At 39.6% G+C, this 144179-nt stretch overlaps 9 protein-coding genes across 12 annotated transcripts; 7 read left to right on the forward strand and 2 right to left on the reverse strand.

Annotated features, from left to right (window-relative positions):
• The first annotated feature begins 5028 nt into the window (after positions 1-5028).
• LOC145991532 (uncharacterized) lies at positions 5029-8414 on the forward strand. The gene is made up of 2 exons (XM_083127555.1): positions 5029-5152; positions 6342-8414. Exon 2 carries the CDS (start codon positions 6388-6390, stop codon positions 8380-8382), a length of 1995 nt encoding a protein of 664 aa, XP_082983681.1. The 5' UTR covers positions 5029-5152; positions 6342-6387; the 3' UTR covers positions 8383-8414.
• Positions 8415-9255: 841 nt separating this feature from the next.
• LOC145991533 (uncharacterized) lies at positions 9256-13415 on the reverse strand. The gene is made up of 2 exons (XM_083127556.1): positions 13276-13415; positions 9256-11791 (listed from the first exon to the last, which is right to left on the reverse strand). The coding sequence occupies exon 2, from the start codon at positions 11741-11743 to the stop codon at positions 9401-9403; it is 2343 nt and encodes a 780-aa protein (XP_082983682.1). The 5' UTR covers positions 11744-11791; positions 13276-13415; the 3' UTR covers positions 9256-9400.
• A 1668-nt stretch (positions 13416-15083) lies between these two features.
• On the forward strand, positions 15084-18690 carry LOC145991534 (uncharacterized). Its single transcript, XM_083127557.1, has 2 exons — positions 15084-15177; positions 17059-18690. The coding sequence occupies exon 2, from the start codon at positions 17188-17190 to the stop codon at positions 18595-18597; it is 1410 nt and encodes a 469-aa protein (XP_082983683.1). The 5' UTR covers positions 15084-15177; positions 17059-17187; the 3' UTR covers positions 18598-18690.
• Positions 18691-22890: 4200 nt separating this feature from the next.
• LOC145991535 (DNA repair protein Rad60-like) lies at positions 22891-23961 on the forward strand. The gene has a single exon (XM_083127558.1). It carries the CDS (start codon positions 22961-22963, stop codon positions 23828-23830), a length of 870 nt encoding a protein of 289 aa, XP_082983684.1. The 5' UTR covers positions 22891-22960; the 3' UTR covers positions 23831-23961.
• Positions 23962-41946: 17985 nt separating this feature from the next.
• On the forward strand, positions 41947-45423 carry LOC145991536 (uncharacterized). Of its 2 annotated transcripts, none has more exons than XM_083127559.1 (2): positions 41947-42022; positions 43951-45423. In XM_083127559.1, the coding sequence occupies exon 2, from the start codon at positions 44140-44142 to the stop codon at positions 45301-45303; it is 1164 nt and encodes a 387-aa protein (XP_082983685.1). In that variant the 5' UTR covers positions 41947-42022; positions 43951-44139; the 3' UTR covers positions 45304-45423. The 2 variants fall into 2 exon arrangements, with proteins under 2 accessions (XP_082983685.1, XP_082983686.1); XM_083127560.1 differs by lacking the exon at positions 41947-42022 and adding an exon at positions 43025-43098.
• An 853-nt stretch (positions 45424-46276) lies between these two features.
• Positions 46277-48934, forward strand: LOC145991538 (uncharacterized). Its single transcript, XM_083127561.1, has 2 exons — positions 46277-46334; positions 46807-48934. Exon 2 carries the CDS (start codon positions 46992-46994, stop codon positions 48843-48845), a length of 1854 nt encoding a protein of 617 aa, XP_082983687.1. The 5' UTR covers positions 46277-46334; positions 46807-46991; the 3' UTR covers positions 48846-48934.
• A 6154-nt stretch (positions 48935-55088) lies between these two features.
• LOC145991539 (uncharacterized) lies at positions 55089-60056 on the forward strand. Its single transcript, XM_083127562.1, has 2 exons — positions 55089-55219; positions 56070-60056. Exon 2 carries the CDS (start codon positions 56253-56255, stop codon positions 59913-59915), a length of 3663 nt encoding a protein of 1220 aa, XP_082983688.1. The 5' UTR covers positions 55089-55219; positions 56070-56252; the 3' UTR covers positions 59916-60056.
• A 2726-nt stretch (positions 60057-62782) lies between these two features.
• LOC145991540 (uncharacterized) lies at positions 62783-66115 on the forward strand. Of its 3 annotated transcripts, none has more exons than XM_083127563.1 (2): positions 62783-62880; positions 64446-66115. In XM_083127563.1, exon 2 carries the CDS (start codon positions 64480-64482, stop codon positions 65968-65970), a length of 1491 nt encoding a protein of 496 aa, XP_082983689.1. In that variant the 5' UTR covers positions 62783-62880; positions 64446-64479; the 3' UTR covers positions 65971-66115. The 3 variants fall into 3 exon arrangements, with proteins under 3 accessions (XP_082983689.1, XP_082983690.1, XP_082983692.1); XM_083127564.1 differs by lacking the exon at positions 62783-62880 and adding an exon at positions 63089-63204; XM_083127566.1 differs by lacking the exon at positions 62783-62880 and adding an exon at positions 63427-63444.
• A 40500-nt stretch (positions 66116-106615) lies between these two features.
• LOC145991115 (mitoferrin-1-like) lies at positions 106616-131588 on the reverse strand. Its single transcript, XM_083126882.1, has 4 exons — positions 131290-131588; positions 120299-120521; positions 109112-109168; positions 106616-108607 (listed from the first exon to the last, which is right to left on the reverse strand). The coding sequence occupies exons 1-4, from the start codon at positions 131404-131406 to the stop codon at positions 107850-107852; spliced, it is 1155 nt and encodes a 384-aa protein (XP_082983008.1). The 5' UTR covers positions 131407-131588; the 3' UTR covers positions 106616-107849.
• Between the last annotated feature and the right edge of the window lie 12591 nt (positions 131589-144179).

Consider the following 144179-nt stretch of genomic DNA (forward strand, 5'->3'; position numbering starts at 1 on the left):
CAGAGGAAAGATGGCAGAGCTGGAAGAGTATGCCCGTTGTCGTTGCATACATTGCGTTCAATCTGCCCCCGCGTCTCGAAGGAAACATAAGCACGAATATCCACACGGTGGCGAAGATAAAACAACTGACAGGCCACCATCGCTACAGAAATCTTGCGAACGTCGAACATCTCCTCAAAGTTTCTCGGTTGTCGATGGTCACAAACGGATGGCTGAAGATGAGGAAACAATTCAAGTGCAAATTCGAGAATCACTGCAAGACATGTTAGAGGATGAACCAGAAAGTCGCCCTACTCCCATCGGGAAGGGCAAGAAGGGAAAGGGGAAGAAAGGGAAGAAAATCGTTTCAAGAAGCGTAGGTCTTCCTCTGAGGATCAGGCATCCTCCCCTGTCTCCAGAGAGAGCCAGGTACACTCATAAACCGGACGACATCGCGACGACATACATCTACAAAACAGCTCCATCAGGCAGAGGTGTCGTAAGGGTACTTGCAGATCATGACCTTTCGGGTCCTCATAACGCCGTACAGCCAATGGAGTACGAGCAACAAGTAGGCGAGTATTCTGAGATGAAGGAAGCGCAAGATGTTATGGAAGACTCAAAGGAGGCTAAGCAAGGTAGACCTAAAGGTAAATTCGGAGATTCCAAGCGATCGCGGTCTGGGGTAATAACAGTGAAATTTTGCACTCCAGTGTCTGCGCGCAAGGTATCAAGCTCGTTGTCGCGGCCTTCAACTAAAGTGGACAAAGGAAAGGAAGCTCAGCTAACGAGATCTCATGTCGCTGTACCAGGAAGTGTAGCACGAAGACAAGTACGGAATAGCAGAAGAGGCAAAGACGCTGAAACAGGCGATGATGCTCCTGAAATACCTCGTGCCAAGAGAACTCCACGAACTGAAGCTACAAAAAGACCCCAACGGGAATTCGAAGAGTACAGGTACAGGAAGGCTGTGAATAGAATGAAACTGTCCAGCCAGTCACCTGACGAGAAATTAGCCCCATCATTTCGGACGGAGAATTGGATTGGATTGATTTAGTTTATTTTACTTCGCGTTTTGTGCCTCTTGGCTAATTTGCGAAGATGGTGATGAGTGATGAAATGATGAAATTGATGAATGGACATTCACAAACAACCAAGCCCGAGCGGGATTCGAACCCGGAAGCCTTGGCGTCGCAGCACGATGTGCTAACCACTCGGCCACAGGGTCCGGCTCGGACGAAGGGAAACAGCGAAACCGAAGATAGATTGAAGGAGAAATTTCGTCCACCGTTGAAAATCGAGGAAGTACCTCAAACAACCGCAAGAACGCTCTCAACACCTGAAGGGGCGGTCGAATTAGCCGCGTTGCGCAAGTTCAAAGACGCCAGAGGGACGGATGCCGGAGACACCCTACGATGGCCGACTCCAGGTGAAAAAGTGGATGTCAGAGGCGTCGGACGTTTACGTATACCACGGAGCGTAATACGGACTCTCTACAATGAGCTGTACTCGAAGGTGCACCCTGAAATATATCTGCATGTTGTAGGAGATCACATGCGCATGGGCCGAACGGACATGGAAATATTCTTGTTCGCATGTTTGATGCACAGAGTCCTCGTAAACGAAGCCGACGATGCATTTCGATCAAAGCTGATCCGTGAAATCAGAGCCGCAAGATTCCACTGCAACTTGCAGTCCTACCAAGAACTCAACACGCTTCCAGTCTTACGCATAGATCTGGTAGATCACTGGCTTAGTGACGACGAAATCATGAGGAAGTTCTTCGAGCAAGAAGGTGTGTGCAAAAAGGAGGATTTACAGGAATGTATGTACCTTGTTGAAAATAAGAGGCGGCTTTACACGGAGGAACAGCACAACAGCTACGAAAGGCTCGCAATAAGATTCTATCAGCTAGTCACGTCATACTTGAAGCAAGGGAAAAGCGAGACGTATATCTTGAGTGTCTTGAAGGACTCGGGCCTATCGTAAGCCGCTGTTGAGAGGCTGACGCGACTCGTGAAAGTGTACAAAGGCGTCGTTAAAGTTGAACCGGAAGCTGAGGTACCTGAAGAGGCAAAGCAGTACATAGACAGGTGCATTTCAGCACGCATCGATTCCTTCGACATCCTGAGGCGGTTCTATAAGGAAAAGTACCCGCGCCAGAAGTTCTGCGCTCTGATAGACTACCTGGAGGACAAGAGGGAAGAACCTTGGTCAGCGCCGAACATCGTGCAGAGATTGGCGGAGAACGAGCGGGCAAGAACTGGAAACGTGGCGTGTCATGAACAGGGCCATAGTGGATTTCCTCAGGAAGGCGGGTCGGGCGTATGACCCTATGCCGTTGTTCCGTGGGGACAAGGCGGTAGGCAACCTACCGAAACTGGAAAAGATGGTAGAGGACGAAGAAGAGGCCGAAGAAAGCTGATAAACTTCGAACTCAGAATGCAACGCCGTCTTTCGATTGTGAAACAATCGTTTACAGTTAGCAAAAATATTTTTAGCATGTCTACTCTTATTCCGTTTCGATCAGTTTCAGTCTTGATTGATGGTCTTGTTCGAATGAATAATTAATGATTGGAAGCAGAAATTATATTTCATATAAACATCCTGCACGGCTAGATTAACTGATTAAAAACCCACAATGGATGCGTCAGCACTAAATCTATGTGCCTGGTGACAAGCCCGTGGAAAATCAGTACTAGGTTAGTTAAGTCAATGAAGACAACACATAGTATGGAAATATTATGGGGACGCCTGACCACAGGGAGAAAGAATCAACATCACTACACCATTGCTAAAAGCTGAGACTGTAAGGTGTTTCCCCAACCTTCACCAAGGGAGTTTTCATCAGGGTTGTTCAAGGTCCAGCAACCCATAAATTCTAATGGGTTTACTGCTTTCCGCTGCAGGGCCGGAACCCTTTTCTCGCACAATTTCAATTCGGTCCAAGTTGCGTATTTTTGCATTGAAAAAGGTTCCTGGACCGTATTTAAATTCATCCGGAAAGAAGATTCCTGGACCGCATTGTAATACTTTACAGATAAAAAGGTTCTTTACGGTCCAGAACCCATTACGCTTGCTGATTTTCTCTCCTGGACCGAGAATTGAATTTATTTAAAATTCTTGGACCTTTAACAACCCTGGTTTTCACACATCAGTATCCGAAGTTTAAAAGCTTGCTTGGTTTATCCTCGTAACTTCCCTTGTCTGTGTTTTGTAGTCTCTTAGTCTCCTTAAACATGTTAAGTTTATTTGAAATTAACGAAAATTATTATTATTATTATTATTATTATATATAGAGTGGTGAAAAGAAAAGGCTGCTTTCAGTTCAGTCATACACTGCTGTTTGTGAAAATTGCAACACCCAGAAATAATGGCCCAAATGAATCCAAACTCGGAGGATGTGTAGATGTGTACCAGCAATAAGTGATTAGGATGTAGGCCCTTGTGTGACCGGAAAGGTTAGTGTTACGCCAAGCTCAGTCAGTGAAGAGCCGTCAAACGAAGTGGAAACGTGAAAGCAAGTGCTGGTATGCCTCGTCGACGTGAAAGGGTGCAATATCAGCATGTGAGTGTGTTCAAACGGGGCAGATTGAGCGGTCTCCGGGAAGCGGGTTTGTCATACTGTGACATTTCGGCTCGTACAGGGCATGCTGCTACGACAGTGATGCGTGTGTGGAGCCAGTGGAAAGAAGAGGGTCGTACACAGCGACGAGCAGGTACTGGACCACGCAATGTGACCACAGCACGGGATGACCGCCATCTTGTCCGCATGGCTGTAACGGACCGTACAGCTTCGTCCACAGTGTTGGCTCGACGCTGGAGCACTACAACGGTTGTGGACCTGTCTGCGTCGACGGTACGACGATGTCTGCTGCGGGTTGGACTGGTGGCACGCATGCCATTGCGTCGGCTTCCATTGTCCACAAACCACAAACGCCTCAGACTGCAATGGGCACGTGAATGCCGTCGCTGGCATGCTAAGTAGCAAAATGTAGTGTTTTCGGACGAGTGGCGCTTAAACTTGTCCTACAGTGATGGCCGCATAGGTGTTAGACGCTACCGTGGTGAACGCAATCTGGCAACCTCCTACGTCAGGGAGGTTTTAGAGCCCGAGGCACTGCCCCTCCTTCAGGCAACTCTACATGCCATATTTCAGCAGGTCAATGCCCGGCCACATGTGGCGAGGAATGTGCAAGCCGTCTTCGAAGAACGACAGTTACCACTGCTTCACTGGCCTGCACGTTCGCCTGACATGTCGCCCATCGAACATGTCCGGGATATGTTTGGTCGGCAACTTGTTCGTCATGGTTCTCCAGCAACCACTGTTGATGCAAATCGCGTGGAGGGAGATTCCCCAGGAACATATCCAGGCCCTCCTTGATTCCATGCCACGACGTGTAGAGGCTCTGTTTGCAGCACATGGGGCCTTGACACCATACTGAATTCTCAAGGTCAGAGATCATATACAGGTCTGTAACCCTAATCATTTGTGTATTGGCATCTGTGGTATAAAGTTCATTTCAATCATACGTTTCCTTCTTGGTGTTGCAATTTTCACAAACAGCAGTGTATATAGGATGAAGTAACTGCTTGAGAAACTTACCGTTACTTTTTGATGTAAGACTAACTGTAACCATAGGCATGCGAACACCTTCTGGTTGGGGCGGGGGGGGGGGGGGAGGATTAATGAAAGTTCAGCCGAGGAAAGAAAAACTACATTCACGTCTCTCATTTTCACGTCCACCTCACTGATTTACAAATGTGTATTGATGCAAAGCAAGGGCCCGGATACCTCGAAAATCCCATTCCTGTGTACATTTCGCTTATTTAACGTCGCTTTTATACTTTTTTGGGTTATCCTAGATGATAAGGTTGAATAATGATTATACCATTCATGCCCTGGTTAGGATTCGAACCGAGAACTTTAGATGCTGCGAATAATCTGCAATCGATTCGGTTACTCAGACTTTCAAAACTTTACCTCACATTGCTTCCATTGTTAACCCGTAAAACAATCACGCTACAATGCACATATTCTTATTCCCTAGAAATGATTGATTCGTGAACTTCGCCGTTTTAGCGATGTAAATCTACCGTCCCGTTTGCTTTCCGGCAAAAATGAATTAACTAAATTCACAGTTCAGATGATGAAGAAACCATTTTCATCTTGGTATGTATTAGAATTGAGTACTCTTTTCTCTCGTGAAAAGAGAGTTACGAAAATTGGGGGTAAATATTTGTGTGTGCTGATCAATCCTTTCCCTATAACCAGTTACGTCGGAACTATAGGGTGTGCACTAGCCCGCTGTGAAATAGCCCACCTTTCTGCCTAGTCAAATAGCCTACAATAGTCACTTTCAGAATCATTTATTGTGAAGCAAGATACGAGTATTATATACACTGATAAGGGGGAGAGAGAGGAGGCGGGAAGTCGTTTTCTTGCCGAAGTTTGTAATAAATTTACTTTATCCTCACGTCAGCTAAACGGTACTGGACCTAACACTGTGCAATGTGCTTACGGAGAGAGAGAAGAAGGAGAGGGGGAAGAGAAGGAAATAGAGAGCTAGAGGCGAGGGAGAGAAGAAGAAGAGAAATAAATAGAGCGCTAGAGGCGAGGAAGAGAAAGACTGAGAAAGAGAAAAATAGAGAGAACCTTCACCGGAATCGAACCCGAGACCCCATAATTACAAGCCGATGATAACTTTACCACTACACCATCGTAGGGAGATCTAGAGAGAGGGGGAAGAAAAAAGTTACGAGAGTGACAGAAACACCACACATAAACACAGCAAATGAATGTAAGTCATTTGTGGAATAGAAACAATCTCGACTATCTTCCCCATTGACTCTATGCTGTAAGTTCTATATTTATACCCATCTTCCTTTATACCCACTTCCGTCTTGCATCTCTCATTCCTTCAACTCGTCCGACATGTTTTCGTCACGGACGTCTGATAAGGGAAGCACCCCCCCTGGAAAATGATAGAAACTTCAAAGTCAAGGAGTGTTTCTTTAGGGGGACGACATTATGATGGTAGAATATTGCTTAATTTGTGCCCCATGGAAAAATTACTCTGCTTGCCCTTCCCTAGAAAAAATCCTGCGGACGTCCATGCTCCTCGTCACATGTTTTTCATGTTCCTTCTTCATCTTTCCTCATTCTTGTTTCCTATAATTTCCTATTTCTCCTGTCCTCCTCTACATTCCCCTACTCTGCTGTTTTTTTCTCCATCTGCTTTCACCTGGTTTGCGTCTATCCTTAAGCCATTATCAAATTTCATAGCTATCAGAAGGTCTATAAGAAATATTTTCCTAGCAAATGTGCTTACGGAGTTAGATTGGTGTCTTATCCATTGCAGGCGCAAAATCTTCCAGTAAAATCTTAACAGGAAGAGATTTGAAAGAATGGCCGAAGAAGCATCCGACCAGGCTTTCATGGAGAGCTGGATGTCCAGCGAGGCTGCAATGGAACAGGCAGAGCAGGGGTTGCTGAACTTGGAGGACAGAGGATCGGAAGATGACGAAGAGGTCTTTGAACTCGACGAGGCCCTCAAGAGGACAGGAGCGAGTGTCGACGTCATCGAGAGGATACGGAGATACTTCGAGTACAGAATCCCTGCGGACGAGAGCGACATGGAGGACATCCTCCGATCGGGCTCCGACAAAGGCGCTTCCAGTGCTCTGATCAGGTACATGTCGCGAGCCTTGAGATCGATAATCAACAGAGGCACCACGGGCATACCGAGTCAACCGCAAGGCGACGTGAGCCGACGCCAAATGACTGGCTTGAGACTTCCAGTTCAGAGACCCCCTGAGGAGCAGGGGACTCCTCGCCGTTTACCCAAGAGGGTTGGTCACACCGACAAGCCGATCACACATCGTTCCTTCACAGAACCAAGATCTTCAAGGCCTCACACTGTAGCAGCTCTTAGGAAGAAACCCATGCCTTCTAGGAGAGAGAGACAGCAAACTCCGCGCCCAGAACCTCTTCCGGACGAAGGCACGGAAATCATCACATGGCCACGTGCAGGAATCGTACCTCAGAACATCGACGTCAACTTTCCACTGTACGATACGTTCGGTCAGAACTTCATGACGCCAAGGATTGCACAGTACTTGAGCAGACGAGGTATGTTTCCTCAGCTCGAAACCCAAGATTTCGTGGACGATATGATCGCTCGAGGATTATCAGACGCCGATATCCTCAGTGTTCTCTATGACGATGGCAGCTGGGTAGAACTGGAAGCGGACGGGAGCTTCACGGAGAAAACCACGACCTACAGACAATTTATGAGTATAGTAATACAGGAGCTATTTGCCAGAAGAGCCCGACATGCCATGACGTTTCCACAAGAGAAGAGAATAACGCCATACAACGCCGATCTTATAGATTACTGGATCCTTGTCGGAAAAACTGACGACGATATAGTCACTGAATTGGCGAAAAGATCAGACTTCACCATGGATGAAATGTTGAAGATAATTGAGATCGTTGATGTGAAGCGCAAAATACACATGGAAGAGGAATACAATATTCACAGAAGAAACGTTTACCTATTCATGAACTTCCTTGAAGGATACATAAAAGACAACTACAGCGATAAACAGATCAGGACAATTTTGCTGAACAGCAAGATGCCAGAATCGTCGGTCAATGTGCTAATGAAGCTCGTGCAGAAGTATAGAGAGAGCGGGGTCGTCGGCCTAGGAACGCCCCGCATGCACATTGGTCTCCCTCCCTGGACGAAACACGCCGTGAATCAACTGATGGAGACCGGGCTCACGAACATGGAAATTATGAAGCGCCTGTACGAGCTGACCTTTTCCCGCTTTCAGTTCATGGAACTGACCAAGTTGATTATATCCTTAAGGAGGGAGTTAGAAGGACTACCTGAAGAACAGATAGAAGAAGCGATTGGTCAGCAGGAACAAGCTCGCCGTGGCATAGCCACACGAGGCAGAAGACCCGCGGGCAGAACTGACCCCAGAGTAGGGAGAGGAGAGCCGAGATCAAGAACCAGGCGGACTTCTCCACCAGAACCTGAATGGAAACAACTCTGGAAGGACTTTGTCGTCTTTTTCAGGTCTCAGGGCAGTCTCAAAGAAGGCGATCTTCCACCAGGACCCAATTCAGAATTGGAAGAAGACAGGCAGCCACTGATTACAACCGAGGAAGAAGGTCCTGCACCAGAACTTGATGAGGCTGCTGAGGAAGGAGAACCAGATATTTTAACAGAAGAGGAAGCGGTACACGAACCACAGCCTGGGCCACATACAAGGTATACAGAAGAAACTCCAAGATTTACCAAACCATGCTATTGCGATCCCCGTAAGTGGAGACGCTCGCCAATGCAGGAAAGAAAATCGTATAAAGGTGTACACTACATGTACAAAGTGTAGGAATCATTCTGTGTAGATAATTCATCTTTAGAATAAATCATTGAAATTAAGTTAGCCGCATTAATAGTTCCTTTCATATAATTAAAGGATTAGCCATCTTTCTTTAGTTTATATGATTCACAAATTGATCAGAGAAAGTGGAGTGTCGTCTCCTCATATGTTAATTGCATTAATCTCAGTTAGTATTAAGCTATAATTTACGAGTGTGCAGACATGCAGTTGAATACATTCGTTTGTAAGGTGTTGTCGGAGAACACAGTGGGCATGTTCATACCACTCGACTTGTTACACTTCATGAGATATTTCTAAGCTCGTCACTATGATACTGACTCGAACAGACACGCAGGCAAGGCCAAAAGAAAGTGGGAAGTAGGGTGGTGTAGTCATATTATGGACAGAATATCTTTCTGTACTTAATTTTCTTGAAGTAGATGCGACAATATAATGCACTCCAATTTCCTGTTCATAATATTCCAAATATTTTTGTCCAACATTCTGGATGAATGTATGCACGAAGTCTTACAAGCCTATCAGTTTCCTTAAGTTTAGAGAGAGCACTTCCAATATCGCCTTCAGGTGATTTTTTTTTCGATGGTGGTGTGACCTGTAACATGCTCTCTACCTCGATATCCACAAATGATCTTAAAATATATTTGACCTCAAATTGAAATGATGCAGTCATGAAACGGGGAGGACAGGCAATGGAAAATGACAAATTTCCACCAGATGCTAGTTAAAATTTATGTTGCAACACGATAACACTCAAGAGATCCTTAGTGGACACAGGTGACAGCACATTTGTGCTCTGGAACTGACTACATTGTATAAATTAAACAATGGATATAACAGAAAATTTGTTTTCAACATTACAACACTGTATTACAACACACAATACTCAGAGAGCTCGCATGGATGAAAATAATTCTTCACCTATTTTTCATACAGAAACTATAAAATAAATAACGAAATGTTGATCTACTTCACAGATGCCACATCCACCCAGACTCTACAAGAATTCTCAAGCAGTCTTAGGGTCCTGTAATACTGAGGCACAACGAGTTGCCTTGAACAGACTTCTTGGCTTCCCGTGCTTAAATTCTTGCATCAATCGTATTCTTTCTTCCAACACAATGGAACTCTCTGCGTACGTATCAGGTACGATTGCGTTCTTTTCTTGGCTTGTCACGATCCTTCCATTAACCAACGACGGCGCTTGCGAGGACACAGCTGTAGAAGACGAGTCATAAGCGTTCATTATCTGAGTCTTGTTCGGGAAGAGCAAATCCTCGTCTTCCAGAGGGATGAACTGACATGCTCCATGGGAGTCGCGAACGCGAGGATCAGGTTCCCTATTTCTTTCCGGATAGAGGTAATCGAATATAACCTTTGGTGAATTTAGTAGGCTTACTCCTTGCTCTTCGGCTTCCAGTATTGCAAGTGCCGTTTCAGGGTTGAGTACTCGTTTGATTTTCCTGCTCCCGTCAAGCTCATAACTACAGACGGTCTTTGAATTGTCCTTCTTAGCCTTGAATCGGCGTTGTAGAATCACTTCGTCAAGCTCATAGCTGTAGCTGTCAGATTCTTTAGCTATTGTGCTTCCTCCTGCTGTCTCCACTGCAACGTCGTTTACGGCCTGGTTACTTCTGATAGGTCCTCTTCTTTTGATGTCCCTACACATACCTAATTGTTGACTATGAAGAGTAGCTACAGTCGTCGCTGGATTCTCACCACACCCTTTCAATTCCTCTGCAGCCAAACTCTTCATAGAAATCTCTTCTGGATTCCACTTTATCGACATTCTTCTCACTTGTCTCTTCTCATCTCTTTTCTCTAATGTGTGAAACACCTGCTCCTCTGTTTCCCCATATTTCATTCGCAAAACAGCAACGAACTTGAACATGTCCTGCAGAACATCCTTCTCAACATCTTGGTCAACCAGTTCTCTTATTATCTCACTATCTGAAAACCCCATTGCGACATATTCCTTCAGAATATCAAACATTTCCTTAGCGTTATCGTCAAGGTCGTTGTAATTAAAGGAGGCAATCTCTTGAGCTAGTGTTCCAGGACCTCGCAAGATGAAATTTACTTCCTCGTTTTCTGGCTTGACGGGCTCTGGGGCTTTTAAGATTTCTACCTTATTTGTCTTCTTCCTGTTGACAGATTTTAATGCTAAAGCCATGGTCTGTAAATCAGAGGAAGGGTTCGCATAATGAGAAACTGAGCTTAATTCTGAAACGAATTTCTCAGATTTTTCAGAATTTTCCGTTTCGGTATTTGAACGTACGACTTGGTTCACTTTCTGTGACGAACTCTTGTCATTCAAGCCATCGGATTGGGAGCTCGAATTGAGGACTGTTGAAGACTTATAGAGAGCGGAATGTGGGTGCTCCTGATCGTCTTCGCCATCACGACTAGTAGATATGGTCGTACCTGCTCGTTGGCAGTTCGGTGAGGAATTCATTTTACGCAAACTTCGAGAAGAGATGCCTTTCTTCACCGCTCTATCTTCAGAGGAATTACTGTCTGAAACGAAGCCGAAAGTGTTGCCTAATCCATGATAAGCGTTCTGTACTCTCTTGCTGGAAGAGCCAGTGAATTCGCTGTCAGACTCGAGCACTTTAGAAGATTGTTCCAGAGTCTTCAAAGGCTCTTGAGTAGAATCAGACTCCGAAGTGTTGAGAGATTCGGTTTCTTTTAATTTAGACGTGAATGTTTCTCCGAGTAAATCCAAAGAGAATTCGCGAGAACTATTTGTTTGCTTGGATTCTCCGTTTAAAGCAGTAGTTGAAATACATTCTTGAGGGTTCAGCTTTTTTACTCTCTCTTTTTGGATGCTAAGTTTACTTGAAGGCTGCGCAGACTCTGATACTTTGCACTCTAGGGAAGGAAGGGAGCTAGACTGCTGTGAAGTGCAAGGGGTTGTGTCCACTGACGAGGTCTCTTTCTCTTTGTTGACACACTGCTCTGTAATGTTATCCACTTGCGCATCCCTGCCTGAGAAGACAGATTGCTTCGAAACATCCTTACCTAGGCAGACGAACTTATCCGATCCATTAACCGACGCATCCAACTCTGGCGACGGATCAGAGTTTTCACTTTTGCACAACCCTAAATGCTTCAGGATTCGGTAATGCTCATTGGCTAGCTGCTTGTGCACTCTCGACAACGACAGTGATACAGACGCTCCCAGGTCTGGTGATATTACTTCTTTGGTGGCACTTTCATCACATCCAGAGCGGAGGCAGAATTTGGAGCTGTTCCTCGTGTACACGAAGCTAACAGGACCTTTGAAAAGGTTCACCGACTCAGCTTCTTGAGGTTTTAGATCTTCGCTTGAACCATCCGAAGTGGATGTCATGGTGCCTGGTCTTACGTGCTGATCTTACCAAGAGTTTGGATCTAACACCTTGACAAATAAAATATGAACATTTAATTGAATGTATTTTTCCAGCAAATGATAGCTGCGTTTTATTCTAAAAATGCAGTTGTATAGCGTTTTCTACAATCGTTTAAAATACAACGCTAATCTGAACAGCTTGACAAGGTCCTTTTCATGTGCAGTAGTCAAATCGAGTCTCAGCCCAAAGATTTATCCAGTATTTTCAATGTAAATTTACCACAATATTATGGGATGTCATGTAGAATTTGGGTAATATATGACTGTTCCATCGTCTCTGCTATCGGACATTTTAGACCGGATTCCATTACATATTCTTATCAAATTGATCCCCAAGAGTCCTCATGATTCTGTGCTAACATTGAAAGTTTGAGATTTCCACCGGGATCCCATCTGGGACTTGTCGCGACAAAGAGAGCCCTTGGTATTCAGCTATGTGGGAGCACTTATTTAACAAGACCTCAAATTTAAATTAAAAAGAGAGGTACAATTTAGATGAATTATATTAAATTGGATTATAATTAGAAATAAAACAATTTAAAGCTTTGTTTCGTATTTACGGCAAGGTATAGCAATAAACTTCACCGAAAGTGTTTCAAGTGAGCAGAAAAGCACATCAAGATATTCTACGCGTCCCAACAGTGCAGCCACAAATGTGCTGTGAATACAATGTAGATTCGTCAATAAAGATAACTGTGCTTCAGTAGTTAAATTGTAACTCTGGTTTGTATTAACTCCATTTTATGCTCAGATAGGATACTCAAGACTGGACGTACAATTTAAAGTGGATTAAATTGATTCATTAATTTGTTTTATTTTACTTCTTTTTTCTGCCACTTTTAGCTAATTGAGAATGTGAGGATGAAAGGTGATAGGTCAATTACAAACATATGTGGACATGACACAATGCGAGTACCACAAGATATTACACTGGCTGAGAGTCCAGACGTCAGAGCTTCCAATCTCCAAAATGCAGTCCAGGGTGTACTACGTCAAAGATAGGTTGACATATCTGCATATTCAGAAAGGTTTATCCCTTAAAATATAAGCAAGCCATTGTGTACCGTCTTCACCGGTGATCGAACCCACAGAAAAAGTTAGCCACTACGCTATCGAGAAGGCTTTCTTATTAATCTATCTACTTTGTCTACCGATTGCCTAGTTGTAGTGCACTGTCATACCAGATGTCTTGTTGGCCCAGAGATATAAGTATGGCAAGACAATGAATGTGGACCTCATATGACTGAATATTGATGCATTGAGTGTCGTTTGATGCAGATTTTGAATCAATAAAAAGCATTTTCAGAAATCACTAGAGACCACATATTAGTTGATGGAAGTGCTAGCGGCCATGTTCGAGTCATCCTGCCACAAAAAATTGCCTTGAAGGTGGCCAACGATGAAAGGATTGAAGTTTCCGGTCCGGAACTAGACGTATGTGGGTTTCAAGTTCTGGTGCAATAGATACAGAACCATTAAAGACAAATGCTTACGTGGAAGTCTTCCTCAACTGGAAGACGGTGTAAAATCCATTGAAGCAGTCAGTCCCTAAAACAAGCTTTATAGTATAGGATCAAAAAAATTTAAAATAGTTGTCGAATTATGAGGGATCCCTTCACTGAATATTTGTTCAATTTCCATAAAGAATGAAGTAAGGTTGCTAAGTATTGGTAGCAGCTGATTTTAATTGATCGATTGTTGAGATCAGAAACGTTGAGAATGTTGGTTTGACATAAAAGAGCAGCTTACAGCAAATCATTAGAGTAACAGCACCCAAGGAATGTAATGCATTGCCAAGCTCGCTACCTACTAACAACTCACATTGACAGTTCGAAATAAAACCCAAGGAATATATATGTATTTGGAGAGAAATGGGGTTGTGTGTGACTCAGTTGTTAGCATATGCAGATGATGTAAACTTATTAGGGGATGATATAAATACAATTAAGAATAATGCTAAAATATTTTTCAAAGCAGCTAAAGAGATAAGTTTGGAAGTTAGCAAAGAGAAAACTAAATATATGCTTACAGGCCGAAACCAAGTGTTAGGTAATAATCAAAATCTAATTATTGTTAACAACTCGTTTGAACCAGTTTCCAAATTCAAGTACTTAGGAAAATACTAAGAAATGAAAATGATATTAAAGAGGAAATAAAAAGCAGGCTTAATTCAGGAAATGCATGTTACTTTTCTATTCATAAACGTTTGTCTTTTCGTTTAATATCTAAGAAACTAAAAGTTAAAATATACAAAACAGTAATTTTGCCTGTATTATTATATGGATGCGAAACTTCGTCCCTTACATTAAAAGAGGAACATAAGTTGAGAGTATTTGAAAATAAGATCCTTAGGAAAATATTTGGACCTAAAAGGAATGAGGAGACAGGTGAGTGGAGAAGGTTACATAATTTAGAACTACATAATTTGTATTTATGTCCAGATATTATTAGAATGATTAAATCAAGAAGACTTAGGTAGGCAGGCCATGTGGCACGAATGGGAGAGGAAAGAGGAGTTTACAGGATTGTTGTTGGGAAACCTGATGGTAAGAGACCTGTAGGAAGGCCAAGACGAAGATGGAGGGATAACGTTGAGATGGACCTAAAGGAAATCGGTAGGGATGGAAAAGAGTATACAGTATAGATCTTGCTCAGGATAGGGACAGATGGAAGGCCTGTGTTGGTGCAGCCATGAACCTTCGGGTTTAAGAAGGCTAGAGAGTTAGTTAGTTACTTAGAGAATTGGGGTGAAAACAGCACATTGAGCAGCCGCTAAATGGAAAATTCTGAATAAATATCTTCTGCACATAAGTTTATATGTTATTGTTATTAGATTCATGATGCGCTGTCGGATTAAAAGTTTCTGGTGCAATGCAAGTAAGTAAAATTCTAAAACTACAGCATAAAGAGAAATATATTAATATTCTTACTGTAAACTTCGACTGTTGTCTTTCCAATGTTACACACTCCACCCAAATCGAAATTTTCCGACACTTTACTTTCATTATTGTTACTGGCCACTATCAACAGCAATAAAACCACTCATTAAAAATGTTAATCACTTTCTTTGCACATGCATTAACAACGTGATTTGTTTAGAATATTGTTTTGTTGTCTAACCTAAGTAAAATTAAGGGTTTCGCCACTTTTTGTATTGTTTGAAACAGTTGTACTCAATTCATTACATGTAGAAACACGAGTACTTTACAGACATATAAAAACAAACAATATTTTGTCCTAAAATAGAAGCCTACAAACCAAAAGTACTTGAAAATTACGTTGATTGTTTTACATATTGTTGCCTAGAAATGGCTTTCTCACCCTGGATGGTAGGGTTTATTAGGTCAAAACTTAAATAAACCATGTAATTAAATAAAAATCCCGGAGCAATACAGGTAACATGCATCATACAACTTGATATATTATATTAATAATCCCAGTGTTTTGTACTTGCGTTTGTATTGGGTCATATAAAATGCTCACAGGGAAAAAAATCCGATCGTGCCTTGTTGAATTGCTCCTAGAAGAAAGTATGAGAAAGTAAATATTAACTAGACAGAGCGGCGAGAGGGTGAAACTGACCGTCTTTTGTTCAGGCAAATTGAACGGAGCGGTGTCTCCGTCCAATGAGTAAGGCAACTTCCACATTGCAGCTAGGTAAACAGATCACGTGTTTCTCTTCCCACCAATAGCAGCCTTCACAGCTGATAGTGGCAACTTCGCATGCAACTTACTTTAGCTGGGAAGCTGATTAAGCCACTCTAGGGAATTCTGTGCTACCTATTATTATTATTAAGCCCGCTTTATGCTAAGATAGGCTAATCTGGATTAGACCTACAGCTATGATTGGAATCCGAACCACTGTGAAATGTGTCTCCGCGGGAATCGAACCTGGAAGCCATTGATTACAAGGCGACAGCGATGCTACTGCATAGGAAGGTCCCTTTATGATCGGTAAACGCACTCAATGTGCGCAATGGGCGTCGCCAGGAATTTTTGTAGAAGAGGTCAGAACGTAAAGGGAGCAGCAGATAGAACAATAGCATTAAAGTAATAAATTATAACTAATAAAAATATTTTCTGTTTCCAATTTATATTATTATCATATCCTTGGGCAGACTTATATTCGATGCCCTAGCACAAATATTTTTATTAGTTTTTTTTTTTTTTTACTTTTCATACATTTTACAGAAATTCATTGTTATTAACTATAACACACCTCGTTAAAGAAAAATCTTTGAAAGTTAGGGGGACACTTTGGTCATAAAGTTTTACGTGACCTCACATAAAATTTTGTTTTTGAGGTTTCATTTGTTAACTTGTTAATCCATTTATTTTTTGGATTGTGTGGTAGAATATTTTTTCTAATCTTGCACACTTTTGTTCTACTGTTCTGCTGTAATTAAATGAGCTTTGTTTCTGTTATTGTCTATAGCAATTAATTTTTCTTTCTATGTAATTTGGAATGAGCAAAGTCACTATCCAGGGGAGGGGGTCGACTGACCGGTTTACTCCTCCCGCTTTCGCGACGCTCATGGGTAGTGAGTGCGCTGGTCACATAGCGCATCCATAACAAGATGGATTGTACTGCATCTTCAGTGCATATTTCTAAAGATAAGCTTCTCTCAATATGCATCATTTTTCTGGGTAACCACGACACTGAGGATGCACGATGATTAGCGGAAATTGATGAAGTGACATTTACAAGAGAACATCCACGATCACTAAATGTACTCGGCCATCGAGGTGGCAAGGGCGACAGAACATTGAACCGTGCATAATAGTAATTTCAATTTCAACCATTTCAGACTTACAATCAAGATACCCTTGCGTAATATTTCAAGAGCAAGGAACTTTTTTTTTTTCGGTTTGTGTTAAAAATTTAAATATTCCTTTACAACGACGGATTTGCAAGTAAGAACACCCTCAAAGTTTCTTATTTATATTCCTTCTTATCCTCCTCCGATTTGTAATTATATGATGTAAATATTATTCATTTAAGTTCAAAAATAATTTGAGGTTGCTCAACTTTCCCACTTAAATAGCAGCCACCACTGCTAAATGCACTTGAAAGGACAATATTATTGCGGTTGGTGCTGGGAGTAACTGTTTTTTTGGGGGAAAAAATCCAACGGTTAAATTTGTTGCAAAAACGTTGTCATAAGTGTATTGTTTTGCGATTTGAGGACCTTGCATACACTTGCAAATACCAAGAACATTCATATGTAAAGCTGTCAAAAAACAATAATAATGATGACCTACTTGTCTCTTTCTAGGTTGCTAAATTATTTTTGGTAGTCATAGTACACAGTACCACGAAATTTTACTCAATGCATCAGATGGAAGTGTTGGCGTCGTAGGACGAGACGCACAAAGAAGGACAAGTGCTCTTTAGTTGCGCTAATATGAGCTGGATATCCTCAGCAAGACCTTCTCGCGATCGTCACCCTGGTCCCCAAATGGCGCTCAGCACAGAAGAAGGCATAGACGAGTTGCTGGATTCAATCCTCGACGAATCTACGGTTGCCAAATCCACAAGAGAAGAATTCAGCCTCTCCGACATCAAGAATTTCAACTACCACAGCTTGAGCGAGGAACGACAGCGAGAGTACGACGCGGTCGAGGAGTACGTGAACCAGGGATATGAAGACGACCAAGTGTTGCAGTTTGCAAACACGAAATACCCCGAGGACGCACGACTGTACCTGGCGGTGGTGAGGCACAGGCTGCGACAAGGTAAAAGGCCACGGACCAGGACGGAATACTCGCTGAAAGATTTCAATCCACATGTTCTCAAAGGACGATCCAGGGACGTGTACAGGGCCGTGGAAGAATACGTCCTCCTGGGATACTCCGATGCCAGCATACTGGATGTTTTGCAGGACGAGGATCGAAAAGATGTCCAGTTCTTCATCGCCGCGGCCAGAGTTCGTAGCAGAAAGGAAGCAGCTGAAGGAGAGGTTGATGAAAGCAAGGCGAGGCACATAGTGCAACAGGCTTTGGAGAAAAAATTGCCAATTGCCGATCTGAACCAGTGGCTTCGGAGTAGATTCAGCGACTCGCAGCGGATGAACATACTGAGGCTGTATCGGCAGCGGAAGTGCCAGTGCAGACGGAAGCGTGAGGCTGTGAACGAAGCGAGGAGGCAACCGTGGCATAAAGTATGGGAAGAGACAACCCGAGAGTACCCGATCCAGCCAGGATACGTCACCGTCAAAGGGAGAAAGGGCAGGAGGAACGTCTTCTCGTTGAACGCCAGAAAGGCAAAGTACGGAGGTATCCAGGAACAGCTGGAAGAGTGGAGGAAGGAGCCGATGCACAGTCCGATCAAGGAAGTTAGAGAAGACGCAGAAGAACAGGAAGAGCTACCGCGTCGAAAACCACAGTCGCCGATAGATATTGTAGAAAGGGTCTTTGCAGAGGGTTCGCCGAGAAACATTCCGTCGGAAGACAAGGAACTCTTCAGCAGACTAGAACAATGCGTGGCAGAGGGACACGACAACGGAGAGATAGTCGAGAAGGTGTTCTTGGAAGGCTGGATCGAGAAAGGGAGAGAAGCTATTGCGAAACTCAAGTACTATATCACCCTAATAAGGAGCCAGCAAATAACGCAAGAGGAAGAAGGGAGCGTCGCCAGCCAGATAGGAAGTATGGTCAGCTACCTTCAGCAGGGACTGACAATAGAGCAAATCGCAAGAATAATGAGGACGCAGCGGTACAAGTTCAACGACGAGCAGTGGAGCGAAATTATGAGGTCAATGAAAAAGATCGCAAAGCCACGGACCAAGGTACTGAAGAGAAGGTCCGTACCATAAAACTCGTTAGTAAAGAGGACTCTGATAACGCCAACAGCCATTAGCAAGATCGTGTTGCAGAGGACTTGTAATGAAGGCGCTACATGCCACAGAGTGTCCACTAAATAATAATAAAAAACTTACTTTGTTTTGAGTGTGTATAAATTGAAGCATGTGAACTTCCTATTTTTTGGTTTAGAAATAGTATGTTCATACAAAAATAGCAACAGTTTGCACTACTAACTTCTACTTCAAACAAATTTTGAAAGAGGAAAAATTTACATAAATGATATTACAGTGGACTCTCTTTAATTCGAACTCCAAGGGGATACGAAAAATGTTATCCAAAATTCGAACTAACAAAAACTTCACATCATTAAAGATAATTTCAAGGGGGAATAAACTTCTGTTCAAATTACCGAATAATTCGAATTATCCAGGTTCGAATTAAAGAAGTCCACTGTATAAATTACACTGTGCGACAATGAAAATTGCCGCAGAACAAAAACATGTGATCCCTATGGAGTTCAGTACCCTGATGACGATAGTGAAAACAGTTTTCCGCTATCACCTAAACTTTTCTCTGGAAACGCAATTTTATCAGCGCATGACTGCATGTTATTGTTGTCACGGCGCTTATCAGCACAGCCTGTTACTAGGGCTCGACAGTGCATAGGGGAGGAGGTGGAGAGAGAAGGGATAGATAGCCACTTGGTTGAGGTATAGTAAGGTATAATGGAGTTGCAGTTATTTGCATCAGTCAGTTGCTAGTGGGATCACGCAGTGTCTGTTCCTGCAGTGTGTGTCATGCAAAACCCCTAACGTGAAGAATACTGTTTGTGCGTGTCCGCGTGTTTCTTGTGTTCCCCGATGGCTAGGAAGTGTGTAAATTTACCAAACCTTTTCTGTTATGTGTGTGGTGAGTTTACGCCGAAGTCCCAAAGACATCCCATTTCCCCGCTTGTCAAAAGGCGTACGAGTTGTATTTTGAATCAAAGGTAGATGAGGGTAAGTATTGGGCACCACAGAACTGTTGCTCACGTTTTTATTTAAGAGGCTGGTTGCATGGAACCCACCCATCTATGCCATTTGCCGTACCGCACTTGTGGAGGGCACCTAGAGACCACATAACAGATTGCTACTTTTGTTAATGAAACTAACTGGAATCTCAAGTAAATCAAAACACATAGTTCCATATCCAAATTTGGAATCTGCAGTGCGCCCAGTTCCGTAATCCGATTCTCTCCCAGTTCCAAAACCACCAACGGAATGGACACTGGAAGATGAAACAGACGATGGTAGTGGCCAACTAATAGATCACGAAGATCTTGATTACACGCCATCTACATCACAGCCCCAACCACTACCATTGTCACAGGCAGAATTGGCATGAACCCATTGTTGACAAAGACAGCGTGCTGTTACCACCTCTCCATCTGAAATTGAGCTTCATGAAGAATTTTGTGAAAGCAATGGACAAAGATGGCAGGGTTTTAAATTTTTACTGTCCAAATTTCCTGCAATTAGTACTGCAAAAATTAAAGAAGGAATTTTCATTGGTCCTCAGATTCGTGACTTGATGAATGACATAACCTTTGAAGAGTTGCTGACAGATACTGAGAAGGCAGCTTGGCTTGCCTTCAATGATGTATGTAACAATTTCTTGGGTAACGTCAGGTCTGACAATTACAGAGAACTGACGGAACACATGCTGGACTGTTACAAGGCTATGGGGTGCAAAATGTCTTTCAAAATACATTTCCTGCATTCTCATTTGGATTTTTTTCCACCTAATTTCTGAGATGTGAGTGACGAACACGGTGAGCGATTTCACCAAGATATCGCTGCCATGGAAAGTCGGCAAGGGAAGATGGTCACCAAACCTTTTGGCACATTACTGCTGGACACTCCTACAAGTAGTTTCACCATCTACCCACAAACGGAAAGTTTCCAGGACATGTTTCTAACTTATAAATACATTTCAGCTTTTTTACAGCTTTCTCGTACCTTTCTTATGTTTTGTAATACAAACAATTAATTTTGTTCCATGATCTGTATTTTATCCAGCTACAGGTTTCTCCTGTACTGTAATGGAGTCGTTTCCAAGTGTCGCGAAAATTGCTACTTTGTTTTTCATGAATTACAATATATTGCTTACTATATGGAATATAGCCTAAGTGGTACATGTAGCATATCTTTTCCAGAAAAATTGGTACGTGATGGAACATTTCTGATTGATTTTTCGTAATCAGCGTATTTGATTTAGTAAAGAACACCTTATTTCATCTCGCGGCAAGACACAAAGTTAAAATTTGTTGCACTGTGTTATCTGCCTTTCTTCAAGAATTTGAAGGAATGCAGAGTGTTGACGCCCCAAAGTTGACGCCGATGTTTTGCACATTTCTTATTCTTGCTTTCTATTTTGGCTATTTTACGTTGCTTTTCTACATCTTTGGATAATCGCGACCAGGTTTCAACAAGGAACATTTGACTTCGTAGCGTGTTACGCTGACCACTCCGCTACGCCCACAAGTGGTCAATTAATCCAGTGGTAAATAGGGATCGTCTCCTTTTAAGTCAATAATCAAATGATCACACCTGAGATGTCTAAAACTAATTATAAACTATCAATTTTCCTGTTGTTCACACATTAGTATCCGTTAATTGGTAATAACACAGAAATATCTAGATAATACATAAGCCACAATGCAATGGAAGAATTTTCACTTGCATTTTCTCACTTCCATACTTTCGTGGGTTATCAAGTTTTACTTCCAGGAGCTTAATCAACACATCAGCAAATGACGTCTCAAATTATTCGATTTATCTCTACGCCGAGGCGTCAATTAAGAAGGCGAATGTTGTTCCCTCCTTTGGATGTCTAATAAGACCGTACTCACCCATTTGGTGTTAAAGAGGCAATCTCTAAGGGTTGTAGCTGTTTTTTTTTTAAAAAAATCCTTCTCTTGTTCCGACACCTTCACAAATTACTAGAATCAATGTCAGGGTTTGCTACTTTCGTCACCCTTATCCCAGAACAAATCATAAATTTTGAGGTTTCGGAACAGCTAAGAAAGGAACGATTCAACAGGATCGCCAAGCCTGTTTCACTTCAAGGACTTGACGGGTTTGATTTGGTCTATTTTACTTCGCTTTTCTGCCATTTTTGTCTAATCGCAAAGATGAGGGTCGGTGATATAAAATTGATGAAGGGGCACTCAAAGAAATGTCCAGTCTTCGGGATTCGAACTAGGGATCCCAGGCGGACTGCACAGGAGAAGTGAAGCTAGTGTGGACATCTTGCCCTTTCTCCCAGAGGAGGAGGTCGGTTTGGACAAGAAGTGGTAACTCTTTCAGGTGTCACTGTTTCCATGCGCTGTGGTTTCCAGAGGAAAAGTGGTGAAGCAGGGGTGTCAAGCATGGCATTAACAGTTTTGATTGATTGATTTGTTGTTTTAAGTCCACTTTATGCACAAAAAGACTAACTGGGACTGGACCTACAGACTTACTCTTGTATATCCGAACCACTTGTGTCTCCATCGGGTATCGAACCCGGGACCCCTTGGCATTAAGAGTTAAAAAAAAAGACTTGAAGTTCTGGGGGAGGGGTGTTTATAAGTCGCTACTCCATCCATTTTATAAACTGAACGTTTCCATGACTGACTGAGACTACGGAGTTAAAAAGTTAGACGGGTGCAGGGGTGATTGCACTCGTAAGAATAAACATTCGTATGAAACCCCAAAACGCTTCTCAGAATAAGTGTATGCATGTAGAACAGGACAAAAGACGATAGCTCCACAGACTTTGGTTTGTATGTGGTTATTTTGTGTTGCTTTCCTGTCACATTTGAGTAATTTCGAAGATCTAGTTGCTGCGTTGCTTCCCACATAACCCACACGCTCGCCACTCTTCACAAATGGTATCTTCACGATCATCTACTGTGTAGAGTTCAGTTTTTTTATTTAGATCCACTTTATGCACAACGGATAATTGGGAGCAGACCTACAGTTTAAAGTTGGATCCGAACCACTATTTACCTCCACCGGGTATCGAACCCGGGACCCCTTGATTACAAGGCGACGGCGTTACAAGAACGCCATCGGGGAGGCTAAAAATGAGATGGCAGATGCACTTTTCTCTGTGACCTAGTCGTTTTCATGTAAGGCAAAGACCTACGGTTCGATTCTCTTTATCATAACAATCCCTATTCAGACTATGGCAGCTTTTCAATCTTCAAGAACAGGCATATTATATTATTGCTAGGCCATTGTTACGGATACCATATAAGACGTTATAAGAAGTTACCAGGTAACGATTTCCGAAGCATGCCATAAAAAAAAAAACACCGAACCTTCGACTTCCACCGACCACCCTGAAAGCGGAATGAGCCGGGCCGGTACCTACAGGAAAACCCTTTTAAAGGGAAGCCCGAAGGAACATCTCGACATCAGCAACTTGCTGCAGGACAATGCTGTCAGATCAAAAAAGGACGAGAGGTGGTCGGATTGGTCAGCCGTTCTCCCGAAAATACCGCAAGCAGTTCCAGCTGTCCAGAGCTCAATCACACTTTCCCCACGGGCAGAGAGCACCCAACAGTTTCCCTCTGACATCAGCATGCACAGCGTGAGCAGAAAGTCGAGCCGAAGGTCGGTATGGGAAGTCATGGAGGTGGAGTCCTTGTGCTCCAGCAAGGCGTCCCGAATGGAAGTGGAGTCCTGGTGCTCCATTAGGACATCCCGGATGCAGGTGGAAGAACAGGACATCAAAGTATCAGTCATAGTGTGGTGGAAGAGCTCCAGAGTTGACAAGTTCGAGCTCGGCGAATACCAGAACTTCAAGCCCATTTTCGAGCATTTTGCGAAGGTTGAACTGGTCTCTCCAGAAGACATCCAGCTCACCCTGTACGACATGCTCATCAGATCTGAAGACACCCCTTCCTCGATTGGCCTCAAGGCAACAGACATCATATCAGGAGTCATTGTTCCAGCCTCCTCTGTCATAGAGGTCAAGGTGCAGGTGTGGTACAAACAATCCCCCGTGTTGTTTGAAGTGACCAGAAATCAAAAGATGAGAGAGTTCATGCAAAAATACTCCGATACCATCAAATTCCGTTTGAGAGACTTACGATTCTGGTTTCAAGGGAATCTGATTGACCCTGAGGAAACTCCCGGCTCCTTGGGGATGCAGGGAGGCGAGAGAATCGACATTCGCCCTGTGATGAAGTTAAAGAATGGAAAGCACGTCGCCCGATAAAGATCATCTGTATGGATGTCATTCAGAACCTTTTCAAATGGTGCGGAACAGCTTTGATTCATCTTGGAAGCAGAAAGTGTAATAGAACTTAAATACTGTCTGTAATTCATTTTTTAAGACAATAAAACCAAGTGCATAACAAATCAAGTTTTCATTGTCTGTCATGGTATTGTTCATATTCTAACCTAGCCCATTAAATCTTAAGATAACATTTACATGTAATTTAGAAACACGTAGTATACTTACATTCTAAGAAAACCCAAACTCATATAGAAAAAGAGCTCTCGAACTAACAACACCGAAAACGTGACCAAATTTTTGCCAAGTTCAAACATAACGTCCATCTTGGTCTAACCTACCTACGGGTTTCTTGTGAACACTGTAAAACATCAGCACTATGCCATTAAAACGTAAGTGGAAAACAGCCTGCTGTTGTTTCGGCTCGCTAAGTTGGATAGTTGCAGAATCGTCTACTCCTTTAATCCACAATGCTGCATACTTTTCGGCAGGGAAATATTTGATGACTGTATCATGAATGTTCAGTCAGAGCAGTCACGTGCACTGAGGAGTAGCTAGTCTAGCAGAGATAGATCAATCAATCTCACATCTCGAATTATATTCAAATCACAATATTTATTGTCTTGTTAAAGCCACAGTTCATATGCAACACTTTCTTTTCCACGCGCTTCTCGTCCATCGGTGCGGGCAAAGCTGGCTGGATACCCTAGCTCGCTCTTCCTCCGCCTGACCAGTTTCCAGGTCGAAATGACCGCCCGAAGGAAAAAGGAAGATTTCTACCTCTACCTCCCTTCCCCCCTCGTCCCGCTGCAATGGTTGAAAGCCCAGGGTTTCAGGGCCACCAGTCTATCTCCTATAGGATAGATACGGGATTGGTTTCTCATAGATTTTTTTCTAAATCCTCTAACTCAGCTCAGGGTAAAATTTTCTGCAGTACTTATGTTCTCTGTATTTACACAACCTTTTACACGTTGTACAATATGTATGTATAATATGGGATATAGTTTTATTATTTATGAAATGGGAACGTGTTATGTGCAGACAGTAATGTTATGCTTTCTTTCTTTTCTTTTCTTTTCAATATGGAATATATAATGATTAAATTACAAATATATGCTCAGGCTCTCTCTCACTCTCGTTTTAGTAGTGTTTTATTTAAATATACTAGGGGTGTAAGGGGTGCTCCTTCCACGTAGTGCATCCAATAGTCAACCTCACTTCCAGGTAGTACACCCTGGACTGCATACTAACGAGGCTCTGGCGACTGGCCCCATGGCCAGTATAATTTTGTTTGTGTTGTCCTGTGTTTTGTCCTTATTTTTGCTGAGTGCTCCTTTACAGCCTCAGCTTTTAATGAAAGTCAGAATATTTTATGATTTTTAGTTATGCAACGTTAGAGTTGTTATGTGTAACAATAAGGGGCTGGACCCAGTATAATGTGACGGGTGCAAAATTGCCTTCGTGCTGACGCACCCAAAATTTTAAATTGAAATTCAAAATTTAAATATAGTACTCTTGGCCTTTAGCAGTCATGAATACGGATGTATTTATTTGGGCAAGAGAACGCGCGTTCAAATTGTTGTTGGTTTGGTTTATTTTACTTCGCTTTTCTGCCACATTTGGTTATCGCGAAAATGAGGATGAGTGATGATATGATGGAATTGATGAAGGAACCTCATATGAACAATCCAGGCCGGGATTCGAACCCTTGATGAGTGCGCATTCTTGTCCATGTGTTGTACTCTGCAGTGAATAATGAAATAATTTGGAATGAAAAATGTATCTCAGAACTCAAAAAGCCAAATGAATATTATTGAAGAAACTACAAAAAAGCGTGTTTTGTACCTGTTTTGTTTGTGTGCATAAAGTGGACTTAAAATCCAAATCAACCAACCTTGTAGGAGTGGTTATGACAGCGCCAGGAGTTCCGGGTTCGAACCCCGACCTGGGCATGGGTGTTCTTTGTGTTTGTCCCTTCATTAATTGTATCGTATCATCTTCGCAATTAACCAACCAAATGTGACAAAAAAGCGACTCTAAGTAACAAAAATGAAATCAAATCATTGATTGGTTGCTTTATTTGGTTCATTTTACTTCGTTTTTCCGCCATTTTTGGCTAATCGCGAAGATAATACAATATAATTGATGAAGGGACACACACAAAGAATACCCATAGCCAAGCCGAGATTCGAACCCAGGATCTCTGGCTTAGTAGTCAAATCAAATCGTATTTTATTTTCGAATGGGGGTGTGGTTACGTGTACTTTTGTTTAGTACTCATTCATCCTTTTGCAATCTTTTCCTGTTATTGCCATTCTTTTTTTAGGAATACTGGGTCCTAAAGGGGGGAGGGTGTGACCCCCCTGACCATGCCACTGACTGCTACCCCAAGTGTCGACGTCACCGCACGTCACTGAATCAGAGAAAGAATTACCTGGGCCACGGTACCTAGAATTTCGTAACGTCTTAAAGCCTGTTGTTTATGCAAGCCAAATAACAAAATATTCGCTTAAGTTTGCCTGGTGGATTTGTGTTCTCGGGAAGGATTGAGCATTGATAGCATGAGTCACATGACTCATGCCCCAGCCACAACAAACAACAGCTGGGTGCTACGTAGCCTCAAGAAGAATAATAGCATACGACCCAGTTAATTTAATATCATCCATAAGCTGATATCTCTTTCTTCCACGGACTTTTCTTCCTTCAACCATTCCCTCCAAGGCATCTCTTAGCAGGCAGTTTCTTCTTAGACAGTGTCCTAACCAGTTTCTTTTCCTCTTCTTGATGGTCTCCAGTATAGATCTTTTTTCACCAACTCTTTTCAGTACGGCTTCGTTTCTTACCTTGTCCGTCCATTTCACACGCTCCATTTTCCGCCATGTCCACATTTCAAAAGCTTCGAGTCGTTTCTCTTCATTTCTTCTCAACGTCCAGGTTTCTGCACCATATAGTGCTACACTCCACACAAAACATTTCACTAATCTCTTCCTTAGACCTATGTCCATGGGTCCACAAAAACATTTTTTCTTCTATTGAAAGCTTCTTTTGCTATTGCGATTCTCATTTTCACTTCTTGGTTGCAGCTCATGTCACTACTTATAGTGCATCCGAGGTACTTGAAGCTATCCACTTGCTGGATTCTTTCACTGTTTGCTCTCACATTAATATTCCTTGGTTTCCTTCCTATAACCATTGCCTTTGTCTTCTTTACATTAATCTTCATCCCATACTGCTCACAGCTGCTGTTTAACTCTTCTAACATACTATTTATGGTTATTTCATCCTCAGCGAATAATGCCATGTCATCAGCAAATCTTATGCAGTTTATTCTTCTTCCTCCTAATTTGACACCTCCTGTGCCCTGGAAACAAGTTTTCACTATATCTTCTAAATAAATATTAAACAAAGTAGGCGATAGGCAGCATCCTTGTCGTACTCCTCTTCCAATTTCACAGCCTTCTGTCATTTCGTCTCCTGTTCTCACTTTAACTCGTTGATTCATGTATAAGTTGCTTAGAAGTCTTCTCTCTTTCCAATCTACACCAATTTTCTTCAGAATTTCTAAAAGTTTAACCCAATTCACTCTATCAAAGGCTTTCTGCAGGTCTACAAATACTACAAACACCTCCTTTCCTTTCTCTAAATATCTTTCCCCAATGGTCCTCAGTAAACCAATTGCATCCCTTGTACCTCTTCCTTTCCTGAAACCAAACTGTTCTTCCTCTAACTCGCCACTGACCTTCGAGTATAGGCGTCTGTTCAGAATTCTTAGAAGAATTTTTGCCGAGTGAGATATCAAACTGATTGTCCTGTACTCAGAACATTTTCTGGCATTGCTTTTCTTCTGCAGAGGTACCAAAACAGTCTCCGTGAAATCTTGTGGCCAATCCCCTTTCTCATAGATTTCATTGCATAAGTGCAGTATTTCTCTTTTTCCATCTCCCAGGCATTTGATAAGTTCAACAGGAATTTCATCAGTGCCCGTTGCTTTCCCATTCCTCATTTCTTTGAGTGCTTGCTCAAATTCTTCATTCAGGATATAGTATCCTTTCTCATCGTCAGGCACGTCGTCTTCATTTTCTACATTCAGACTGTCTGGGCGATTCTCTTTCTGGTAGAGCTCTTCAACGTACTTTCCCCACACATTCGATATTCCTTTTTTGTCTGTGATTTCACATCCTTCCTCGTCTTCTATCATCCACATTGTTTTCCATTTCTTCTTTTGGAAGCCCAAGCAGTTTACTTCACGATACATCAAGTCATACCTTCCTCTTTTTTCCAGTTCTTCAATTTCTTCACATTTTTGTTTCATCCATTGTTCTTTTGCCCTGTCAGTTTCTCTTCTTAGCTGGTTATTCAGTATCTTGTAATTATGTCTTCCCTCTTCTGTATTTACATTCTTCCATTTTCTCCGTTCCTCCATTTTTTCCAGCATACTTTCAGTAATCCATGGTTTCTTTGCACTTTTCCTTTCCCTGTAGCCTATTGTTTCATCCACTGCCTTCTGTAAGCAGCTTTTTATTCCATCCCACATCTCATCCTTATTGTTACAACTAGCTTTAAACTTATTATAGTTTCCTTGGAAATGTTCTGCAAATTTTTGTCTTTCGTCTTCTTCCCTTAGCTTCTCTAAGTGGGGTTTCTTGCTAACCTGGTTTTGGGTTATCTTCTTCAATGTAAGATTGATTTCTCCTATTAGCAAGATGTGGTCTGAATTAATGTCAGCTCCTGGCAATGTCTTCGCATTTTTCAAACAATTTCGAAATCTTTCTTGTACCAGTATGTAATCTATCTGGTATCTTTTACAATCTCTTGGACATATCCAGGTGTACCTCCTTCTCTTATGTTGTTGGAACAGTGTGTTTCCAACAATTAGGGAGTTTCTTTTACAGAAATTTACCAGGCTTTCCCCTCTCTCATTTCTCTCGCCTAATCCATATCTTCCTACTGTACTTCCATCCTGCATTTCTCCTACTACAGCATTCCAATCACCCATTACGATAATGCACGAACCCTTTCTCTCTTTTTCCATCAATTCCTCTATCTTCTCATAGTTTTCCTCCACTTCTTCTTCTGACAACCCACTATGTGGCATATACACTTGAATTAACACTAAGTCTTTCTTCTTTCCTTGAAGTTTCACCATTATAATCCTGTCATCCACATAACGCACTGCTATAACTTTATGTTTCACACGTGGTCCTAGCACTATTCCCACACCACGGTTTCCTTGTTGATCACCTCCAGAATAAAACATCTTGAACTCATCACTCACTATTTCACCATTTTGTTCCCACCTCACTTCTGATATTCCCATAACATCTACTTTGTTTCTTCTCATTTCTGCCTTTAAGTTTTCTAGCTTTCCCGACTGTAACAGGGTTCTGACATTCCACGTTCCAATCCTTAATCTTACCTTCTGTTTGCTTCTCTTTTCCCCATTAGTGTCCTTTGTCATAACGTGTCCTTCCCAGACATCCCCCTTCCGGACATCCGAATGGGGGGCTAGTTTACGTCCGGAATATTTTGCCTTGGAATGACTCATCATGATTGCAGTTTTTCTAGGGAAAAGATATATGCGGTAGCTTCCCGTTGCTTTCCGCACACCACTCTCTCTTTCGCATCTTGAAAGATCCCAGGGGGCCCCAACGAGGAGGTGAGGAGAGTAGATTTGACTAAATGAGCCCTCCGGACTTCACCGAAATTCACTGCACCAAACGTATGGTGTTTGTATATAGGTTGCATATCAGTTCCATCAGGGTTTTTGACTCAAGGTCGAGAAATCCCATTTAGCCTTTGCCCCCCTTCTCGAACATATGCAATAAATTACATACACCTTGCAACCCTGAAATGTGGGTATCCCTAAAATTAAAGCAAATGTTCGAAGTGTCCACCATTTACTTGGATACATAAGTTGGTTCGCTTGATCATGTTCTCAGATACCTTCCTGAGGGTTGCAGCATCGTGTAACGACCCTGCGTGGTCGCTACATTTAACGACCCTGCGCGGTCGCAATATTATATTTTGTTAAGAAGGTTTGGATAAAGAATGCATGCTAAAAGTCCCTGCGAAGCGTACGCTTTTAGTTTAAAGGTGTTAACGGATCCACCTCTACGTATTATTTGACCCTGCGTGGTCGCTGTATTCTGTAAATGCTAACGGATCCACCTCTACGTTTATTAGCTTCGACCCCGCGTGGTCACTGTATTCGGTGAATGTTATCATTTATTGTCATTTATACTGTTCAATTCGTTGAAGAGTCCTGCGAGGCTCAATATCAATTGTATTGTCTGAATGCACACAGTTTTAGTTTATATTGACACGTGCAACTAGTGATTTTCCCACTAGTGTTTTCTTAATGTTACTTCTTGGATGTTTCTCAGTACGAAGTTTGCTATATGTAAAAAACTGAGTTAGCAACGCGTACTTGTAGTTAAAATTTTCACCACCCATGTGCCACCGCGAGTATAAAGCCAGCGCAGCGAGGCCCGGAGTTCAGTTTTGGCTTTCAGGTCGGCTCACGATAAGATCTCTCTTACCAACGGACCTGGAAGAAGGATCACTCCGCTCTTGCGAGAGTCCAAGCATCCTAAGGAAGGAAGTTGCACTCCGCTCTTGCGAGAGGCCAAGCACCCGAGAGAAGCCGCACTCCGCTTTCCAGCGAGAGAGGTTGAACTCTGCCTTTGGCAAGAGAACACACCCCACTCTCGAGTGAAAGATACCCCACTCCGCTTATAGGCGAGAGAGAACAACTCCACTTTAGAGTGAGAGGACCCGCTCCGCTTGCTGCGAGAGGTTTCCTTCTCCTATCAACCTGCGGCTACCAGGCCCTAAATAAAATTAGGTCCCCATACTCCCCATTGGCGCCTCACTGCGAGGAATGAATTGGATGTTCCCTGCTCATCCCTTATCTCTTTGAGTCTAAAGGTGGTACAGGTAAATGCACGTGAGTGGTAAGGGTAAAGGTAAAGACACGGACATCCTTGTGATAGGATTATAATAAACTGTTACATCTATATATAAACCTGGTTTAGTCTTTCTTTACACCCAGCAAGCCCTGAGATATTTCTGAGTCTTTGTACTACGACTGAATCAGTTAGCACATATGGGTAAACTTTTGCCGACCACCAAACTGCAGTGTTTAGCGTGTTGAACGCAGCCAGTACCAGTACTCCTGCGCCGTGGTGCTGAGCACTGCGTGTGTGGACGTTGCAACCGATATTAACAATTTCCTGTGTAATGTTTCGTTTCAGCTCCTCCAATATTCTGGGTCTCGTTTGGTATACTTTCCCCTTTAAGTAACCCCACAGAAAAAAAATCTGCAGATGTTAAATCGGGCGAGCGACTGGGCCATAAATCCTTGGATATTAGACGATCACCAAAAAATTCTCTCAGCATCATTAGATGTATGGGAAGTTGCTCCATCTTGTTGTAGCTAAGCATCACGTTCGTCTTCTTCCAGGAGAGCAACGAATTGCATTATGAGATCCCCATACACAGCGGTATCCACTGTTGTCTCAAAGAATAACGGTCCCACAATACGACGTCGCGATATTCCACACCATACACCGATTTTCGGAGAGTGCAAGGGTAGTTCATGCAACTGATGTGGGTTTTCTGTCGCCCAATGCCTGGAATTTTGGCTGTTGACATACCCATCCAATTGAAACCAGGCTTTGTCGCTAAAAAAAACTTTATTCAGTACATTGACACCATTTTGTCGAACGAACGATTGAAACCAATGACAGTAACGCAACCGTGCCGAAACATCCACCGCTTTCAATTCATGAACAACACGAACTCTATACGGGTAAAATTTCAATTTCCGTATAGCCTTGTGAGCAGTTAACTTGCGTAAGTCCAATTCTGAGGCGAGCTTACGAACAGACTTTTGTGGCGACGTCACCATTCTTTGTTCAACACGCTGCAGAACATCAGCTTCTAACACAGAAGGGCGCCCTGAACCTTGCCTGTCATGTACTGACCCAGTTTGGCGAAACCTTTGCACAAGACGAAAAATTGACGACTTATCTGGAGATGAAGTAGTCGGAAACTTGGCACTAAATGCTTCTCTTACGCCAGAATATGACGATGTTCGAATATATTCTTCAACAATAAACACTCTTTCCTGTGTAGAATATGGCATTTTGAAAACACACACACACGACGTCAGCATAAGTAGACACAATCTGGAATGCCGTTCGCGGCAAACAGCAACCACCTAAGGCACAGAAAACATAACAATTGATACACGTTCTTCTGTACCCACATTTCAGGGTTGCAAGGTATATGTAATTTGTTGCTCACACACAACAGGTATCTGGTGAGTCATTCACTCTTGCTACCTACGAGCGAAGGTCACTGAACCAAAGGGTGGCAAACAGGAGTCTACGTGTTCCTGTTATCAATACGTACGAAATAAGGAGGAACACAGCTTTCATGTTTTGGTCCCGTCATTGCATGTAGAACACTTTCTCGTCGTGGCCTTGAAGGGCTTCTCTGCAATAAGGATAGCTTACCATTGAGGGGAGGAAAAGTGTGTGTATCGAGCTCCTTCAACTTTCGTATTCTTCTTCATTTCAGAACGCGTGTTGTATCCTCAACTTAATCGAATCTATCCGTTGTAGATTTTAGGTTCTGTTTCTGTTCGGTAATTTCACATTGTCTTCCTGCTTATGTTATTCGCGACGAAGGTTCTGGATTCGATAATCTGGACAATAACGGGATTGTGTTGGTTGGTTGATTTGGTGTCTTAAGTCCACTTTATGCACAGTAAGACTAATCGGGAATGCACCGAACCACTATGTGCCTACACATTACTTTGCTACTAGATAAGGCCACACCCATATTTATTACAACATCATGAGTATTTTAATTGGGGGGTTCGGGTACACCATATATTTCCAACGAGTTACGCCTTCCATATTGTTCTAAGTCATCTTGTTGTAACTGCGTATCTACTAGTTGCTTTTTTAACAGGGGTGCGGTAGAAATAGTTATACGATGTTTTTTGCAAAATTATTACTTTAATGAACTTTTATTAAAAAAACATTTATATGCCAAGAATTTACATACAAAAGCATTACATATGGTAATTACTTCTTTAAAATTATTTCACTGAGGTGTGCACCATGGGTAGTCAAACAGATCTCTGCACGTCGCCTCAGCGCACTCACAGCTCGTTGCACCATGTTGAGCGGGGTTTGTTGGATTGCAAGTTGAATTGAGTCACGCAAATCCTGTAATGTTGCAGGTTTATTTGCATACACTACTTGCTTCAAGTAACCCCATAGGAAGAAGTCACATGTCGATAGATCCGGCGAGCGTGCAGGCCAAGGAACATTGCCGCGACGAGAGATAACTCTTCTAGGAAACATCCTCCCAAGAATGTTCATTGAAGCATTTGCTGTGTGTGACGTGGCTCCGTCTTGTTGAAACCACACCCGTGTAAGGCGACGCCGTCTCAGTTCTGGGAGAACGAAGTTTTCGAGCATGGCCACATATCGAGAGCACGTGACAGTTACAGTGTCACCATCCTCGTTCTCGAAAAAGTATGGTCCAATAATTCCCTCAAAAGAGACACCACACCATACTGTTACTTTAGGGCTATGAAGGGGCACTTCATGCAGCAACCTTGGATTTTTGTTTGCCCAGTAACGGCAATTATGCTTATTCACACAACCATTAATGTGGAAATGAGCCTCGTCTGACATGATTAACCTGTGCAGAAAGTTAGGGTTCTCATTAGTCATTTGTAACACCCAATTACAGAAGTGAACGCGTTCATTGAAATCTTGAGGGAGTAACTTGTGAATCATCTGAATTTTGAATGGGTGGAAGTGTAAGTCCTGGTGTAATATTCGCCGCACACTCCTATCTGAAATGCCAAGTGACACAGCATGCTTACGAGCTGAACGCCTCGGACTTTGTTCCAATGCCTTTCGAACCATCTCTATGTTTCCTGGTGTCCTCACTGTACGATGACGACCTGGGGATTTCATTGATGTTGCAGACGCCGAAGCTCGGAAATTCTTCACCCAATCAAGAATAGTTTGTCGTGTCGGTACTTGTCCATTTCTACCAATGTTAAAATGACGCCTGAACTTACGCCGCGTAATTGTTGCAGAGTCTTTGTTCTTCAAAAAACACTCCACAGCGAAAGCGCGATGTTCGTTCGGCCAACGCTCCATGTCTACTGACGGAAGGATTACGTAATACTTAAAATACGGCGCATGCGCAATGAACATTCGACCAAAACTACATGCATACAAAATGCTTTGAACCACTTTACAAAACAAAACCAACAATGAACACTTTATTTATCGGGATACGTTTCTATGTTCATTTTACATCGTCTAACTATTTCTGCCGCATGCTAAGATGTAGGAAGTGCTACATTTTCAGTGTGTGGAATTGAGTTATTTTGGATACGAAGGATTGGACAATGGAGTAGTGGGAAAAGGATCACCTCACATGTTTGAATTATACCCCCTGCCCCCCCCCCACACACAAGATATCGGCCGTGGTTTTTATAACGAAGTATAACATGGATGAATTGTGTCAACAAAAACTGGAGCATATTCACATCTCTACGGAACTTGGAAGAAAGTCCACGTAGAGATTAGAAAGTTCTGTTCCGACAAAATCAGACGTATAGTAAATGAAAAAGCAAAGTGGTACTTTGTGCTTTGCACCAAATCATGAAGGCGTGTAGGGGTGTGGATTTAGGGCTCCACACTTTCTTGTTACGGCCGAAGGTGGGGATAATGTGACCAGCATCAGACCCTTGGCCGCCTTTACCTCCCCCCCCCCCGAGTCTTCTACAGGTAGCCACTTTATACGACGCTGGGTGGACGCTGGAGCCACTTGAATAGGTGGACAAAATTCCAATTCTCCCCAATCGGGGATCGAACTCAGATCTCTCGCATGGCAATCAAACGCCCTAACGACCGAGCTACCGTGGCACATATACTATAGTAGACTTTGCAATTAAGGCAATAATTATTTTAGCGTTTCGTTCAACGCTTTCAGGTGAATCATTTTCGGACATGTAACGTGTAGCTCTTGTCGGTTCTTCGATTTGGCTTGAGAACAGGCGATATTCTGACGAACAACATTCCACCTGACAAGTCACGTGACTTTCCTACATTTCCTGTGTCTGTTGGCTATTTCAAGAAAGACGAGTTGCTCTTGAGAGAGACAGAATCACCCGATCACCTAAAGGTGCAATGTGTGTTGCCTACCTTTCCGACATTATTTACTGCCATTAAAGTCTTATGGGGAAGAACTTTTTTCCACCACTGTACAGTCATGGAAAAAAGTTCTTCCCCATAAGGCTTTAATAGGAGCAAGTAATGCAGGAGGGTAGGCAACACATATTGCACCCTTCGATGATCGGGTGATTTTGCCTGTCTTAACACCGAGAAATGTGTTCCACGTGAAGGTCAACATGACAGGAAAGCAAAGAGGGTCACGTGACTATTGGTTACGTGGTGTGTTGTGCTTCTCCACGTCCCCAGTTCTTGATCCACATTGCAGAAAAAGTAGAGCTGCATGCAATATATGAAAATAGGTTGTTTTCAACTACACGCTTAATTATGATTTTCCCAATTGTAAATCTATCAGACGTGTCTCCCTATTTAGTCGGGACAGTCTTTTACTTTGAATTCCTGTTTGTCATAGGCGTAACTTGACGGGAGCAGAAAGGGCATTTGTACCCCCCCCCCCAAATCAGGTTTCTTAAAGCTGCTAAAACAGGAATTAAATACTATGATTTGACGCGTCCAAAAAAAGTATTATATTGAAAGATTTTTCCCAAATACGTAGATATCAATTTAATACTTTGAAAGTGTCTCAGATTTGTTTATTGTCACATCTTAGTGTGGCACAGGTCTACTACAAAAGTGGAATTTCGTAACAGAAATATGAACCCACTCCTTTTATTTCGTAGCCGATTTCATCTTGAAACTGAAATTAAGAATATTAGTTAACAATGTCATTGGTAAACAATAAAAAAATGTGTTAGACTAAATTCTTTAATACCTTATCATAATCTTTATCGCAAATTTAAATTTTGTTGTAAGTCCACTTTATGCAAAAAAAAAAATAATAATAATAAAGTTCTTACCTGTGCTTGGCGCTACGCCATGAAGGCGTATAGGGGGTGTGGGGGTAACGCCCCACACTTTCTTGATTCGTTCGTGAGTGGGGGTGATGTGATCAGCATCACGCCGCCCCACACTTTCTTGATTCGTTCGTGAGTGGGAGTGATGTGATCAGCATCACGCCCCTGACCGCTTTTACCCCCAGGGTTTCCCCCAGGTACCCATGTCATTCGACGCTGGGTGGGCGCTGGGGCCGCTTCCAACGTTAGAAAAGTTCCCGGGCTTGAACCGGCCGAGAATCGAACCCGGGGCCTATAGCATGGTAGTCAGACGCGTTACCGACTGAGTCACCGGCACAGATAGACTAATCTGAAGTGCATACAGTTTAAAGTGGGATCCGAACCACTATGTGCGATCACCTGGTATCGTACCCCAGACCCCGTGATTACAAGGCCTTACCACTACGCCATCAGTGAGGCGCACACAATCTTTGTATTTCGACCTTTTTAAACCTATATGTATCATATAAGAGGTTGTTTAACGTTGCTATGCCTCTATGGATTATATTTAGCAAGTATTCGAGCACATAGCGTCAGGTTTCATAGAATATAAGCTTCTCTTCCATGTTTATGGTTTCCTGTCTGCAGTAGAAAAACTGGCAGGTTCCCATAGCTTTTCTTTCAATAGTCTTCCAATGGTTGCATATCATATCACTCAAATTTGATTCATTCGTTTCGAACACAATCCCCGATGGCGCAGTGGGATCGTGGGCGCCTTGTAATAAAGGGATCCCGGGTTCGATACTCGGTGGAGGAACATAGTGGTTCGGATCCCCCTTTAAACTGTAAGTCCATTCACGATTAGCTTAACAGGACATAAAGTGGACTTAAGACACCAAATCAAGCAACCAACCCAATCCAGTTATTGTCCAGATTATCGAATCCAGAACCTTCGTCGCGAATAACATAAGCAGGAAGACAACGTGAAATAACCGAACAGAAACAGAACCTAAAACCCACATCGGATAGATTGGATTAAGTCGACGATACAGCACGGGTTCTGAAATGAAAAAGAATACGAAAGTTGAAGGACCTCTATACGCACCCACTTTTCCTCCAGTCAATGAGGAAGATATCCTTCTAGCTGAGAAGCCTTTACGTAGGAGTGCCCTGAGGGAACTTCAAGGCCACGACGATAAAGTGTTCTGCGTGCAATGACGGGACCAAAACATACGTCAGATAGCTTTGTTCCTCCTTATTTCGTACGCCATTGATAACTGGAACACGTGACCTCGTCTTTGGTAAAGCAGAAGCCTGCTTGTTTGCCACCACCCTTTGGTTCAGTGACCTTCGCCCGTAGTCAGCAAGAGTGAATGACTCACCATATACTTGTTGTCTGTGAGGCTACACAAGAATAGATATTTCGTTAGTGGCTGTAAGTATTGTTTCATCTGCAGTTATATCAGTTAACATTTCAATAGTTTCCTTCCTAATGGTTACGTTAGTGATAAACATGTAAATTAGTTCTCGATAGTGAACGTTTTATCTATTTGAACGGGGGATTTTTATACAGCCTGCATGTATTATTTTTTCCTGAAACAAGAAGAAATTCGAAGACGCAAAAAGAGTTGTATAAGAGTAGTTAACAAAAGGAAAAAGAAGATGAAAACGAAAATGTAAATGCTGAAATAAATTATGGTAGAGATCGAGTGAATAACATTTTGTCATGGGTCCTCCTCGATGCCTCGATGGCGTAGTGATAACGTCGTCGCCTTGCGATCAGTGGATCCCGGGTTTGATACACGGTGGATGCACATAGTGATTAGTATCCCACTTTAAACTAAAGGTCGAGTCCAGATTAGCATATCTGTGCACCAAACCAAAACTAAGAAAGAAATTGTCACAGTGCAAGAAAATTTCATGTTCAACCAGATACGAAACAAAAGGCAATAATATATTGCAGGTTGGAGTTCACATCTGTAGCATCTAACCAGCACAATTATGAATCGCAACATATCGTATCAGATCCATTTTTATTATACATGTATGATAATATAAGAGAAGTAGAGGAAAGAGAAAACCAAGCGAAACACGGACGCCTTCTCCAGAATTTCAAATCTCGTTACATAAGGTTCTGGGTTGGAGTCTAGAACAGGCATGACTATCTTGTTCTTGCCCTTTTATCTGCTTCATTTCATCATAATTCATCGTTATGGTTTACCTGCAGGGGAAGAATAATGACAAAAATTGTCAATACAAAGCCAATGACAAACAGAACAACTCGATTACGGAGGTGCCAAGAAGAAACGAGACTTGACAGTGTCTCCGTCTCTCGGTTTGTCGAATTGAAAATTGCTCTCCCGTTCTCGGATTCGATTAGTTAAATATAGAAATCGAAAATGTATGTGAATGAATATACATGTATTTTATATATTCCGGTTTTGTAGGAGATTTCGTGAGAGATGAAATAAGTACTCTTCCATCGTATTTATTTTTATAATTTTTATTCCCTGTTCGATGATCGCGACGATAAGGACGAGTGACCATTACATGAAATTGATGACGAAATAATCAAATACCCCCGACAAGGACGGTACTCAAACCCGGGAACGATATCGAATCACTTAATGAGCTTGACCACCGAGCCTGCTTAATGTTGTTTCTGTCAGGTAATTCGTAATAATATCCCACATTCACTATCATTTGCTTCATAATTTATCTTATTGTTGTGATTAACCTGAATTCAAAGAATTAGTTGAAAGGCAAAAATGCAAGATTGAATGTCTCTGATGTTACTTCGTGCCGAATAATATGACGTGGTATTATGATATGAATTTATTAATCATATAATATGCCTATTCATTCCATTGATTGATCCCAATTGAGCACACAAAATATGCTATAATGTCCACTCCATGGAGGAGTGGTTAGCACAGCGCGCTACGATGCCATGGGTCCCTGGTTAGAATCTCGACTTGGGCGTGGGTGTCCTTGGTAAGTGTCCCTTCATCAATTTCATCATAGCATCACTCATCTTCATCGTCGCTATTTGCCAAAAGTGAAAGAATAGCAAATCTAAATAACAAACATCAAATCAAATCGAACATCTCTACCGATTTAATTCTATACGGTACCGAATTCCCACTTTATTACTGCATCTTAAGTCATTTTACAGCATCTCAATTGTTTTCCGATTCGAAAACATTTGGAATGTTGTTTTGTGCAGTTGATTGTGCATTGTTTCGTTGTTTGGATTGTTTAATTAACGTCGCATTAATTAGTTTTAGACCAATCGTGACGGGGGAAGCAAGAGCACAAAGAAAGCGAAACAAGGAAGAGACCACGGCTTTCTTTAAAGATAGCATCCCGTGAATACAACTCAAGTGACTGCAGAATATTATGAATAAAATTTATTTCGCTTTTTCCTTTTATTTCTGTTTCAGTTATTTTACTTCGCTTTTCTTCTACCACTCGCGTTACTTGTGTCGGTGAGGAAGAATTATAAACTCGTGAAATGGACGATGGTACAAAAAAATATATGCCTCTCCCACGGTTCGAAGCTGTCAGTACAAAATATTGTCTTATTTTTAAAATTTACGGGCAAATATGGTTTGTCACGTAGCAATTTTCGCTTATCTCTTTCTCAAGGGGTTCCATTGCCTCTCTGATGTCGTAGTGGTAACGTCTTTGCCATGTAATGAAAGGCTTCCGAATTCAATACCAAATAGAGAGGCATTTGGTTCGGATCCCATTTTAATCTGTAGGTCCAGTGCGTGAACTGGACTTAAACAATTAACGTGTGGCATGTGGTCTGTGATGAGAACCATCATTTCAGCGAACCTTATTGACAATGACTCTAATATCACTTGAAAGAATAGTATTTCCTTACGAGTAGCTCTTGTCAAGAAACCAGTTCCTGAAATTTTCTTCTGGAGGCATCGTAGCACCCAGCTGTTTGTTGTGGCTGGGGCACGAGTCATGTGACTCATGCTATCAAAGCTCAATCCTTCCCGAAAACTCAGAATCACCAGGCAAACTTAAGCGAATATTTTGTTATTTGGCTTGCATAAACAACAGGCTTTAAGACGTTACGAAATTCTACGTCCCGTGGCCCAGGTATTTTTTTCTAAGACTTTACACAAATCATTTTTCCGTTATATTTGTTACATAGTTAAGCAATGGTATACTACAGAGCATTCCCTGACATTCGCTACGAGACTCGGCGGTAAGCGGCCCGGCATCAGCGCTTGTCTCTCCGGTGAACGGGTCCGCGACAGTCGCACGCTACCGTCTGTTTTTTTCGCTCTCTCTGCCTTCGCTCTCTTTCCCTTTCTGTTGACGTTGCAAACTGACGCCAGTATAATCCTCCCTCGGAAGTTGGGTTGTGTCGTGTCCGTGTGTTGAAGATTGTGGCTTAATATGGCACCACAAAAGTTTACATTACAACAAAGGATTTATCTTGTCGCATGTTACTTCGGAAAGAGAAATTGTGGAGAAGTGCGACGACGTTTTGCAACGAAATTTCCTGGTGTTCCCGTTGCACATACGACCACTATATTAAACGTCGAAAGAAAAATGGGAAATCTAAAAAATAAAGTATACAAAGACAATCCGCACACCATCCGTGAGTTAAAAGAGAGTATTGTACGAGAATTACAGTAGACGAACTTGCACGTGTAAATGCCAATTTCCTTCGGAGATGGCAGGAATGTGTTGCAGCAGAGGGACATCATTTTCAACACCTTCTGTAGTCAAGGTTAGTACACAATATGAAAACTGTAATTTGAATAGCCGACTCTACCGACTGTCACGGACCCGTTCACCGTGATGCTTGCCGCCGAGTCTCGTAGCGAATGTCAGGGAATGCTCTGTATATTCTCTCAATTCGGTTTTCTCTGAGGGGCATAAAAACATCTCTGGCAGGGATATTTTTTATTGTGGGTGGGAATCCCATTCTCCCGTTAATTCGCACATTGCACATAAGCGCTTTATGAAGCAGAATACTGTAATCTAAAAGGGGATCGAAACTTGTGGTTCGATAAGGATCTGCCAGAGAAATGTCTTCCCTCTCCCAAGTTATCGTTTTGGAGCACATTTCTCCCGACTACGCATGCGTTAACGGTCAGACATCTTGTGAACCAAACACAGGGCACTCTATACTCGCTCACCAGACCACAATGATGGATAAAGTGATGGGATTCTACAGCATCTCCATTGGACCACACATGTCAAGTTGTTACTCCATAAAGGAGTGAAGGATCGTGTTCTTTTGAAACGATCAGAAAGTCTATGCACCTAGGGAAGAGAGGTTGATAATATGTGTAGTGTGTACCTTCCGAAAAGTTCACCCTTTACACCTCTTTTCCAGTTTTGGGACAAGTCAAAATCTTGTCGCGGGCTCAGGTCAGGACTGTATGAGGGGTTTGGGAAGCAGTTTCCATCCAGAATGTCCCTCACTGCACTAGCAACATGTGGCTTCATGGCTCGTCCTCCTCCTCAATTCGAAGGAAAGTTTTTCAGAACAGATTAGCATGCAAACGTCCACACAAGGGTTTAGACTGAAGTCTGGCTAATGGCTGACAAAGAGCGTAACCGTTTCACCACAAGAAACGCAAGCGCAGTGTGCAAAAGCTTTTGTTTGTTTGTTTGTTTATTTTACGTCACGTTTCTACCACTTTGACGATGCCGATTATATGCGAAGGATGAAGGGACATTCGCAGAGACACACGGAGAGGACACAAGCGATTATACTGGCTGCGAGTTCGTCTGTCAGCATGAATGCAATTTCGAGAGTGTATGTGTGGAAGACAAGTGTACTTTTGACTGCCTTCTTGAAAATGACACGCCTTACACCCAAGCAAAACTTTTGAAATTGGACACCGCCATGCCCTCAGGTCTCTTCTTTCTACGCCTATATCCGAAGCTATAAATTAAAGCGATCTAAATTGTTGAGATGAAATCGTAGTGATTCTTGAGCTTTATCGCAAGCTCGTTGTTTGGCAACAAAGAATTCCAGTAGAATTTCGAATCAGAACGAAATTTCCAGTCATGACCCAAAGTTCCTGAGAACGGTTAGTTGTTTACTCTTTTAATGCCTGCATTTGTTACTTTTTATTATACTTTTTACCCCATATTCACGGGGGAGGTGACACACATGCAAAGAGAGAGGGGGGAGGGGATCCATAAGTATGAGGATAGAAATCGAAATTGGGTAATCTCATTTTGTTCGAGACTTTACCTACATAGAATCTAAGTATGTGTCAACTTCACTACAATCAAACTTGCTATACTCTATAACTTATTTCCAGACGTACGTGACTGTGTGATTAATCAAGCTTGATTTATTTATTAAACACAATTGCAAAGTGCATCATACAACTGATGTTTCGAGACAACGACATGTGCTATAGAAATACGGACGACGCCGAGAACGAGATAAATATCCTTATTTACGAGACAACGGGACTGTGCCTTGATCTGATGTACAGATCGAGTTTTACACACGAGGGGCATGTTAAAAAAAAAGGGTCGATTGGTTATTATTACAGAGAAAATTTTTATTTTGATGCTATACAAGTGCATACCCTGGCTATTTTTCTACATAGTCACCATGTTGCTCCAAGCATTTTTGGTACCGTGGAACAAGTTTACGTAGACCCTCTGAGTAGAAATCTGCCGCCTGGGATCTCAGCCAGTCGAGAACTGATGTCTTGAGAACTTAACTATCAACGAAACGTTGAGAAGCAAGCAACTTTTTGAGATGAATGTACAGAAAGTAATCACTTGGGGCAAGATCTGGACTGTATGGTGGGTGATTAAAACGTTCCCATCGGAAATTTTGAATTGTCGCAACAGTACGGTCAGCGGTGTGTGGGCGGGCGTTGTCATGAATAAGCAGAATTCCAGACCGTAACATTCCTCTCCGCCGGTTTTGGATGGCACGTCACAGATTAGACAGTCTTTGGCAATACACATCTGCTGTGATGGTTCGTCCCGGTTCAAGAAATTCCACGAGGATTACACATTGTTGGTCCCAAAACACGGTTGCCATGATTTTGCGATGTGGTGGTGTTTGCTTGAATTTCTTCGGTTTCGGTGAACCGGAGTGACACCATTGCATGAATAGCTGCTTCGACTCACCAGTGACGTACGATATCCAGGAACTCCAGTCACTATAGAGAAAATAAGTCATCCCATCCTTCTCCCAGCGGGACAAAAAATCACGTGCTGATTTCATTCTTTCATCTTTGTGTTTGTCAACATTTTTGGCACCCACATCGCACACAGTTTGCGATAACCCAGATTGTCCGTTACAATTCGGTGCAATGTTTTATCAGACACTTCAGGAAACTCCTTGCCTAGTAATGGTGAAACGGCGATTGGATCGCACTTTCTCATCAATACGTTGCACAAGGTCGTCCGTCTGAACACTAGGCCTGCCGCTCCGCTCGTCATCATGAACATTTGAACGTCCTTCCCGAAAAGAACGGCACCATTGTCTTACCTTTCCTTCACTCATTACTATTGGTCCGTAAATGGCACACAATTCCCGATGAATGTCAGCTGCACTCAGTCCTTTTGCGTTGAGAAATCTAATCACCGACCTCACCTTGCATTTGGCGGGATTTTCTATTACAGCAGCCATTTCAACTTCCTGCTACTCGCACGCACACTGAGAAATATACCTCTGTTGCAGGTACAGAATACTAAAGCATGTTTCCGCGCACGCACAGCTTCGTCAGTGTTGCCAGACCCAAATAAAATCGGCCCTTTTTTTACATCTGCCTCGTATACAGTGTCTCAAAATAATGTTTACACTCTTTGAACTTTAATAACAGAGAAACTATTAAAGATTGGACTTGACTGGACCTTTTGCATTTGAAGCTGCAATGTCTATGTTGAGCATGTGTAAAAGTATATATAGGCCTTCTTTTGTTCTTAGTCTCGTCACAGCCTGACAAGCGGTAGTCATTAGTATACATATAATTTTGTCTTTCAGCTGCCACTTGGTGAATGTCCAGACAGGAAAGATCCGAAACATGTGATGCAGACTGAGCCAAGGTGTTCGAAAGGCAGAACCCTCTGAGTTCGGTCGACATTGTCGTCCGAACGTCCTTCGAGCATGATTGATAGTTGTGGCGCTTCGTGATCGTCAGCTTTTATTCCGGCGACTTTTTTGAGGGACAAGATGGCTTACTCACTTGCCTGGCTTCGTGAACGCGGGGAGCACAGAATAACCCTGAACGTCCGAAACTTGGACATTCTGAATTTGACAGATGACAGTGCGGAGGTATACGCTCACATACAACATTACGTAGGAGCAGGGTACTCGAACGCGGACATCATAGACAAGTTGGTCCGCGACCATAATGTATCGAACGACGAGACAACGCTGGCGGCGTTGGCGTATTTGTTCGGGAACGCCAGAGCAGAAGCGGCTGAAGAAGATGAGAGCGAGAGAATCACGGAGCAAGAAGAAGAAAGGATACTGGAGAGATTCCTTGACGAAAGACGACCCGTCGAGGAGGTGGTGGACTACTTCGAAAGGGTGCAGGGTTACTCCCAGGACGAGGTAGACAATGTCGGAAATATCTATCTTCAGATGCGGAACCAGAGGCTTGAGGAAAGAAGGCAGAGAGAGATGAGGCAGAGAGGAAGATCGCCGGAACGCAGAGAACGAAGACCTCAGCGAGAGGAAGCAAAAGTGGGACAACTATGGAAGAAGGTGGAGAACTGTAAATGCAAGAAGGAGCTGATAAGAAGCGAGGATATCTCATCCTTCGATCCAGACCGACTCTCCCAGGACGACAGAGAACTGTACGACCAGATCAGCTCAGGGATCAGAGGAGGACTTCACGGGAAGAAGCTGATCGACCGAGTAGCTGCCCAGTGCGGTCAAGAAGTCACCGACGAGCTCAAGAAGAAACTAAGATACTTCCACGACGCCATACTTTTTCGGCAAGGGAAGATGGAATGGGATGATCCTATGGACAGGCACCTCTACTCCCGACTTGAAGCTCTCTACGGACTGGGCCTGCACGACATCGACGCCATCTGGTCCGTGATCCGAGAGTTCAAGCTGGGCGCCAGCTACGACATCGTCGAGAAGCTGCGGTTCTTCCTTCGCGAGATCAAGTTTAAACATGCCAAGCGTCACAGGGAGAGGGGGACCGTAGACGAAATTGTGGAGAGAGAGAGAATCAGGCGTTACCTCGAACGTGGCTTCAACGTTAATGAAATCAACGAACTGTACAATTCGCAGGACTCTGTGTACACCGAGGAGCAACTAGAGCAGTTGGTTGATCTGACTGACAACGTCTCCAACGAGTGGAAGGAAGAAGCAAGATCTTGAAGCTAACCATAGAGTTGCACCACCAACAACACTGGTGGTACTCTAGTTCTACACCAATCATGATCAAAATTACATGTATATTACAGTATAAATAGCAATATAACACTTGCAATACACTCATTTGTATATTTTTGTTCTGAATAGGTGATACAAGTGCCACGTCTGCACGTAATCTATGCTTAGTGTTTCCATGCTTTCATACCTTGTATGTGAATTTGTTACTGTACGGCCAAATCTCAAATTTCCGGAGGGACTTATGAAACACCGTGTAGAGTTCTAGACTCGAATCCTGGGTAAGATATGAACGTTTGATTGCGTTTATTCCTTCTGGAATTTAATCATTTTTTTTATTCATGTACTCGTCATCGTGATTGATCTAGAGAAATAGAAAACAATCAAAGAATACTAATAAAAATGTGTTGAATATTTTCAAGTCGAATTGTACACGCGATGACAGTGAAATAAATAAATAAATGTGGTCCAAAGTACAGCTTCGTATATCTTCACCGACAACGAAAGTGAAAATTGCATTTAGGAGAAATGAGCATGGAGACAATGAAGAAAATAAGCTTTGCAACGATGGTAGATAACAAAAGCATAAATAAAATGGTATCATAGATTTCATCAAAATGGAATGGATAAAAATTAGGATGAAAAGTAAAGAATGAGTCTCACTGCTGATCCATGGAGAAAATCACCTGTATCCATCTCATTCGACGCTTGAAATATCCAACTTGTATCAAAGTGAAGAAATGGTTATGAACTTGGCTATATGGGGACTTTTTGTATAGAAATATAGATATGGACTGTTTGTATAGAAATAGTTTCATGACCTGAACGAGTAATTCCGATGGATGTGTTGAAATTGATTCACTAAGATCTGAAATTTAATACTTCAAATACGAAAATCCGATTGTTGAAAACAAAGTTTTGTGGCTGCTAAGCATTGTACTGTCTGAATCATCTATACAATCTTGGAAGAGACATCCTCCATGTAGTTCGAAAAGAGGATGGTAGCCTCGGTAAATTAGGTATTACTAAAATATCTCTTTTCTACAAAACACTGCAATTTATATTAAAATTATCGGCTTGTATCCTCTTGGTAGAGTCCAATGGTTTCAGTTAACTCGAGAAAATGTGTTATTGTAAATATCTTTAAACACTAGTAAAAATACAAAGAGATTAAATTATTAGTAGTGACGGTTTCCGAGCTCTCCTTGAACGATTATCATCTACTCATTCAGAGAATTTTTGGTTCTGACATGGGAAGTTTAATTTTTTCAAGGAATAATGCTTTCAAACATGTTATACATACTATCTTTGAAAGTTCATTTCATCCAAGTTCATTCCTAATGCTTACATCCTCTTCTTTTGTACTTATATTTCGATATATATCTACTAAACAAAAATGTTTACAGACCATAGTATCTATTTTCTACATGTATTGTAGAAAATGTACACCAAATGTATTACATGCTCAAGCTCTTTCCCTTTTTCTCCTAGGCTACCAGGAAAATTTACTGTAAACCACAATGCTGAGAAACAACCACCCAAAGCAAAATCCAACAGGCGATATTTGCAGGACACAAGCGATTACCTCCGGAATATATGAAGACTTGGCTATGTGAAAAAAAACTCCTGCCTTGCGTTCGACTAGTGTTAAGGTGCAGGAAAAGTAAATTTTCACAATGGTAAACTATCTTCAGCCAGAAGTAAGTTTTTCGAAGTTTGAAGATTTCGATGTCTTGGGAAGTCTTCGAAACAAAGATTCTGACAAACTGGACACAGAAAAGTCACACAACGACATCAACGATAGGCCAGAAGACACGAATCAGAACATTCCACACCTGGAACACAAAAGTGAAGACTGTACGAAGAATTCCCTTGCGGAGGAATTATGCTTCAAAGAAGTTGCGGAGAAAGTTCCAACTCATTGGCCGGTTTTCGACCCTGATGACCTAGAACTCTTAGAGAAAAATATGCTGTACCAAAGACTGAGAGCAGGGGTCGACCTGGGTCTTCCAGATGACATTATTGTCTATATTAATGAAATATTAGATAATGGATTCTTACTACACCAATCGAAGTACGAGAGGATGATGAGAGGTTTGCTGGCCGTCATCAGATTTGATCGGATAGCTGAGAGTAGCACCTCTAACATCCTTCAGGAATTTGATTCCACGTATCTACAGTCTTTAGAGAAAGAGATTCCGAATGGGATAGATGAAAGGACTTCTAGCCGCCTGAAGGATTTGGATTCCGCGTCCTTTGAGTCTTTCGAGAAGAATGTTTACGATAACTGGACATCAGAAGTTGCTCTGAGTTTAACAGATGACGAGATAATCTTCAAGGAAGGAGAAGTGGAAAAGCAATTCTTGGCGCAGCATCCCCATTATGAGGAAATCAGGAGAGATTTTCTGGTAGACATTAGGTCAGAGAAGACACGCGAAGAATATGTAGTTGATTATCTGGAGAACCTCGACTTTGCGCGATTGGAGCCTTTTGAAATGGACCTTTACGACAGAGTAACGTTTGCAATTTATTCGGGTATTTCCGACGAGCAGATAATCTCAAGTGATGAGGTAATAGACAGAATGTTTCTGGATCAACAACCGGAATACCAGCAAATTATCAGAAGATTCCTAACAACGATAAGAAATGCCCAAACGATTTCCGAGGACAGTTCTCAAAGTGAAAACTCCAAGTTCTCAGCGGAAGCCGCATTATGCTATTCGGATCACCAATTAAACTATTCCAACCAGTCGGTGAACAAGCATTCTTTGCAGCAGATGCCAGAATGCGTGAAACTGATTAGAAACTTGTTTTCAACCATCAATCTCAGGTACAAGAGCATCAATGAAACGACAAAGAAGATACGGAATTTGTGGATTAACAAGGCAAGAGAACTTATCGAAAGGTTTTACTGCTGCTTTGTGAAAAAGTATGTGACGGACGACTACGAAGAGAAGGCCATTGATTGTAGTGGAGTAGATAATGAAGAAACCTTCGTACAGTCATGTACTGTAGAGACCGCGAAAGTGTATCAGCAAACAGGGAAACACCAGGAATTGGAAGCACGTATCACAAAGGAACTGTTAGATGAGAGGTTGCCAACAATACAAAATATAAACCGTGTTGATGAGACGAGAGATTTCGTGGAAGATGTAACCGAGAAGAGGATATTAAGAGAAGTGAAACAAGAAAGATTTCAAGCTTGTGAATTCATCCCTGCAAAAGAAACGTGTTATAAGTCACAACAGCCCTTAACTGAAGCAGTTCTGCCTGAGACAAACAACAATATTTCTCTCAAGGAAATTGATGTAAAATGTGAGCAAACAAAGAATATGAAGGGGATAGATGTTTACCTTAATTGTGTTCCTGATAGCATAAAGCCCAGAACTCAAGAAGATAACAGCAAAACAGAAGAAGTCGTCAACAACGAGGAGTGTAAAGATTTGGCACCTCATACCACAACAGTGACAAGTTCAGAAACTTTATTTCAAACCCCTGTTTATTATTACAAAATAGTAGTGTTTATCTGAAAGTGAAGAAGAAATTGGGTTAAGAGAGCTGTGCAGATTACTAAGAATGTTGTAATTCTTAATTAACTTGTAAGGTATCAGCATTAAAACTTCCCTCCCAACGAGAACAGTTTAAATGGATTTTTTGAGTAAAGTTTCAAAATTCGTGGTTACGCAAGTCTGTTAAAGTATTTATAATATCTAGACAACAGCGAAAGTAAACCACACGAAGATTCACGTGAATGCTCTAGAAGGAATTCTAAGCAGAAGCAAATTTCAGATTTTCTCGAAAGGAGACAAAAAATCGAAACGAGCTGCACTGGCGTCTGCCCAAGAACCAGCCGAGTATGAAATAATACAACTGGTAGAACTCGTAAAGTGCGAAACATCCATGGATTACATTTTTAAGCTAGTCAGTGTGTCCACAGATCTTATATGGATGTGCAGGAACAGTTCTATCCTGCATGAAGGTGAATTACATTTACCATTGGATGGACGTGGCTTTCTTGCAACATCGGGTGTAACTTTAGCTTCAACTAGTTTCCGGAAAGTTTACTTAGGCTCAATATTCATATACTGTACTAAGTTTCGAACAAGACGAGACCTACGGCGAATAAGAGTCTCATCTTGATTTACCACACATATGTCTCGTTTACAGTCTCCTTTTGGTCTCTGTTTTAAGCATTTGTTACGGTCTTCGTACAATACCTAGCCTCAAGTTGATTTGACGAAGGTCCTTTCACTGGTTTGGATCCTATTTTCATCTTGTCTAGTGGAAATTTTAGCCTGTGCCTGCAGAAAATGTGAGATCAACCACCATCTTCGGCACACCGAGTGTACTTTTGCCCCGTGTCCGACGAGAGAATTGTGCTGGCCAGACAGAGTTTACCGGACACGAACACTGTCCGATTGCTGAGTGGTCAGCACAAACACAAGCTCAATGGCTGGCCGTCCTGGTCTCGCAGGGTGAGTTTCAACGATACATGGAAGAACAAAAAAGACGACCGCCACCTCCCCCTCTCCCACAAGAACTCAGACGATCATCCAGGCGGCGAAATCAAGCCCCTCCCCGGGGACCACCCTCGATCACGCAAGGAAGCCAAGCAGAAGAGGAGGAAGCACCGGAGGGAGCGTCGCGACGCCGGAATTTCACCGCGTCTACTAAAAGACAGGAAGCGGCGGCTAGAGGGAGAGAACCCGACCACCACGTCTACCTGAAGAAGACCACCAGCGTTACACTTAAAGGATTCGGCCCAGATAAAACTAACTAAAGCTTCAATAAATTAAACTAACAAGCATGTTTGAGAATTTAGAGTTTCTTGGGATAAAAATAATAAATTAAACAAAGTAGCCACAAAAGTAATACAAATACATACAGACCCTCTATTTTTTCGTATTTAAACAAACCTCCTTCTAACTCCCGGGAGCTTAACTCCCGAAGAACCACAATACATTTACAATAGTTGGCACACTAAACTGGCATAAAACATCCCCCCAGACCAAATTGCTGCTGGATACCAGTTTTTTCCCAAGAGACTTAAACTCAAGTTAGATAATGTTCGAATCTTATTGAAATACTTCTCATTGAAAATGTATCATTAAACTGAGTAACCAACTAACAGTAACTTAATGAGTGTTCGTTGTATTTCATTCATGTAATCATTATAACTATTTAGTGGGATCATATTCTATGTGCCATATCATTGTCACGGACGAAACGGAACGATCGCAATGACGGGATCGCAAATTGTCACGAACAGTGCCAATTGCCAAGGACGACGTGACTTCCGGTCGGACGTAAGTTTGTATACCCAAATATACTGTAGACAAATGAGGCACAGGCGAAGAAAAACGCACAACCACTGATCGGTCGCACGGCAGCTGCTTTACTGGACGCGACGAACGTCTCGACGCTACTGTCAACTCAACCTCTTTCACAGCGGGCGCGGCTCTGCTCGTCTTACCTACCTGCGAGACTTACTATGGCCGTTACGCGCGCTTATTCACGCATGAGGGTTGACCTTAGCTTTATGTAAGACGCAATTCATCTGCGTAATATATATATATATATATATATATATATATATATATATATATATATATATATATATATATATATATATATATGTTCATATAACTATAACTGTGTGTTATTTCACTCTCCACTAGAGATAGCCTTTCAGTAACACACACACAGAGAGCTGCAAATTATGGTAATCCTAGCCTGCCTCAATCTTCCAAATACCTTATGTTCTAATTTCACCTAGGCTAAAACTCAGAAGGCTAAATGGGATACTCTGACCCCTCTCAGGTACGGGCTTGGTGAATAAAGCATTGAGAACTTTAAGGGTGTTGTTGGTGAATCATAAAATAAATGAACGACTCTTCTCAAATTTTAAGATTGGCAACTGCATCTTCTGGGAGGTTACTTTGACCTTTCTTTTCATTCATTTTTATCCAGGAGATGGTTTATTCCCAATACATACGAAAGCTTACATTACACTCAAGTTACAATTTACAGTCCATGAATATCCTTAAATTTAAAAGAAATACAGAATCCCCTGTTCGTTAGTATTCGATTCGATGAATCCAGGATTCTAATTTGCTGCATGTCTCCACGGGGAAAATCCAAATATGTATATGTGCAGGGAATAGTTACGTGTGTATGTGTGTCGCTAGGAGGAAGCCGTACCAGGGAAGAGAACCCTGTCATTTTTGCAACCGTAGACGAAGCTTACGGCCTACCATTCAGTAGCAGACAAAAACTTTCGTACATGCCCCTTCCTACAGTATTGCGACCAAAATGTGTCACGAGTATCGATGTTAATACGGGCAGGATTTAAGCAGAATAGAATCTACGGGCTCCACTGAGTACTTGGGATTGAGAAACGTTAGTAGGCAGAGCTTGCATCAAGATACACGCCAATGATGACATTTTTCATTGAAAAATGAGACATATTGCATTACATGTCTAGTTTTGCTTCCTTGCCCAAATAAGTCTACGTTGAATAAATTTTGAAGAAGGCCAAAATAAATTTCGGAGATCTGAAATTCTATCATTTATCCGTAAGAATGAGAATATATGGGTCAACAGTGACAAATACATGTCCAATAGGTAGGCGTCATTAACCTCAAAGGATTTCGGCCGATCCTAACCTGTCGTCCCATAACATTATAAATTTCGAAGTATAAATTGTGCTTCGCGAAATACAGGTATCTTTATTCCCAAGTGTCATTAGATGTTTATATCGTAGAGCCGACGCTGATGGAATGCGTGCAAACTAACCTCCGCATTTACTTATATACCTTTCCAATCGATGCTCACTTGTTAAGCATTACGTAATTTGCACAGCGCGACTTGCGACATTTCCTAAAACTAAATACTCATTAATGTCTATATTCACAATCTCAATATCAAAGTTTAACTAATTTCCACGTTGCAGCAAAACCAAATAAAATTGTATAAGGGGAACGATTCATCTCTGATAATAAAGACTAAACTCGAATCATTCCTCGTTGCAACTTGAACCTTATTGAATACATTAAACTTAAAAGAACAGATTCGATCTTCCCATTGTTGCTAAACGAAATCTATGTCAATCTAAATCATAAACATTTTTCTGCCGTGAAAGAACACAGATTTACATATCCAATATTAAAGATTCGGTCAGAAAATTAACATATAGATTATTACATTAGGCTGCGTTTACACTTTTGTTACAATAAAGGAAATATTAGTGGATTATATAAGTCTAGTAATAATCTTTCTATTTATCAAAAATTATGAATACGTAATATTAATAATCAAATAATAAGAACCAACTAATATAAAATAACCAAGAATAATTAACGGCACATGGATATGAGCCGTGAGGTTCATATCATCATTCTGCAATATTTATTATAATTTTATCTATTTATACTCAGATGTTACTGTCTTATGGAAAGTGTACGTAAATAAGATACATCCTTAATATTAAAAATATATAATATAAATTTACAAATGTCATAAATCAATAAATACGACTTGCTCTGGACATCAGAATGGTCTGGACAATCTTGGAGAGAAAAAGAGAGATAACTAAATAATATAGCTATGTAACTGAATTATCTATTCTTATTATATATATATATATATATATATATATATATATATACAGAGTGGGCCAAAAGTCAGGTGACAGCATTGTCATAGGAAAGACTGGTGTGTTGGAGGTCCACTTTGGCTGCATATTATGTTTGGGGAGAGGTGCAAACCCAAGGACAAATGTGACAACCCCGGCCGCCATCTTGGAATCCGCCATCTTGAACGCAACTTAGTTTTTTTAAATGGAACCATAGGCATGTGGCATATCATTTCCAATTGTTTTCTCGTCAGGAGTTCAATGCCGCAAACAGTTTTGTCCTATCGTGAAACTTTTCCTAATTATGGCCTGTTTTATCTTTGTATGTATCACCGACTGAATAATGGTGCTGACGACCGAAGTACGTGTGGAGATCATCCTCATGTGTGGAAATCGGAGCTCGCTTGTGGTGGCTGCAGAGTTAAATGCATTACACCCCGATAGGAAGTCCATTTTCCACAATCGTGTGGCCAAACTCATCAGCAGATTCCGAAAGACGGGATCTGTGGCCGATAAAGCACGCAGTGGTCGCCCGAAAACGTCAACAAATGAGGCAACCACTGTCGCTGTTCTCGCATCCTTCTCCAAAAGCCCCCAACGTAGCACCAGACGTATCGCCCTTGAATCTGGAGTTAGCCGAACATCCATACGGAGGATACTTGCCGTTAACAAGTGGCATCCATACAAAATTCAGATGCACCAGCATCTGACAGAGGACGATCCTGACCGTCTGGTACAGTTTGCCAAATGGGCGACGGAGGAACTGGAGACCAACCCGGATCTCCCCTTGCAGGTGTTGTTCTCCGATGAGGCACTTTTTTACTTAAACGGAGAAGTGAACAAACAAAATCACAGTTACTGGAGTGGCAACAACCCACACTGGATTGATGCATCGCGGATCGTTGGTTCCGAGAAGGTTATGGTATGGTGTGGTATTTTTGGCACGAGAATAATTGGCCCATTTTACATCTTCGGCACGCTGAATGCCGACCACTACCAACGACTGCTGGATGAGGAGATTTTTCCGTCGGTTTTGTCAGACGACGGTTCATACCCAACGTTCTTCCAGCAGGATGGAGCCCCTCCCCACTACGGACATTGTGTATGGGACTACCTGGACCAGCAGTTGCCTTGGAAGTGGATCGGGCGTCGAGGACCGGTAGAATGGCCACCACGGTCACCGGACCTCACGCCTCTCGACTTCTACCTGTGGGGCCACCTCAAGGCCATGGTTTACGCCGTGAAAATAAAAAATTTACAGCATCTGGTGCAGCGGATTGTGAATACCTGAGCTGCTGTGCGTCCGGAGACATTGCTGGCTGTGCATGTGGACTGGAAGAGGCGTGTGACACAAACCATTGTGCACGAGGGGTGGTCATTTCGAGCATGTGATGTGAGGAGACACAACGGGGGAAAGACAGGCAATAATTAGTAAAAGGTTCACGATAGGACAAAACGGTTTGCGGCATTGGACTCCTGACGAAAAAGCAATTGGAAATCATATGTCACATGCCTATGATTCCATTTAAGAAACCTAAGTTGCGTTCAAGATGTCGGATTCCAAGATGGCGGCCGGGGTTGACACATGTGTCCTTGAGTTTGCCCCACCCCCCAAACATCACACGTGGCCAAAGTGGACCTCCAGCACACCAGCCTTTCCTATGACAATGCTGTCACCTGACTTTTGGCCCACCCTGTGTGTGTGTGTATATATATATATATATATATATATATATACACACAGTATTTCTTTGTTTGATGTACATGTATGTAATTGTATGTTATAAATAAAAAAGAAAGGAAAAGAAAGCGGGTAACCGATAAATTCAGAGCAAAAGACGTCCTGGTTTATTTAAACACCAGGACATAAGCGCATACCCTCGAATGTAGGCGGCTGGAGGCGGGCTGCTTCGAGGGTTCCCCCTCTTTATTTATTTTATCGTTGCACATGTAATATTAATTGAAAACAAAATTAATTAATTGTTGTGTAAATTATATTGATATAAACGTGTATGTATTCAACATGCTTAGAATAAAATAAAGATTATGTTATATTAAAAAAATATATTCGGCACCTTCCCACTATTCAATTTGAAAGGCACACAACAATGAAACAACGGGAAGAACCGTTGCCTTGCAACGGCTAAAAGCTTAAGATCTTACGCTTCTCCAATTTCAATCATGACTTGAAAAAACTTGGACGATGTGCCAAACAAAAAGACTAGTTTTTCACAATATGAGTACCTTTCAAAAATGAAAATTAAGTTTCAGGTAAACTTTCTCACATTAGGACACCTAATTGAGGTGGCGAATATCGTCAGTCGTCACTTCCACGAGATATTATCAGAATTTTCGGGTCTGATGCTGCCATCTGGACGTCAGTTGTATTTGCGCAATGCAACGGCAGATGTAGTATGAAAGAGTATAGTTAGAGTAGTACTAGCATGTCTTGGGAGTCGATGTGCAAAATTTACAAAAATGGAAAAGTCCAAAATTCACCAAGACCAAAAGAGTGATTTAGGTGAAGAGCAAACCCAAGAACATGCTCATCACCTGTGATAGCAAGGAGGATTGTGCACAAATAATTAATTAGTCATAGCAGTCCAAACAGTAAATTCCGCCCTTTACTGTGACGTTTTGAGGCGGCTGCGTGAAAATCTGCGAACACGTCACCAAAAAATGTAGCATCCTTCACTCTATTAGATCCACAACTGCTCGAGGTCCATCCGACAACAAAGTTAGTCGACGATTCACATACTCGTTCCTGGCTCGTTCATTTTTGTTGCGCTAATCCCAATGAGGACTCCGTATGCAAACCGAAAGCCCCAATTCCCAAATATTCCTGAAATGTGACCCGAAAATTTCGCCGTTCCAGATGAGAAGTGCTGATTCTCTCCGGGCATGTAACGACAATATATAGACAATCACTTTCATTTCTATTATAGTATTCATAATCCGGACGATGTTTATCATTCGAAACGACCCCGGCCCTGAAGCATACCCGAAATGTGTGACGAGTCCTTTATACATGTATAAATTTCATTGATTCTTGCTGCTACATATTTCCTTAACACTGGTTAATCCAAACTTCATATATATATATATATTTTTTTTTTTTCAGAAAAAAAAAAACCTGTATAAGTTTCACGGAACAGTCATCGGACCAGTGATGACACATATTTAAACTACAGCAGCTCAAATCCAGCACAAATCCATATAAAACTGGTCTTGTTAGTTCCTGAAAATTTTAACTGGTTCGCAATTCCGCTCAAATTTGACAACTGGTCAGCTAGAGCGCTACAAGATGGCGTATGCAAAGAATAAATCCTGGAATTCTTGGAAGCGCAATGTCTTCCCGTCTGGTGCAGGGTTACGTGGACTGTCCTCCAGAGAAATTGAGCTCATGGAAGATGTTGACAGGACGTACTCTGCAGGCATTCAGGATCAAGGCCTGGAATTGCTGGAAGATTCATTCGATCTCAGTGACAGCGAGGAGGATACCAGACGGCAATCGCCACCCAAAGCCACAACAGTGTCCTCGAAGGGACCCGGTGCTCGCCAAGAGATTTGCGAACCATGCTTTGAGACCTTCCAAGGGGAAAGGATTGATTTGTTGGGAGATTCGTTCGAACTTAGCGATAGTGATATCGACGGAACGCCACCGCCGAGACGTCAGCTGTCGCCAAGACGGGAACCTCAATTGCAGTCTTCGGCAAGGCGTCACCTGTCGCCCAGCCGAGGCGCACCACGGTTTGGTTCACCGCCACAGTCTATATCAGCGGGTAGGCACTTGCCCACCTTTGAAGGTTTTGGGGAACCACGTCTTGAAATCCTTCACGAAAGGAGATTCGATCCCTTCGACCTCAGCGGAATTCAAGAGGAGGAAGACGAAGGAATTGGTGATGTCTCACAGCCAAGAATGAAACCACAGAAATCCTCAGATCTCCGTACGGGTTTTGAAGAGTCTTTCCTTGAAACGTTGGATGACATGCAGTTGGAGCCGCTAGCCGCTGTTGAGGCAATGGACAATGATACTCCAGAGATTCTAGGTAAAACCAATCTCGAGAAGGCAAAGCGACTAGTCGAGCAGGGGAAAAGCAATGAAGAAGTCATCGACGCCCTTGGGCTGAACGAACCTTATCTTAAGCGAGTATACAAGCCGTACATTAAGTCCATTGAAGCTTACCTCAACTTTCTGAGAGACACGCCTGCATTGCAGGAGAGTGAAGATGACAACGAAGAGACAATTCACGTGGCCGTAGACAAATTATACACCGACGAGGACGTAGAGAGCTTCGACTACAGCACACTCAGCCCAGAGCAACAAGAAAACTACAACGTTCTGAAGGAGTACGTCGATCTAGGATACACGGACGAGGAAATCATTGAGCAACTCGAGTTGGAAGACGATATGTGGTACGTGGAGAAAGTGCAAGTTATCCGATTCTACCTGGCGGTCATCAGAGACAGGTTGCAGATGACCGAAGAACCAGAGTATTATGGTCCAGCCATTACTATGTTCGCCAAATTTCGCCCTACCGATTTAAAGGGTTCTAGCCTGCAGCTTTATAACATGGCAAAGGAGCACGTAGACGACGGGTTTACGGATCGGCAGACGATCAATAAATTGATCAGAGAAGGCCATGTGCTCGACGACGATGAAACATTGGATGCTCTTAAGTTCTTTGTTCATTATGCAAGACACCAGCAGAAGAAAGAGAAGGAATCTGGAGAGATTGATGAGGAAAATGAAAGACATGAGCTAAAACGGTGCTTGGAGGAAGACTGGCCCAACAAGAGAGCGATTAATTGGATTATCAACAGGCAGGGGTACACGTCCGAGCAAGTAAATAATATCCTAAAGCTCTACCGTCAGATGAAGCTGGAGAACAAACATTCCCATCGCGCTGCCGTCCTCAGATCACGTGAGAAACCTTGGCACAAGAAGTGGAAAGAATATACGAGAAATTGGCCATCAGCAATATCCGAGGCGGAAGTAGTAGACAAACGTGCCGAGAAGAGACGACCAGAAAGATTTGTATCCGTTGGCACAAGACACGTACAAAACACCCAAGAAGAGATAGGATACTTGCGGAAGCATCCAAAGAAAAGTGGCTTTCACGAAACCCTATTGGATGATCTCATCGAACTCGATATCGATGCTCTTCCGCAAAACGACCAATATCTTTATTACACGTTAGAACATTTCGTCGAGAGAGACTACACCAACAGTGTAATCAAGTACGTTTTGATCAGAGAGGGCATTGTGGCAAGCAGGGAAGAACGGGATAAGATGCACTTTTTCTTGTTATCAATTAGAGTAAAGCGTGATGAAATACCTGCTTCTGTCCTTGCAGAAATCGGCGCGATACCTCCAGCCACTGCACTTGAACCAAGGACCGTGGCTGCTCTAAGCGACGCTGCTGTGCCTCAACCCCGAGCCGAGCTAAAACCCAAAGACGAAGCTTTCCTTCATTTGCTGGAGGATTACGTCAAGGGTGGAATATCCGAAAACATTATTATAGAGAACCTAATAGATGAAAGGTATATTTATGGAGACAAGAAGGAAGTAGACAATTTGAAGTTTATAATTGATCAACTGAGAGCTTCCGCTGCTCCAACCGCAGCACTTGCTGCGGCTGCTACGAGTGCCGCTGCTGCTGCAACTGCTCCCACAAGTGCTACAGTTGCCGCCAGTGGCCAATCTTCGGCCGAAGCTAAACCAAAAAACAAGGCGATCCTCCAAGCACTAGAGCGATATGTTAAGCAAGGCTTCTCCGACAACCAGGTCATTATGAACCTAGTAACGGACGGTCTGGCCACAGGTGACGAGGAGGAGGTCGAGAAATTGACCTTCATCATCAATCAAACGAGAGACTCAACTTCCTCCGCCGCTACAACCGGCACAAGTGCCAAACGTCCAGCAAAACTTAAACTGCACGATCAAGCGTTCCATGACTTACTGGAAAAATATATCGACGAAAGATTGTCCAACGATGCGATCATAGCGAAAGTCAAAGCCGAGGGCCACATTTCTGGTAAGGAGGATGAAATTAAAAACGTGACCTACATTATCGACAAATTAAGAGGACCAAAAATCAACGCACCGCTCATAAGAGCAAAATTGGAACATCAAAAGAACAACGGGAAATCAAGAGAATATATCGAGAACCTTGTGAGAAGCTGGAGCAAAAGGTATAATCCGAGACAAATTCAAGATATACTGGATCTCGTGAAGGAGATGTTTGAAGGACCAAGTCCAGAACAGTTAAGAAAGATGGCAGAGATTGCCGCAGCCCAGGAAGCCCAGGAGAAGGCTAGGGAGAAGCCAAAGGCTAAGAAAACGAAAAAGCTGCCTACGGGCAGCAGGCAACCGTCACAAACCAGAACACAGCGACAATCACGTGGCGAGAGAGAGTTGGCGAGAGAGCCCACAAGTGCAGAATTAAAAAGAGGCCGCGGAGCAACAGAAAGACGAAGAGAAGAAGGTCCTAGCAGGGAGACGTCACAGGTGGAGCTAAAAGTACCCTCCCGCGGACAACGTGGAGAAACATCACAATCGGAGCTACGAACGCCATCTCGCGATCCTTCGGGAAGCGAATTAAGGAAAGGGAAGACTCCCGTTCGAAGAGAACAAGCGGGACCAAGCAGAGAGTCGTCACAAGCAAAGCTAGAGATGCAGGCCAGAAGGCGAGAACCGATGGAGACACCAAGGAGACAAGCAACCGAGCCACGATTAGAAACGCAATCCAGGAGGCAGCAACCAATGGCGAGACCAGGTAGGCAGTCAACGGAGCCACAGCTAGATGAGCGAACCACAAGACAAAGAGGACTGAGAGAACCAGCGGATAGAGGATCAAGAGAACGTTTAGGACAGGGAGCCACTCAGGAACGAGGTGGTGGTTTGAGGAGGACAGAATCGTCAACGCGATCGGTTCAACAACGTAAAGGAAGCAGCAGAAGATAGATGCTCAATGCTGGAAGATATATCCAACGACCCCACAATGCCAAATCACACATCTCTACACCCACTCTCATAGCTAACTTTATCAGGACTTCAGCTTCAGACAGTAGAATTGTAAGGTCTTTTAAAATTGAATAAAAAATAGTGTCAACAGAATGTCTTTTGAAAGTAATACAGTGTATTATGTGCTTGAATAACTCAAAAATTATGCATGTGACAAGCACGGGGGTTTGAGATTTGAACTCTCCTGGCTGTTATACATGTTTTTGAAAAATCAGACAATTTTGTGCCACATCTGTTCTCTGAAATTGAGATCAGAAAACATGGTGTTGTTATAAACAGAGTAGATTACCCCGGCATTACCTCTACAGCTTTGGCCACACTAAAATTATCCAAAACCGAGGCATCATACTACAAAATAGGTGGATTTGAGGCTGGTGATAAGATAATATCTAAGAGTCACACAGTATTGTTTCCTATGCGCCTGTTGCCAGGATTCTTCTCAGATTACAAAGATATTATGTGGAAGGGTGGTTTAAGAATTATATTTAGAAGAGCTGCCAATGATAATAATGCTTTGATGAGGTACAGTACATTAAACTCTACTGGGGAAGCTCTGCCTAATACCCTACCTGATGAGGGCAAATGCATTATTCAGACTATGGAGCTAAGAATTCCAGTAGTTGAATATGAAGTCAGTTATGCTCTTAAATACAAAGCAGATATTCTAAAAACTCCACAGATTCCTTTACAATTTTATACATATCAATGTGTACAGAAGCCTGCCACTGGTACCTATTATGAGTTTGATGCTACAAATTCATTCTCCAGTATACAATATGACATGCCAGATTTTGTGGTGGTACTGTTTCAGACTGGAAGACACAATAATCAGGAAAAAAATTCAAGTAAATTTGATAACTGCAACATCAAGAACATATATCTTAAAAATGGCAGAAATGAGGTATTTCCTAGAGAAAATTATAATTTAGACATGTCCAAGGATGATTTTCTTAAATTATATGAAGCATTTACAGCATACAAAAGGGTCACTACTGGCAATACTGACATGTATTACACACCAGATGAATTCAAAGCACAGAGACCCATGTTTGTCATCAACACCTCAAAAAGGAAACAAGTTGTGGTTAATGACAGGACAAACATTAAAATTATTTGTGAATTCCATGATGCACTTCCTGATGACACCATATGTAGTGTTATTCTTATAGGTGAAAAATCATATGTTTATGATGTAAGAAATGAGATAGTCACAGAGCAATTCTAGAAGGCCTCTGCATATTACCGGACCGGAAGTAAATATAAGTGGGTGTGGGTGGGTGAGGGTGGCTTTTATAAGCATTTTGGCTTAGTTTTAGGTGTAGTCAAAACAATATCAAGGGGGGCATATTTTTGACAAGTTTATGGACAACAAACTGAGAGATTCAGCCTTTGCACACTTGGCCAAATCTGTCTGTTGAGGCTTCTTCATTTGTACACTAGGGCTCAAAATTCTTTAGATTTAAATATGTACACACATGGCCGATTGGGGCATATGGGCATCTTGACATTGTTTTAAGTGTAGGCAAATCTGTCTGAGGGGGGTTCTTCATTTCTACACTAGGATTCAGAATTCTTGGGGATTGAGAGCATATCACACTTGAAAAATTGGGGCTTATGGGCATCTTGGCATAGTTTTAAGTGTAGCCAAATCGGGCTGTTTAATCATATGAGCTCTTCATTTGTACGCTATGTGTGTCCTTATAATATCATCAATACTACTACTCATCCCTCTTCCGAAATTTCTGAGCATGCCTTCAGAATCCTTCTCGCGACATAATTCTGTCCACTTCGTCTGGGACAATATCACTGTAAAGAGAAGTGTTCTTTTCAAGTTAGGTGCGAGGCGCCGGTGTGTACCACCCTCGTAAAACCATGACGCCGCGAGGCATTTCTCCCACTGAGAGTTCGCGTGGACAATGTCGAAAAGGTCAGCCTCACGCCTCGTATATGTCGGTTCTTCAACACCAGGTCCTAAAGATGTTTATGCGATTCCAGTTTATAAAACCAGCAACAGAATTCGGCAAATAATGAAAGTAATAAGCTTCGTATGGAACGGTGAAAGCTTTTACGGTAACCTTTCTTGGGCTACTGAATAAAGTTTTGATTACCTTCGTTTTCCTTGTAAAAAAAAACTAAGTAATGTGGTTATACGTAAAATAATACAAATGAATCAAGATTATAAGTATAATGTTGATTCATTTGTTTTATTTTACTTCGCTCTTTTGCCACTTTTGGCTAATCGCTAAGATACGGATGAATGGTGCTAAGATAAAATTGAAGAAAGGACAAACACACATTGAAAGAACAGAAGCTCCATAGAGGATGATACTGGTTGCGAGTTCAGTCTCCACAGCCTCGGTAACTATAATAGAATGTGCCTTACATTTTGTACATTTATAAATCAATCTATTGCATTGTTTTTTTTTCTTGTTTAACGACGCTCTGGCCTGTCAAGGTTGATCGTGACAACGAGGATACGTTAGTACATAGCTGAATTCTTATGGGGCAGGATACAATATAAAATCTCATATATTTGGAGCGTTTAACTCTATTACAATTGACCTCAAAGACAGAAATGGAAATCGAGGATCATTTAAAGGGGGTTGCATTTACAACTTTGTTTTTCCTGATGATCTTTACTACTTTCATTTGAAAATTTTGATTTTCTCTAAATTTCGAGACAGGCTGCAGTACCACCAGCTCCCATCTGCGTACGGCAGTGATGATGATAATAATCATTAACTAACTTACGAGAATTCTTCACAACAAATAAACCTTAGCCAAAGAAAACAGTCTAACAATGCAATACGGAAACTACGAAACAATGACCGTTTCCAAGGATTCGAAATTCGCACTTGCTTGCGCGCACATATTTTCTGTTTAAAATTCCGAACATTTATTTCTGGTAAATTACCTTTTTTCGGCTATATAGAAAGCTTTAAAAACATATGCTGCTTGTATAGTCTTGTCGCAAGGGTTTGTAGTCGGAACGTTAGAAAAAATATATACGAATCAACTTCCCTATTACTGATTTTTTTACTGGAGCTCATTACGTCATTCTTTTCTAGTGTGATTTGGGCGCTCTGTCTACAAGGGACGACATTTAAGGGAGAGTAATACACCCATCAATCATCGATTTAAAAAAGGTTTTGTTTTCGTCGGGAATAATTGGTGTTTTTATGACGTTCTATGAAATTTTTTGTTCACGTGAAAAGTTCTAATGTGTTCGGTAAGATGTGAAAAATCCTATGTAAGGCAAATTGGAAACAATTTTTTTCATGTTTTACTTTTGTGTATCACATTAAGCAAGGAACAACGAAAGCATCTACCGGAGTTAGTAAAAATCGAGCAATTCATGTGGCTGAAGAAAGTATTTCTATAACCTGATAGATGGACGTAAACTACTAACTGAGCGTTCGGGGACATATCGTAATACCTGGGATAGTGCATTAATTGCCGTTCATCAACGGTTGGTTCATAAATTTTCAGAGAAAATTTTAACAAAAAATACATTTAATTTACATAAAATTACACTCTCTTCCAGCAGAGTTTAGAGAAATAATAGTTGTCACTTTAACATTTTTGTGTAGCTTTGTTGCAATTGCCGATTTACACCAAAAGCTCGTCGCTATGTTTCACGCTGCATTACCTAGACGTCTATTAATTACATTTGGCCCGATGAAGTTCTGGGAAAGGGCTGAGACGCTGTCAATAATAAACAATTTGTGTATTTAATTATTTAGAGATAGTCGTGCTTTAAACAATAAATCATGTCGTCTTATTATTATATGTTTGTCATTACGAGTAGTACTCAGAAAGTAAATTCCGCTAGTTTGACGCGCATATTTTTCACGAATTTATTACGGCCAGGCAGGATTCTGGTCGTATAAATTACTTGCCTACAGTCTGTCCCAGGATTCTTTGGAGCAATAGCAGAGAAGGGAAGTAAGCGAGTGGGCGGAGCAAAGCAGCGTGCGCTGCTGAAAACGGCTGGCAGTTGCAGCCACGTTGCTCCTTCCATGCAATCCATTTCCCTCTCACGTGTTCATTGGTCGACTCCTTTCGAGTCACTACTTGCGCAAACGACTTGTTTTGGTCCGCTTCATCCACAGATTTCTGGGACAGAGTATAATTCTTTGTCACCAAAATAAGTTCCCATTCGCGCCGCGCGTGTCACTGTTGCTTCATTGAGCATGCGCAGTGGCGATGTTTCAAACTATTATAAACTGAAATTTTGGGAAATTGTAATGAGCGATCAGAAATTGTGAAGCATGGGTTCAGAAACACTTTTCGCCAACCTCAACACACTTCAGATGATTGCCCACTTCGAGTATCGCCAATGTTGAGAATGATATTCGAAATTTCAGCAGGGTTATGTTTTTACGAACATATATATGTCGGTATTAAACTACCACAAGTAGAGAATCATTCGATATCTTCCTAATGTGATAATTCTGTACTTTATTACAGGTTTAAATAGTTGAATCATCCGCTGACCAAGACCATGGCAAACCAGCAGAAACAGACGCGTATAAATCCTGAATATTTTTCAAGAGGCCACGACGATTGGAGGTTGTATTGCTACTGTCAAGACAAACCGAATCCAGGGGATCCGAACTGTGTGTGCGATGAGGAAGACGAGCAGGACGTGTTCGATTCCTCCTTGCCGTCTCTCGCGCAAGAAGACCTTCTACTCTCTTCCACGGACTTCTCGGCGGACGACGTTGCTCCCGAAAGCCCACCGCCCCGAGCCGAGCAAGTCCAAGCTTCGGGAAGGCCATCGCCGACACGAACCCCTCATAGACCTCTGATGACGTCGTCGCCGGTTTCCTCGCAGCGGTTGCCCAGGTTTACGCAGCACACCTCGTTCGCGCCGTCCCCTATTGATTCATCGGCTCCATCAGTCCCAGCAAGTATGTTCACTCCGACGCGAGAGGGGACTCCTGTCGCAGCGACGCTCCCGCAGGTTCATACAATAACTAGATCGCCGACGAGACGAACACCATACCCTTTCCCTGCACCAACACCTCCGACGAGGAGACCTCCCCGCGACTTCACATACACCGAAGATTCAGCGGAGGAACTCGTAGACATCAGCCTAGAGGCGGATAAGAGCATTCTTCAAGTCTATATAGACGCGAAGCTGACGGACCAAGATATAGAGCAGCAAATACGCAATACCAGCACGCACACAGAGTCGAAGATTCAAAAACTCATGCAGGTTGTCCAAGAGATGCGAACGTCCCAAAGCCGTTCTCCGCGACAGCAGGACGACGAAGACGAAGACGTGGATGTGATCGATCCAGGCACGGCCGCCAACATCTTGCACGCCGACGAACAGGGCATCGTCTTGACCCATCCTCCCGAGGTGATCTTCAACTATCTCTACCCGCAAGAGCAGGAAGCTCCCGCGGTCCCAGTCTCTCAGATCCCTGGAACTGGAGACGTGGTTCCTTTGGAGTTTTCAGCGGACGAAGACGAGGACACGTTATTGGCGACAAGGTTCTTGGATGCTCTGCGCGGCATAGAAGTCCCCGCTTCGCCTACTGAGCCACAATCCTCGAGAAGGTCGCTGCCGGTGAGCCTGCTGCCACCGGAAACACCGGCTGGCTCCAGAGGAACTCCAAGGACCACGCCGAGACGGTCGCTCCCACCTTTGCACCGAACTCCTCCGAGTCCACCGTTGACGCTCGATGAACCACGAAGCCCACAACGTTCCATCATATCCTCAACACCGGCACCAGCACCCTCCCTGATCGGTCCACCGGGAGGTGACGAGAGCGACTTTGAGTGCGTACTGGAATTGCAAGCACCGAAGCGCCAGACGCTCATTCAAATGCGGGGGTCTTTGCCTCCACCGTGGTTTCCAGGCTACTACACCGTCCTGCCTGAGAAAGCACATGGCATCAAGCTGGGCAACACTCCAAGCGCAATCATCAAGGAGGCCTGGGAATCGACAAATCCAGGAGATTTTCTCGAGATCTATGTTCCATAACGGACAGTAACAACTTCTGGTCCTACTAACCAAAATTTTACAAATAAGCCAATTAATATATTAAGAATTTCACGTTTGACACACATATAAATGCATTTGGTTCTGGTTGGATACGCTTCCCTTAAAGAAAGCAATCATCTCAATAAACGCCACACACAACTATTATTACAAGACTATCTTTTTTATTAACTTTGAATCGCTTTTCTGTCACGTTTGGATAACTGTAACGATGAGGACACTTACGCAGAGGGGGAAGGGGCTGATGAGGCTATGGACCCTTCCAAAATTTTGAGAAAATCAACATCTTTCATTTAAGTACAGTGAAGAATTCTGGAAACAGTAAATGCAAACCCTTTAAATGGCTCCCAGATTGTCATTTTTGACAGCAGAAAGTTCTAAATATTCTAAATAAAATATCTTATTGTGTATACCACCCCCTGCTAATGCACCTATGCACAGTACTATCAACCTTTACAATTCCAACGCCTCCCGAAAAAAATCCTGCTTGACTACCAGTGAATGAGGATGAAATTAATGGACACCAGGCCGGAAGTCGAATTCGTAAACTTTGGTGGTGAGAACATGAATCCACCAGTCAATTATCAGATTCGCGTTTATCCGAAAGAAACTTTTAGTGAAACATATATATATATATATATATATATATATATATATATATATACATATAAACATTTTCCCATCGCTATAATCAATATTTAGCAGACACCCTAAGCAGGCACGTATCTAGAAATACATTTCAGAGGGGAGTCCGACCAAGTGTCTCAATAATAATGATAATCAATTTAATTTAATGAAAATAATATTAATTAAATATATAAATTAATTAATATTGTATTGTTATTATTAAATGAATAGGTAAAAAGATGGTAAAAGAATAGAAATATAACAGCATGTATTCATTATCTAGCTTATGTGTAGTTATAAGATCGGCAAAATTTGTATAAAAAGAACTATTGTGGCAAGGAAATTAATGTCAAATGGATAAAGAATTGAATATTTATTGAATAACAAAAAAGGAGTTAGATCCAATTCGCGATTAACATTACCACCTGAGCGCTAGTGTCGCTTCCAATATGGCCGCTTTACGTAGGATAGATCTTTGTTTACATTCAGTAGTAGTACGTAATAGCAACGTGTAGTCATTGCTGGTATGGGAGAAACGTTTAAATTACGCCTTATATTTAAATATTGCGAATGCGATGTGAATTCCAGGAACTATAACGAAGGTGAAGCTGTGCTGAGAGCGAAGCATTTAATTATGATAATAAAAATAACACTGAAAACGCACATGAAACTAATGTACATTTGTTGTTTCATCTGCACTGCACCTCGGTTGTAACTGCCTAACTGGGGCTCTCAGAAATGATTTGAAAATAAAGCAATTCACCTGTATTGCAAAGCTTGGGAGGAAATAAATGAAAACATGCTGTTGCAGTTTTTTTCCCCAAAGAGGCAGGCTGGTTTAATAACAACACTGGATAATAATAATAACAATAGCAACAATTTAATTGAGGCTATGTTCAGTCTTCACTGAAAATGACATACTGAATGAAACAGCAACATTAGCATTTCAATTATGTTTTTCTGACTTACCTTTATGATTACGGACATTAATTCATTCTCAAACTATTTTCATTTTTGCACTTAATCGACTTGCACCTGTTCCAAATTACATACATAATACATTGTTTTCGAAAAAAAATGTTATATTCATAAAGAACAATTTAAAACTTATTTTCATGGCAATAAAATCATCTTTCCGAAAGATTATTTCGGAAAATAGAGTGAACAGACTCGTACCTTCTTCGTAATTTCCTTGCCGCATTTCAGTTATGCCAATCTTGTCAATCAGTTCGGTTTTCCCTGATTTATTTAAACATTTCATTTTGTTGATTCCACGGGGTGGAAAACACATGTAAGCTTTTCACTTGCCCTGAACCACAAAACGATTTAGAGCACAAAACTCAACAGTATACGCTACTTTTTCGCATGTTCCCCATGCTTTGAACGGCTTCAACACGGCGAAGCGCAGCGAGGTGTCCTACGTGGAGTGGTTCCTGAAAATCTCACCAGATGGCATATCGGATAATTTTAATCGCGAATTGTAACAAACAAAAATAATTCTTAGCTAATCATTTGTAATGACCTATTACAGCTGACAAAGTAAAGTTGCTGATTAATACTTTATGCATATTATCATAAACAGTAGCGTGCATAAATTTTTGGATCTGTCTTTCAAAGCCGTATGAGCCAAATTCCTTGCCTTCCAATACGTTGAGCGAAAATAAATAACCATCGAGTACAATAAATGCTAAACCAATTCTACTTTGATTACTTAATTTTATACTTAGTAAGTCTTTCGGGGGGGGGGGTCCGGACACCCTAAGAAAGCGATTTCACTTGATATAACATTGTACACGTAATATCTATATTAATAATATTATTTATTACAGTGTATCAATATTCAAAACTATTTAAAATAATTGCTATGTCTTTACAACAATTAACTACACTAACCACGGTAATGCTACTTTTGATTCCCACAGAATGAATGCTAAGTAAACTTTGCTGGTTTCCATGACTGTACTAATAACCGCGGCAAAATATATATTCAATTCAAAATATTACGGAATATCCGAAATGGGAGCGGTCCCATCAAAATCGGATAAACGTGTTTTTAGCGTACTAATTACATGCTACTGTTTGTTGTTTAGCCATTTAGCTGACGTAATGGTACGCTCTCGAATCCTGATTCATACTGTCGAAGGAAGGAACTTATGAACTTATCTAATATTTGTCATTTCCTTAAGATCACAAAATTTTATCTTCGTGGGCTACCATCAGCATAGGCGTGCACAAAACCTCTGATTGGGGGGGGGGGGCAAAAGCCTAGATGAAAGTTCAGTTGGGAAAGAAAATACCTCATTTCATCTCACTGTTTTAGTTTTATTGTATTGATGGGGTGTAGTATATATATATTAAATGCAGCAACTGACGAATAAAGCACGTGAGAGTGTTAATAACAAGAAATATGCTAGAGAACGAAGCGGAATAGTTCAATTACATAGGAAATGATGTACCGCCTTCCTCCGTATGTCCTTTGAACTTTCATCGGCTTGAAATACTTCATTTTCTTTACGGTTATAATATCGTTTAATAATGGCGATAAGATTCTTCTACACTAAATTTCTAGGTGAAAATATATAGGGGCATGGACGTCCGGAAGGGGAGGGGGGCAAGGATTGGCACACCTTCCCCTTTGAAAACGAATGTCAACCTAAAAGATATATTGCACACATATAATTTGATTTCAGTCATAGTAATTTACATTAATTATTATAATAGGGATGCAGGAATGCAATAATTTCAAATTCAAGTGGTGGTGTTTGAGGGGGCAACACTATTATCGGCGTAATGTGCCCCATGGAAAAATACCTTGCTTGCACCTCCGTGGCAAAAAAACGCCGACGTCTATGATCAAGGGGAGGGCAATTGCCCACCATTGCCCCCCGTGCGCACGCCTATGACCATCGGAAGTTGATAACTTGTTTAAAAATATACGATGGCTGTGTTATAGTGCAGGAGGCCTTAGAAAGATCGCTTCGCGGGCTTACAGCAGACGACAATATGGGGGTGTGTCTGCAAGAAGCAATCAGGTCCTCGAATGAGCGAGCCGGTTGCCACAGCTAGCTCTGCCTCTTGCTACCTCGGCCTGTTCGGCTGAGGAGCACACGACACGAGAGTATCGGCAATAGTGTGCGAGCGACGTCTACTGTTGGCCCGCGAACGCTCTTTCTAAGGCCTCCTACACTATAGTGCATTCTACTTTTCACTGAGAACGGAAAGTGAGGGGTGCTGGGTACTCAAATGAACTAAAAATCCGAACACTAGCAAAAAACGTAGGGCAAGGTGCCTCGCAAATACATATAACTCGTACATACATTTATATGTAAACGCACTGTTCCATGAAGGCACATATAACATCTATATTAAAATGTATATTAAATTTCTTCCAAACAACTGAAAGCAAAACACAAAATAGTAATAATGAATAATATCACTCCGATGGTTCAATTTCTCTACAAGGATACAACGCAAACAACGCAAATAAGTATATACGAAAAGACAGCAACTCTAGCACAAGACGTCTGGGGGGAGGAGGTAAAAATATATAGTGCCACTCGAAACGCGGCCTGTAGCGACTGGAATCACGCCCCTTGTCGGCGAAATCTGATGTGCGCAACCCCTCCGCTGAAGCGCATACATCTTATCTAGATAATTATTTTGGAGCGAATGTAAAATATAGAGAATATCTCCAATTTCGTTAATATTTGGTATACTAAATAAGTTTGGCCTTCTAATCACGAATCTGTTGTTAAAATGCGGGTCACGTCTGGAAATCGTGAAAAAAGCTGATCTAAGTTGAGATTTTTTTTTTAAAAAAAAAGAAGCTGTATCGCATTGTTTTACGAACAAAATTTTAACTAAGTTTGCCTAATCTAACCTTACCGGAAATGGTTCGTGGGGCTATCCGTGAATGGTTCGTGGGGCTATCCGTCAATGTTTTGTGGGGCTACCCGTGCATGGTTCGTGCGGCTACCCGTTCATAATGTACTGATCAGAAGAACAAAATTAGTTAATCTACCAAATATTAACGAAATTCAAGGTACTTTCTTACACTAACCTTACCGGGGATATCAGTTAAATCCTTTCCCAATGAGCACATATTGTATCAAAATATAAGTTTTGTAGCGCTTGCTTCCTCACTGCCTAAGACGCCATTTTTCTAGAAGAACGCTCGAACACCGTTGCCAAACCTACCTCTAATCAAAGTCCGCATTCCACATGCTCTTCTACCTCGTCGTTCTCACTGTCCGAGCAACAACTAATGCTCTGCAAGTAACGAAGGAACACTGTGGCAACGCTGTAGACAGCCCAACGAATGCCGAACGTCACTTGTTCATATCATCAAACATGTTTGTTATGTTTATGTATGGAGAATGATTGCGGTAATGAAGAACGTAATTTTGCAACATATATAAGGTACCTTCACCAATGGTGGCCCTTGTGCCAAAGGTGGACCACCCCACTATATCTGCGTTCGTACAACATTTAGTCGGAAGATGGCAGCAGTTTATTGAATGCAGCCCCACTCTGGTGCACACTACCAAAAACCAAGCTGTTAGCGTGCACAGGAGCCATTTTGCAGACGTTATTGTTTTGAGTGACACGTTTTCTGTGGCTGGTGTACAGTGGCGTGCCCAGGGGGGGGTTGGTGGGGGTTAAAACCCCCCCCATTGGTTTCGTCATTTAAAAAAATTCAAAGCAGAAATACATTTTATTTCATAAATCGCCAATATTGTAAAATGTTTACATTTGGCAATGAGAAATGTATTTGCTTCTTCAATTACTTTTGATAATATTGGAGTTGAGTTACAGCAATGCACAAGCATTCATTCATTCCTTAGTCACTGAAAAGGAAGTAGAATTTCCTTCTCAGTATGGTCAAGAAAAGAGCCGCAACCCTTGGAATGCGAACTGAAGGAATCCCTCCTCCCCTTTCTTTCACCCACGATGACCCTCTTAGGAGAATGACCCTCCCTTTCCTGTTACGACAGTGCTGCTAACTTCCCTTTTCTTTCTTTCCCCTTCTTATACCATTTATGCCAGCAGAGCAAAGTTCTGTGAGATTTGAATCACTACAATTAGTAGGCAAAGTAAGTCAAAATCTTATTTCGCACCTGGATGCATATTTATTTCAAAATATCAATAATTATAATAATAATAATAATTGTTGCAGGCAGTAGCGAGGCATGGTTTTATGAAGGAGGCAAGCGATGTTTTGTACAATAGCATGCCGGGAGGGAGGGAGGGATGCGTTATATAGCGCAACTGGCCCAGTCAGTTTCATAAAGAAAATAAAAGCAATTAATATGCCAAAATATTATACGTTTTACTCTTGTGCTCTTTACAAATTAGATATTTTTTTCTCAACCAATTTCCAGCCTTCAGTTTATTGAATTTTCTTGTAACATGTGTGAAAGATCTCACTTGAATTTGTGCGTAAATAATTTAGCAGTTGCCAACACTACTGACACTACTGGTTGCTGTCAACACTGGTGACGTAATTTGAGCTGGACCAAGTTGGATGCATGGTTCAGACATTCGACCGCCCGGTATCTTTGTCCCAAGTCCTGGTGTTCTCTGGGGTTGTAGCGAGTTGCAGTCTGCAAGGTAGCAAGTTGAAGTGGTTGTGTTGTGTGTTACGTTTCTGCGTGTGTAATAGATTTTTGACGTGGAACTAAAGATGGATAGAGAAAAGAGGAGAAATACGTATTAGATTATTTCCAAAAGAAACAAAAAATGGAAGTTGAAGCTTCACCTTCCACAAATAGAACGTCAGAAAAGGTCGATTTAAGTTCAGAGGAATTCCATCCGAATTGCGAGAGTGAAACGTGCGAACTTTCAGACTCTTGATATTCAACAAGAAGGCATAACAGAAGATATTGCAAACCTTGTTGCAACATTATGTCAAGGAACTGTCGAGGTAAGTGGCGTTCATTATTTGATAGCAGATATATCCATAGACGGATTTAGAATTGTTTTTCTGGGAGGGCACAGCATGTGCTGTAAGCATACAATCGTGTGTGTGCAGGGGAGGGGGGTGCCCGCGTGTGTATGTCTGGAAGACGTGTGTAGGATGTCACCCTATATCACCAATAAACTTTCGCAGGGCGAGAGAACATGAAGATGAACAAGTTCCCTCAATGATTTCAGGGGCCTCACCGATGGTGGTGTAATCAAAGAGGTCCTGGGTTTGATCCCCTGTGAAGGTGCATTGCACAGTGGTACGTATCCCGATTTAAACTTTAAGTCCAGTCCCGATTAACGTATCTGAATATAAAATGGACTTTACAATCATTTACTTTTTGTTTTGTTCACGAACCCTCCAAAAACGATATTACCTATCTTATAGATCCACCAAGGCATTTGAAACCCTGGCGTCGGAGCAGTGGCACTAGTGTCGCTAGTTAAAGCCACGGGGAAGCCTGTGGTTCACGTATTTTCCGAGGTCCCAGAAAGCTTGGTGCTACTATACAGTGTATATGTATGCAACCACATTATAAAATCAGTTTTATTATTTTGTAGGAAAGGGATAAAATTTGTATTACGACACGGGATAGACTAGATAGGCATCCTATTAACTGTAAATATTCCTTACAAATCTTCTGAATATTTCTCTTATACAAACGCAACAAATACAATAAGTAATATACGTGTGCAGTAATAAATTCATTTTCTGAAAGCATCTTTTCTGGCATCAGTGGTCGAAGTAGGTGATGCTGCCTCCAGTTAAGAAAGTTTCACAAATCATACCCCCAATTAGAATAAGTTTCATATTGAGCATCCTCCACCTACTGTATTGTCTCCATGTTGATCCATACAAGGATGTACCCCATCGTATTTCCAAAATCGATCAAATATCCCCTCCCTTTTCGGCTACGAATTTCTATTTCGAGCACTGTCTGGCAAGATTTTGTCGGGCTCAGTGACAGATCCTGTGGTGCGGTACTGGGCTTCGGAGGGGAAGGGGGGAGTGGCCCCTTCAACAGTTGGTTTCGCAGTTCCATAACGTTAACATTATACACAATTCCTCTTCATAGACCTAATATGAAAATGAATATGGCACATTAATGACACTGTAGTAGAAAATGTTAATTACTGAAGGGGTTCGTATTTGTTTATCGACTGTCAAACAAATGTTTTGACCAATAATATAATAATACAATGCCAAAAATGTACACAATATTTAGCAAATCCATCTCCACAACAAGTACAATGTTGATTGAATTGATGTTTTAAATCCACTTTATGCACAGTAAGGCTAATAGGGACTGGGCCTAAAGTTTAAAGTGAGATCCGAACCACTATTAGCCTCCACCGGGTGGGTATTGAACCTGGAACACCTTGATTACAAGGCGACGACGCTAACACTGAAATGAAACTGTGGTATCGTCATCTTGCAGCAATGCAAACACGTCCAGTAAATGCTCTTGAAGCAATTGATATATGCAGTGAAGTAATATTTCCCTGGGTAAACACACGTTTGCGCATATTATGTACAATCCCGGTAACAACAACATCAAATGATAAATCATTCTCAACTTTGAGACGTTGAAGACCTATCTTCGAAATACCATTTGCGAAGAAAGATTAAATGGGTTAGCTGCTCTGAACATTCACCGGGATATAAAAGTTACTTGTGATGACATATTGTCAGAACTCGCACAGATACCTCGATGCCTAAATTTCAGAATTTAAATTGTTGAACTATGGTACCTTATTTATTACTGTCTTTAAGACATCAAGTAGTCTTAATCTCTTTAATGTTGTTACAATGTTGAGTGTACATATTTTTTGTTTAAAAATTATATTTGAGCAATTAAATATAAAATATTAATAATTTGGAAATATTCAAGCAGGTGCTTTTATATGATGCAATAAAAACATGAAGCATCCATAGCAAATACATTGATTGCGTTCATTGGGGTAAAATCCAAGTATATTAATTATCTAATTTATTACAAGAAATTTGACCTGTGAACTGGAAAATGTATTGGATTCATAACCCCCCCCCTTACGAAAATCCTGGGCACGCGCCTGCTGGTGTAAGACGGAGGTGAGTAGAAAATTGAAATTTAAACACATTAAATGAAAGGCATAGTACACACATTGCACATTGTTTGTTAGTGTATGAACATATCTTTTAGACGATGGTACTCAGTTAAACGTATCATAGTATTTATAGTCACTGTTATGCAATAATGTCATGTCATGCAACTGGCCCGAAGGTGGCCCACAATGGCGAAGTGGTTTTGCCACATGTGCAAGACCGACAGGATGCTTGACATGCGAATATGTACACAATGCCGCCGATACGTACATGAGTGTGAAGGGCTCACCGTTCAAGACAAAATACCCGCATTCGTGTGCAGCTTCTGTCAGGACTCGGACTAAACTACATAATTTTTTTCAAGCATTACAATAATTTCATATGTTGTATAACCATTAGCAACAGGTGTATTTTCTTTTCTAAAAATACATATCCTATTGTTTAACACAGTGTTTCTTGTTTTCGAAACACATCTACATGACTAGCAAACATATTTTTAATAGTGGGCCACCTTTGATACCCCTGTGCCCAAGGTGGCCCACTTGCAGCCATTTTTTTACAAAAATTATGACCCAGTTATTATTACATTTTGTAAAACGGTTCCATGTTTTGCATGTTACCAATGCTTCCAATGTTTCACATGCAAATTATTAGGAACGTATATCTCATCACAAAATTATAAAAAATTGTCAAAGTTTAACTATGGTAACCTTTGGTAAAGGTACCTTAGATGTAAGTGTACAATTTTTACACTTGACCCCCAAATCTTAACTCCAGATAAGTTACCAGGACTGCATGTTTAGTGAGTATTAGAAGTAAGAAAGGAATTGGAGACATTCTCTATATTGTGCATTTATACCATTATTTTAATTAAAATATTTTGCAAAGATGAGTAAAGTAATCAAGCACTTTTATCAAAGATGATGTTGGAAATGTTATCTTTGTATTGCTGAATATTTTTCACTTTTCAAAAAGTTCCTTAAAAATCACATCCACACACTTCTGCAGGAGTTCCACATAAGGATCGTACATAAAAATTATTTGTTTTATAAGTGCACTTACGTTGCGGCATTATAACACTATCAACACTTATCGGTTTATCACTCATCAACTTTGATTATTACACAGAAGCGAATATAAATATTTCTTCCAACACGACACATCCACCCGCATGATAGCAAATATTGAGAATCACCGCAGACAGAGAGGTGTTACGTTCCGACGGCATAGATCTGTTGTCGATAACATGTTCTTCATCAGAGTTAGCTCTATTGTAGTGGCTAGACGCGCTAGACGAGCCGGGCCGCTTTTCCGAGCGGTAACCAAATGAAGAACCCCCCTCCCGGGGGGAGGGACGGAGAGAGAGAGACTTGACGCCAGGTAAACTTTGGACATAACCTAAGATTTTTGAAATAACTCTATTATGTACGCAATTGATTGCGTTGATGTAAGTTGGAATGCAGATCTGGTATTAATAAGTTTTCTCTGTTTCTTTTTGTTTTGCCCCTTCGAGGGTGGACTGGACCTGGACGTCCGTCTCCAGCCCCTTCTCCATTGTCACGATAAAATGCAAATTAATAAAAGCATAGTGAGAGTTGAAACGGAAGCTAACTGTGTTGCATTACGTTGTTTTCTCTGCATTAATCGCGGAAATGATTTTGTTGTACTGTCTACTTCATGTTCAGTTAAGGTAATTAGGATTGGACGTACAGTTGAAGTGAGATCAGAATCACTGTGCAATGTGCATCCATGTGTGATCGAACGGGACAACCTTGATTACAAGGATAAAGCGTCATCGCGACAATGAAGATGAATGATTAAACAGTTGAAGAAATAAACTCAAAGCAAAATGTATACTTTTTCGTCGAACTGACCCTAGCCACCCACTCCCTCCTGTATTCGTATTGCATGACGATAAATATTTGGTTCTGAAACACAATTCTATCAAAACCTACCCACACGAAATATGCAAGAGTATATAATATCTTCATGTCACATATTCAATATTCACGAAAAAACACTACAGAGTAGAATAACAATAAAAGAAGCCAGTAAATTAAAACATACGTAACGACGATTTACGAAACTTTTAAATAATTTACATCGCTTAGTATTAAGCATGTTGAGTGTCAAATACTGTACTTAAAAACGCTTGGAAAGCTAGAGTCCTGTGTTACAGAAATTATTATTGAAAGTTTAAGGTAAAGGTTCATATGGCCTATACATAAAATAAAAATATAGTTCGATTAGCCTATGTGGCCATGCATGTGAAGTCGGAACGTACAAGAAAGATTTGATTACTTCGACATGGTGCCACTAGAACAGAAAATTTGACTAAAAGAGGATTGATTTAGTTTATTTTACTTCGCGTTTTGTGCCTCTTGGCTAATTTGGGGATGGGGATGAGTGATGAAATGATGAAATTGATGAATGGACATTCACAAACAACCAAGCCCGACCAGGATTCGAACCCGGGACCCTTGGCGTCGCAGCGCGATGTGCTAACCACTCGGCTACAGTCGGGCTAAAAGAGAAATGCTACCAGCAGTTTGTTCGAAGTAAGCAAGCTCAATTAACAACAGGCAAACCGTATACTTACTGTTTACTGCAGCAATTTAGCTTAGTTTTCCTTCACTTGCGTCATTTCATGAATCACACTTCCACGCTACACACCGCCATTGGAACTTGAGATTATTACAACCCAGAAGTGTTTTTTTTTTTTTTTTACGCACAAGCTCTTGGCAGGTTATTTTGCGCCAGTGCAGAGGGAGTCACTTGCGATTTCGGTATACCTGGTGACGTCATTAGCAGACAGCCTGCAACGAAGGCAGGTGCTGCTAAACACGAGACAAAATGAGCTATAAATCTCATTTATAAAGTTTACATTAGAATTATTGTTTTGAGCCTTCGAGAACGGCAGCTCGATCGTACTTGATAGGGGGCTTATGCGACATATACACAAAATAATTATGGAAGAGAAACTTCACAAAAATGTAGAAAATTCATCTTGAAGCAAAACTTTCATGTGTAACTCTTGTTACAGCGCCTTGAATAACATAGTGTGGAAAACGGCACAGTTTTGCTCGCTGTGGCTGATTCTACTCTAAAATGATCCGCTAGAGGAGCTGGTGTTGAACCCGGTGCTTGGTATTCGTCTGCTTATAATGGAAGTAAATGGAGTTTTCGCTGCAACGCCTGATTCTTTTACATGAAGCATTTCTATGAATGTGATAATTGCTATGATATTTGGTACAGTGGTCGCGAAGATATTAACGAACATTCTAGACAGTCGACCACGTCCTGTTATCGTCATACTTTCGTTAATAATACGGGAGAAAAAATACGCATGGAATGCTCTTGGCAACTAAAGGCTGCAGTGCGCCTAGCCATATGCAGCTTCGCATTGTGGTTCTGCAAGATCACCCCGGCACTGAGCTTACGGCGTTGATTATTCTGAATGGCTCGTCGCAATGTCCCCAGTGTTTCACAGTAACGGTTAGCGTTCACAGTCTCACCTCTGGGCAGAAACTCGATGAGCGAAACACCGTTCACATCAATTTTCGCGCCGACACAGTCGTTTGAACTTCGTCCTGCATGGAGATCCAATGTGACGCCAATGCATGGACTGCTGCTTGCTTTCTGGGTGCTGTATGCAACCCACGTTTCACCCCTGTGATGATCCGGTTGAGAAAATCGTCATCAACATGGTAACGCTGCAGAATTGTTAGCGCCGTGCCCATGCGTTTTCCTTTGTGTTCGGGCGTCAGTTGTTTCGGCACCCACAGGGCACACAATTTCCGGAACAAGAGGCATTTGGTAACAATGTCGTGCAACAACGACCGAGAAATCTGCGGAAAATGGCTGCCGAGTTCCGTGATCGTGACGCGACGATCCTCCAATATGCGCTGTTGCACCTGCTTGTCGTCATGCACATTTTGCCGGCCTTCAGTAAATGGCCTGCACCAACGACGCACCATCTGCTTGCTCATGACGTCTGGCTCAGACACCTGGTACAGTGGGATCCATGAGTATTACCGTGCAAATTGTCCATCACCATGTTCGTGCACTTTATTTGACCCAATAGGAGCTTCAAGAATTTAGAGAAAACTCTAAACAAGCTGTTGACAACTTCTGCAGCAGCATACATAAAAATCCATCGCTTAAAAACACACAGAATGTAAGAGAAAAATTAAATAAAATAGTCATGGACAATTTGCACGATAATACTCATGGATCCCACTGTACAGCTGACGATGAATTTCGATCGGCTGTGTGTTTTCTGCGTTCAAGAACGTGATAACCGAACGAACCTCGAACGCAGCGGGAGATAGAATAAGAGACGCCATGTTTCATCGCTGCCGCGACCTTACTGAGGACTTTCGGCAAAGAGAATAAGATTAGGGGAGAGAAATAACTCCCTATACTTACAATGGAAACTTTTTAGCAGACGGCTTGAGATGACGTCAGAAATTTTGAAATAAATTGGCCAATGAGGAACAGGGAGGTGGAATGGTGCTGCCGCCGCCGTCTAGGTACCGAACTACGCTGGTTGCCATAGCAACGCAGCAAGCAAGCTATATGCAGACGTCGTTCGGATTCAACACTACAGTCAATTGGATATTGAATTTAGTAGTTTCGTATTGCGCAAAACATTAAAGGACTGAAATATGTTGTTCGATTACTAAAATCAATTAATTGTCTATACTTTAAGAAGGATATACTTATCTATTTTGATAATAGTTATGACTAGGGCTAGGATCATTTTCATGACACAGCATATTTTTTTTAGGGTAGGGGTGATATGTTCCCTAAACATGTAGACATTCATATTATGAAGAAACTAATTAAATTAAGGTGCTTTTTAAGGGCATATTTGGCTATTAGTACGGGATACGCATATTTTGATGAATTTTCGGTCATATTCAGCATAGTTTTACATTTTCAACAAATATAGTCATTTTTTAAGTGGATTTGCTCTTATTCCCATTTTCACTCGAGTTTTTTTCCCACTGTATAAGATCTTTTGCATTTTTCTTTGAAAATTTAGAGAAAGTATTCATTGTGTATTTCAACTCAGTGCCCATAAAGTGAACTAAAAATAGTACATATGTGCAAATATCTCTGCATTTAGATGTTGATGTTTGAAACAGTCCAGTTATAAGGGCATATTTTGTAAAATTTTGGGTCATAAGAGCATATTTTATTTTTTATATTTTGATGATTTTTAGGTCATAAAATTCCTAGCCCTAGTTATCACTGTGATATGAGTAAATTAATTTGTACCCATGAGATCAGTTTTATTATGTATTTTCTTTGTTGCTCCCCAAAAAATTGACTTTTCATAATTTTAGGCACAATTTCGTGCACTTCATGCAGCTGCAATAAAATTGTAAACCTATATAAATTCAAAGTCGAGAATGTTCTTGAGAGTGGGGAAAAAGCACAATTAGTGCATGAAATCATGCTATGCTATCGTTCCTACAAACTAAAACCAGTATTTCCTTATTTATTTGTTTAACAGTAAAAAAGCACAAGTAAATAAATAAATAAAATATATGAATGACAACCATTCAGTACGTAGGAGGACTGTCCAAAATGCAGCCTCAGAGTAGCTTCTGGCTTGCTAAAGTTTCTTTAGTACTTATGAAACTTCATTATTTTTATTCTGAGGTATTATCTTCGGTGAAAGTAAAATGCAATGAGACCTGCGACCAACTGTTCTATTGGCCTCAGTGGCAGTACGCATGAAAATCTTGAAGTACCCTGGTGTATACAGGGGAAAAAAAGGTTGTTTCTTCACACTTGTAAATATTTTTAAAAGTAATAATAGTATGCATGCACAATATCTTCAAGACACTGAAATTAATCACGTCTGCTGCTGGTCGGGAGGGAAGAGGAGATGCAGCAACACAGGGTGCTCTCTTTCTAACAACACACACAAAAACCGATGGTTGACTACGATATGCATGCAGGAGTAGCACAGGTAAAGAATGCATGAATTTTTCATACATCTTAAAAACATATCTGGTGCTAAATCTCTCCCCCATCCTCACAACCTAAAAGTGTAATCAAGGCCAAACCTGTGCATTAGACCCGACTTCAATAACTGGTTGAAGCAGTGGTTCAGATCCTACTAAACTTTAGTTTCAGTCCTGATTAGCTATTCTCTGCATAAGTGGAATTAAAAACACACAAACTATCAATTCAGTTCGCTTACAGGTGAATCTACTGTTCAATGAAAAAAATCATCAAAGGAGTAAGTGCCCAAGGATAAATAATGCACAAACTGACTTCACCACTATCATGCAACAATAAAGATGTGAAGCAGTCCAAATACATAGACTGGCCATTTTCAGTTACAGGCTAACCTATATTTGCCCACAAGGAGGAGGCTCCCTTTGTTTTAAAAAAAAGTTTACTTTGGTAGCCCCTTCATTACATAAATGAACATAAGAAATTAAATAAATAGCTATGAAAACTTATCGAATGTTACATATTCCTCAGTAAGATTCTGCTAATTCTTACTAAAAGTATGCACGTATTCTACTCGAACATATGCATTGCAGAGACTGCGTAAATAATGATTTTGTTATCTTATTTGCATTACATGAACAGTGTACTTACTGTATTATGTCCCCATATTGTGTTACTTTGTATATTCATTAAACAAGTGAAAGGTGTAACAATTCTTTTGTGTAACAAAAAAAATCACTAGATTTTTTAATGCAAAAATGATTTTTTTAGATTATACCATGGTAATGAACATATAAGTGTCTATATAATACCTAAATAAAAGCAATCATTCCTTCCTCTCCTGTCATTAAGTGAAACAAGTGTAATTCACTAAAAATCATGTAAATTCAGTGTAAAAAAGAGGCCACATGTGAGGTACATGTAGGTTCAAATCTGATGACACCACCATCAAAATGCCAACTCACGGAAGGTCCCCTGCTCACTTTATTAAAACTTATTTTCACATTTCCACATTTTAACAATTATTTCCAGGCCATTCTGTAATGATTCTATTTCTTTTACTTACAGTTCGGTAAGTTTTTAATGATACCAACCTTGCGTTCTGAAGTCACTGTGCTATGGTTTCATTGTTAGGCTAAATGCATAAGTTGTTAGGTTAGGCTTATTAGTATTAGCTCTCTGAGCATAAATAATACATTTGCAGTGTATTTATGCTTAGAGAACCAAACTTAATAACGTAGGCATATCACGTCTGACGTCATAACACAAGGTTGGTATCGCCATCTGCGAGAAGGAAGACCTCTTGGAAATACTTAATCGTTGGCTCCTATTTTTTTAAGAAAAAATCTTACATGCAACTACCTGTTGAAGCAAATTGGTGGTTAAGAATATGGAAAAATCCAAATAAATATAAGTAGACACTGGAACTCACTTTTCACAATAGCTCTTGGATGTGCACTTTGCATTATGTGCCACTCCTGTTAAAAATTGCTGAAACACATGGAGGTACTTACCTGAAGTTGTTTTAGTTAGTTTTCACCCCCACTCCCAAATATAAGTTTTCTATGGAATATCTTGGTAAAGTCAGAAGTGTCTTCACCAAAATATGTGAACTATACGGCTAAAAAAAAAGTCTTCAATATTCAATATGGAGAATTATTTCCACCACCGAGGCGAGCATATAGGGCTATTTTCACCAGGTGCTGAAGATCAGAAATTACACAATCAGGTATTGAAAGTATTTATGGAAGAAATTTTAATGCTAACAGCCATAAACCTGAGCTGGGTAAGACTGCAGAATATTGGCTGCTTAGGAGGAACGCGGTTCATAATCTTTTGGTAATATTTTGTAGTTAGTAATTGGGAAAAGTAAGTTTGAAGGTGCGAAAATTTTTTTTCTTTGAAAAAAACTAGAAATACCCATTCAGGTTGGGTGCTCTTGGAAGGAAAAAGTGACATGGTGGCGCACATTCCTGCACAAATCTAGTGAAAGCAAAAAATGCCTATGTTGTTAGGTGGCTAGGTTTAGTTCTCTTAGCCTGAATAACAATTTGTCATTGTATTTATGCTAATAAAATCTAACCTTGTTGGCATTCCTCATTGAAATAATTAAAGTAACTGTGCGTAAACAATATGAACGTGAACGACTAGGGAAATGCATTATTTTAGTATCAGGAACAATATTTTTCATTGCATTTATGCTATTGGAACCCAACCTAATGGGCCTGGCCTAACCTAACCTTGTAGGCATTCCTCATCGTAATAATTAAAGTAGCTGTTCGTAAACAATAAGGACGCAAACGAATAGAGAAATGCATAATTTTAGTAGCAGGAAAAACATTTCTCATTGTATTTATGCTATTGGAACCCAACCTAACAGGCCTAACCTAACCTTGTAGGCATTCCTCGTCGAAATAATTAAAGTAGCTGTGCGTAAACAATATGGATGCGAAAGAATAAAGAAATGCATTATTTTAGTATCAGGAACAATATTTTTCATTGTATTTATGCTATTGGAACCCAACCTAATGGGTCTAACCTAACCTTGTAGGCATTCCTCGTCGAAATAATTAAAGTAGCTGTTCATAAACAGTATGGACGCGAACGAATAGAGAAATGCATAATTTTAGTAGCAGGAAAAACATTTCTCATTGTATTTATGCTATTGGAACCCAACCTAACAGGCCTAACCTAACCTTGTAGGCATTCCTCGTCGAAATAATTAAAATAGCTGTGCGTAAACAATATGGATGCAAACGAATAGAGAAATGCATTATTTTAGTAGCAGGAACAATATTTTTCATTGTATTTATGCTATTGGAACCCAACCTAACAGGCCTAACCTTGCAGGCATTCCTCATCGAAATAAAGTAACTGCGTAAACAATATGGGCGCGAACGAATAAGAGAAATGCATTATTTTAGTAGCAGGAACAATATTTTTCATTGTATTTATGCTATTGGATCCCAACCTAACAGGCCTAACCTAACCTTGTAGGCATTCCTCGTCGAAATAATTAAAGTAGCTGTGCGTAAACAATATGGATGTGAACGAATAGAGAAATTCATTCTTTTAGCAGCAGGAAAAACATTTTTCATTGTGTTTATGCTATTGGAACCCAACCTAACAGACCTAACCTTGTAGGCATTCCTCGTCAAAATAAAGTAACTGCGTAAACAATATGGACGCGAACGAATAAGAGAAATGCATTGCTTTTAGCAGCAGGAAAAACATTTTTTACATGCAATAATATAATTGTAATCGGAAAAGTAACACCGGAAAATGGAAGTAGAAGGTACGGAATTTTGTTAGTCTATTTAGAGGCAAAAAGCAGCCCATGTTCTGCAGTGAGACCCTGAGCTGCCTAACCTAACATTAGCATTCACTGACATAGCAGCAGCAGTCCATATCAGAATACCTGGTGGTATTTTTTCAAACTCCATGAACATAAATGCACACTAACGTAAGTTTGATTCACATCAACAATTATATCCATGTAAAAGAACAAGCCAGGTCATAGATGATACACATGCAGTTTTAAAACCTGGTGAAAATAGCCCGAAAGCTAGCTTCACAGCGGTGAAGCAAGTCACTCCATTATAATATATGGTTGTGCTTTTAAATATATTTCCTGTGTTATTTCCACCTCAATTTTTTCTCCTGTTTAATGCTTACACCTTAGTAAGAAAAAAGAACAAACCAAATAGAATTACTCTCTTTGAATTCATTATTGCATCCATTTATACACTAGAACCACGTATCTTAGCACACTACATGAAACCACAAAGCAGCCACAAATAAACACTAATCAAAACAGAAGATCACCATGCTCTCTGCATTTGGGTAGAATCACATAACCACCATAAAAAGTATGCTATTGTCTTCACTCCCTTTTGCTGTACATGCTATTACTACTAATACTATACACTGTCTGGAAACACAATCTTCATCAATGAAATCATATATCATCTTTATATAAAAAAAAATCTTCATTCACTAACACTGTACGGTACGTAGAAACAGAATTGAACCCTTTCACCTCAATGGAGATTCACTAATAAGATAACAAAAATCGACCACACTGAAACATTTTTTCAGTATTATTGTTGCAGAAAACAGGCAGGGTATTCTGTTCACAGACAAAGCGAAATGTGTCCTTGCGGTCCATACTTTCCATTCCACTCTACACCTGTGAATATCTGTAATAAAAAAAAACGAAATCTTAGTATTTTTATAAAAAGAAAAATACAATTACAATCACAGTATATACTATAATATAAATTAAATAACAGAGCAGCCTACGGCTGAACCTTGCCCGCTAAATAAAGAAATTATTATTATTATGTATTTAGTGAATGACCATCAAACCACTTTTAACAAGCTTGAATTTAAAAAAAAAAAAATTGGGCATTAAAGGCAAAAAAAAATAATTAAAGATATAGAAAGATTCAAAATAATACCAGCACTTTTAATTTTAGTACAAATATGTGGTCAATTTATCTAAATACCATGTGTGCGTTGTAATGTTTATTTGGTTTCCCATTTCTTTCAATTATAAATTTGGTCTCACTTGTTTGCGCACACACCAAAGCATAGCATCATTTTATTTTCCACCCATGAAAGTATATAGCCTATATCCCCATTTCATATATTTGCTTAATTTGTTGTTACATAGGAATTAAATACACGTGAAGTAAGCAACTACACACACAGATACGTACCTCTCTCTTATATAGTATCCATAGCTTTTTTCCAGCATATTCGGTCAAACATCATTACAGACTGCTTCAAATAATTATCTATCTTCATAGTTTCAATTTTTAACTACATTAACCCGAACTCGAACGAACTATGATACTCTAGTTCGACATCAACGGTAGCAGTCAGCCTACACTCAACGAAACCAGACCGGACCAACCGGACAATCGTTATTTCAAATTCGAATACACTCACGCGATGCTGCATTCATTTGTTAACAGTAGAGCGCATGTTAGTTCACTGTACCTAAGGTGCGACGTCGCTAGTGTCGCAGACAATCGAGAGATGAAGTGCGCATGCTCGGCGTAATTTCCATTTTTGGGCGGACTCGGCGCTCTTTCCGTGTATACTTTTTGGACTTTCGGGAGGCGTCTTCTAGGACATTCACTAGCCAGGGCATGTTCCTCTCACGCATGCGCAATACCGGTTTCAATACGCATGGCCTGCCACCTGTGGGAGAGTGGGAAACTTACTTTCTGGATGTGCCTAATAAATGTGACGTATGCGGATCATATGGTTTATTTTTAGTATAGTCACTTATTATTTGTCAAATGCAGCGAACGGGCTAATGAGGCTATAAAGCTCGAACCCCCTCCCACCTTTCGGCATGCCATTGTACTACTTGTTTTGTTGCACTGAAACAACGCTTGCCTCCTTCGTAAGACTACGCTTCGCTACTGAACAGAAGGTAGATGCAGGGTGCGATTTATTCTCTATAAAAGTTGACGTCCGTATGCATTTTATGAATCATATGTACGTACAAGATTTCAAAGAAAATATATCACCGTTATTGTATTCAAACAATAGCAGCTTGGCATAGAGTGAAAATTAACACAAACGGAGTCTTTAAAAAATGACTTCCAATTCAGTTCTTCTGAACACGAAAAAGAGCGATCAGTTCCTGTGGATCTGAATTGCATTTGCATACGGGTCATTTAACGATGTACACAAATGTCGCGATCGCGTAGAAGTGATTCAATTGTCGCAATCGCTTTATTAAACGATCATTACAGTTCATTAGTGGAATCGCTTATTTCCAAGCCTTTTGTGTACGTTGCGCCACGTCACGAATATGTATGCAAATGCGTGGGACTTATTTCAATTTTCCATTTGCGAGGGCGGTGCAGTTGAAAGCTGTGTTCAACTATCCTAGTGACGGGTGAATCATCTGGATCATTTCTAATGCTGCTGCTCTAGGAATCCCAGGTATATATCCAGGGTGGCGACAGACCTGGAAAACCTGGAAAACCGGGAAAAGTCAGGGAATTTGAGGTGTCAAAAAAAGTCAGGGAAATGTCAGGGAATTTCGTCTTGATTGACTTCGAACAGTCTTTTGACGAAAATTGTTATAACTCGGGCACTATGGGAGCAATCTACTTCGGATAACTTTTGTTTTGCAGCTAAAACATCAGCGCATGCAACGGTGTACAATTTACAACACCGGACCGAGGAAGGGGGCTTGGGGGGGCACGTCCCCCGAATTTCAATGGAAAAAACAAAAATCTGGAGTTTGCCCCCTCTTCTCCCGCTATTTTGGGGAGAAGGCGCAAACTTTAGTATTCTTTTCAAAGAATGGACATTTCTCAACAGATGAAACATGTTTTATGTTCTTGGGTGCCATACAAGTTGAATAATAAGCCAAAATGTGATTATTATTTTTTTTACGAAATGTATAAGTAATTTACATTTTTGGAGGAAAATTGTTATTACTCGGGCACTAAGGGAGCAATCTACTTCGGATAAGTTTTGTTTTGCAGCTAAAACATCAGAGCATGCAGCGGTGTATAATTCAGAACGCCGAACCAAGTAAAGGGGGTTTGGGGGGAGCGACTACCGAATTTCAATGAAAAAAAACAACAACAAAAATATGGAGTTTACCCACTATTCTCCCGTTATTTGGAAAGAAGGTGCGAACTTTAGTATTCTTTTCGAAGAATGGACATTTCTCAAGAGAATGAAACATGTTTCATGTTCTTTGGTGCCATACAAGTTGAATAATATGCCAAAATGTGATTTTTCTTTTTTTTACGAAAAATAGGTAATATGCATGTTTGGAGGAAAATTGTTATAACTCGGGTACTTTGGGGGCAATCTACTTCGGATAAGTTTTGGTTTGCAGCTAAAACATCATAGCATGCAACTGTGTACAATTCAGAACACCGAACCGAAGAAGGGGGGTTTGGGGGCGCATCTACCGAATTTCAATGAAAAAAAAAATAATCTGGAGTTTACCTCCTCTTCTCCCGCTATTTTGGGGAGAAGGCGCAAACCTTAGTATTCTCTTCAAAGAATCGACGTTTCCAAAGAGATTGAAACATGTTTCATGTTCTTTGGTGCCATACAAGTTGAATAATATGCCAAAATGTGATTTTTCTTTTTTTACGAGAAATAGGTAATTTGCATGTTTGGAGGAAAATTATTATAACTCGGGTACTATGGGGGCAATCTACTTCGGATAAGTTTTGGTTTGCAGCTAAAACATCATAGCATGCAACCGTGTACAATTCAGAACACCGAACCGAAGAAGGGGGGGTTTGGGGGCGCAACTACCGAATTTCAATGAAAAAAAAAATCTGGAGTTTACCTCCTCTTCTCCCTCTATTTTGGGGAGAAGGCGCAAACCTTAGTATTCTCTTCAAAGAATGGACGTTTCCAAAGAGATTGAAATATGTTTCATGTTCTTTGGTGCCATACAAGTTGAATAATATGCCAAAATGTGATTTTTCTTTTTTTTACGAAAAATAGGTAATTTGCATTTTTGGAGGAAAATCGTTATAACTCTGGCACTACGGGAGCAATCTACTTCGGATATGTTTTGTTTTGCAGATAAAACATCAGAGCATGCAACAGTGTACAATTCAGAACGCCGAACCGAGGAAGGGGGTTGGGGGTGGTGCAACCCCCGAATTTCAATGGAAAAGACAAATATCTGGAGTTTGCTACATTCTTTTCAAAGAAGGGACATTTCTCAAGAGAATGAAACATGTTTCATGTTCTCGGGTGCCATACAAGTTGAATAATATGCCAAAATGTGAAACTGTTTTTTACGAAAAATAGGTAATTTGCATTTTTGGAGGAAAATTGTTATAACTTGGGCACTATGGGAGCAATCTACTTCGGATAAGTTTTGTTTTGCAGCTAAAACATCAGAGCATGCAACGGTGTACAATTCAGAATGTCGAACCGAGGAAAGGGGGTTTGGGGGGAGCGACTACCGAGTTTCAATGAAAAAAAAACAACAAAAAAAACATCTGGAGTTTACCCCCTCTTCTCCCACTATTTGGGAAGACGGTGGGAACTTTAGTATTCTTTTCAAAGAATGGATATTTCTCAAGAGAATGAAACATGTTTCATGTTCTTTGGTGCCATACAAGTTGAATTATGAGCCAAAATGTGAAAGAAACTCTGTTCGGAAATGTGGCATGGATATGTTGCGGAGGGGGGGGGGGGGGCGGAGAGCTTGGCCATCAATATGAATTTCCCAGGCTTGCTCCAGACCTGTGTCAGAGTTTCCACCCAAACATAAGAGTATGAAGGTCCAAAACGCACATTCATTTCGTAATCAGCACCATGATACCATATGGTATCATCGGACCAGTACGACCTTACCCTGATGATACCATAATGGTTGGTATCATTGGAGGAGTAAAGGTTAAGCCTCTAAATATTATGTGGTGAAAAATGCATTGAATTATCATTTTTTCTTGTCCGTATGGGAGTAGTAAGGGAACTTGTCAACAGATGGAGGGGATAAGAGCCGGTGGCGCCGTCCGATAGTTGTCAGACGTCGTAGTTAGGCATTTTGTTGGGCAAACTGAAGGAACATGGAAACAAATATGTTCCATTGATACATACGATTTTTGTCGAATATCACCACCCGACAAAGTATCTCACTACACCATGCGACAGAAATTGCATGGACTGAAACATCCAAAAAAAATCGCATGCATAAACAAGAAGAGCTTTAGACTGCAAATATGCTGCTGGAATTTTATTACTCTTCTGGCTCACTTCACATTATTTAATGTAGCAGTGCTTACGAAGGTTTTCTTTCATCATCCTGACGCATTACTGGTTTCGCACAAGTTAACATACGTTTACAATGACATTGCACTATTCTTACATATCAAGAAGAACCCAACCAAATGGGATATATATTGAATACTATCACGAAAAAGTTAAACATAAATCTACATTGGTGAACGTTATAAAAATTGGCAAGTGCATGCTCCCAACATCAAATTTACTGCAACACTAGTATTGAAATGAAATTAACGCCACTCTCTGTCCTGTCTGTTTAATCTCGTGAGAGATGGTCTTAAATTTCTCACTGAGTGAAGTTAATGTCCAATATTATGAAATAAAATACTAATAATAAATACGTAAATATTTTAATATCATATTTACTCGAATCATTCAATCATAACAGCAAATCACTTCCTTCAAGAATTGACTTTTCTCTGCCAGCCCTGCTAAATTTTCACTTTCCATCTACTGATTTATACGAGGGGTGGCCAGAAAGTAATTTCCAATTAGTAGGTACATTGATTTTTTGCAAACGCCAAAACCGTTAAAAATGGTAATTGCTGCGAAATTATGTTTAGGAATGTGCAGTGATGTCTAGACACATTTTTCGCCCGTTCGAAATATCGAAATAATGCGAATTTGGCAAAAAATGCGAATTGTAGGCATTTTTAGCGATTTTTTTAAAAGAAATGTCCTAAAACCATGAAATCCAACATCCTTGTCTTTTCTAGGCCATGTTTGTGTACAAAGAACATTCAAGTTTTCCAACATTTTACTCAAGAGTAAACTATAGAGTTATACGTACGTGAAATGATTCCGACAGCCACATTAAATCATATATTTCCCACGATTTTTTCAACTTCTATCAAAACCATTTGCATCACAGAGCAAAGTGGCAAGGTTATAACAGGAGATTGAGTGCTTATCTACCGTCACACGGGAGCCACATCTTCGTATTTGTCGCACGAGATATGTTTTGAATTACCACGCTAAGTGCGTTCTATCGGCATTTCTCGATTGAGTAATAATGGAGCTCAGTCGTTAGGGCATCTGACTACTATGCGAGAGACCCGGGTTCGATCCCCAGCGGGGGAGAACCGGGATGTTTTCCACCTATTCAAACTGCTCCGGCGCCCACCCAGCATCATACGAAGCTGGTACCTTGAGGAAACTTTGAGGGATAAAGGCAGCCAAGAGAGTGGTGCTGATCACATCATCCCCACGTTCAGCCGTGATCAAGAAAGTGTGGGGCCCTAACCCCACACCAAAATTTCATTATCTAAAATCCTTCCCTTAAAATTAATAAAGGGGTATGGAAAATAACTTTCAAGATATCAAACTCTCGCGAAGAGGCATAAGCCATGTGACTTACAATTTGAAACAGTAGTTTAAAAACACCATGAAGGTATAATTTCAGATATTTGCCAGAAAATGCGCTAAAATGAAAATGTGAATTTTGGGAAAAATTTTCGGCATAATGACCACCGTTGTTCTGGCATGTGTCGCACCATGGCACTAAATTTTGTATGCCCATGGTATATGTGTGTGACACCAAAGAGTGGAACAATCTCTACCGCAATGTAGCTGTCAAATCCTTGCCTTGCCAGAAACCTCTTCAGTTAAACAAAGAGATGAAAGTAGGTACATTCAAGGCCAGGGCTGTACAGGGAGTGGTCCAAGTTCTCTCACCTGAAGTGATGCAAAGGGCCCGTGTGTACTCAGCTCTATGGGGTTGTGCACATTCGATTGGCCTTCCGTGAATTGTCTGCACCATCATCTGACCATCCTATCACTCACGATGTCCGGTCTGCACAACTCACACGATTGCTCTGTGCCAAATTCTGAGTGTGCAATGTAGGCTACATCGCAGTCGGTGGGAGACTGTATGAGAGCTGCAATCTTTAACCTAGAACTGTCCTAAACCGGCTACATTGCAACTGTACCAGATTACAGCTACATGCCACTTCTTCCTGCCTGTATGTGTGTGTCGCTCTCTGACCACTAGTGCTGCGTATAGGTACCATTGGAGCTTTTCCAGGATGCCCCTCGTATATGAACTTTCAGAAGCTTTTATTATTAGTGTTTTCCTGTTTTAATGTGTTGGTTAGCTAAATCAGGTACCTATACAATGCAATTCTATAAATTCCTTGATATCCCATCGATAATGTAAGGAAATATGACACTTTCTTTTGTTTGATTCAGTTGGTTCACTTATATGCAAGAGTTAAGTTGTTTGTTTTACAGAGAAGAGAGAAGTAGCTTTATGCATTGAAAAATGAGTCCGCACTCATAGTTTTTGCAAGCAGAGGGTTCCAAACCTCAGTGGAAATATCAACATATAATACCGAGAATGTATAAGGAGACTGATAAATTACAAATTGTATTTCTTAATCAGTCACTCTTATCTCATTTAGTCGTAACTTTACAATAAGCAAGTATGTTATTTTAAACTTACTGCATATGACAAAATTCCATAATCCTTCCTTAGCTTGTGAATTGTAATAATTTTCCAAATTCACTATTTTGCAGTTTGAATTCAAGTCATAGAGAATAGAGAAATTAAGTCAATTTAATAGAAGATAATATTCATACTTAGCAAAACCATATGTGGATCTGTATGAGTTTATTATTTCCATTTGTAAAAACATCAATTTAGTTTAGTTTGTAATTGTCAGGGAAAAATGTAAATTTTGTCCTGGAAAACCTGGAAAAGTCAGGGAATTTCATTTCTGCTTGTTTGTAGCCACCCTGATATCTCTTGGAGTCTCTGGATAGATTAATTCTTGAGATAGGAAGAAGCTTATTTGTTGTTTCTAGTAACGCACAGCAAGATTATCCTGGAAGGATACGTGTTTATGCTGGTTATACAACATTAATAATCTTTGAGAGATTAGAAAATCATTATTTGATCTTTTACTTGTTGTTTGCCAAAATGATCATTCCCCTTGATTAAGAGTTTGTTAATTGTAAAAGTAGAGCATCAAGCAGAGACTTAAATTTGAGAAAAATAATTAAAGGATGTATATGCAAAATGATCTCATAAAACCTGCTTTGGATGTCACATTTAGAGTTCTTTAAAAGTTTAATTCAGAATCCTAATTTAAAAGTGTAATTTTAAAGGATAATTGAATATTACCTAAATTGCAACTTTCTATATTCTTCGAACTATCACAATCTTATTTTATTTTCATCTAGCTTCTAAGTGGTTTTAAGGAATGTAACTTTTAATGCAGAAGTTGTCAACTTATTTTTAAAAATTGTTTTTAAATTCTTGGAACTTCTCAGAGCAAAACTAAATGAATGAACATTGTGATGGACATTTGCCTCATCACATTTATAAATCCTACTCTACTTCATTCCTCTTTTATAGAGATCTGAGACACAATGTAGGGTATTATGCATCAGAATTACCAAGCAAATTGTCCCTCATGCTTATTCTCTTTTGTTCTACATGCCAACCTGTGTGGCAGAGTGGTTACCATGCTACGATGTCAGGAGTCGGCGAGTGTTTTGTGTGTCCCTTCATCAATTTCATATTATCACTCATCCTCCTTGTCGCAATTAGCCAAAAGTGGCAGAAAAGCGAAGTAAAATAAACCAAATAAATTAATCTTTTGTTTTATGCAATTAGATCTTCAACAATTGAAACAAAATGACGAAAAAACTGTTGAGCACCAGCACACGTAAAAAATAATTCCTTTACAACAAGTAGGATGCAAGAGAAAAATAATAATCGGGGACAATTTGCCGAGTACTACTTGTGCACTTCACACAGTTTGTTGAGAAAGCATGATTCTGCCACTGCTAACTTCTTACTATTATGTACATTAAAAGCATGAATTTTGCTGCAAGAAACATACATCCGCAAATTAACACTGCTCTACAGGCAGGGATACATGTACTAGATAACAGGCCAATGTTAGGCGAACTGTCCATCAGACCATGTTCATCCATATTTTTTTCCAGTCCTGAATTGAAATAAAAATTCCAATGAGCAGAGAATATCTGCTTTGGAATCAGCACAATTACATTCTTTAAACATTAGGATGAATAACGAAATAAAACAGTTTGCCTGCCACTATCTTAGAAGTAAATTGCAACACTATTCCAAAATTATTATTATTATATATATATGTTTGTGTTGAATGAAATTGTATTGACTCTAAGCTAATGGTTCATTCACCTCAGAACATATTCTAAGTCTGCATTTTTTTGGTGCTAAATTATACCTTGTTCCGATTGGATTAAATATTAGGAAAAAAATACTCTCCACTGGATTACAAACTGCTATTTAAAACTGCCACATTAACCTAGACGCACGAGCAAAAATGTCATAAGAACAGCTATTGAGCTATTGCTTCAGTCACTTTAAGGACACCACACCACAAGGTCCAGTGCATGATTTGACTGCATGAGGTTTCACTTACCAGAGAATAGTTCAAGATTTGGACAATTTGGAAAGAGTAGGTGTAACGTCCTCGTCTTGTAATCAAGGGGTCCCAGGTCCAATACCTGGTGGAGACTCAATGGTTCGGATTACACTTTAAACTGTAGGTCCAGTCCCAATTAACATTTCTGTGCATAAGAACTTAAAAACAAACTCTGTATTGTTGAAGCACTTGCTCTAATACCACCTTAGATACTGGAAAACATTTGTCTGGAGTTCCAGTATGGGTTCGACATCTATCAAGCTACAAAACTTGCACATATCTTCATAAAAACCTGGGTATTACCATGTACAGGGTGACAATTAATGACCACATTTATATTGTAAGTTTTGTGGTACTAATTTGGTTTTTCTTTTTCATTTCAGGTGAATATAAACATCGGCCTTTGCAAAATTTAGTGCTGTAACATGGAAAGGTGGAGTGCACAACAGTGAGCAGCAATAGTGGAATTTTATTTCGCTAGCAATTACTCTGTGATCACTGCTCAAAGAAGGTTCCGTGTAAGGTTTGGCGGGCGTGCGTGTCCTTCGAGAAAATCAATTCTGTGATATGTTGCATCCTATAGAAACAGAAGCAGTGTAACTGATGCTAAACGTACTGGTAGGCGGTGATCTGTGCGCAATGAAGAAACAATTGAAAGGGTGAGAGTTGCAATCACAAACAGCCCAAAGAAATCTGCAAGAAGGTTGTCACAAGAAGTTGGTGTCAATAGAGAAACAGTGTGCAAAATCCTGAAAAACGATTTGCATTTGTTTCCGTACAAACTTCAGTCATCCCATCAGTTGAAACAGACTGATTTTCAAAAAACGTTTAGTGCTTTGCAACACAATGATTGGACTTAACAATCCGAACTTTGGAGAGAGGCTCATAATGACCGATGAAGCTCATTTTCACTTATCCGGTTTTGTGAATAAGCAAAATGTGATAATATGGACTGGAGAAAACCCTAATGAAATCCATGAACGCCCTACACATAGTGCAAAAGTTACTGTATGGTTTGCATTATCGAGATCATGGATCATAGGCCCATATTTTTTTGAAAACTCAAATTGTGTTACTGTAACTGTTAACCGTGATCGTTACAGACAAATGTTAAGAGCATTTCTTTTTCCTGAGTTACAGCGTCGAAACACCAATTTTGAGGACATGTTTTTTCAACAAGACGGACTAGTCGTGAAACAATGCAATTATTGCGACAGAAATTTCCCAATCATGTGATTTCAAGGTATGGTGACTTTAACTGGCCTCCTCGTTCCCCAGACTTAACTGCTCCAGATTTTTTTATGGAGGTACTTAAAGTCTAAAGTCTAGGCCACGAAACCAAACAACTTACTGGATTTGAAAATAGCCATACGGAATGAAATTGACTTGATATCTAATGAAAGACTTTCAAAAGTTATGGATCATGTGTTTGCTCGTATTCAGGAATGCATACGATTCAATGGAGGGTACCTCAAGTCTGTTATTTTCAAAAAATAAGCAGTGGTTTGTTATTTTCCTGTAATTTTATATATCATACTACCTACTCCTTTACTTTTGTACCTGCAAGTTTAACACAAATAAAATTATACTCAAAATAAATGTGGTCATTAATTAATTGTCACCCTGTATAATAATATATTTCAATAAACATATCTGCCAAGATATGTGTCTGTATTTTGGATACTTTTAGCCCTAATATTCTGCATGTTTAGTTTAGTTCACCTACCGAAAAATATTTTCAATGCAAATATGAGTAAGAAAACAACTATACTGCTGGACAATGAAAACCGGACACTTTAATATTTGACATCTGAATTGCAATAACAGCTCGCAGGTATATTACAGAATGTTCAGCAGATCATGTAGTACCATATGCACCATTCATAGGCTCGGACTTTGTTTATGCATTCGTACTTAATTCAGTTTCTGCAACATTTAGTTAGCCCTTGTACCAGAGCTTTTATCGACCCATTGCGTTATCACAAAAAATGCAAGTGTCCAGTTTTTTTTGTCCAGCAGTATATATTATCTCATCTGCTTAAGGAAAAAGAATGGGTCCATTTATATGATATGGACTATCAATATTTCAGACACTGTAAAACTAGTAAGATGCATGCGTATGCATCTTCTTGCGAATCAAGAATCAATATAATATGACCAACTATATTATTACACACATCTATTATAAAAAATACTCTAATTCATTCAATGCAAATTTTATTGCTATATACACAATATGAAAATAAATTTATATTACACATTTAGTTTTTGATGATTTAATTTGGACTTTCTGCAGCAAATTGTCTTCAGCAGGCTATGTTCCATTGCCTGAAATGATAAATTTAAAATCTTTAAGTAACACTAACATGAATAATTACATACATACAGATATTTTGCCTAAGTCTTTTGCCGTTACTTTCACATACGAATATAGCATAGTTCCTAACTACACTCCTTTTAATAATTAAAAAAAACAGTGCCTTTACTTGCAAATTGTATAATAAGAGGATCTAGAGCAAATTAAACATAGTCATTAAATGATTTTAGCATTAGTAATTCCACAAAATTTCCATGCAAACTTTTCGTTCTTTTTGATCTAAAAAAAAACTGTGAAGATGGGGGTGCTGACAACAGATTGATATTTAAATTTTCCATTTACAGTGAAATAAAGAGTACTTGTGGATTACAGTATTATTTACAGTTTACTCTTGCTTGGTTCTTTAAGGCTCAACTGAACCTTTGGCAGGTGAATGGGCGATTTTTTCAAAATATTCCTCTCCATTCGAAAAACCTGTGATATTTCAAAATATGAAACCGGTTTTTCGAATGAAGGAAAATTTTTAAAAAATTGCGTGCCAAAGGTCCAGTTGAGCCCTAACATGAAAATATTCACCTCCTCACAAAATAGGAAATCATTTCTTTCTACCACCGGAAATCATAGATTCCACTCAAAGTTACTAACTACTTTGTGCAGTAACACTGTAGGAAATGGCCTGTAATATTTCAACCTTATGGCCATGGTGATATGGGTGCAGGAACATTGGAAACCAGCAGACCTTCCTTGGGTACAACAGTACCTTGTTTTCAGAGACACTTTTCAAACAGTCGATCTGTTCTCAACCACCAGGCCTGAGCTGGAGGTGGGAGGGTTATGGTTAATTACGGATGGTGGTCCAAAAGTGAGTGTGCTTCGAAGACTTATATTAAAGGAGCTTGTTGACCAAAAGATGCCATCCAACTTACAATACTATCAGTATACAAACAGAATGTTTTGGTACCAAGGACTAAAATTTCGGACTTGATCATGCCACTTTTAGGCACATATTATATATAGATATATATACACACACAGAACCTTAGGGAAAGACAGTTTTTTAAAAGACATACAATGAAAATTTGTTACACATATAGGCAGATGCAGAGGTAGTGTGCTATTTGAAGGAGGGTGAAGGGAATCTCACCCCCTCCGGTTGTAAATTTTTAGCCTGGGGGGGGGGGGATGTGTATATAATTTTTATGTAGCTGGATAGTTTGAAAGAAGTTAGTGAAATCAAACAGCACAATGTGAATAGAGCTCATTACTCTCAAACCAATTAGACACATGCATCATTGTAGCAAGAAATACTTGTTTCACACCGTTTCTGAACAGTAGGGTGACTGTTTATGACTTTCTGCTGCTGTTTCCCATAATCTTAACACAACTGGGATCAGACTGACTGAAGAATGTAGAATGTACCATCCAAAATTGGACAAAAAGCAACTATGTAAAGAATGCAACTATCCATGCTTGTTTGCCCTTCCTTACTTCAAGGAATAGAGGCTACTAGGTTACATACAAGCTTTGTGTGACCGGTAGAACCTTTTACTGTGTATTACACTTACTTTAAAGCATGCTTGATTATCAAGAGGAAATACTTTCCTACAGCAGAAACTTTGAATACACACACGTTTCAAAAATATATCTGACCTGCACCAGAAGAGGCAATCACTTTACAGAAACATTAGCTACGATTTATGTGTGGGGAAAACTGTAGTTTTCAAAAAATTAAACACACATATATGGTAGGACAGAGCAGATGATTAAATCTAGGGGAAAGCAATGACTGAATCGTAATCTTTCTAATGTATACTGACTAGTAATGAAAACTAGTTTGTTTGTCCATATGTTTGTCTTCGTAGTGTTAGCTTGAGTAAGATGGGGGAAACTAGAACAAAATGTCAGCAATTTAAAAAAAAAAAAAAACACTTTCAAATAAGAATTACAGTGTTATTTTCTAATATTAAACAGTGGTTAATCAGACCTGTAAAATAACATTGAAAGACAGTCAAAATTTCAAAGTTCTGTTACAATATTTCTGTAACTATGTATTACAACAAAGAGCTTCATTCTCATTAACATGTACTCCTAGTGGCAGAGAGAATATAAAAGCATGGAAACACCTCTAAAATAGGGAGAATGCAATGGTCACACATACTCACCAGAAACTCATCACCGAGGCTATGGCCTGGCCAACCATCTCTGGACAGGCTTCTGGACTAGGTTTTGGGTATCAGATTCAATCCTCCATCTGGCTGGATACCTATTAACTGAACTACACATAAATTCATGGAAATATTACTTGCAAACACACATCACTGTACTGCAAAGTGTAGTGAACCACCAATGCGTGTGGGAAGACCAATTGAAATCTGTTGTCTATCAGAATTAAGAGGTGGCAAGCAGTGTTTGGTGTTAAAGTGAAAGATCATATGGACCTGCCTAAATTAGAAATTCTTGTAAAATCTAAAATATCTGTCTGGACTCAATGCAGGATACAATATTAAAATTTACATTGTAATTTTCATTTGGAGTGTTACCAGAAGTGAATGATGAACGAGATCAGGTTCATTGAGAAGTATTTAATCACATCAGTTTTTCAAATGAACGTAAAATTATTATTCCATCCATAAGTTGTGTATGCCCGCAATTTCACCCATTTATGTCGTCAAAGTATTGCCCCTTCCCTGGTCTATAAATATTTTAAGTAATAACAGAAGGTGATTTGAAGCTGTTGGAATTTTTATGACCTATAATTCTCAAATAAAAAACAGCACAATAAAACTGCCAAGAATATGAAGGTAACTCCGAGAGTCATTTGTTTTGTTTGTTTGAATTGTTGTTTAGTCTACTTTATGCAGATAGGCTAATCAGGACTAGACCTACATTTAAAGTAGAATCCGCACCACTGTGCAATGTGCCTTCACCAGGACCCCTTGATTGTAAGGCAACTACACTGTCTGGGGTCTCTCAGAGTTATTACATACAGAATCAACACTGTAGAAGTAACTTCAACATGCATGTATATTGTGGTATGCAAGATGTGCAATTTCCCTTGAATGGTTCTCCAGCATTTTCATTGTAATTGTTTCTATTGAAGCAACATTTCAGTTCATCAAGGAAGATCTTGTACACAGGAAGGCACCAATTACATATCGGCTGACTGGGGAGGCCCTTCTAGTGACCCAGAAAAATGTTTGGACAATACAGCCCAATGTAGATATGGCCTCATCTTGTTGGAACATTATTGTGTTTTTCACAAAAAAAAAGGGGGGGGGTCATTTGTGAACACATCTCACCAAATTCAACTTTGGATTGTCTCGCAAGGCATGGAAGTTTCCTGATCCCGCTACTATGCAGTTACAATGGTCAGTCTTCCTGATATGTAATACATCTAGGTGTAACAACACTCAGTGGGCATGGAGGTGTAGGTGCTTATGAAGATGCCTCCAGCAGTTGTTTATAGTATATTGAACTGCATACACACGCCACTAGTTTTTCATGGGCTTTGAGAAAGACTTCCTGGAGTCAATGTTTTCCTGTGAACTGCTTGCTCTTCCTGATCATTTCTGGTGCTGGACATAACTGTTGTCTTCAAATTGCTTTAAGCAATGTCTGATAGCATTATATGTAGAGAATGGGGGGATCTCGAGTACAGAGCTTTGGTGTGGCACTACATTGTGATAAACAACTGTTATGCAAAACAAGAGTAAATGCATTGTTCTCTCTCTAATAATCATTTTGGAGTCAATCTCCCAGACATTAATGTAGTAAGTGTAGTTTAGCAAATATATTTTGTTGTTCCCTGTTTGAAAGATATAGGCCACAACTTTAATCACATTGAATACCCTAACATTTATTTAACAAAAGATTTCTAGTTTGTATGTGTCCATCAATGATATGTACTTTTAGATCCTGTTAGAAAATTGTTTTACGCTCAGGCTGGCAAAGATTGTTACCTACAAATATAAACACTGCACTTAAGAAACAAAGCAGTGGAAATGATGTCAACTCTTATACATATGGAAATATAGTTATGTAGCTTTCCTTATGGACTAAATGGTTACCTTACCACATATACACACAAAATTCTATAATTCCACACTAAATATAACATATGAGTCTACAGCTGTTTTTCTCATTTATTTGTAATTGATAGCTTATTTAAGGAGATAAACTACATATATTTTCACCAAGAGACCCTACGACCACTTCTAGTTTGTGGATCTCCATGATGGCATAGTGGTAACATCGCCACCTTCAGATTGTGGTGTATTGGCTTCAATATTCAGTGGAGGCACATGGTGGTTTGGATCGCTCTTTACACTTTAGGTCCAATCCCAATTAGTCTTATCTGTGCATAAAGCAGACTTGAAACTCAATGCAACTGTGGCTATGAATTTTATTGTTCTTGCATAAGTAACTAATTAATCACTCCAGTGGCACATCCTGAACATAGTCAAGTGGTGTTGTAATCAATTCCAGAACCTCACCATAGCACAATCTGAATTAACATGGGCAATGTGAATACTCAAATCTTCGTTGGCACAAAGACCTACCTTTAATTGCATTATACGAGTGACACAGGATACCTTTCATGCAGTTAGTGAAATGAATTACAAAGCCAGTGGCATCAGACAACGCATGGGAACATCAGGTTTTGTGATCTTGATTTATTATTTCTTACAGCTTTAAATTTTATGATAAGAGAAATTGTGCATATAGTGTACCACTTGTCATTCTCCTTTCGTGACTCAAAGTCAGCTGATTGTGAAACTTTTGTGCTGTGGTTTTGTGTTACTCCATTTTCAGATAAATATGGTAATGATATATAGTATTGTACATCTAATGCAGACTTTTTGTGAAACTTATTTATTATTTTTGAACTGGTCACGGTAGTTGGAAGTTGCTTAGCAGGAACTGGTCAATGGTGAGGTTTTACTAGGATTGTTTACAATGTCAATAAGGTTATGTCACGCAGTAGGAAGGTTACTAGTGCGTGTCTGACCCACCATTAGAAAAATGAAGTGCGAAGAATTGACAACAGGGTTCAATCCTATTTATTTCTTTCCTTCACACTTTCACAGGAACCTTCCTCTTTAATAGGGTTTCTACATAATGCTCATAGTAACACTGGATTTATCTACATTACTCATCCAGGATTCCCAATTCTTTTATTAAAACATATTCCCAGATTTCTTCAGGTATTTCCAGACCATCCTGTAAAGCATTAACTTCCTTATCTATTCACAGCATATTTTGTTCAAGTGGAAATACGAAATCTCCAATTGCAAGAAACACCACATTTTTAATTTTTTTTTTTCCAAACATACCTTTTGCATCAAATTAGTGTTTACATTAAGCTCAAAGTTCGAAAATGATCAGAGTTTTAAAAAAAATGCTCATAACATGCTGTGGCTCTGCAGAAATGACCATAACATGAAATTTTGCATCCCCTCTGGTTTTAAAGCAGCACACCTTACAGCGTATTAAAAATTATCATTTACGAAATTCCTGTTCAGACTTAAAAGAAAATGATCACAATGCATTCTAGCATTACAACAACTCCCAAATATGTCCTATCCCTTTATGGCCCATGACAAGTTTCATCCTGTTGAAGGGTTATTTAAGTTAGGTTAACTGTAATTTAGTGGTTAGCAATGAACTAAATTAAGTTGAAATAATGCTTTTAACAGGTTGAAACTTTCTCACATAGTGCAGTCACAACAATGAGATGTGTTAACATAATGCTGTAACCTGCTGTGGGTTATTTTCTTTAACAGCCAAAACGAATTTTGCCTTATGAAAATTTTCAATGTCAGCAGGTGCTGTGATACTTGCCTTCTCAGGACATGACATTCTGTGTTCTGGCTGTTTCTCTACAGCCAAAACATGTTTTTGCTTTTTTTTTTTTTTTTTCATTCGCTGAATGTTTCGATTTTTATCTTAACATTAATGCATTAATACAAAAAATTCATATTCAAGGCATGGCACTTACAACAATTATACTTAACCCTCCTAAACTTTTCAAAGTTTTTGAATATTATAATGACATTCCTTGACTTTTGTTTTAGTCTTAAACTGAATTCCCTGACATCCCACAAATTCCCAGATCAGTGCAAATCTTAGCATGCAATCATGCCTAAAAACACAAACACACGAAAGGATGAAGGAAATGAAAAGGAAAAATGACACTAAGCAGCCTTAATCTAACACAATGACTGGGCAATTTTTCAAATATTTTTTTTTTTTTAATATCTGGAGAGTGCTTTACTGCAGCAATGAATCGTAGAACAATTTGACATTCAATTTACATAATTCCAACCAAAGAATATTAATTATATGCATTCAACAAAATTATGCATCTTTTAAGATTCTTTTAGGCTTCAATTCTAAGTTATGCTTGTGCAGATTTCATCGTGTTGGCATATACAAACCAAAACTAAAGGTATAATACATAATTGAAAATAAGGAATCTGTTTTCACATGAAGGTTTCCACTTCTGGTGCTAATATTAAATGTTTAGCCAAATTGTATAATGTGAGACTGTCCATTGTTGCATTTCTTCATATTTATTGAAGACACACATTGTCACAAGTTGTTCAAGTACCCAAGATCACTTTTGTGTTTATAAAATGCTCATTTCGAAAAATGTGTGAGCAGTTAACATATTTAAAAATTGTCCACGTCGCTAAAAACACAGAACTGAACATAATAATATAGTGTATTGTGTAAACAGGAAGTTCTGAAATGCAGGAAACAGGGTGTTTGTGTATATCAAGATTACATAAAAATTATATATTTTTCTCATGGTTTTGACAAATTGCATAGTGGATTGCCACTGAACACTTCACAATAAGGGCAAAGAGAATAATTGAATATGCTATTTAAGTGTGGAAATTGATTCATATTATTGCACAGAAAACAATTTAATCCACTATAAAATGTAGAAGGTTGCCAATTTTAGTACAGACTCAAAAAATAAGAAATCAAGTGAGGAAAGATATGACCACCATTGTTGGATTACCTTTAAATTACCAACTTCTCTTTTAGTATACATTTTCTGACTGAGTTTTACCAACAGATGTATAATTTTTTAAAAAATGTTAAATAATAACTGAAATGTAAAATTACTGCTGCATCGAGCTAGTTTGACAAATCCAGTATAATTTGAAGTGATGGATGAGGAGTTTCAGACAGTAAAATAATGTGTCCATGTGTGTAGGAAGTGGAATGAGAAATGGGAAAGTGGCACAAATGAATCAGATCAAATGTACAGTTGAACATTGAACCTGTTTACATTGCTCTCTGACACAAAACCAGTTATCATCGAAACAATATTAAACAAAGACACAGGCTTATACGGTAAATACTGATAAAACAGAAGAAAAGGGAAAGTTAAGGAGATCTACACACTGGCTCCAAAGAAGTCATTGAGAGTTAAACCAAATATCAAAAGTTAAATACCTGGAATATTCTGATTGAACTGCTTATGCAATTTTCACTTATATAAATGCCGATAAAATATTCTGAAAATTGTAGACAGAGATTACTTCAACAATGGACAGCTCTTTTTTAACAGACAAGTATGAATATTATCAATAATGAAAACAGATCTCTGGAATAGCATAAATTATTATATTAACTACAATATTTCCCAAATGATCCAGATAAATGATTTGTTCCAAATAAGCAGCAATATTTCATAGAAATTCCTTTCTGCTGTTCCTTTTATTATAATAAGCTTTGACCTATTAAAAAAGGTTATCTTGGATGAGATTAATTATGTGATTTTATATTCATTACAGAGATGTGTTGTATGGCTACTGAAGAAATTTAAGGGTGTGATAGTTCAACTTAGTACATCAAAACAATCTAACCCCTTTAAGATAATTTGAAATGTGAGCAAAGATTATATTAAAATTACTTCTATATTTATTGTCATACACTGGGCAGATTTCCCATGGGGGTCTTTGAAAAATCAGGAACTAAAGTTCAAGAGAAAGGTGTAAAGTTGTTTCAAGTGCATTGCTTTAATGCATAACCTGATCATAAGACACCAATTCACTATAACAAATATGCTCATAATGCTCTGCTGTTATCACTATCACATACTTATCTCATATGCAATTCATAACCATTTCCACCTACCTATGTAGAAATACCACATGCACAATAAAATACATTCATTGCGGAAGACAGAACAGTAAATAGCTTCATAGGCACACCAAAAGGGAGGGAGATGGATGGAGGTTAGAACTCACTACGTTGGACTTATTTTTCTTGAAGAAAATAGGCCAATATAATTATTTTGTTACATTTGCACCCAAAATGCTTTTACAGCTGCTGAAATCTTCCCTCTTGCAGACTTTCTGGGGCACATATGCAAAGAATGCATTATTAGCACAAGTTACTCTCGAGATAATTCACCAAAACATCAATCAATTTTCCCTATTCTCACCCACATCCTAAATAAATCTTACCCTAAACTTCTCAAAATACTAATTAAAAAGATTCATTTCACTATTTGAATTAAGGGGAATCATTACAAGATCTGGATCATTGGGTTTTCTACTGACTAACATAATTTTCACTAATTAACAGTTCAGTGGCACAATAATGTTACACACAGAGACGGGCTATTAGAAGTAAAATACAGTTATGTTATATCTACGAAGCACTCATGCTCGTATACTTCTGTGAAAAAGACACACACATTGGCATGCAGAATAAGCAACATTATCATGCTACACTGAAGTACGACTTCAATTGTACCATTTTCACAATTCTCTGAAATTTCTAAAAAATGTTTAGCATTCACACATAACTTTGAACTTTTCCATTTTTTCCATAGTTTTCAACCCCTTTTGGTTAAGGCAAATTATGATTAAATAAAAGGGATGCTTCACAAAAAAAAAAAACACCCGCCCTTCATGATGATCAGTTTCTAACCTAAAACATGCTTCGCCACTGAGGTGGCAATTTCTACACAAAAAGTGGACCCATATTTCACATCCATTATCATTTTCAATGTTTATATATATGACAGTGACAAGAACTCAAGTATAACGTTTAATAGGTTATATTTTCATTTAACTGTAATGTCTTTATAAATCTGGAAAACTTACAAATAGTTTAAAACTGAGAAAACATGTGTGTAGTAGGCAGAACATAACTTACGAAAGTTTGTGTGTGTGTGTTTCGTGATTAGAAACATGTTACTTTATGCAAACAATCAGGGATAAAAACTTTAAACATCTACCAGGGGAGGGGGGATCCCTGTCCTTGAGACTGCCTGCTTTGGAAAATTATTTCATCTGGTACTTATAAAAATCTAGGATTCCAGCCTGGAATTTGCCCAAATTAGTATTTCAGTATCGTGTAAATCTAAGCCTAAGCAGCCTATTGCACTCTTAGCTTGCTGTACTTGTGTATACAGCAGAACCTTAATTGTGTTCTTTTGGAACATGTAAGTAAAGTTTTTCTACTGCATTACACATTTCAACAGTATATTTCCCCATAAGATTACGTACTGTATCGGATTTTTATTATGCATAATGTTAATTTGCATAATTAATTTTACTGAGTCCATATTTGTATGAAAGTATTCCCCCTGGACATTGTAACAAGTCACAGAGGCTTATAGGGGGTGTGGAGGTGATGTGATCAGCACCATGTTCCAGCAGCCTCTACCTCCCCCCCAACTAATCACTTTATGAGAAGCTGGAAGAATGACACGGCTACCTTACGCATGGTCTGAAAAATTTCTACTCAAGATGGCATAGCCTAGGTATCAAAATTAGGTCTGGCCATATGCCCTACTGACTGAACCCCAATGGCTCAGAATTTGTATGAAACATTATCATTTTGTTTTTATCCTCTATCTCTGCATCTATGCAAAGACGAAACAATAACAAAGCACATCTGATATTTTATAACTAAACATTGCCTTGTATTACTGTAAATAATGTAATACTTCAAAGATTCTTCTGTAATATTGCAATGGGGAAAATATCCCTCATGCCAAGTTTTCTGTTATAATTAAATCCTTTCGAAGGGCATGAACATAAAATTATCTTCAAGCCCTTTATGAGCTGAACTTTTCCTCAACACCTTCAAATGATAATGCTAATAATGGATTTTGTTCTTCTCAGATACCTTGGGACACAGAAAAATCTTACCAGAGGTAATGAATGTAATTTTATGCCCCCTCATTAGCAACATTGTTATGCCACTGAATCATATCAAGTATCATAACATCTAATAATAGACCTAGGAATATAATCATAAACTAAACACTGAAAAATATAACGTGGGGGTAGAAGACAATTTTTTTTTCTGCATTTTTATAATACACCTCCCACCTGTAAGAACTGTAAAATTTTAAAACAATAACGTACTGCTTTACCCATTACCAAAATTAAAATAAGTATCTCAAAGCAAAAATTAAATTTATCTTGCTTGTATTTATCTAACTTGTTTGCCAATAACATATTCAACAATATCTGACTAAATGTTTTTAAAGCTAAACAGTGCAGATGTATTACAATTTTAGTAATCTTTACATCAATCACGATGCTCCCCCTTCAAAATCTGGACAGTACACGTACTTTTTTCAAAGTACCTTCACCTCCAATACTGGACTGTGTCTAAATAGTTGCAGACAACATAAGAAATTGTTTGTTAGAGAATATTCCTATGTTCACATTGCCTTTTATAATTGGGTTGGGTTTTGCCTTCATCAAAAAATAAAATATCAATAATTAAAAAAGAAATATTTAACAGTTTCACAATTTTTTGGACTTATTTTTTTCCCGATTGGATAATTCGAAGTCTGAGATGTCCAAATTAATTGCTCTGCACCCATGCTGTGTAGCGTCTCTCCATCTGACACATATGAGTACATGTGACGAATACTGTCTTACACGTAAAATACTTTGTGTTGTAACTTCACTTAACAACAAAAACATGGAACTCTTTTTTTTTCTTTTCTTTTCTTTAACAATATTCACAATGAAATGAGATGTCCAAACTGCATATTATCATGCCTCAACATCTGGCCGCACCAGTGTCAAGAATATTCACAGCCTCCAAAAAGAAACTAAAATAAAGATACTGAAATGGCTCTATGTAATTCACATTTAATAACCTGAAGTAGCTGTTCTACTTTATTACTTTTGAACAGAAATAACCTGCGAAGAAAAATGACACTAAACAGAGAATAATTTTTAAGACTTACCATACACCTGGTATTCTGGTTTAGAGTATTGTCATGATGGACAGGAAAAATAACAAGGGGGTTGGTATACTGGTACATTATGCCAAATCAGTTGAAAACATTTTCATTAAATAATGAATTTCCAATATTCATTTCAGTACCATCAGCCCATGTGAAACTGAAGTGTATCAAACTATATACACTAATGCTAGGACGTGTCTCCAATTGGTTTTTCCTATATATTTTTTAAAAGTTATTTTATACACACACATCATAAATACTATGTTGACCGCAAAGGTTTTGCGACTGTTAACAGTGCAACAAATCCGTTTGTTCTAATATTCACATTTCTTTAATGTATATTTTTTGGTTAACCTGACAAAATGTTGACACGAAACACAGGTTTGCAGCCATCTATCACATGGGCTGATGACATACTCACGTGTTTCCACCCAATCCAGTTTAGCTGTGGGGCAATGTGGTTATTTCCAGCAGTGAGCCTTTGTTTTCGTGAACTGTCGTGAAGGACAGCGCTCCGTATAAACCTGTAGCACTCGTTATCGGGATCTCCCGACCTTTACCAGGGCTCCACGTCTCAATATTCTTTTCTTCCCAGGTCAACCTTCCGACGGTATCACTCCGTGGCTTATCAGGAATCACGTTCGCTTCTATGATGGCGACTGGTATGACGGGCGTCTCGTACCGAGGTTCCATATCCACGGTCTTGTGTCGGCCAGACAAGGCGTATTTGAAGAACTCGTACATTGACCAGCATATAGCCGTCGAAGGCATCTGGTAGAGAACCCTCGCCTGCAAGCCCTGAAAATAACCCTTAAACCCACCAACCCTATAAACTGTCTTCATGGCATGTACCATGCCAGACACCCTGGCTTCCCGTGTGTGGTGTAATGTTTCAGCTTCTTGTGTGTTGAGTAGAGTTTTACAGACGTCAAGTGGTGTTGTAATTGCAGAAGCAACAGCCCCAGCCAATGCTCCAGATATCATGTGAGCTTTTGGATTGTACGTCCTTTCATTATTTGTGATATTCTGCATAAACTCATACATCATAAAATGAATGCTCTGGAATGGTATATTCATAGTCAATTGGGTTGTGTATGATCTGTAAAATGCCTGTAAACCTTCTGTCCTGTAAATTTTGTGAATACAGTCCAAACAAGATCGATATGGGCTGTTGTACATTTGCAGGCGTTGCTTCACCACTATACACAGTCACACGCACAAAGCACATCACAGTCACAAGATGTTGTTTGAAGTAGGGAGATTCAGACAGAGTAGAATCATGAAAAAAAGGGAAATGGAATAAGTTAATTAAGAAGAATAACCAAAATGTACTACATTAATGAATTAAATACGAAATACACAATAACATTAACAAGTAATTCTAACCAGACTATCTTTTACCTTGAACATAGTAATACCTGCACACGATTCAACCTGTTACACTAATACACAAAAAAATAAACTGTATTTACTACATTTCCTCCTTTTTTTTTTTTTGACATTTACCGCTTTACACACTGCTTTTTTTCCCAAGCTAATTAAATAAGGGACACATCTCATTCATTCAATGGATATTCCCTTAGAAATATATTGCGGCAGGCATTAACACTTGTATCACAAGATACCTACACCATAAAATTATATATTTTAAAACCGTAAAAGTAACTTTATGAAGTTAATACTGATGCATATATAATACTCACCTTCTGATGGCGTCATTACTCCATCATGCAGTAGTGTGGCAATGCACCCTGATGCACCTGCAAGTAACAAAATTATCATAAGTATGCAGACATATGGTTTCAAATGCAAGAAGTGACCAACTATAAAGTAAACTTGTTTCTGATTATCACTATAGCCACACATGGACTCAACAGAAAATAAAAGTCAAGACAACTCATTTGTTCAAGTTGTCTTCTGAATGTTTCATTTCAGTTTTCATAAGGGTTGTTCCATGCCAAACCATCAGCTCGACAATCTCAGATTGTCATGAAATTTGGTAGGATGGTAGACCAGGGTAGGCCTGGGTGGGCCCAGCCCAGTTTTTCCCACACAGGTTTTTTCAGAAAAACCCACTCAAAATGTTTTTATTTTTCTTCAGAAAATGTTGTAAATTACTGCTTTAAGTAATTGAAAGATTCTAGAATTGTCAACAGTTAAGAAAACTTATAAAATAAAGGCTTAGCCAAGCTTATAATACTCAAAATAATTAATGTGGTACAAGTCACAGTGGGTTTTTTCAGGATATTATTCTCAAATCAGGCTAGAAATAGACTTTTAACAGAAATAATACAAACACATATCCAAGGAACAAAAAATCAAAAGGGTTTGAAATATTAGATAAAACATTGAACGAACAAAGCTTATAATTTTGAAATGTGGTAGCACTTTAGATATCAGTCACTTCCGTATGTGGGCAAGCCACATAGTTTTTCACCTGTGACAATCAAATTTTACAATAAACCTTTCCATGTATAAAACATTACAAAGGAGAAGAACTGAGTACATTTTATTGAAATGTTGTGAAAGTAGAATAAAGTTAATTGTGGTATAATTAAATCAAACTCTTTTCAAATGATTCATTTAATTTCTCAAAATTTAGTATGTGTGCAAATGTTGTTTTCTTTCAAATGCTTTGAACGGAGACAATAACTCCTCCCAGTTCAGGGCATTGATTGAACGTAATGGGTTGCTCACCGAGTTAGGATAAATGTTATTTGTGGTTAGGAGCTCTATACCCAACAAGTCTAGCACTCTCATAATCTACCATAATTTAATTTTTTTCTTAAAAATAGGGGGTGTGGGGTACTCAAGTAAATACAATGCATTCATATACGTACTTTTATATTCTGACCATTCTCTACATTTTCAAACCTTTTTTAGAGACTACAATTTCGAGTTTTGTGCATAAAACGTTCAGGAGCTTTGTGACATTACTTGCACTGTAAATTCACAATAAAATTATCGAAACATAATGCAAGATTTAGGAGGAGCATGGGTGGAGTGGATGGGCAAAGAAAGACAAGTCATCTACTTAATGACCATGATAACATGTTTCTGCAGCTAGAAAACTTCACAGACTGCAACGGTATTACATGTGAGTGAAATTGAACAATATGTTTCAAGATGGTGAATGAAGAAATGATTTTCCTCGTGTTGCACACACGCTGTATACCATGCTCTCTTTCTCCAAAACTATCTACAATGCATTTTTGGAGTATAAGGAAGTCAGTCATTGTAGATAACTTGTCAGTCCCCAATTTTGCAGTATAACTTTTAAAATTATATTTCATAGTTTAGGAGAAGAGTGGTGGTAAAATTTCAAACATACATTTTGCCATAAATGTAAAGCTTTTGAGTTGTAATTTGAGAGTTACGAGATAACTTAAAGGATTGGTGTCATTCTATTTGAGAAAAATTTGTCACCATGTTTGAAGTGGACGATTTAACATGCCTTGCGAGATCTTTAAGTTATGCAAATATTTGAGGTTGATTTTCGTAGATTAAGACAACCAAGTCTCAGCTACGTTAGGACATTACTTGAGCTTGACGTTTTTAGTAAAACTCTGTGTGTGGTTTAGGAAGAGTAGGGGAAAGTCACCAATTTTGAGACCATGATATCTGTAGCAAATTTTTAGTTTTTTTAAGCTGAAATTCATGTTGCAATACATGTTCATACATCCAGGGAATTATTTTATTTTGCATTTGTTGAAAGCATTTCAAGATGGTGAATGAAAAATTGATTTTTCATTCTGAGTTAGCTCCAATTCTGATGCCACTTTCAAATATCTGCCTAAAGTAAATTTTTGGACATTAAGAAAAGAGACTTAAATATTTTAGGGCATTTCTTAAGCTATGGCTTGACAAATAATTTTTTGAAAATCTAGTGCATATGTATGTTCGAATCAAATTGGGGTCACTAATGTTTTCTCCGTGGGAAATGTTAGTTTCATAGCAACCAGATATTTTGGAGGATGGATACGGTATTCCCTTTGGACGAAATCAGCCAAGACAATTAAATATGTCAGACTTATAATTTTGGGTTGGTTAATACACGGAGGAGATATTTAAATTTGAAACATCCACAAAAATAATGGGAAAACACAACTGTGAACAAACTGTATTGAAGAAAATTTAAGTGTGTGTGTGTGTGTGTGCGTGTGTGCGTGCGTGCGTGTGTGCGTGCGTGCATGCACGCGCGCAGCTTCCGTATGTTGTATAGTAGGTAAAGTTCAAGTTTCCCATGCATATAGCACCGTGCCATGCAGGCACATTCAGGGGATATGGGGGTAAGGGCCAGACATTCTTGATCTCTGCCATTTTGAAGGTGATGTGATCACCTTTACCTGCCTTTATCCCCCAGGACCCATTGATTTGAGGCTGGGTGAGTCCCAGAGCTGCTTTATGCAGGGACACGACTGGAAAAATTCCGACCTCAGATCACCCAACCCAAGATTCAAACCTGGGTCTTCTGCATGGAAGTCAAGACAGCTTGTCTACTTTTTTTACATTTGTAATAAAAGTAATACCCCTATGCAGTAGTATCCATTCCCCTTTTTCTCTCTATTTTCTCAATTTTCACACACATCAATTTTCTCTGTATCATCATTGGGACAAACATCCACACCCAAAACAGGATTCGAACCCGGGACCCCTCGCATTGCAGCATGCTATGCTAACCACTCCACCACGGAGGATGACTAAACCACCATAGCTATCAAGTATTAGTATAGTATTGCAATGCGCAACCCTGGGAACTGATCACAGATCTATTAACTGTTACGCCATCCAGCAAGAGTAGAATCAAACTGCCGGTCAAATTTTTCAGAACAAAGTATTTTATATAATTTAATCACTTGTCCCACACTGTGGTTGTGTGGTCATGCTTTGGGCTCCGGCTATGGGATGCGTGCAGGTTTGGGTCTCCTTGGGGAAACTTAACAACTTTTCTTCTGAGATTTCGGCCTGTGCATGAGACTGGTGAACACTCACCATCATGATTAAATTGGGGAGCTACGAATGAGTAGCATGCAAACCTATGACAACTGGGGGTTCGTCGTGCTGAACACACGTCACCCCGTAACTGGTTGGAATGATCTCCCACCTCAGACTACGATTAGATAGGAGTGCGGCCGGCAGTCAATAGGTAGGCCTGGGCCCTCAATGGTATGTTGCGGCATGGGTCATGTATGTTTTTAGTTTAATAATTTCAAGGTGCGAGACCTTGATTGTCAATTCTTAACTATGTTAGCAGAAAATATTAAATAGTTTTTGATTCAGTGAACTAAAACAATACAAATTGAATGTTCCAATATAATACTATCAGGGAAAAATGTATTTCATTTTTAAAATATATACATTTATAAACATAACCTGAAAAAAGCCAATAAAACCCAGTTTTGCCTGTTTTCTTAGTTTTGTTTTTTTAAAAAAAAACACCCCTGTGGTACACATGAAGTACCTTACGTATGTAAAATTTTAGCACCCAGTGATGTATGCTGAAATTGCATAAAATCAGTTTCAAAAAACTGTCAGGCAAAAATCACAATTTATCCTGTGATGGTGAAATCGCACATTTTCCCCTTACTAGACTGAGAAGTGCAGAGATAGGAAGAAAAATAATTGCCAGACAGGTCTGAATTTGTCAGATGCATGTTTAGTGTAAGAAGTGTGTAACCACCATACTTGATATTTCTTTTTTATTTTCATTCCTGTTCCCAAAATCAAACTTGCACCAACATAGATCGTATATTCTTTATACCCCCAAAATTGAACATACACTTTTATAGACATTCAAGGTTGAAGGTCACATCAGTGACTGAAATGAAAATTTCAGTATTTTCATATAAAACTATGCTCCCTGGGCTTCAAAACCAGCCCAAGATGTAGAAAAATTATGAATTGTTTTTGTTGACATTGTAAGCATATTTTTTTTTATAATGTTGGCAACCCTGCTGTGTTTATACTATGTATCATAAAGGCAAAAATTTTAAGCATGTAAATTACTTCATGTCCTCTATTATCCTACCAAGTTTCATGATAATCTGAGATTGTTGGGTTGAAAAGTTCATGTTTTTGTGATGACTTGGTATGGAATGCCCATAAATGCTACACATGATATTATAATTCCTCCAAGGATAACACTGTTCTACAACAAAAACCTCGTCTTTTCTGAGTAAAGAGCAAGAACATCACCCCCAGTACAATATGCCTCGAAATAAGAAGTCTTGGTGGTCTTGTCGGCAAGGTGTCTGACTGCAGCATTGGCCACTCTGAGTCTGAGATGTCCTTTGCCAGTTTCCTTTCTTAATCGTATACTTTTTTTTCAAACTCAAAATAGGCAATTTTAGGCACAATAGTATTTTATTTCCTGGACTTGCAGTTTAAAGTGGGATCCACTTTCAGGGGAAAAAAGGAGAATGCAAGGTTTTAAATGAGGCTAGAAGTCAACAAGAGAACCAAAGGCTCCCCTCTACCAACCCTTCACTGTACACACCTCTAAAATTTTTGATGAAAACGGGGGGCAAGGGGGAACCTAACCTAACCTAACCCCAGCAGATACTTCCTTTTAATTTGGTGATTGTTCCTTTGAAAAATATTATCAAAGAACGGAAGAAGAGGGTAGTATGACCGTGGAAAAGGGAAAAAGAAGTAGTATTTTTTCTCTGCCACCAAGGGGGCGTGGAGATCAAAACTTCTTTTAAAAAATGGACTGGACCACTGTCGTCTTCTTCCTTGCTGTATCAATCTCGTTCTCGTCTCTATTCCCGTTCCAGCGACCGGAACTTTCTTCTGTATTGTTCTCTTCTTTTGTCCAATTTAGCACTTTTCCTTCGTGATGCGTGAGTTTATTAACACAAAATCCGAAAAGTTGAGGCAGAGGTGGGAGAGAGGCAATCATAAGAAGATAAATTAAAGATCGAACGAAGAGGTTTTTGAAAAAAATTAAGAAAAACACGAAGAAAGAACAGAGAGAGAGAGCTAGCTCGTGTGTTGACAATGCGATATCGGCCAAATAAATACTCTATAATTTTCTGTTGCATATATTGTATTCATCCTCAACGACCCTTTTCCAACAAGTCACGAAAGGATGATGAGCCACGAAACCAAATATATAGGTGCTGTAGACTAGGTTTGCCCCGATTCCAAATTTAATTTCCCACTTGCTCTGCAATAAACAGAAAAAAATACTTAGATGAGCCCCACTGCTGTGATACACTTTCACCAATTAAGGTTGCAACTTGGACACAGTTTGAGATGCCGGTCATTCCACTATTAAACTGGTCCAGCAGCTTAGTTAGCTGTTCAGCTTATAACAGCTGCTATTTTGTCAACTGAATGAATCTGTATTCAACCTGCTGCAGTGAGCGAGAAGCCAGTTGTCGTGTGTTACTAGCAGTGTGGTATTTAAGAAATTTCCAGTGGGGGGAAATTCTACTGACTGTCCAGGGACAGCATGAGATAATGACTTCAAGCCATATAACATATCCCCCCCATGAATAAAATTTAGCAAGCAGAGGGGGGAAATCCCCCATCCTCCCTTACAAATACCACCCTGGTTACTAGACACACAATCACAATGCCTTGAAAGTGTGTTAGTCACCCAAACATGCTACGTATGTGGTTCCCTCACAACGAAAGCCCAGCAACATACAATTACACTGAAACTGAAGAACATGTATCAGTTGTACTTTGGATGTCCACTGGGGGATCAAAACATTTAAAAGAAACTGGATGTGCAAATATTTCCTCTGCCAAAGAGTCATGTCAAGGTGAGTACATACCCAAGGAGGAAACTTCAGAATCAAAACTATTTAATCAGCAGGCGTTAATTGACCTCATTAGAGACCTTTCATTGTCGAAATAGAAAGCAGAACTCCTTGCTTCAAGACTATAAGAAAGAGATCTCTTAGCAGGTGATGCCCAAGTCTTACACTATCGAATGCAGAATCACGAGTCTGATTGTTTTCTGCAATGACATCAAAGGCCTCTTCCAACAACTGTGTCAAGATTACAACACATCAGACTGGTGACTGTTCATAGACTCTTCTCAGCGAAGATTGAAATCAGTTCTCTCACATAAAAAAAATTCCAAACCTTCCATTCCCATTGCTCATTCTGTGCACTTGAAAGAATTATGGAAACATGAAGATACTCCTGGAAGCAGTTCTATACAATGAGCACCAGTGGAACATTTAAGGAGACATGAACGTGATTGGTATATTGATGGGTAGAGGATTTACTAAGTTCTGCTGTTTCTTGTGTCAGTTGAACAGTCTCTGTATTACATCAAACATGACTGGGGTCCAAGACTCACGAGCCTGGAAAGCACAGTGTCCAACATGATCCTCTCGTTGATCCCAAGAAGATATTTCTTCCTCCTCTGCACATAAAACTTGGGTAGTAAAGTGCTTGGTGAAGGCAATGTCAAAAACGAACACTAAAAAGTGTTCCATTACCTTCCTACTAAATTTACAAACATAAGCACAACTAAATTGAGAGAAGGGATCTCCGTGGGACCACAAATCCAAGACATTCTAAAAGATGGGAGTGTTTATGGAAATCCTGACTGCTGAAGAACAAGAAGCCTGGATAAGTTTTCAGTGGCCTTGTGAAAATTTTCTGGATAAAACCAAGTCTCCAGATTTCATGTAAGATATCACTTAAACTACACTTCCTGCACTGGCATTTGCATTTTTTCCCTAAAAACCTTGGCGATGTGAGTGATTAACAGGGGGAGTGTTTCTACCAGGACATATAAGACAATGGAACAGTGTTACCCAAGTTTCTGGAACAACTCTACGATGGCAGACTATTTCTCGATGTTGTATCATGATGATCCTGATACAGTGTACAACATACATGGACATTCATCACATTTTTTAATAATATTTACTTACGTTGCTGAAATACAATATTGCTGTATTTATCAGAATAAGGACAGTTTTCATTGTAATAAAGAGGGTTGTTATGAAAAAAATGGTGGGTGCCAGCACAAATCTAGATGTAAATTCATGATCAGCATTAAAAACTGATGTAGAAAAGTAAGGTTTCATGTCTGAGACTAGTGTAATCGGGAAATTTAAATCACTTGTGTCAACAGTTCACATTATTTGATACAAATTTTGAAAGCAATGAACATCTGCAATAATGAAGGAAAGATTTTTATAAGTTGCTGTTCCAGACTGAAATTATACAATAGAGATAAAATAGAAAGTACGTATATGAAAGCAAAGTAAACTAAACAAAATTTAAATCAAAATCATTTTCTTACCAGAGTATACCAAGGGGAATCACATCTAAAGAGTGGAAATAATATGTGTGACAAATGTGCACATTGTCTCCAGAAACCCATACTGCCTGTAACCGCTACTGAGGTTTCCGGCTGTTCGAAAAATGGATATTTCAGAACCAATCTTACCTTGCTTCTCACATGTTTGGTGCAAGAAGTGCCAAAGTTCAGGAAAATTCTCACCAGTACTTATCACATTACTACTATTCTCGGCTCCGGTACCCCTTTCTACACCCTCGATTTCAGGCAATTTTCAAATATTTTCGTGAAAATATTTAGTTCCTCATAACAAACAGTGTTTGCAAATAGCACGGAAGTTAATTTTTTAGATGTACGTGCTATGAAACTTACGTTTTTTTATAAAATTAAAATTCCTTGCGTAACGTCAAAAAGATTTTTCACAACTTCTATGATGGCGGATGATGGATTCATGTCACAGGCGTAAGTCTGAAGATTTCGGATCATGGATTCATGTCGCAGGCGCACGTCTGAATTTTTCTTTTTCTTCTTATGATTGACTTGTGCATTAGGAACATTTGCGATTGCGATATGTTATTTGTGTGATATATTGGCAGATTGGACATTTAAGACATTGGATTTCATTTATGCGACTTCAGAAACTGGAATTAATTATTTCTTTTTGGCAACTGCAGGCTGTAAAGGGGAGGGTTGTTTTTTCTAAATGACTTGTGGGATGGGATAATTTGAGACTTCTTATTTTTATGATGGGAAGGGAGTGGAGGGTGGTATTCTGTGGAAAAGGAAGGACAACAAGGACTTTCAACGTAGGATTTACTTCATTTTTGGACTTAAATTTTACTTCGACCCGCAATTCAGTGCCTGGCCTTGGTAAAAAGAGGTAAGTTACCTTCTTAGGTTTAATTTTGGGCTCATTCTTGGTATCTTCATGTTTCAATGTGGAAAACAGTGAGAATTAGTGTTAGGGGCAGGTGACTCCGGCCAATTTCTAACATGCCTTTAAAAGGGACTCTATAGATAAAGGCGGGGCTGCGGTAGCGGGCGGTAAGTCAATTACCCCAGGGGCGGAGCCCATAATCGGTGGGAAATTTGGACTCAACAATTTCAAATGACAAAATCTCAACTATAAACGGCTGTACAGTCGTAAATACTTCTTTCCACGATCCAATTTTTTTAAATTCACAATTAACATCACATAATCTTCATAAAGAAAAAAAAATTGAAAATTCGAGGGTGTAGAATAGGGTACCCGACCCCAATAAAATTTTGATCACATTATTTTTTATTTAAAATTATGAATCCTAAATATCATCAGGTAATTCAAAGTAATAATGTGACCAAAATTTTTTTATCTGAAATAAAAATAAAAATAAACAAATAAATAAAAAAAATGTATATATATCTTTTGTCCAGTCTGCATGCTGAGATATGCATTTTTTGCAACCCTGTTGCTTGAAGCTTATTGCTCTGAAAATTTTCACCATATACTTTGCATTGATCACCAACTAATGAAATTTAATACAATTTTGAGTGGGCTGGGTTGAGGGCATGTTTTGGCATGGAATGACCCCGAAGAAAACTATTTACCACAGATAGTTTGGAGTCTTATTTGGAGTTTTATTTTTATCTTAAAATAAGTATGATTCATATTTGGGAAATAAAGATGCAGTAGTAGATAAATACAGAAAAACTCGTTCAAATCCAAGGAAACTAATATCTCTGCATTTATAATTATGATCTTGTGAGAAAAGAACTTTTGGTATCCCCTCCCCAACAAAGAGACAAATCAAAAGAAAACTTACATTTTGCAAAAAAAATAAGGAGCATAGGGGGGGGGAAGCTATGGAGAGAGGGGTAGGGACTTTTGGGAAACTATCTCTTTTGATGGTCTAACAATACACCAAAATTCAGCTTTCCCCTAATTATTTCCGACAAGCCCCCATTTTTTGCCTTAGTTTCCTGAACTATTTTAACACATACACACAATGACACACTATGTAGTAATGTTCAAAACAGTTCCACGAAAATAAAATTCTGATTATATTCTCCTTATTTTCTTTTGTTCAAATTACACTGCGTATTGTGAAAAGATACCTTCAGGCACAATCTCCTAAACCTTTGACAAAACATACCAGCAACTCTTCTGTTGTGCAGTGGATTGTCCTATTTATATTAATTAATCCTAAAGCTATTCTTTGACTGGCGGATTCGAGATAAGTTGCATTTCGAAAAAAAAAAGACACCCTGTGATGACAGTAAGGACCCCACAACCCTTATGGTGCAGGGGAGAGGGATGTTCCAAAACCTAAAAAATACATCCACTTAGAATTCCTTCTACAGCATTGACATGATAGTTTGCTTTCCCAATTATCTAGATATTATTAATAGTTTTGTGATTACGTAGTCTATTAAACTATTGACATATCTAGATAACAACAAAAGAAAACCACATGAAAATTTATGCCAATGTTCTATAAGGAATTCTAAGCTGATGATTTTTACAGATTTTGGAATATTGTAGCGGTTTTTCGAAAGGAGGAAAATTTGAAAAAGCTGTCCTGGCGGTAGCCAAAGGTCGAGCCGAGCTCTAGCCATAAAGGACCTTTGTTCAATAATGTGAAGAGCATACAAAATTCCCCTAATGAAAAATTAATGATACTGTAACAGAAGAACTAAGTCATTAATCAAAGTGTTCCTATTTGTTTACCGAGAGTCAAACAAATGTCAATGACCAAAAAACATTGCAATTCTACCAATGCACACAATATTTTGAAAAATGGCCTAACCAGCATAATGGCTATAGCAGTGCAACAGTCTCTCCTTATTACTAGTAGTGTCTGAGGTAGACCCCACACGCATTTTATAGTGAAGTACAAACATTTCCTACCTTACAAGTTCACAGTGTAGGTACAATGTAACCATATTGTTATTAATTCATCAATTTGATTTTTCTTGTACACAAATCTTCTGTTTGAATTCTTTTCTTTCTTAATGTGTAGAAATCTAGTGTACTGGAAACTACAGGCTATGGGGATAGGGGTATGCTCTCCTGTGTCCCTTGTTAAATTCATTGATGGCTAACAGAGTAATAGTTGAATCGGTGCCAGTGGAATGTTTAAACTATGGTGTGGATAGGTGGATGACAATATTAGGTGGCTATGCTTAGGGCAGAGAATATGCCTGCATGATATTTAACAAGAGAGGAATGTGCATAATTTCAGTTCAAGTCTCCTTACCCCAGCATTACCCACATATGGATATTTTAGCCCATATACACACTTTGGGAAACCTGATGGTAAGAGACCTGTAGGAAGGCCAGGACGAAGATGGAGGGACAACGTTCAGATAGACCTAAAGGAAATCGGTAGGGATGGAAAAGAGTATATAGATCTTGCTCAAGATAGGGACAGATGGAAGGCCTGTGTTGCTGCAGCCATGAACCTTTGGGTTTAAGAAGGCTAGACAGTTAGTTAGTTAGTTAGTTAGTTATACACACACTTTTTGTATGGTATTTAGCATACACTAAATTAGACTGTCCCCGGCATACCCACTATTTTTTTTCTGGCACCAATGCCTAACATTAATTTTTAAACATACTGTAGACAGTGTATGCACTCACCATAGGCAAGATGGTTATAATGTGAGAAAGAGGATGTTAATTTTTTCTTCAACATCTCATAACAGGAGAAGTAGAGAGCATGAGCTGGTCCTGCCCCCAAGATGACTGCGCTCATCCCACGTACTGGTCGTAGAACACCTTCCTGCTTCACCATCCGGAACAATGCTTCCCCTACCCCTCGGTATGCAGCATTCGGAGATGGTGACAGGCTCTGCATCCGTGTCTGCAACAGAGAAAGGGAAAGTGTATTTTAGACATCTGTTGCTCTTGCTAAAAGCAACATTAAGTATCTAAATTTATCAAGCAGCATAGTCAGCTTCTAAGAAACTATGTAATTTTTGTACAGATAACATGTTACATATCAGCCGTGATCTATTTTTTCAAAAATAGATTTTCACAATATAATACCAAGATGAAGAGGTGTTCTCAGGATATCAACCAGGTGATTTCTGGATAGGCTTCAAAGCTTTTGAGAATTAATGGTCACACTCATCTACAGGAATTGAAATTTCAACCTTAGATCATCAACACTGGAAACTGAACCTGAATTACAAGCATGGCAGTCAAGATGCCCTACTGACTATAATCACCGTAGCTCCCCTTTGCCCATTTCAATATTCCAGCATGTAACATAATTTTCAAAGTCTGTTTCCGTTTTAAGTCCATTTTATGCACAGTTTGGATCAGAACGGAACATAAAGTTTAAAAGTGGGATCTGAACCTCTATGTGCCTTCACCAGGGAAGCATGTAATTTTGAACGTGACCTAGGGAACATGCTGAAGCTCAAATAATACTTATGAGTAAGACTGCACACTCTGATCTATAACAAACAAGGTATAATTTGTAACTACCCCTCCTAGTTTTTGAGATACAACATTTTATCTGTGAGCTGTACATAATTTCAAATTTTGCACCAAAACGGGCCAGACAGTGACATGTCTGATATCACAACATGTGATTCATGGGTGAAATAAATCTATTCTATTCTACAATACTATGGAATACTGTCCATGTGTTAGTGGCTAGGTGCTGCGTACACTTATTTCAGTCTTTCCTGTGAAAGAAATTTGGTCTGTGATATACATGTATCCTCTACTTAAAACTTTTTGCATCCGGTGATCACCCATTCAGCTTGCTTTCTGTTATGTACCCAATAGGCCTAATACTTGTAACTAGTTGCTAAAGTGAAACAGAGATGGCAGCACTAGGCATGTAAAACAAGAAGATCACTGTATTATAAATAAATGATAGTGTAAATCAACGTAAAAGTTAATTAGAAAGATAAACAATATTAAAATACAATGTAAGAAAAAATAAAAGATATAAAGATTACTAATTAATAAAGATAATGGCAAAATTAGCAAAGTGCTCATATGTAAAAACATGCAAAAAATAAATAAGTGAAAAGACATAAATTTGTGTCTCATAACAGATCTCTGATCTGTAGGTTTACTATGTTCCCCTTTGTGGAATTTTTGATTCCACACGTTCTGATGCTGCACCAAGTTTACACTTGTGATCGAGAAGAGTATAGTTGGTGGCCCATTCTAATTGATGCCTCAAGTTGGGTTACTAGATTGGACTTGATATTATTAGCACATCCAGAAAGTAAGTTTCCCTGGGGTAGTGCACAAATAGGAAACATTATTGCCACGGATACAGCACTTGTCCAGTTACTTGTCAACATAATTCCCGCCAGAATTCAGACACTTGTCATAGCGTGGGACCAACTTCTGTATACCTGTGTCGTAGAAGTCCGCCATCTGGGCGCCAAACAACTGTGTGACAGCCATCTGAACCTCTTCGTCGCTGTGAAAATGTTGACCGGACAGGAACTTTTTCAGGTGCCAGAATAGATGGCAATCACTGGGAGTGAGATCCAGGCTGTACGATGGATGATTGAACACTGTCCAGAAGGGCTGCAGTGCACCTAGCCATATGGGGCTTCGCATTGTCGTGCATCAAAATCACCCCGCCAATTAGCTTACCACGTTGCTTATTCTGAATGGCTCGTCGCAATGCCCCAGTGCTTTAAAGTAACGGTTAGCGTTCACAGTCTCACCTCTGGCAGAAACTCGATGAGTAGAATGCCTTGTCTGTCCCAGAACACCGTGCACATCACTTTTCACACAGATACAGTCTGTTTGAACTCCGTCCTGCATGGAGATCCAATGTGACACCAATGCATGGACTGCTGCTTGCTTTCTGGGTGCTGTATGCAACCCATGCTTCATCCCCTGTGATGATCAGATTGAGAAAATCATCATCATGGTAATGCTGCAGAAATGTCAGTGACATGCACATCCGTTTTCCTCCAATATGCACTGCTGCACCTGCTCCACAAGCTCCTCCATAATGGCCGATGGCCACCCACTGCGCTTGTAGTCATGCACATTTTACCGGCATTCAGTAAATGTCCTGCACCAACAACGCACCATCTGCTTGCTTATGACATCTGGCCCATACACCTGACACAGCTGACGATGAATTTTGATCGGCTGTATGTTTTGTGCGTTCAAGAACTTGATCACCGAACGAACCTCAAACGTGGTGGGAGATTGAATAAGAGCCGCCATGTTTCTTTTCTGCCGTGACGCTACTGAGGACATTCGGGAAGTGTCTTCTATGACATTCACTAGCCAGGGCATGTGCCTCTCACCCATGCGCAAAACCGGTTTCAATACACATGGCCTGCAACACATTCTTATGTGTTCTCAACTATAATCTTCATGTACAAAGAAAGATATAATATAATCAATTAACTGTGTCCATTGGCAGGCTTCCTGTCTGATTTCATTTCTAACAAGAACTCTACACTGTAGATACTAGCCATAGGACAAATATAAAGAATTGCACCCAAGGGAGGTGGCATTTCACAATGTAACTTCTCACAAAATAATACTTTCTGTGAATTTCAAATGAGCAAATTAGTTTCCCCAACACTTCTAACTTACACTCTTACTTGCATTTATGAAAAACACAAAACAATCAAAACTCAGACCAAGACATCCTTTCTCCTGAATAAAAAGTGCAAAACCGAGCATACATAGAGGGTGGATGGGCATATGATGCATTATTATGTAATGGATCTTGATTCTGTCAAAAATTGCAGGTAGTTTGGTTTCACGACCACTTGTATGAAGATAAGAGTGAGAATGAACCTATACTATAGTATGAACCTCATGGTCTATTAATTGCATTATCCTAATAAAAAAAATGGCCCAAGTACCTTTTGTTTTACTGCAATTTCATTATGGTACAAGAATTTGAAAAAAAAAATCATAAAAGAATGGGAACCGTTACCAAAATTTTCTTCTATGAAAACTTCAGATAGTTTACTTAAATATATTTACACATAATTTTGGATGGGAAAAGTCAAAAGCATTCACATGATTTCATTATTGGTGCAAATATCAATGCACACAGACCAAGAGAAATATTGATTTGAGTTGGTTTATTTTACTTCAGTTTTCTGCCACTTTTGGCTAATCGCAAAGATGGGAATGAGTGGTGATATGGAAATTGATGAAGGGACACTTACAAAGAACATTCATGCCCAGGCCAGGATTCGAACCCGGTACCCCTGGCATTGTAGCACAATGTGCTAACCACTCTGTCACGGAGGCCAGCATAAACAGAAATAATGTGCAAATATATTAACGTAGTCAACCTACAATAAACATAATACTGTACATCATAATTTTATTCAAATGGTTACAATCATCCATTACATGCAGACTGCAGCACAAGTTTTGATTGTTTAATTTCAAACTAATCATACACACAATGGTTCATTTGACTTCTATTTACATCTGCTAACAAATACGTCGGAGTCTTAGTGATTACATACAGTGCGTTTTCTAGAGAACAATTTTACCCTTTCATTTACTGCTAAATTATTCTTTGTGAGCAGCCATTTTTTTACTGTCATCATGAATTGAATTATTGTGTTAAGTCCACTTTATGCACCGATAGGCTAATCGGAACTAGACCTACAGTTTAAAGTGGAATCTGAATCACTGTGCAATTTGTCTCTGGCAGGAAGCTGTCATCTTGAATATGGACTGCTTCAGCCACATACTTTATGTGTGATGAGTGCAAAAGGGTATTATGTCCATAAATACTTTGGTGTTATGTTAGGCAGGTCAGGTTTATAGCTATTAGCATTAATAAAACATCCCCACATGTTTTCATTGTTAGATTAGGTGGGTCAGGTTTGGGGCTCCTGGCATTAAAATACCATCCCTAATTGCTTCCAACACCTGATCAAGTAATATCTAAACAACTGCAGTAAATTAACATTCTAATGGTCAAACTATTATTGTAAGGTGAGATTAATATCTGAGAAGTGCATTTGCAAATAACACGCCTTCGGTTTATTACTTTGTGCCTTGTATTGTACTATTTTCTAATTCACCGTTCAGTATGGCACCGAAGAAATCTGGAAAGAACCAGGGATCACCGAACAGCGTAAGCAGTGTTTCCAACTTCAACAACGTAGAATTTGTGAAACGTGTTTGTGAAGAAGTGAAGATTGCTGTGCAGGCACCTAAAATGATGAAAATTATGGTGGACTCTATAGTCGAAGCAGTGACAAAATCAGTGCTTCAAAGTCTGGAGGAAACATTAAACTTTAACGTTGAAGAAATGCACAGCATGAAGGATGAACTGAAGAAGAAGGATGAGGAACTCCGAGGGCTCAGGGACAAATTGGACGACTTAGAGCAGTACCAGAGGAGGAACTTCATCCGGATATTCGGTATTCCCGAAACTTCTAACGAGAATACCGATAACAAAGCAACCGCCTTGTTTGAACAGCAACTGGGTATCAAAATCCAGCATGGTGATATTTGCAGAAGCCACAGGGTAGGAGGACAGAAGAACGGAGGTAAGCCAAGAGCCATTCTTGTTAAATTTACTAGTTACCGTGCGAGAGCAAGTGTGTTTCGAAATAAACGGAAACTGAAGGGTTCTAATATCACCATAACAGAAGATCTCTGCCGCGCACGTCTCGAGCTTCTGAAACTGGCGACGAGCAAATACCATTACAAGAACTGTTGGACCCAAGATGGGAATATCGTAATAAACATTGGAAACGTGAAGCACTTCATCACTTGCAGAAAGCAATTAGATGAACTTTGAACGCTTACCGGGAAGATGTGAGTGATCCGTAAACTTTATCATTTTTTAAAATCTCTTTTACCTTTCATAACATAAAATTTAAATTTCACATTACTCTTATAATTTTTATTTATCGGGAACACATTTAGTCTTAAGTTGTAGCTTCTAAATGTTTAAGTTTCTCTTTTCTTTGATATATACGTGTTTTGCTTCTTTTATTATTGTTTACTACTTTCAATATTTTAATCGCAACTGCATAATTTTACAGTTTAGTTTCGTAAATGTGAGATACGTTCTTGTACATAAGCAAAGTTTAATTGTTAGTAAATCAAAAAAACATATTCATAAGTTTCTAATGATCAAAAGTACCGTAAAAAGCAGAAAACTTTTATTTGTATTTGTATTTGTAACCTTATGTATCTGCGGATAAATGTAGTGAGTTTGCAACCTCTCTCTGTTCTGAAACCCTCCAGAAGTTACTTCTACCGTTATGCCTCCAACAGAACCTACCAGCCCCCTTGAAATGAACTCCACTGCTCTAGGGCATGTCCTCCGTCACCCTCTCGCCGAGGACAAAAGAACCGGCTGCTCTCTGGGTCTCAAAATAGCAAATGTAAACGTCAGGTCATTATTCCCCAAACTTCAGGTAATAAGCATGGAAATTACAGAGAAACAGATTGACATTCTTGTTATAACAGAAACGTGGTTAACTTGCAATATAACGAATAATGCATTGAAAATTCCAGGTTATGACTTAATACGCTCTGAGCGCCATTACAGCTTGGGTGGGGGTGTCTGCATATACGCACGGGAGGGACTAAAACTGCATCCGTTGTCGTGGTTCCTGCCATCAAACTTTCCTTGAATCAATGAGTTATTACACAAATTATGATTTCCCTTAATATTGCATTCTTGAACCTTGTATTTTTTTTTTTGCATTCTGCGAGTAATTCTTCTATTAAATTGACTGCCTGTTCCCACTCTGTGACATTGCATGTTATGCTAGAATTACCACGACACTCTTATTTTATTGATTAATCTCAGAAAAATTAAAAGTCGAATTCAACTCAACTCTGTCAATAAAGCAGAACCGGGATAAATGCAAATTTTCATATCATTCTAGTTAATAGTGGCCTTGAATGTACTTTTCTCCTTGTCCCTAGATGGCAGCATACGTCATCATACATATAACATTCCGCTCCGACTACTGAAGACCTCTGCGCCGTGCTGTGTTAGCATGGAGGACTAAAAACATTCGTGGCCTACATCCTGGTACAGACTTTTTCCGTAGTGTGTGGTGTTTTAATTTTGAAGGCAGTGCTAAAGACTGATCTGTGGATAATTTCAAGTGTGTTTCAACCTCGTTAACAGACTATTATGAACTTTGAGGATGATAAATTCGTGAAGGATGCAGAAAAAATTAACTGGGGAAAAATTTATAACACCGATAACTTGGATATGAAAGTAGAGTATTTCAATGTCAACTTACTTGATCTCTTTGACAAGCACGCGCCAGTTCGTAAAACACGAGTTCGTAACAAACGTATGCCGTGGATTACATCGAATGTGAAGCTGTTGATGAAACTAAGGGACAATGCGTTTCGTAAATTCAAGCGAATCGGAACTGAATCTGCATGGAAAGAATACAAAGAATTGAGAAATTTCACGACATCCGTTATTCGGCAAGAAAAAAAGTGTTATTTTGAGCATAACATCAATAAAACACCAAGACATCCAAAGCATTTATGGAAGCAGCTGAAATCTGTAGGCATTGGCTCAAATAAAAATGATCTCCCCTCCACGTTTCACAATGCGAACGAGATAAATGAACACTTTATTAATTCAATTGATAATCTAAATATCGAACAACGTCTGATATCTCAAGAATGTTTAAAATTTAGTAACCAAAAGTTTAATAATATGCTTCCCGAATTTGCTTTTAAAAAAGTGGATGGCTATACTGTAAGAAAATGTTTGTATGAAATCAAGTCTACTGCTATTGGTGCAGATGGAATATCAACTACGATGCTGAAGTTATCGCTACCTTTTATTTTGCCTATTATCACACATATTATTAACTTTTCGCTCGAGAAATCCGTATTTCCAAGGAAATGGAAAGAAGCTTTGATAACACCACTCCCTAAGACGACCCGACCAACTAATGTAAACGACCTTCGACCTGTTAGTGTTCTGCCTGTGTGTTCAAAACTACTAGAAAAAATAATCTATAAACAGACATTTAGCTTCATTGCCCAAAACAATATTCTTCCACCCTCACAGTCAGGATTTCGGCCGGCACACACCACTGCTACGGCTTTGCTGAAAGTCACAAATGACATCCTCCAAGCTATGGATAAGAAATTCCTCACTGCATTAATATTATTGGACCTGTCCAAAGCATTTGATACGGTACAACATAAATTACTGCTCAGTAAACTGAAATATTACAGTTTTTCACAATCTACCCTTAACTGGTATTTTTCATATCTAAGTAACCGAAATCAACGTGTGAAACTGTCGCCTACTTTATTATCTAATAATTTATATATTTCATCTGGTGTTCCACAAGGATCTATACTAGGTCCCTTGTTGTTTACGATTTATATTGCAGACCTACCCTCAGTTGCCAAATACTGTAACATACATTCTTATGCTGATGACACTCAACTAACCAAATCATTCAATCCAACAGAAATTGCCATAAGTATTGAATACATAAGTAATGATTTAGGTGCGATAAAAACATGGTGTGATGCAAATGGCCTTAAAATTAATGCTAATAAGTCATGTTATACATTTATTGGAACTCGAAATGCTATTGGTTCGGTCGAGCACACTAATACAACAATTACAATAAATGATGATGTCATACCTAGAGCTCAAGTAGTTAAAAGTCTTGGACTGATATTTGACACTCGTCTATCATGGAGTGAGCATATTAGCCGGCAAATCAATAAATCATTTGGAACACTTAGATTCTTGTTTAAATTTAAAAAACTATTATCTTCAGAAATCAAGCAGCGATTAGTTGAAACACTTATATATCCATTTCTTGACTATTGTGACGTAGTGTACTCTGGTAGAATAAATAAAACTTTACAAGCAAAGATTCAAAAATGCCAAAATGCGTGCATGCGGTTCATATTTTGCATCCCGAGACGTGAACATATTTTACCTTCCATAAATAATAAGAATATCCTCACTATGTACCGTAGGCGGCTACTGCATACATATTGCCTTATACATAAAATTATTACATCTGGCAAGCCGTCGTATCTGGCAGACATGTTGATCCCTCGCACCAGTATTCACAGCCACCATACAAGAAATAATTTCAAATTTAACCTTCCACTCTGCAACACACAGGCATATCAGTCGTCGTTTTCATATTTTGCTGCAAAAATATGGAGTGCCCTACCTACTGCAAAAATATGGAGTGCCCTACCTAAGTCCATGTCGAGCATATCTAAAATAGAATCTTTCCGAAATGAAGTAAAGAATTTTCTTTTGGCAGAGCAGAGATTGTGTTCAAATACTATGATGTAACTTGTATGTTTATATTATGTATTTTGTCTACATGTTTTTATTTTTATTTATTTTTCATTCATTTTATTTTATTTTTTGTAGTTGTCTTTTCACAATTTTTGTATCATTTTATTCATACATTTATTACAATTATTTTATCAACAGATTTTGTAACTAAATCATACAGTTTATTGCACTCTGTGTTAATACTGTAATAACATAACAAATGTAAATTTAAATGTAATCGATGACACGGGTTAGGTGGCAGAACAGCCTCAGGCTGAACCTCGCCCACGTAAATAAAGAATTAGAATTAGAAGCACAAAAACCTCCTTGAGCCTTGCACAAAAAGTGCAGTTTTTTGATTGGGTATCCGAGACTACTCTAAACCAAAGACGATTGCTTCTTGTTGCAAAGTGCAGATTCTCACATAAGCTACTTCTCAAATCATAATTTCTCCAGTAAATAATACTTAGTGAAGCTTTTGAACAACCTTCCAATTTCCTTTCACAATCAGGTATGACTGAAGATGACCGGACCCCTCTCAGATTTTCTTCATATTTGGCATACTTACTAATTGAGGCCTGCTAATGACGAATCTGAAGTTAAAATTTGTCGGAAACGTCTAGAAACTGCAAAATAATTTCGAACCATACCATTGACGCTAGCTCCATGAACCTTTGGTGCTGGCCCCACAAACCATTGACGTGTGATTAGGTTAGTTTTGGTTAGGTTAGGCAAACATAGTTAAAATTTGATGTCGTGGTAGTATCAGAATAATATATTTATTTGCTTGTCAAATAAAAAATTGAGGAAATCGACTGTTTCCATTCCAAAAACTAACACCTTATTTTAGCTTATTTTGCAAATTTCTAGAAGTTTCCGACAACTTTTAACTTCAGATTAGTGATTAGGAGGCCTCAATTAGTGAGTATGCCAAATATGAAGAAAATCGGAGGGGGGTCCGGTCATCTTCAGTCGTTCCCAAAACAGCAAAAAATCAGGAAAAGCCAGGGCTGGCTCAGTAGCTCAGTTGGAAGAGAATGACATGGTACACCAGAGACTTTGGTTTGTCTGTATTTTTCGCTAAAATTTCTACTTAGCTCATCTGCTGTTGTAACAAACTCAACAGATCTCACTGCGGTGGCACAAACATTTCTGGCTAAAATTATAGTAAACAGCCTCTATTCGGTACTTGTTTACTATCCTTCGGACACATTTATTTATTTTTACAGAAGAAACTACTTACCGTAATAAGTTCCTGTAGCATTGTCGAACATCGGGAAGGTGTTTTGTGTGATGTGGAAATGTTTCATAGCTGAAATTCATGTTGTTCGTTGAAAATTAATTCTCCGACGGAGAATAGCTAGCCCCACAAACCATTGGCACGTGGATAGGTTAGTTCTGTTAGGTTAGGAAACATAGTTAAAATTTGGTGTCGTGTTAGTATCAGGATCTAGATATTGGAAATAATTGCGAACTATTGGCGCTAGCCCCACGAACCATTGGCACGTGGTTAGGTTAGTTCTGTTAGGTTAGGAAACATAGTTCAAATTTCATCAAAACAACATTGATACACCTTCAGGAATGTTCCGCGAAGCAGATACGTAAGTACGAATGTCAAAAATTGACGAAACGAAAAATTTAGAGGTGTCCGAAGGATAGTAAATTTTTACCAAAAAGAAATGTCAATCCCTTTGTGGAAGGAACAATAAATGTTTATGGAGAATTCACAGAAAAATAGCATCAAATGATACTGGCATTTCTAAGCAGGCCTTTAGATTGCTGACAACCACCTCTTCTCATGAGAATAGTGCCCATGACTGGTGGACAACTTATGAAATGCAGAGTTTGATTATTGTAAGGATCTGACAAAATAAGATGGTTACTGCCAACAGTATATCTTCCTTATTAGCACTATTTCCTCCTACAACAGTAATAACACAGGTAAACTTTCCGAAAATCATATTTTTTTTAGAAGTCACATATGCGAAATTCTTGTATTTAGATAGAAATGATTGGGCCAACAGTGCATCAATAACTAGTTTCCAAATTAGATTTGGACATACATCCGTTTGCGACAGGTGCACAACCTATCACAATTCCCTTTCCTGCGTAGAACAAAACACATCAATGTAGTATTTATGCATGGAGCCTACCGCGGCTTGCAAAGCAGAAGCGGCTACGTAATCAGGGGTTTCATCAAGGTGAAATCTTGTCCTTAGGAGAGAACCAGCGACTGTGACAACTGCAGCTTTCACTTCTAGCCGCTCAAAACAATTGTCAATATTTGCAACAGTGAAAAACATACAAGAATAATTATCAATTATTGCACATGACATACCTTTACTGAATCCAGCGGATACATTACGCAATGTTCCATTATACCAGCTATAGCGCCCGCCATCATATGTGTGGAAACATCGTTAGTTGGTAGTGTTTCATAGTCCTCAAAGTTCATAATAGTCTGTTAACGAGGTTGAAACACACTTGAAATTATCCACAGATCAGTCTTTAGCACTGCCTTCAAAATTAAAACACCACACACTACGGAAAAAGTCTGTACCAGGATGTAGGCCACGAATGTTTTTAGTCCTCCATGCTAACACAGCACGGCGCAGAGGTCTTCAGTAGTCGGAGCGGAATGTTATATGTATGATGACGTATGCTGCCATCTAGGGACAAGGAGAAAAGTACATTCAAGGCCACTATTAACTAGAATGATATGAAAATTTGCATTTATCCCGGTTCTGCTTTATTGACAGAGTTGAGTTGAATTCGACTTTTAATTTTTCTGAGATTAATCAATAAAATAAGAGTGTCGTGGTTCCTGCCATCAAACTTTCCTTGAATCAATGAGTTATTACACAAATTATGATTTCCCTTAATATTGCATTCTTGAACCTTGTATTTTTTTTATTTTTTTTTGCATTCTGCGAGTAATTCTAGCATAACATGCAATGTCACAGAGTGGGAACAGGCAGCCAATTTAATAGAAGTTTAGTGACAATTTGAACTTTTTAAATTGTAAGGGGGCGGGGTTAATCCCAGCGAACGTGGTTCAAAATTATTTTTCGCTTGCAGAGGTCGGAGGGGAGCTACAGCTCTGGTTCTTTGAAATGGTCCACAGAATGAAAAAAAACGAGATATCTGAAATGTAAAAATAAAGCCAGGGTAATATTTCAAGGTGGAGGAGGCGAAATCCCCATCTCTGGTTGCTAATTTTTTGCCGTTTGGCACATAGGCGTAACTAGAACTTTATATTTGGGTGTGTACAAAGAAAAAAAATGAGGTCTTGTACCTTTTTAATAGCATATTTTGCAACACAATCACTTGGCTCTTTAACCGCACTGATGTTTGTAGAAGGAATATAAATTCACTAAATGACAGTGTTGGAAATTTCTGAATATATGTACCTAGTAGAAAAAATCAAATTGGATAGAAATTACACACACACAAAATGTTCATAAATGTTACAAACAAATACATCAAAATACACGTCATCTATAACAAGAGACGTCTGTCAAACAGGCCCGTAGCTAGAGGGGGGGCAGGGGGGGCAACTGCCCCCCTGAGAGCCTGCTTTGCCCCCCCTGTGAAAAATACAGAACACATTCCTACCTGGAATTCTCAAAAATCTTTACAATTATATCATGTGTTACTCTAACAACATAACAAAGACACTTATTGATTTTGTGATTTATTAGGGTGTATGGGATTCCGTATAATGTCGTATCAGAATTGGGGGAAAAAATTCCCTTCCAAATTCAGACTTCGGGTAATGATTTCGCAATTTTCAGTATCTAGAACAGTTGTGACATTTTGAGTAGTCTTGTATTAAAGGTAACCTAATGTGTTCGGATGTTTTTCTTGAATGTGTTGCCCTGAACTTGGAACTGCTTACATTTTTATTTCCAAAGTCTACCTTTTGGCAATAGTGATTCATGTGGTAGAGAGAGGGAGTGGATATTTGATTTTTGTTACTTAGCGTTGCTTTTCTGCCTCATCTAGCTTATCGCAACAATGAGTGATGACGTGAAATTGATGAAGAGACACTCATATACAGTGCCGCAACTACAGGGGGCCGGGGGCATTGTCCCCTCCCCCCGACATTGGACGGAAGTCCATTCAAGGGGAAGCAAACATTGAAGTAAAAAAACAAGACTAGGAGAATCTAAGAATAGCAGGACAATTGGATACTCATGATGGAATTAGTTTTTACGTGTTCCTTGCATTTTTCTTTCAAATTTTATACAAATAAAAATACATTTCGTAAAATTTTCTTGCTCGCTTCGCTCGCAATGTCTGCTTTTCTTATAGAACAAGTTCAGAGCCATAAATAGCTGTGGGGCGACGTGAGTCGGCCCTGGCAGCCAAACGATACATATGAAAAAAAAAAGAAATCTTAAAGAGAATACCATAGCGCCCCGCCCTATTAAAACAATTTCTATCTATGAAACTTAATATGAAATATTAATGATGACACTGTAATCCAAGAAGTCGTTGATCAATCGAGGGATTCCTATTTGTTTGTCAGGTGTCAAAACGTGTATTTCAAATAGCAATATAATACTGAACAATTCACACAATATTTTGCAAAATGGTTAACGTAACCAGTAGGCAAACATTGTCTGTAGTGATGCAAGAGTTTCCCCTTTGAAGGAAATAGAGTCCGTGGTGAACTAAGGGACCCATGTTTTAATGTTTTAGCAAGTACAAAAATGTATTACAAATTTTTACAGAATTCATCAAAGTGTAGATAATATGTAACAATTATTATTTAATTAATTCGATTCTTCTTGCATAACACAACACAATCGTTAGATTCCTTTGTGCGTAAAGATCTTGCATACTGGAAACTAGAGGAAATCATTATGAAGCATGATTTATAAAGGGCTCCCTTAATCAGTTCTGCAGAGAGGCCCAAAGCTGTTGGTCCATATTAATCATCTATTAACATTATCGACCTGTAAATATCAAGTAGATACAGTCCCTATTAGCCTATTTATGTTAAACTTTATATTCTTTGGCAATCTGGAAAAGTCATTATCGTAATATTGCTATTTGATGTTGCTCGAAGTTTTTTTTTGTTCGTTGCAGTTTCAAGATATCATCCCTTTTCTGTTACTATCTCTTTTGGGGGAGGGGGCAAGTGCTTCTATGTACCCTGCCAATGCGACACAATATATTAAAAATTTGCCCCCTCTAGGATTGACTTCGCCCCCCATACAAAGAATTCCTGGCTACGGGCCTGCTGTCAAAAGGTGCAATGTTCTTAAACTCATCAATAACTTCATTTACATCAATAGACTAAGCTTTTTCCTGTTCCACAAATAGCAAGAGCAGGGCGTCCTGCTTCTGAGTTGCTCTTAATTTAGTTTTAACTTGGGTAAGCTTGGAGAAAGTTCTCTCACACGTGCAGCTTGTGACAGGTATAGAAGAAATGCGCTGCAGAACAGAGTAGAATGCAGTAAATATCTTCTTTCTCCAATGACATCGAAAATCTATAGACACCCGTTTCATCAGCGATAATGAACACGTTTGTACCAAGTAATGACTTTTCAACTTCTTATAAACTGCCGCTTATTTTCTCTCTTATTGAAATATCTGTCTTTAATTCTCTTTGATAAAGCAGCCCATTAGGGTGTGCCTAGGCACACCCGGCACACCCCGTAGCTACGCCTATGGTTTAGCAGTGGCGTGTGGTGACCATTTAGATAGCCGAAGCACTGAATATATAATTTTTAAGTAAACAATAGCAAATCAAGAGGGAAGCTTGCCTTGATAAAAATCACAGCTGGTAATAGTTCATTTCATTTTTAAGCTGGTCATCAAGCCAGGCCCGTAGCTAGAATTGATCACCAGGGGGGCTCACGGGTTATCAGGGGGACTTGGTAAACGAAGTCCATTTTTCAAAAGTTCAACACTGTTAAATGAAGGATAATTATTTGTGTGTGGGGGGGGGGGAGGGTCATTAAGTTAATATAAAATTTTGAAATATCACACAAATAGTACAATTTTCTATAGGTATCTTCTAAAACATCTCTTGAAGTGTTAATTGCTATTGACATCATCCCTTATTACATACTACACACTACTTTTGATGATACAGATATTTATTTATATCATCCAAAAGAAAGTGCACAATATTCAATCATAGTGCCTACCGTACATTCCACCCCCATCCTTTCATTCCAAAAACTTAGGAACTGTTGACCTTTGATGCAGATATGGAAGGAATGTGGATGATGACGTCAAAGTCACAGATTTCTGTGTAAACGGGAGGCCGCAACAGGGGCAGCAAAGGTACGGATAAAGAAGCTCCTCTGTGAAAGAACATTTTGCCGCTAATTTGACTTCAGTTCATAAACAAGATGAAGTTAATGTTCTATGAGTTTATCCTTCACCAAGTTGTGAGCAAAATAATATCTGCTGTCTACATTTTCTCTCTTCACTGCAAACAAATTATACAAAATAATTTTACCTAATGTCAAGGGGGAGCTCAGCCTGTCTACGGCCCTGCTATGCAAGAACTTTCTAAACTCTATACAACCTACTAAATACAGGGTGTTTACAAATGATTGAAGCAGTTTCATGATGTTACTGTACGTGTATTATTGATCATATTGTGAAGTAACTTTACAGTTTTGTAGAGAAACTCAACAAGTTTTGTAACACATTACAAGTGTTCGATATGCCCCCTCTTCGTGATTCTGCAGACATAAACTTTAAAATCAAGTTCTTCCCAAACGCGATGAAGCATGTACCTATCAATTCGATCAAAAGCACGCAGTTCTGTTAGATCACTCGGTAATGGAGGCACAAACACTAAATCCTTCACATAATCCCCCACACAAAAAAAGTCACCATGAGGCAATGACAGCAGTTGTTGATCATCATTTCCACAACGACCGACCCATTGGTTTGATACTCTAGTGTTTAAGATTTTGTGGACATTGTGATGGAACTGGGGCGGAGCATCATCCAACTGGTGGATAAAGTTCTCACTGTCTGTCTCCAACTGTGTCATGAGCCAATTTTCTAGCATGTCAAGATACCCGTATTCTGTAATGGTCCTCGCTGAAGAAGAAGCGGTCGTAAACTCTAAATTTTGAGATTGCACAAAATCATTGAGTTCCGGAAAGTCACGAATAAACAGTGTGTGTACAAAGTTTTAAGACTGGCAACATTGTAACAAGATAAATACTTCAATGTGCCATTTGGTACATGTATTTAGTAGTGTCACATGTAGTAAGTGTGTGGTGAAATTGGTGTCTGATTTGGTGCAATATTGAGTGAGTTACAGCTTTTATACTAGTGCAATGTTTTGTACCCTCGTCATGCATTTGAAAACAGAACAACGAGTGGCGATTAAGTTTTGTGTAAAACTCAGTAAAAGCCCTTCAGAAACCGCTGAAATGCTGAAAACTGCTTACGGCAATGACACCTTTTGTCAATCCAATGTTTATATTTGGCATCGTGATGGTCAGGAAGATGTGGCGCATGATCCCAGCGAGGGTCGTCCCTCCACCAGTCGAACTGGCGGTAATGTCGAAAAAGTTCGACAAAAACTGAATGAAAACCGGGCACAGTCACTGATGATGATTGCTGCTGATGATTGATCATTGCAGTTGTCTGTAGATCCATTTTAAACCGCTTGCTAGAGAGATTACGACGAGTGAAACCAGAGCTGGTTGAATCTGGTGCTTGGTTCCTGCATCAGGGCCATCCACCAAGCCACAAGGCAATTATTGTCCAACAGTTTTTGGCACGGAAACAAGTGATTGTGTTATACCATCCGCTTTATTCGCCAGAATTGGCATTGGCTGACTACTTTTTATTCCCCAAATTCAAATCCCACCTGACACCATTTTGGAAATTGAAGAAGCTGTGACGAGGTATCTAAACACAATCCCAAAAGAAGATACACGAAGGGGCATCCAGCAATTGTACAGCCAAGTCACTAAGTGTGTAGACTTAGGAGGGATGTGCATCGAAAACTAACCAAGGCTTATAGCCAGTCTGACATATTTACGCTTTTTATTAAGCCAGTCTTAAAACTTTGTAAACACACTGTGTATGCTCAACGGTGCCACGGTGAACAGAAACCTCCCATAACTTGCAATGTGTCACAAAACATGTTGAGTTTCTCTACAAAACTGCAAAGTTACTTCGTGATACATTCAGTAATACATGTACAGTAACATCATGAAACCGATATCAATAATTTGTAGACACCCTGTACTTTCTGCTACTTAGACTTTAGTTCATAAACGAGGTGAAGGAATATGATAGCTGATCTTCGTTCTGTGAATTTGTCCTTTCATCGAGTTATGACCACATAATATCCGCTGTCTACATTCTCACTTGTCACTACAAACAAATTACAGGCCTACAATAGTTTTACCTAATGACCGAATGCTAACGACAATGTAAAGGTGCCAGGGGGGCTGACGATGATGCCAGGGGGCTGAGCCCATGTTCGGTGGCATCCACCCACATCCCGCTGGAAAATTTCCAAATACCACACTGGTAGAGGTAACCATCTCACATTACTATGTTCGTGAAGTTGAAAGAGGGTACGAATACATGAGGTGCGTCAGCATTTTATCGTCATAATTTGACTATAATAATAATTTTGTAGAAATGCGCAGAATGTGTACAGTAGGCAACCTCCGTGACAAGGTGGTTATCACATGCCGCTAGGACGCCAAGTGGTCCCGGGTTCGAAACCCGGCATGGGTGTTCTTTGTGAGTGTCACTGTCCCATCATCAATTTAATCATATCACCACTCATCATCATCATTGTTCCGATTAGCCAAAAGTTGCAAAAGAGCGACGCTAAATAACAAAAACCGTATCAAATGTGTATTCTAGCATAATTTTGCTAGCTGGGTTGGTCTTTTGTGCAGGTCTTGAGTAATATGAGATCCAAAGTTACTTAACGTTTCATGAAGCTTAACTTTTACCCTATAAACATCTTGGGACTAGAGCACTGACTGAAATAATGTATACTGCTGGACAAAAAAAACCGGACACCTTAATATTTGACATCTGAATTGCAATTACTTATGAATTCAGTTAAGTATTGAACAATTGAACATTCATTATTGAACATTTTGCATAGTTTTCCATTTACTATTTATTTATTTATTTACTCGTATTTACTTATTTGGGACACCTAGTAGGCTCAAAATTAATTTCATGCAATTTTGTTTTAATTTATTGATTTTCAATTCCTGTTGATGTTATTTTGTTTAATGTCTAGAGAGGCATGAATTTTGGTTCATAGTAACCATAGTAACAGATATTATTGATATTGTCATTTCTGGTGTTTATCTTGCAAGTGTATTGTAAGTTTGCTAGCTTGAAAATGAGACGTAAGCAGGTAGTAAAAGCAGTAGCTCTTCGTGATGATGGTCGTATATTGCTAGGGTGCTAAATATAGCACAAAGTACTATCAATGAAGCTCTCAGACGGTATGATGCAACTTGTTCCTATGGTAGAAGACCGGGTTCTGGTCGGAAACGATGCACAACAGCACGGGAAGATCGTTTCATGTGTATCATAGTCTTAACGGAACCATCGTACGACTTCAAATATTGTGGCACGGCGTTTGAGAAATGTTCATAGAGCTGTGGTTTCTTCACGAACAGTTCGTAGAAGACTAAATGAAAGTGGTTTATCATCTCGGAGGCCGGCTACACGTCCCAGGTTGTTAGCACGTCACCGGAAGCGAAGACTGGAATTTGCTACACAACACTTACATTGGAATGTGGAGCAGTGAGAAAAGGTTTTATTCTCCGATGAGTCAAAATTCAACCTACGTTCATCAGACGGGTGTGAACAAGTGTACAGAAGACCTAGTGAGCGTTATGCACAATGTTGTTTCGTTGAAATAACACCCTTTCGAGGCGGTGGTGTAATGGTCTGGGGAGGTATTTTTTTACAAGGACGTACAGAGTTGGTTCTTGTAGAGAATGGGGCAATGACAGCTCGCAGGTATATTACAGAATGTTTTGCAGATCATGTAGTACCATATGCACCATTCATAGGCCCAGATTGTGTTTTTATGCATGACAATGCGCGTCCTCACATTGCAAATATTGTCACGGAGTACCTGGACAAAGTTGGGATTACGCGTTGAGAATGGCCACCACAAAGTCTGGACCTAAATCTGATAGAGCATGTCTGGGATCAACTGAAACGACATATCAGAAACCGTGCAATAGTTCCAGGAACAATTGAAGAGAGCTAAGACTTGCTATTCAAGAAGAATGGGAGCAATTGGACCAATAAGTGATTGCCAACCTTATTCGAAGTATGCCACGCAGGTTACAAGTTGTAATTGATGGCAGGGGAGGTAACACCCGCTACTAGACAGCTTACATACCCCCACCAGTAGCACTTAACAATATTAAAACAAAATATTGCTAAGATTTTTTTTCTATTTTTTTTTGGTAGTTTTCTGTAACTTTCGTTTATGTTCTAATTTAACTTATTAACAATAAATTTTAATTTGCTTTCTGTTGAATATATTCAGGTTTTTTTATTTCCAATAATTTCTGCAACATTTAGTTAGCCTTCGAATCAGAATTTATGCGTTATCACAAAAAATGCAAGTGTCCGGTTTTTTTTGTCCAGCAGTATATTTTAAGGAATATGTCTGACTTAAAAGGAGTCAGTAAATTGGAGATACGTGACTCCACCTTACTGCTAAGGATTGGAATTGGGGATATTTCTATCTGACTCCAAGTAGAGCTCTTCCAAGGAGTTTATTTAAACAAAACTGAAAACCGCACTTTTGGAATTATGTTCCTCTGGTTCTCTCATACGACGATACGGCTCTGTGGGGGACAGAAAAGGAAGGGGTTTGTTCATCACCATATCTGTGGTGTGGCAGATTGTGAGCAGCAGGAAGAAAAAAAAGAAGGAACCTGTTTTCGAGAGGGTGCGTCTGGATTTTAATCGATACGTATGTGTGTTTGACTCAAGATATAACTTGCTTTACACCCCCACCTCAAAATGTCGGTGCACGTGGATATACACATGTTTCTTGACTGTTGGGGGTTGCGCATGAGCCTCTTCCGCAGTTCACTGCCTCCAGAAATGGGAAAATAAAGTTGTGTCCAATTTCCAAAACCGTCAGTTTTCTTCTCAGTCACTATTCAATGACATTAGTGATGGAGTAATTATGATGATAATAATAACATAACGTTAAAAACATTGGCGTGCTTCAAGAAATCCTGTAGGAGGGGTACCGAAACAAGTAATAGGTAAGTAGGTCATGAATTTACTTAATTACATGTAAATTCGTGCGTTGGCGTCTCTAAAATCTCAACACATACTTTATACGAGCACATGATACAAAGTACGTAAATATGTAAATAAGATAAGGCTCGCTGATTTAACGGCTCAGTTTGTTTGCACAAGCAGGCACGATATATCAAGCGCTATCGATTCTTCAAATTTCGTTTTCATAGTCATTGTGAGTGTCCCTTCAACAATTTCATCATATCATCACTCATCCTTATCCTACATTCGCTCGCTTGTACAGTCACGGACACTTCTGGGTTGAAACAACCTCATTGAGTTGCTACAGATGTTCTACAATGCAGAAGTGTTCGTGACTGTACAAACGCCATTTAGACATGTATCTGATAATTTTGTGGTCTGCCAGCTAGAGCAGTACGCAAAATTACAGACATTAACAGTAATGATAAGTGCACCAGAAACCACAACCCTTTCACTTCAATGTAGAAAGGTGCGCATGCGTCAAGAGGTGAGACGTGTCCCCCATCAACAGCATAACGATGCCAGAAAAAATAGCGGGGGGGTAGATCAGTGATGTGCCGTAGACTATAAGTTTACGTCTACATGCGTTGTCTACACGTAATCTACGCGTAGATTACATTGGGTTTTAGTTTACATAGACTACGTAGACAATCTAAAGTGCATTAAAATTAATTTTCAAGGGTTTCATGAGAGGAGAGTGACATTTTCAACTATATTGGTTCCTAACGAAATGAAAAGAATCCTGTTTACAACAAAAAAATATCTTCTCTTGTATCACCTATGGAAGAAGATAAATAGTATGCAAAAAACAACAACAGATGGCAGTCGTGAGGCAAGAGTGGTCTTCTTCCCATAAAACACTAGAATATTTCCTGTATTAGGTTTCTTCCTAGGAGAGAAATTGTTCGAATTTGGAAGAAAGAGTATGAAAAGTTCTCCTCACACATCAGCAACTGATACGCAGTATAATTTTCTTTTTAATTCCACGGCGCCCTTTGCTAAGTTATCACCTATCGCCATGTTGTTTACATAGATTACATCATCTACGTGTATAAAATAGTCTACGTGTAGAATGTAGACTATCGTTGTTTACGCGTAGACGCACAACACTGGGGTAGATGCAAGAAGGGGGAGGGAGTGGAAGATAGGAGTACTCAAAAAAAATCTCAGAAGTTCGAAAGTTAATAAAGTGTGATGCATAAGTTAATAATTATAAGGCATTATATATTATTAATAGAATATTTTTTCGTAAAATGTCTGGGAAACCGTGACCCACCCTGCCTTCCCTTCAGCGTTGTCATTGCCCCTCAATAATCCAGAAAAATATGCAAATGCAGTGATTTATAAATTTCTAAGAAAATTCAGATAATGACATATTACGCTTGTACACATTTGTCTGCATTTACTTTGTCTTTACATATTTTTTTAGGGAGGAAAAAGCTTCCGATCAGTTCTTTAATTGAATTATAAGCCATGGAATTCACAGAGAATTTTGCCAAGGTGTGCCCCCGCTTCGATGGCTGCTAAGATACAATTTTCCTTCATTCTATGTACCATTATTTCTCATTTTCTTTCTCTGTTTCTGTATGTCTCTATTTCTCTACCTCATACTACCTCGAGATCTCTTTATTTATTACTGTCTCTCTTCTTCCTCTCTTCCAATATCTTTTTGTTTTTCTTACATTTCTCCCTTCATTGTTCCTATATTTCCTTCTCTCCCTTTACACTATTTCATTCTACATTCCTTTCATATATTTTCCTTCTCTCCTTGTTCCTCTTCTTTTTTTCGCTATCTACATTTTTGTTTATCACTTTTCCCCATCTTTCTTTATCTCCACTAACTTTCTTTCTTCATCTACCTCCTTTTATCATAGCTTTTTAAGCTCTTCATTCTATTTTTCTCTCCCCCTCTCTCTCTATGCGATTCTTGATCTAAAACTACAAATTTCTTATGTTGACTATTTGGATGTGCAACAGAATCAGGCACGTAGCCGGAGGGAGAGCTAAGGAGGCTGAAGGCCCCTCGAAATCATACAAATATCTAATTTAAATTGTGTGTAGTGGTAATAATTTTTCTTCCTTATCAGGATTAAACATCTTGTCTAATAATTTGTAACATACTTAGAAATTCATCTTCAGGGCTTCTAGCCCCCCTCCATTTTAACCTGAAGATGGTGGCTGCTGATAAGGGGTGACGGATGAGGCCCTCCGGTAACAAAATCCTGGCTACAGGCCTGAGCAGAATGTGTTAAACCTATGTTACCCGTGCTCTACAAGAAACTTACTTACCTGAGGGGGAGGGGAAGATCAGAGGCCCACCCTTTTTCTATCACTAAAATTCAAGAATCCATTTTAATTATAATAATTTCTAAAATTACTGTCATTTATAAAAAATAATAAACAATTATTTCTCGAGTGTCACAAGCATATTTTGTCACCCACTAAACTTGCAGGACAATATTATATATATATATATATATATATTTAATGAGTACAAAATGCTTTTTGCAGTTATATAGTAATTATAATAATAATTACAAAATCATTTCCAACCAATTGTACACTATTAAAATATTTAAAAAAACACAGGTGGTGGGACTGGCAGCCTCTCTTTCGGGTAAGTTAGGGTTCCTGGTTCGAAAGCCCCTGATTATAATTTTGATTTTGAATTTTTGTTTTGAATCAACTTTATGCACAGGTAGACTAATCGGGACTGGATTTACAGTTTCAAGTGGGATTCGAACCACCGTGCAATGTGCCTCCACCGGGTATCGAAGCTGCACTAGGTGAAAAAAGTCAAAATTTGAACATGTGTGGTTTTGATATTGTTGCGACTGTATCAATACGGTCAGCAAGGACGTCCAGAAGGGGGGGAAAGGCGGACCACGCCACCCTGTCTTTGAAAAAAAAAAAAAACAAGTACCTTGCTTGCCCCTCCCTTAGAAAGAATCCCTTTGACGTCCATGACGGTCAGTACTTGTCAACGAAAATTTCTATTGTCGATATTAGAGTAAAATTTACTCGGCTTCATCCATGAACTCACAGAGGATGTAGGTCCAGGGGACACCACCCATAAATAGGAAGATTCCGCATAACTTCCTCCACCTATTATATTGTCACCATGTCAACCAATACAAGACAGACTTGAGCAACCCCCCTCCCCATTTTCCTTTTAGCGCTGCCATGAACAAAAGCAATTTAAATTAATTGTATCTTACATAAACATACATAATTTTCTTTAGAAAAATGAAAGCAACAGAAATTAGTATACGAAGAGAGAAATGACTTGTCTTAATTGTCTTTCATTCACGTAATAGCAGTTTACGTATTTCTGTCTGAGAACCTGTCCAGTTGTTGCATATATCACTATGGAATCTTCTCAATTTCAATTAATTCATTACCTCACAACTCTCGTATCTAGGTTATCAGCCTCTTTCAAGTTACACTTCTTATCTTCGTAGGTGAAAATTTAGCGAGAAGAGAATGCTGAGAATTTTATTGCATGTTTCATGCACTTTGAGAATGAGGCAGATGTTTGCGAAACATCAACTGTTTAAAGTTTACAGGAAACAGGCGCAAATAAACACTTAGGGTCAAGTGCCCATATTTCGGATACTTAATTTCAAATTAGATTTTCACTATCTAAATGTAAACAAAATAAGCCCTAAATGTGTTGATAAACATTGAACATATATTTATTAATGTTTCTGAAAGTTATATTAACATATATAAGAAATACTTGGTATATTTTATGAAACAAAGAATTGAATGCATATTTTTAGTCTGACAAAAAGGTTGCCTAATGTCGGATAGGGTATTTCATAATTTCGGATAGGGTAACTAATGAGTATTTGGAAAGGGTGCACAATTTCGGATAGTCGAAATTAGGTACCCGTGTAGCATCCGAAATTAGGAAACCCAGTCGCATATTCAATATGG

The sequence above is a fragment of the Lepisma saccharinum genome, chromosome 8 (genome assembly GCF_977018435.1).
Source record: "Lepisma saccharinum chromosome 8, izLepSacc3.1, whole genome shotgun sequence".
In the NCBI taxonomy this organism is placed as follows: domain Eukaryota; kingdom Metazoa; phylum Arthropoda; class Insecta; order Zygentoma; family Lepismatidae; genus Lepisma; species Lepisma saccharinum.

Coding starts and splice junctions, on each gene's coding strand:
- LOC145991532 (XM_083127555.1), top strand. CDS start 6,388: ATGGCCGAAGAAGCATCCGACCAGGCTTTCATGGAGAGCTGGATGTCC.
- LOC145991533 (XM_083127556.1), bottom strand. CDS start 11,743: ATGACATCCACTTCGGATGGTTCAAGCGAAGATCTAAAACCTCAAGAA.
- LOC145991534 (XM_083127557.1), top strand. CDS start 17,188: ATGAGCTGGATATCCTCAGCAAGACCTTCTCGCGATCGTCACCCTGGT.
- LOC145991535 (XM_083127558.1), top strand. CDS start 22,961: ATGAGCCGGGCCGGTACCTACAGGAAAACCCTTTTAAAGGGAAGCCCG.
- LOC145991536 (XM_083127559.1), top strand. CDS start 44,140: ATGGCTTACTCACTTGCCTGGCTTCGTGAACGCGGGGAGCACAGAATA.
- LOC145991538 (XM_083127561.1), top strand. CDS start 46,992: ATGGTAAACTATCTTCAGCCAGAAGTAAGTTTTTCGAAGTTTGAAGAT.
- LOC145991539 (XM_083127562.1), top strand. CDS start 56,253: ATGGCGTATGCAAAGAATAAATCCTGGAATTCTTGGAAGCGCAATGTC.
- LOC145991540 (XM_083127563.1), top strand. CDS start 64,480: ATGGCAAACCAGCAGAAACAGACGCGTATAAATCCTGAATATTTTTCA.
- LOC145991115 (XM_083126882.1), bottom strand. CDS start 131,406: ATGAACTTTGAGGACTATGAAACACTACCAACTAACGATGTTTCCACA. Junction 120,522..131,289: donor ATCCGCTGGATTCAGTAAAG/GTATGTCATGTG, acceptor TCTCTGTTGCAG/ACACGGATGCAGAGCCTGTC. Junction 108,608..109,111: donor AGTAATGACGCCATCAGAAG/GTGAGTATTATA, acceptor GACTGTGTATAG/TGGTGAAGCAACGCCTGCAA.